The 144,179-nt window shown below is 34.9% G+C and overlaps 7 protein-coding genes across 9 annotated transcripts in view; 5 read left to right on the top strand and 2 right to left on the bottom strand.

Moving 5' to 3' along the window:
- gabbr1b (gamma-aminobutyric acid (GABA) B receptor, 1b) overlaps window positions 1-20,239 on the top strand; it is a 226,353-nt gene extending 206,114 nt beyond the window's left edge. For both annotated transcript variants that reach the window (XM_056480451.1, XM_056480450.1), the window contains exons 21-25: window positions 4,796-4,923; window positions 10,772-10,900; window positions 14,779-14,922; window positions 18,074-18,339; window positions 19,053-20,239. In XM_056480451.1, coding sequence (XP_056336426.1) covers window positions 4,796-4,923; window positions 10,772-10,900; window positions 14,779-14,922; window positions 18,074-18,339; window positions 19,053-19,065 — 680 coding nt within the window. In that variant the 3' untranslated portion in view covers window positions 19,066-20,239. The remainder of the gene's footprint in view (window positions 1-4,795; window positions 4,924-10,771; window positions 10,901-14,778; window positions 14,923-18,073; window positions 18,340-19,052) is intronic.
- Window positions 20,240-37,013: 16,774 nt separating this feature from the next.
- tnfa (tumor necrosis factor a (TNF superfamily, member 2)) lies at window positions 37,014-40,136 on the bottom strand. Its single transcript, XM_056479980.1, has 4 exons — window positions 39,870-40,136; window positions 39,730-39,757; window positions 39,554-39,625; window positions 37,014-37,607 (listed from the first exon to the last, which is right to left on the bottom strand). The coding sequence occupies exons 1-4, from the start codon at window positions 40,044-40,046 to the stop codon at window positions 37,186-37,188; spliced, it is 699 nt and encodes a 232-aa protein (XP_056335955.1). The 5' UTR covers window positions 40,047-40,136; the 3' UTR covers window positions 37,014-37,185.
- Window positions 40,137-55,714: 15,578 nt separating this feature from the next.
- sacm1la (SAC1 like phosphatidylinositide phosphatase a) lies at window positions 55,715-103,078 on the top strand. The gene is given in 21 exon segments (XM_056479587.1): window positions 55,715-55,780; window positions 72,037-72,134; window positions 75,784-75,858; window positions 81,236-81,363; window positions 84,561-84,710; window positions 85,215-85,254; window positions 85,257-85,273; window positions 85,353-85,386; window positions 87,098-87,199; window positions 87,281-87,366; window positions 87,464-87,550; window positions 87,924-87,992; window positions 88,091-88,170; window positions 91,379-91,477; window positions 91,673-91,811; window positions 94,639-94,708; window positions 96,761-96,833; window positions 96,910-97,003; window positions 97,084-97,176; window positions 97,359-97,416; window positions 100,949-103,078. Coding segments are annotated over 21 exon segments (1,758 nt in total). The 5' UTR covers window positions 55,715-55,751; the 3' UTR covers window positions 101,086-103,078.
- Window positions 103,079-104,968: 1,890 nt separating this feature from the next.
- zbtb12.2 (zinc finger and BTB domain containing 12, tandem duplicate 2) lies at window positions 104,969-112,844 on the top strand. Of its 2 annotated transcripts, none has more exons than XM_056479219.1 (5): window positions 104,969-105,294; window positions 105,916-106,142; window positions 106,814-107,005; window positions 108,866-109,057; window positions 109,512-112,844. In XM_056479219.1, exons 2-5 carry the CDS (start codon window positions 105,933-105,935, stop codon window positions 110,529-110,531), a joined length of 1,614 nt encoding a protein of 537 aa, XP_056335194.1. In that variant the 5' UTR covers window positions 104,969-105,294; window positions 105,916-105,932; the 3' UTR covers window positions 110,532-112,844. The 2 variants fall into 2 exon arrangements, with proteins under 2 accessions (XP_056335194.1, XP_056335193.1); XM_056479218.1 differs by having other exon boundaries at window positions 106,811-107,005.
- Window positions 112,845-119,595: 6,751 nt separating this feature from the next.
- zbtb12.1 (zinc finger and BTB domain containing 12, tandem duplicate 1) lies at window positions 119,596-133,321 on the top strand. The gene is made up of 4 exons (XM_056479220.1): window positions 119,596-119,701; window positions 123,116-123,342; window positions 125,624-125,884; window positions 128,188-133,321. The coding sequence occupies exons 2-4, from the start codon at window positions 123,133-123,135 to the stop codon at window positions 129,166-129,168; spliced, it is 1,452 nt and encodes a 483-aa protein (XP_056335195.1). The 5' UTR covers window positions 119,596-119,701; window positions 123,116-123,132; the 3' UTR covers window positions 129,169-133,321.
- A 1,822-nt stretch (window positions 133,322-135,143) lies between these two features.
- nelfe (negative elongation factor complex member E) lies at window positions 135,144-142,521 on the bottom strand. The gene is made up of 11 exons (XM_056479658.1): window positions 142,385-142,521; window positions 142,156-142,240; window positions 140,071-140,140; window positions 139,825-139,970; window positions 139,666-139,740; window positions 138,034-138,071; window positions 137,679-137,938; window positions 137,422-137,566; window positions 136,419-136,473; window positions 135,530-135,632; window positions 135,144-135,412 (listed from the first exon to the last, which is right to left on the bottom strand). Exons 2-11 carry the CDS (start codon window positions 142,228-142,230, stop codon window positions 135,339-135,341), a joined length of 1,041 nt encoding a protein of 346 aa, XP_056335633.1. The 5' UTR covers window positions 142,231-142,240; window positions 142,385-142,521; the 3' UTR covers window positions 135,144-135,338.
- A 122-nt stretch (window positions 142,522-142,643) lies between these two features.
- The window catches only part of skic2 (SKI2 subunit of superkiller complex), a 47,402-nt gene continuing 45,866 nt past the window's right edge, over window positions 142,644-144,179 (top strand). The window contains exons 1-2 of the mRNA XM_056479889.1: window positions 142,644-142,706; window positions 143,584-143,705. Coding sequence (XP_056335864.1) covers window positions 142,694-142,706; window positions 143,584-143,705 — 135 coding nt within the window. The 5' untranslated portion in view covers window positions 142,644-142,693. The remainder of the gene's footprint in view (window positions 142,707-143,583; window positions 143,706-144,179) is intronic.

Here is a 144,179-nt window from a genome sequence, read left to right as displayed (position 1 = left end):
ACCAACTCATTGGCATTTCATTGGCCCGTTTATATACTCTTTCAGATGTTCGGATTCTGACGAAATCCCCATAGTGGAAGTTTCCACATAGCATTGAAGTTCCCCTCCCAAAGGGGAACTTGCAAATACTGTAAGACACTTAACTATACATATAAGACAGGCTACACAAGTACTTTTACATGAGACTGAACAATGTGGTGCAGGATATTGTGCAAGAGAGGTATTTAAGGTTTAATATTGTGCAAAAGAGTTGAGGTTGAAGCAAGTAGCACAACATGATTGTTGTACATTTATAGTAAACATCGTTTTCTTTATTGAGTCCTTATGGGATGGAGTTTAAATAAAGTGTTAGATCCATGAAAATTTAAATTTACATAAATTAATTGTGCATAAAATATATATATATATATATATATATATATATATATATATATATATATATATATATATATATATATATATATATATATATATATATATATATATATATATATATATATATATATATATATATATATATATATATATATATATTGTGCAATAAATATATTCAAATACCCTTATATTCATAAAAGTCCCCCAGATATCAATTCAAGGTGGTGAATATTTAACTAAATTTATGTCACTGCTGTGAACTGAGTAGCGCATATATGATAATAATAATACTTATTATTAATACTTATGCACAAAAATACACTCAGCAATATAGCATTTAATTATTATCAACAATCTCTTTAGTCACACTTTAATTGAATGCAAAATTCTCGCTATTAAAAACCCATTTAACTTTTACATTTGCTGCAATAAACCCCGAATGCACTGTTAATTAATATATATTATGGTAGTAGTTAAATTTAGGTATTTTGGGGTGTCATGGATGTAGAATAAGACCATGCAAAGTATGTATTTTTTAAATTCTAATAAACAGCTATTATATATCTGAATAAAAGGCAGGCAGTAAGCCACTAAATAATAGTGAGAATTAGTACTTATACTAAACTGTCATCAAATTTTCAAAAATATTAAGATATAAGTTTTGGTGTATCGCAAACCGCAATGATACGGTATTCATTTGTATCAAAAGATGAAAAAAAAAATGTAAAACTAGATGTACTAGTTTACATAATTGATGTACAAATTACATAATAATTCTGTTTCAAATTGTCTACATTAAAGGTTCATATAACTCAATGTACAATTTATCTGCAATTATATATAAAGTTTGCTAGCAATTTATAAATAAAACAGATTTAAAGTTAATCCTAAACCAGTATTTTTATCAGCGTATGATGTGTCATGAATGTGTGGGATGAATGGCTGGATGCAGGCAAAAGTCATGAGATCAGGCTGTGTCTGTGGCTGACTGATTATCCTGTCAGCATGATAATGTTCACCTATCATGTTTGCATTGGCCTAAATGCATCAAACCGGTGGAAAGGGATGGACTAATTACATAGTAAACAGCTCACTCACACTGATAGCTCCATTTTTTTGTCACATCCAAGTTCAAATGAACTTGAAGTGAGCCGTTTTTTGCGAGCGCTCAGTTAAATTAAATCTACACCCCCACGTCTGCGACCTTCATTACAGCTGCAGTGTTTACTGAGGATTTAATGGCCAGACGAGAAGGTGATGATAAATAATGGACAAGCAACCGCCAGTTGTAATAAACCAAATAGAAATTAAAGAAGCTTGGTAAAATGTAGTAAAAATGTGTGCTGCACTCACTCTGTGAAGTTTCAGGGGTGATAGATTTAAATGTGAGTGGGTGTTAAAACACATGACTTTCTCAGGAAATAGCGATTATTGACACCATAGAAATGTTCAGTCATCTTGTGTGTTTGGTATCCACTAAGGTACCTTACAAAAGTTTTGTTGTCGAACCCAGCTGTGAGAGCAACAATTAATAACTTGACTTCTAGTTGATCATTTAGAAAAGAGGATGGATCCAAAATTCTCGCATAAATCTGTCAAGTATGGTGAAGGAAAAGTCATGGTTTGGGGTTACATTCAGTATGGGGGCGTGCGAGAGATCTGCAGAGTGGATGATAACATCAACAGCCTGAGGTATCAAGACATTTGTGCAGCCCATTGCATTACAAACCACAGGAGAGGGCAAATTCTTCAGCAGGATAGCGCTCCTTCTCATACTTCAGCTTCCACATCAAAGTTCCTGAAAGCAAAGAAGGTCATGGTGCTCCAGGATTGGCCAGCCCAGTCACCAGACATGAACATTATTGAGCATGTCTGGGGTAAGATGAAAAAGGAGGCATTGAAGATGAATCCAAAGAATCTTGATGAACTCTGGGAGTCCTGAAAGAACGCTTTCTTTGCCATTCCAGATGACTTAATTAGTAAGTTATTTGAGTCATTGCAGAGATGTATGGATGCAATCGTCCAAGCTCATGGGAGTCATACACAATATTCATTCTTCTTCCACAGCAGCATGACTTTATATTCTATTCTGTACATTATTTCTGTTATGTGACAAGACTTTTGTCTAAGCAAAATCAGGCCTTATTGTCCTAATGAAATATTTAAAAATCAAGGCATGATCATATTTTATTTTGGTAAAATAAGTGTAATCTAGAGGCCTTTGTCTTTCATATGAGCCACTTCTGATACCAAATGATCAACTAGAAGTCAGGTTACTATATGTTGTTCTTAAAGCTTGGATAGGCAACAAGACTTTTGTCCGGTAGTGTATTTCTGAACCCTTGTTGTTCTGCAGTTTGAACTAAACCACAGATGACAGAGGTGTCGTGTTTTGTTTATGCTTTACAGGCTGCTTCACAGAGAGTGCAGAGTTGCCAGGTCCACATATTATAAGCATCCCTGGGCTTGTTGTTTAGCTACTGGCTCATACATTATTCAAATTTATGGATTTATTAGAGTGGCCTGGTGTAAGTAGTGATAATTTGATATTATATTTAATGTAAAGAATTTGAGGTTTATAATCGGCTAGTTCTTGTTTGCTGATTTGTTTTTGTTTTTTGAGAACACAGATGAGTTGAGGCTTGTATGATGTTCACTGTGATTTCTTGCTAAACACAGTTGGTTAGTATTGCACACATTCATTCATTTATTTCCTTTTCAGCTTAGTCCCTTTATTAATCTGGGGTTTGCCACAGCGGAATGAACCGCCAACTTATCAGGCTTATGTTTTACGCAGCGGATGCCCTTCCAGAAACATCCATACACACTCATTCAGACACATACACTAGGGAAAATTTAGCTTACCCAATTCACTTATAGTGCATGTCTTTGGAATTGTGGGGAAAACTGGAGCACCCGGAGGAAACCCACGCGAACACGGGGAGAACATGCAAACTCCACACAGAAACACCAGCTGGCCCAGCCGAGACTCGAACCAACGACCTTCTTGCTGTGAGGCGATGGTGCTACCCACTGCGCCACCTTGATGCCCCAGTATAGCATACTTGCAGAGGCAAAAACCATTTCTGATGTGCATCAAATTAAGTCACTTAATTTACAACAATATCATGTTTTTATTTTCAAAATAAAGTTTGTAAATTTCATTTTGGTTTATTATTGACTTCTTGTTCTTTTTTCAAGCAAGATCTGACAAAACATGTCAAGGCTTGTACATTTTCACTGTGATTTCTTGTTATGTGTGACGGTTATTATTACTGCGCACAAACATAAGAGAGACACAGTTCTGATGTGTGTTTAAACAATTTTTGGCCTTATCATACACCCGAGACAGTCTGGATATGCTGGTCTGAAAGAAAGTGTGTTAGGGGACATTACTATTTCGAGGCAATGCACCAACAATCAATATCAGAGTGTTTTTTTTTTTTTGATTGATTGATTGATTGATTTATTTATTTAAATAGCACATAAGTGAAATGCCACAGCAAGAAGGTCGCTGGTTCGAGCCCCGACTGGGTCAATTTGGTGTTTCTGTGTGGAGTTTGCATGTTCTCCTCGTGTTCGCGTGGGTTTCCTCCTACAGTCCAAAGACATGGAGTATAGGTGAATTAGGTGAGCTAAAATGGGTGTTTTACAGTACTGGTTTGCATCCGCTGTGTAAAACATATGCTGGATAAGATGGCGGTTCATTCCACTGTGGCGACCCCTGATGAATAAAGGGACTAAGCCGAAGAAAAATTAATAAATAAGTGAAATGCGCCTATAGGAGAGTCCACAGCATGTTGCTTATTACACACACAGAGATGCACAGCAGCGCACACATTTCTTTAAATATAAAATGCTTCATTTCATAATGAATAGTCATTGCATGTGTCAAAATTAGCCCGCCTACTTGTTTGCAGTAATAATGGATGACATTGGCTAATTGTAAATCTGTTTCCTTGCTAATGGCACATTTTGATTTTCCGTTTACAAAGTAAATAACAAATCCGCCATGGCTTGACTGCAACACACTCTTAAAGGGAATGGGAGATGAGACTCTGATTGGTTTAATGGAAATTGCAGCTAAACACACTTCATTAAGAGAATAACAACAACCCTTTTATATCATGCGCAGCCTCGCTGACCATTTTTACCTTCCTTAACATAGCAATTGTGGATCCAGATATACCCTAAGTGCACCTGCACAGTGCGCTTTAGACCATGCACTTAATCATTAAAATAGAGTCCATAATAGTCACATTTGATCAATTCAATTTCATTTCCTCTTCAGAAACAAACACTGTAGGTAATCAAGCAAAAAGTATTTTGATATGCACTAACATTGGCTCCATCAGTAGTGACAGTTTAAGTGATTTAAGATGGAACCTGTGTTTTATTTTTTATCTGTTTTGCCATTTAGGTGTCGTGTATGGCTATAAAGGTCTGCTGCTGCTTCTGGGTATTTTCCTGGCGTATGAAACCAAGTCTGTGTCCACTGAAAAAATTAACGATCATCGAGCTGTTGGGATGGCCATCTACAACGTCTCGGTGAGTCTGTTCGTCTTTTTAAACTTTACCCTGCGGATTTTTTAAAGAGCACCTTGGGTGACATTTGAAATGTCAGTTGTCACCCAAATATTGTCCAATTAAAAGGTAGAGACTTTGGACTGACGTGACTGAAATAGCACCGTAGAGGGTTTTTTTTTCTTTCCGTTGCTCAAGTTTAGCTGGGAGTTGGCGTGTGAATTGGACGCAGCGTCCGTCTGGAGCTGTTGTGTGTCACAACACAATCATAAGCAGGAAGAACATGCCTAAAGCTCTTCAGTGAAGCTCTGCTAGATTTGATGGAAGTGAAGTGCCTGAGCCTGCCATCTCGAATGCTGTCCAGGGATGCAGAGATTTCCAGAGGACAGGGAACGGGGAGGGGGTTGGGGAAAAGCTTCCCTCATCACAGAGAATAAGCTTACATGTCACTTTGACAGTACTGGAACTCAAATCTCAAGTAAAGTGGTCCCTCAGTATTGTTGAAAGTTGTTTGTTTTTGCTCATCGTCATCTCATCTGTTCCACTTTAGCATTTCATCGGCTTACGAGTCAAGAAATCAACACATGGCGCGCTGATAACACACTCGATATGTAGGGTAAATACGCAGCATTCACCATAAAGGCTTTTGGTCTGTTTTCTATGGTGGAGCGTGATTGGAAGTGAACCACAAAGCTTTTGTCAATCAGCTATTTCATTGTAGGCTTTTAATTTAAAGCAGTGTGTTTCTCTTCATCTCGGCCTCCGAGGATTAACCATTATGCTCTGAACCCAATTTAAGCTCAAATTGAGGGAGAGACTTTAGATCAGCAAGGGGCCAAATTTTGCATTTTAATCTTTATTCTCTCACTCTCTTCTTTCCGAGTCGCAGACTGACTCCTGGCCCTCAGCAAATGCCCATTCTGCGAAAGAAATGATTTCAGATGCCATCTGCCATGTCATTACGAACTCCATCGCTTTTTAGAATTTCAGCTGTTCTGAGGATAATAATAAAGGCAATCAGAGACCACCTGTTCACAGGAAACTGATAAGATTTATTGAATTCACATTTCGCGGACTTCTTTGACACTCAACTCAAGAATAGAATAAACTGAGCTAATGCATTATTGTTAGCATGTTTTCTGATTTATAAGTCTTACTGTAAGTATTATTGTGCTTGTGTGTTGCTCAACATACTGACATTAGCAACTGTTGGCATGCACAATACATCGCTTTTAGTAGCTTCTATTAGGGATGCATCGGGAAAAAAAAACGAAGCCAATAAATCTGGTTGCACTTTGTCTGGTTGACGAAAACCAAATCCAAAAGTTCTTTGTAGTAATTATTTATTTTTTTATTAAATAATATAAAGTAATTTTGTAATACTTTTCAAATTTAACTCAATAGCTGCGTCCGAAATGGCACACTATACACTATACACTTATCCACTTACCCACTCAACAGCATAGTATATGTACTGTATGTAGTGTTGTTCCAAATAGAACACTAAGTTTTTTTACTAAGCGGAAATTCAAACCTGATGATGTTTGACAGTTGCCAAATTAGTAAAATAAATGACAGAACTACCAAATAATACCTGCCGTGTGTATAACCGCATTCATCATCAGGAGGCGCTATAATCACTCTTGTAGGAGAATTTTTCTTTCACAATCCAAAGTAATCCAACATGAGTGCCCATAAGCTCCACCCCTCCCGCTACGTGAGCAAAGCAGCGGCCGTTGAATGCGTGAAGTGTCCAACATTCCACACTTCATTTTACCCATTGAATAAGTGCATTATCCGGGTAATTAAAGTGCACTTATTATTTTAAGTTTTCAGTTTGAACGCAATACTTACACTATTTATACTACAAAATGGTGTAGAGTAGTGCATAAGTATGCGATTTAGGACACACCTAATAAATTCAGTTGTACTGGTTAAAAAAAATAAGCCTTTAAAATAACCACAATTTATTCATTCATTTTCCTTTCGGCTAAGTCCCTTTATTAATCCGGGGTCGCCACAGCAGAATGAACCGCCAACTTATCCAGCACTTTTTACGCAGCAGATGCCCTTCCAGCCGCAACCCATCTCTGGGAAACATCCATACACTCACTCACACACTACAGACAATTTAGCCTTCCCAATTCACCTGTACCGCATATATTTGGACTGTGGGGGAAGCCGGAGCACCCGGAGGAAACCCACGCGAACGCAGGGAGAACATGCAAACTCCACGCAGAAACGCCAACTGACCCAGCCGAGGCTCAAACCAGCGACCTACTTGCTGTGAGTCGACAGCACTATCTACTGCGCCACTGCGTCGCCAACCACAATTTATTGAAAGTTAAATTTTACTGACGGAGATTGAGTGAAGTGGCTTTGTGGGGTATTTTACATGCATTGCAGCACAGTGGTGCTAATGAAAGCAACAGGAACAAGTATACTACATTAAAATATCTTTTCGCCATGCTGTTTGAAAGGAGTTAGCTTTTCTGCAGAGCATGCATACCCTTTTTTTGGGGCTCATTGTGAAAACGTACCCCCCTATATATTTCTATAGAGCATGAATTATGTAACCAGAGCTACATATGGCTACATTTTGTCTTTAAAACAAATGCTACAGGGTGGTATGGCGTCGTTGATGCTAACAGCTGAACCTCTTGCCTCCAATTTGAGATCTGAAAAATCATACACAGCGGCCTCTGGTGGATTCACGAAAAAAACATTAACAAAACATACATTCTGGGACAAATTTTACAATCTCCAGAAATGTATACACAGGTACGTATTAATAATGAGTCTGGGTTGCAAATTACTGAACGTTTTTCTCTTTCGGGTGAAAAATGAAAGTTCTTTCCTAGTTTCTGTGTATCATAAACTTTTTGGATGTATTTAGTAGCCTCATATTCTAACGTGACTTATGCATTTAATGTCAAGCAAGCTAAACACATTAAGAGATTGAAAGAGTCTCTGTATTTGTGTGAAGCATTCACAGTGAATGCTATTATAAAAAGTTTTACTTTTATTATTATAATATATAATATTACTTTTATTGTCATTCCTTTTTGAGGGGAACTAAAAAACATGTGACCCTGGATCACAAAGCCAGTCTTGTGTTGTTGTATGAGTATATTTGTGGGAGTGGAAGTACCCAAAAATAGATCTCATCATGGATTGTACATTTTTTTCTGTTAAAAATCATTAGAATATATCAGTAGATATAAGTAGATATCATGTTCTATGAAGATATTTTGTAAATTTCCTAGTGTAAATGTATAAAAACTCAATGTTTTATTAGTAATGTACATTTCTAAGAGTTTAATTTGAACAACTTTAAAGGTGAGTTTCTCAAAATAGTTTTCTTTTGTTTAGTTTTTTGCACCACAATAATATCAAATGGTCGTATCTTAGCTAAACATTGTCTTATCCTAACCCCATACATCAATAAAAAGCTTGTTTGAGCTCAAAAATGAACCATTATGAGTGGTTTTGTAAAAAAATGTGTGAGTAACTTATTTTTCTAGAAAATAGATAAAGCGATATGAGTTCTGATTTTGCAGGAAAAGTGCACCTAAAAATAACCCGGATGAAATAAACAGTGACTGACTTTTTCTTTGCTCCTTCTACTCGATTTATATTTTCTAACTAGAAGCTAGAATATTTTATGGGATTTCATTTCCTGCTTCGTAGAATTTGAGGAGTCGTGATCATCATTTAATAAATTTATGGAAAAAATCTTCAGAGGTTAATTAAAATATCCCCCTTCACGTTTCACAGAAGGATTGCCAATCATACGGACTTGAAGATGTACAGAATTGACAGTCTGTCATTATTTACTCATCCTCATGTCATCATTTACTCATCCTCATGTTGAGCCATATGACTGCCTTTGTCCTTTGCGTAAGGAAAGCTGTTTTGAAGAATGTCTTGGCTGCTGGCTTCCATTTAATGGCAATGAACGAGGGTTCGCTTACTGCGTGCATTATTCAGAATGGCCATTTTAACACAGCGAGCGTGCAGATTTTCATCCATCAAAACGGCTCTGCTGTGGTGTGATTCAGACGAGCCTCGGGCTATCACTGTTAGTCCAGCTGTAAAACTGCTTTGATTTACAGAGACGTCGGTGCACTTTCTGCCCTGTCCAAATAACTAATGACCCTGCAAAATAAAGATCACCTCTGTTGATGCCATGCAACATTTGCTTTTTGCTATCCTGGATGGGATTTTTTTGTTGTAGTTTTTGTGAGATATGACTGACTGAAGATCGATATTTATCGACTTAGACTTCTTTCTCTCCCGGTTTCTGTTCTCCTCTCCTCTGCCTGCAGAAGTTATTCTTTATTTTATGAACATCAGATTAAAAAGGATTTTTTTTAATGTATCATCAAGCCTTCATCATTGATCAAAAGCCTTTGATGTAAATATTTTATTGCTAAGTGTTGTCTCGTACCCAGGATTTCAGCCATAAAGTATTAAAAACATTATAAAAACGTAATGTTATGGTAATCTTAGCATATGCTGAAAGAGAAATTATTGTATAAAAATTAAAGTAAATTTTACTTGAAAAATTGTATATTTAGCATTACTTCAAATTATAATATTACATCATATTATGCAGTATAAATATATTATCATAAATCATAGTATTATCATAATTATCATAAAACAATTAGTTTTGTCATGTGTATGCACGGTTTGACCATTATTATTTTACATATATATATATATATACATATATATATATATATATATATATATATATATATATATATATATATATAGAGAGAGAGAGAGAGAGAGAGAGAGACTAGCTAGCGAAGTGCTATGCAGGTAAACCTCACTCCTCTAACCTCAAAAGGTGCTCTAGTGACACAAGTTAGAGCTTAGCCTCCTTGTTAGAGCAACCGACTCCCATGCAAAAAATCGGCATTTTGATCCCAGCTCAGAATGGGTTGAGTGCAGTAGACGTGGGGGCTCGTCCAGGATGGGAGTGAGGTTTAGAGGGTGAGTGTAACGAAGTCCAGCAAGCAAAGTGCTAAGGAGGCTAAAGACCATGGCTTCTAGCATCTCTTGTTGTAGCACTTTTTGAGGAGTGACATTTACCTACATAACACTTTGCTAGCTGGCCTCCGTTTTATATATATATATATATATATATATATATATATATATATATATATATATATATATATATACACAGTGATCAGCATATATAAGTACCCCCCTCACAAATCTATTTTTTAAATTCATATTTTTAATGGGAAGCTATACAATATTATATTTGTGCATATAATTAGATTAGTCACTACTGAAGCCAAATCTGGAGCTTATCTAACAAAATAACTTACGATAACGGTCCAAAAACTACTACACCAAAAATTATGTGTTTTAGACAAAAATATTATATACAAATTTCAAAGAGAGGAAAAATCAAGAGAAGCAAAAAAATTGAAAATTTTGTTGAAATTTTGTAGGTTGCAATTTGTTTTTGCAATATTTTGCTTGAATTTAATTGTATTATCTTTCAATTTCTAAATATGTTTGGTGACTAAAATATTGTTTAAATAAATATATCTGTTTAATAAATCTGTTTTTTTAAATGCACCAAAATACATTGCCTATTTTCACTGAGAAATGGATTAAAATATTCATTTTCAAAATGGGGTGTACTCAATTATGTATATATGTTTAGTTTAGTTTAGTTTAGTTTAGTTTAGTTTAGTTTAGTTTAGTTTAGTTTAGTTTAGTTTAGTTTAGTTTAGTTTAGTTTAGTTTAGTTTAGTTTAGTTTAGTTTCATCAACAATAACAACTCTATAGTACTGTAAAATGCCCAAAAATGTGTTTTGTAAGTGCTGTTCTTCTCTCTTTCAGGTGTTGTGTATGATAACGGCTCCTGTCACCATGATTCTGTCCTCGAAACAGGACGCCTCATTCGCCTTCGCATCTCTGGCCATTATCTTCTCCGTCTACATCACTCTGGTCGTTCTCTTCGTCCCCAAGGTACAACAGAGGATCATCTTCTCAAAACAAGCAGGAGCCGTACTGTAAATATTGCATTAGAGCTATGAATATTAATGCCGGATAACTAGAGCAGCGGAGAGAGTGATCAAAGACGCGTGTTAATGTGTGACATGTGAAGTCTTAAAGCGCGCTGAATGGAGAAGTGCTGTAATCAGTGTCAGTGAAGTGGACAGGTGTTATTACACTTCTCCAGAGAACATGAAAGAGATGACAGTGAAGACACTAACATCATACAGCCGTTATTAAGAGCACTTATATGCATAAAGAAGCCATCATTCATCATGTTTTGGAAAAGTCTTGATTATTTGCATGTTGTACATACAGACATGTGTTATTTTAGTACTATTATTGAAATGTATTGAAATTTGAATTCTTTTGGCTTATATTTTCTTGTGTATTCATTTAGTACATAGTTCAGGACTGGCACATTTAGTTTTAACTTTTTTGTAATTTTTGTACTTTTGTTTTTGTTGTTTTATTTTTTTGGTGGTATTTATTTCCCCAATTCCTTTTTATTATATTTTAATATGTACATACACATTTCCGTGTGCCAGATATAACTTAAACCAACAAGCAATCAAATGAACAAACAAAACAAAAGGCTTCTCTGTATTTTACATGAGAATACAATCACCTCTTTTACTAATCTTCTAGTAAAACATTTTCAAATCCACCACCTTTTAAAAAAAACATAAAAGGTCCCCAAACTCTATCAAAATTTACGTATTTATTTATTAATATATAAGTTATTTTTTCCATTGACATGTTCGTTACCATCTCTTTCAGTCAACGGCCTATATTTGGTGCACGTATACTTTTCCAATTTAAAGAAATAAGCCGTTTTGCATGCAGAATACGTATATATTTATAAATATATGCTCTGTCTTTTTTAACTTGATCTTCTTGAGATATAAGTGAAATTAAAAAAATAAAGGAGACATCGGGATATTAACCTCAAGAATATTTAGTTTCACACCTTTCCAAAAGTTCTGTATTCCTTTACATCCCAATATACAGTGATACAGCGTTACTTTAAGGTCCCTGCATGGAATATTTTCATTATATTTATGCAATAAACTGGAGTTATGTAAATCCTCATAGGCCACTTACATTGTAACAGTTTCTGACGAGTGTTCATTGTTAGTGATTGAGCTTCCTCGCATGTCTTCATCCAGTCCTCTTATGTGGTATTTTTATAAAGACATCTATATAGACCATTTTTTTGTAAACAATAAAAATGGTTCCAATGTACTTCCTGTTTTTTTTTTTTTTTATAAACTTTATTTATTGAACACAAGTGGATAGCATTTGTTGTATACAAATGTCCAATTTTTGCTTTTTTCTTTTTGAACACTTTTGTAAACATTCAACCCCGACACCCCTCGCCCATCCCACCCATACATAAACATAACCACTTTTCTTGTAAAACGGATAACAGAAGACGGAGTAATAAAAAATTTTATAAAAAATTAACAATAAAACAAAAATAATGATAATAGTACAATTTATTTAGATAAATACATTAGCTTGTTACATCAATAATAATGTGCTACCTACTTCTTGGTTATTATAGCTTTAGTTGTGCTGGGGTTGAACCTATGCGTCTAGTTTACCAATGTACTTCCTGTTTAACAATTTTTATTTCTATAGCTTCTGAGAATCCGAAAAGAGCCACATATTGATAAATAATGTTATGATAACTGTTTTAACATTAAGTTGAGTGAATTGCCTCTTGTAACAGTTATGAAATAGTTTAATAACAAGCAGGAAATGTTCACAGGCCAATGACATGACCACATAGAAATGATCTATAAAATGAATAATATTTTTATGTACTTCCATGTACATAATCTTTATAGATAATCTATGTGGACTTAATCTAAATTAGTTTTTTAAATTACCCTGATTTTCATTTTAATTTGTAAACATTTTTATCAGACCCATACCTACCATACAGACCATATCATTTAACTCAAATACATACATAATAAATCTAGCAAATACAAATAAAAGTTTTTTCCCATAGCTGTTATATATATTTTTATTTTACTATTTTGCGTCAGCTTACTTATTTCAATGTGTTGATCATTTGTTCAAATCTTTTTAACTAATATTGATAGATTGTTGTATTTCAGCTTTTAAGTACACTATATAATAAGTGAAGTTTCACAAACTAATTTCGAGAGGAGCACATGATATGATTGACCGCAGCTGGTCCCTATTGGTAATCATCAGCTAGCCAATCGGATTATTCCAAATCTAACATAAAAATCCAGCCTAACTTTACTCCCTTACTTTAACCCCTTTGTATTATATTTTATTATATTTTATTATATTATATTATATTATATTATATTATATTATATTATATTATATTATATTATATTATATTATATTATATTATATTTTATTATATTATATTATATTATATTATATTATATTATATTATATTTTATTATATTATATTATATTATATTATATTATATTATATTATATTATATTATATTTTATTATATTATATTATATTTTATTATATTATATTATATTATATTATTGATAGATTGTTGTATTTCAGCTTTTAAGTACACTATATAATAAGTGAAGTTTCACAAACTAATTTTGAGAGGAGCACATGATATGATTGACCGCAGCTGGTCCCTATTGGTAATCATCAGCTAGCCAATCGGATTATTCCAAATCTAACATAAAAATCCAGCCTAACTTTACTCCCTTACTTTAACCCCTTTGTATTATATTTTATTATATTATATTATATATTATATTATATTATATTATATTATATTATATTATATTATATTATATTATATTATATTATATTATATTTTATTATATTATATTATATTATATTATATTATATTATATTATATTATATTATATTATATTTTATTATATTATATTATATTATATTATATTATATTTTATTATATTATATTTTATTATATTATATTATATTATATTTTATTATATTATATTATATTATATTATATTATATTACATTATATTTTATTATATTATATTATATTATATTATATTATATTATATTATATTATATTATATTATATTACATTATATTATATTTTATTATATTACATTATATTATATTTTATTATATTATATTTTATTATATTATATTACATTATATTTTATTATATTATATTATATTATATTATATTATATTATATTATATTATATTATATTATATTATATTATATTATATTATATTTTATTATATTATATTATATTATATTATATTATATTATATTATATTATATTATATTTTATTATATTATATTATATTATATTATATTATATTATATTATATTATATTATATTATATTATATTTTATTATATTATATTTTATTATATTATATTATATTATATTATATTATATTATATTATATTATATTTTATTATATTATATTATATTATATTACATTATATTTTATTATATTATATTATATTATATTATATTATATTATATTATATTATATTATATTATATTATATTACATTATATTTTATTATATTACATTATATTATATTTTATTATATTATATTTTATTATATTATATTACATTATATTTTATTATATTATATTATATTATATTATATTATATTATATTATATTATATTATATTATATTATATTATTATATTATATTATATTATATTATATTATATTATATTATATTATATTATATTTTATTATATTATATTATATTATATTATATTATATTATATTATATTATATTATATTATATTATATTATATTATATTATATTATATTATATTATATTATATTATGTGCAGTAATATTGTTATGTGTGTCTGTTGTAGATGCGGAGACTCATCACTCGAGGCGAATGGCAGTCAGACCAGCAGGAGACGATGAAGACGGGCTCATCTACAAACAACAACGATGAAGAGAAATCCCGCCAGTTGGAGAGAGAGAACAAAGAGCTGCAGAAGATCATCCAGGAGGTGCAGTGTCACCAACACACAGCACACTTCATTTATCCATAAATCCATCCTTCCTTCTTTACAAATTTTTTAAAGAACATGACCCCAGATCATTTTAGTGCTGTCTCAGTTGCAAAATTCTTCCAGTGCACTGAAAAGTCCTACTATCCATTAACGGATGTTCTGAAGTGTGAGTTATGAATTACGTGAACCAAATCATCAAACCCAATGACAAACACATTATTATTTATTTTAGTTTTTTTGATTATTTATATGAACCAAGTTAGATAGGTTAGGAACAATCTAGCAAACATTTATAATTGTTTAATGGTTGAAATGTTGCTGGTATATGAAACAAAGTATTTAGCTATAATGTACATTTTAAAATTTTGTAAAATTAGTATACGAAAAATTTTAGTTCTGCTATTCCAGTTTTGATGTACAATGACGATGTTCTCATGTCACAATGTCTAGTGAATCAAACTCATCACTGTCCTTTACTGTATCAGTGCCTGAATTTGTGTACATGACCTACTGATTCACGACCTTGGAAGCTAAAGAGACGCACCCTTCATTTCACATGTACATAACTGATGCTTTCATAAAGATCAGTGGTATAATGTATGCTACTAGGAATCATAAAATTGTATTCCAGGATACCTTAATCTGAAAGTAAATATACTAAACACAGTTTCCAATGACTGTTTCTGACTTTGAGAACAGAATTAAAGACAATAATACATTTTATCACAGAATAAATTAGATTTTGCAGGTGGAGAGCCCTAAGATTTGATAACAGTCATCAAATCTTTATTGTGAATGTGCAGAAAATCTCCATTCCCTCTAGTATATTGTAAATATATTTGATGCATCTACATTTATTTCACGGTAGTTTTAGTCATTAGATGACTTTAAACTTTCTTTCTTTTCTGTAAGTTGCCATGTTCTATTTCTAGCTTTTATCTAATATTTTTATATTAGTTAATACTGTAAATACTGATGTACAGCACAATTGTAAATGTTAATACAGGGCACTTTTAAATTTTACAGTATTTAAAAATTGCCTGTAATACTGTAAATTTTACAGCAATGTTTTACATTGTAAAGGCTGATTTATACTTTCGCCTGGCACCATGTCGCAGACCTCCGCTAACTGCACAACTCACGAAATGGATAAGGCTTTTGTACTTGATGCGTTCGCCGTTGTGATATTCTTTAAAACGACAGGGGGCGGTCAAAAGAAACCGACCGTAAAGTCAGACGGATAAACAGAGAAGTAGAAAAGTTTCCGGAACTACGTCATATCATTAACAATATGTTTAAACAAATTATTTGTATGAATTATTAATGATTATAAAGATTTTTATAACCATTCATGCTTTTTTAATTCAAACTTTTATGCATCACTTACTTTTGTGATTTCATTTCTCAGACAGTTCTACCTATTAAAGTTTATCAAAATATTAAACACAACTGAACTTAGGTTGCTCTACAAATTAATTTTTATTATGGAAAGAATAAAAGGAAAAAAGTACACTTATTAATAAATACGTAAAATTAAAAAAAAAAATTATTAGGCGCACTATACAATTCACACATTACTGTCTGGCTAGTTTCTGTCCTCTACTTATATGCTAAAAAGGCAATAATGCCCCCAACATTCCTGACCATTATCACCAATAAATCCTAGAAAAACAGGGCATCAATCAACATATTCTAAACTGATAGGTTCAAACTTTCCTTTCCAGTTATCAAAGAAGTAATATTACTTCATTTTAGTTTTGTATCTATAATTTTTTTTAAATTCAAAATTGTAATATTTACAACAGTTTCAAACCTATGAATGGTGGAAAAACATATCCTGTAATTGTTTATTAAAACCACATGAATCGCCAATTTTAGTCTCTTTTGCCTTTAACAAACTTATCCCTCAAGATTTTCTAAACTTTTAAACAAAAACTTCCCTCCTTTCCAACTGTTGTTGCAATTTCTAGCCAAGAATTATTGGCCATCTGATTATCCCCATGATCACGCATGACTGGATCATAAAGATGTCTGTAAAGTCGTTCCTGTTTCAGACAAAATCTCTTCAAAACAAATAAAATTTGTGCGCTCCGCCAGCCGAAATCATGTCACGCGCACCCAAAGCAAACCTCTGCAAACATCGTGATGACGTCACAGATGCCGCGTGCACTTAAGCGAACTCGTCAGGTATAAATCAGCCTTGAGGTAGGCCATCAGAGAGGCTAGCAGTCGCTAAAGCTAAAGATCACACACACAGGAAGTAGCAGACCAGAGAACAGAAGTGAAAAGATGAGGGAGAGATTACCTCATATTTCATTCAACAGTGGGTAAAAAAAATACAGTTCAAAGAGCATATTACAGTAACAACATAAGTATGCGTGTCCACCAAAGTGTTTATTCTGAGGCATGGAAATGTTTTTAGTTGTTTTCAATGAGAGCACTGCATTTTTAGAACACCAGCAGTGTGATGAGATGCTGTTTGCCCATTATATGTCCTGGCAGTTAGAGAATATTTAACTCAAAGGTAAATGCAGCGCTGCAGAAGAGCGCAGGCATTTTCAGCTGTTTCGGTGGACACACGCCCTGGATATTGTGTTTGCTCTGATGACATGACCTTAGTGTGTGAACAGGGAGCTCAGAGGTATACAAATCCACATGTTGACAGGCAGATAGGCAGCCTATCATAATGTTCAGACTTAACATTTTGATTGGACAAAGTTTTTTGGATCCTATGCCTTCCACTGACAATGTAAATAGACATACAGTAAATACATTTACACCACCTAGCCTATGACGGCTACTGAGATGCTAAGACGTTTTCAGCTAGTATAATCAAAAACCAAATCACCTTTTAATTTCAGTTGAGATTATGTAGCTAACAAAATACTAAAAGGAAAATCCCTTTTGCTCTGACTACTTCCTGTCAGCCCAATTCAATTGTGGGTCATGTTGCAGATTTCAGTTCAAATTTCTTACATTTTCTTAAATTCTAAGTTTGGCCCTGTCCTGTCTGACGCAATAGATGTCATGAGAGAAGCGACAGGCTGTCATATTGACTTTCATCTTCCTTTTCTCCCTGGTTTCTGCATAGATATATATTTTAATACTTTCAATTTTCTCCATCATCCTCTTGTTTTCTTTCCAACAGAAAGAGGAGCGAGTATCAGAGCTGAGAAACCAGCTGTCAGAGCGGCAGGCCCTGCGCTCCAGGAAGCGGCCCACCTCCAATCAGAACCACAGCTCTCCATCTATTCCCAGTCCACAGAACGATCCCAAATCTCTCCTCCCGCCTCCAGGATACCCGCTGCCTTCCTCCGACAACCACTCCTTCTCCAACTCCTCCCCCTTATACCAGCCTGATGGCAAGATCAACCGCAACAACTGCCATCCCGGACGCCTGCAGCTCCTCTACAAGTGAGTCCGGGATGATGGAGGGACTGGGATAAAATGAAACGGGGGACACGGGTAAACGGGGAGAAAGATAAGCTACCTTTGATGCGTGGTCCTCAATTTTACAGCCTTTGTTTCGTTGTTTGGTTCGTTTTGATTTCGACACTTGCCATGATTCATGGGAGGTTATGCACAGGAGGCTTGAGAGTCTTTTGTTTGCGTCATTGGGCGAGTCGTCAGATCTGAAAACCACACAAACCGGGAACAATAACAACTTTAAAATGAGTAACCCTCAGCTGATTTTGACTTGGGGGATTGTGTAAAAAATGACATGCTCAAAACATCCTCACGGAAACAAGATTTTTTTAGATAAAGAAAATCATATTGTAGCTACTTTGACAAAAAAAAAAATTGTAGCTACATTTTTTTGTGAGTATTTCTGAATCCATATTACCTACCATTACCCGCAGGTTGTTTAAATACAACAGAAATCTCAAACCGAATAAGAATGACTGAGCAATTTACTCACAATTGGGTAAACAACATATTGAATTCAAACATATATATTGACATACACACCATATAGATCTAAAGACCAAAGTATTTTTTACGTACACATTAAAATCCACACACAAGATTACCAAACAGTACAGTATGTGAATATTGTGCATCATATTTTAAATTACACTTGTACGTGCTCTTTGAATTATTTTTGAACTACGTATTTTCTCCACAAGGTGTCAACACTGATCTGGACCATCTCGCAGATGGAAACGGAAGAGGTGGAACATCAGTATACTACTGAAGACTAACCATGTTCACAAACACATGCTTGTCCATAGCTCTTTTATACAAGTACAGCGATCTCATTGTTCATAATTTTTGGAGAGAAAAAGCACACATGCTATCAAGTGGAGTATGCTGAATATTGACTGTACGCTAAAAAATGAAGTATACTTTGAGTTTAAGTCTAATACCATCACATCGTATTAGCATCTTTAGAAAATGTGATGATGACATGGTGCATTTTTTTACATTTACATCTGATTTTATATTACATTTAACCTTTATATTTGATCAATATATCTGCGTCCGAAATCACATACTACTACTATAAATAGGTACTTTGCAACTTAGTAGTATGAGTAGAATTTGGACATCCTACATCTGCCATTATCACATTTCTGAATCAAGTGCATCGCTTTACGCTCATTCTTAAATTTTCTTAAAGTATCAATTGAATGCACTTCAGAATCTTGCGATAAGTAGTTGGTCATCTTGCTTACTGTTTTTCAAATACTATGAATTCAGACATCCCAGCAGGCACAGGACATCAACATTACATTAGATTGATGATGTACCCCAACGTCGTGGGGACGTTGCATTTTGTTTGGAAATGAAAATCGGGTTGACGTCCTAACATCAGGCTGACGTCAGTGTCCAACATCCAACCTAAAATCAACCAAATATTAATGTCTAATCATGTTACAGCTTAATTTTGTGTGGATGTTACCATGATGACACCAGACAATAGATTTTGGTTGTCAAACCTGACAAATAAATGTCAGTATTTGACATCAATATGACGTTGGTTTAAGATGTTGGCTCGATGTTGGATTTTGGTCACTTTCCAACACAACCTAAAATCAACCAAATATCAATATCTAATGATGTTACAGCTTGATGTTGTGTGGACATTACCAATATGGCATCTATCAGACATTGGATTTTGGTTGCCATACCTAATGAATAAATATAAGTAATTGACGTCTATATGACGTTGGTTTAAGATGTTGGATCGACGTGGGATTTTTTTCACTTTCCCACACAAGCTAAAATCAACCAAATATCAACGTCTAATGATATTACAGCTTGATGTTGTGTGGACGTTACCAATATGACGTCTATCAGATGTTGGATTTTGGTTGCCATACTGATGAATAAGTATTTGATGTCAGTATTTTACGTCAATATGACGCTGGTTTAAGATGTTGGCTCGATGTTGTCATTTGACGTGGCATTTGTCCCAACACAAATCGAATAATTTAACTTTACACTTGTAACAAATTTATTTGGATTGAACATAAAAAAATTAAGTTTTCCTAATGAAATCTCAAGAATTGTGTTGTTTTAGCTCATTTTAAATAAGTAGTTTGAACAAGTAAAAAAATTATTTGTTTTTGGAGTGTAACCTAATATTAACGTCTTATGACATTGTGTGCCTGCTGGGATAGTACTGGGCCCTATACTTCTATATAGTAGAGAAGTATGTGATTCCAGACGCACCGTACTTGTTTGCTGAGGATTGAATCATTGATCTCGGTGTTTGCTGCATCATAATTGAAATGCATTTTTCTCCCTTTTATCAAAATACATCATATCCTGTTGTTGCTCTACGAATTCCCCAGTTTCATCATGACATCATGAATATTCTTCCCTAATGTGCAGCTGACAGTATTACATAACATTGTTATCAAGATCAACAGGTTCATAATTCCTGTTTAATAACCCATTACACCATTTTGAATCCATTTTACACTATTTATTTTCCCTCTTAGAGTTTTTGTCTTGTTTCTAGTCCAAATATCTCAAGAAATATTTTTTAGACAAGCAAAAAATAGTCTTGTTTTCAGAATTAATTGGTCAAAATTAATTGAGTTTTTCTTAAAACAAGTAAAATCATCTGCCAATGGTGTAAACAAAATAATCTTGTTTTCCATTTGAAATAAGATTTACTTTTTGCTTACTTTATTGGCAGATTATTTAGCCGTTTTAAGGAAAATCCTTAAATTCTTAACATGGCTCAGTGAAATACCTCAAATTGTGTAACATGTCGAAGAGCGGTGTGCTATTCTTATTCTAAAGTAATTAAACGTATGGTTTTCACTAGGCAGACACTAAATAAGGTGTAACTGCAGAACCAACATGGGGTGATGTGTGCTCAGACAAAAATCTCTCACAATTCTTTAATAAAAAAAAACATCAAGCTTCACAATAAGCTGATATGAAGTAATGAAATGATGCTGGTTCGCTTATAGCCAGCGTTTCTCCCAGAGCATGCTGGGATAATATATTAGCAGTCACAAGCTGTCGAAGGCGTTTGTACAGAGAAGCCGTAATTTCATCATAGATTTGGAGGTTTGGTTTTTTATTAGATCCCCTGAGTATCTGAGAGCTACAGATTGAATCTCCCAGCATTGTAATGCGGTTTGCTTCTTAATGGCACCTGCCATATTGGAGCCGTCACTGGATGCTGCTACTCTACAATGCAAATAGCATTAAACGCACATCGTGCAGCCATATTTATCATGTGTCTGTTATAGGGACGGTAAAGGGCAATTAGTTCATTAAGCAGAACTCATGTGAGTGTGCAGTACGGTACTTCACTTCAACATCAGCTGCTTCCTCATCACTCAATCCACATTCTGATTGAAACACAAACTGAAATGGTGAGCACAGAGGAACTGCTCCTTGTTCAGATGGTCAGCTCATCATGCGTGGTTTCAGTCTTGCGTCTTCAATGGCAGCTTTTCGCCTCTTCTTGCTTAATCTCGGTGTGCTCGGCTTGGATTCATCTGCAGGCCTGTACAGAAACGTTTTCAGCTGGACTTTTAATGGTTCGTCTCACCTTCCTCATTTACTTCTTTGCGTTATCAAAGACTTTCTCATTTGGAGGGACGGGATGTACAGAAGAAGAAAAAAATCCCTACAGGGACTGTGAGAGTTATTTGTCTGCTCATAAGTGCTTGTGACAGTAGAACTTTGCTCATTATTTTAAGGAACTGTTAATACCTCATAATTTACAGAAGGTTTCACTGGCTTCGAAAACAATCAGAGGCTATGTTTGGATGAGTATACTTGCACACCACCCTTATTCTGTGTATACCATGGATCCCACAATGCAATAACCTCTAGGTTCTGGAAGTTATTAGCTTAGTTTTTTTGTCTATAGGAAATGTTATTTTTAGCAATAACTCATAAAACTTTAAAGTCAGATCAGCTGTGAGCTCAAAAGTGCGTTTACATTTTAGATTAAAACGCTTGTGTGAAAACGTGAGGATCTTCGTTTACACTAATACAACCTAAAAGTCATGATTGTAACCATTCATGCTCACTAGCGATGCGCATATTTTTTTCAGCATTCATACTTGCAGTATAATGGTTGTGTAATGGTCACAACACCAGGGAACGATATGCAATAGTCCAGAAGACAAGTTGGAGACTGTAAATAGCTTCGCCTCCATTGTCAAAACTTTGCGTTTCAGTTTATTGCCACTGAAACAGAACACCAGCATTTCCAAACTAAAATGGAGTCTTCAGCATTTTCAAACCACTCCATTTTCATGAGTCCAAGGTGCCAGAGAATTGTAACCAAGTATAACTGTAACAAAGGAACGCATTGTAAACGCAAGCACACTAGTGTAAACAACACCTAAGTTTGCTAAGCTAATTGTTAATCAGTTGTATGTGCTTTTGCTGAACACATCAATAATTATAGCTCCGTCTGCTCTCGTGAAGCACACTCGAAATATACTAAATTAACTTTGTATTAATATGCATATTTTGCAATAAACATGAAATATATTCCTATCGATACAATCAATAACTGGAAACAAATAGTTTTATATTTCTCCATCATTCGCAATGCTTGATAGGATTGTAGTTCTTTTTCTTATTAAAGCTGTCAAGTACACAGTCAATTTTTGTCTGATTTTCATTTGCAAACATTGTAATGTTGTGATTCTCCTTGCTGGTTGGTACATGGTTAAGGTATTACATTAACAAACCTTTTTTTGCAATCCCTATGGGAAAAAAATAATTGGAAAAATACTTCAGAATCCAGCGCTGATGAAAAAATGAGCAGTAACTAATGCAGTCTATAGAGCACAGCAGTCAGAAACTAGAAGTAGATCCTATTAATTTTCTTCAACAGGGAATTGGTTTTAAACAATAATGTACCAACCGGTAAAGATAGACCAGCTGTAAGCTAGAAGAAAATATCTCATTTCAAAGCCCTCATCATATTTTGAATAATCATATTTGACATGAAGCACAAAGCCACATTACACAAAACTCCATAATGCAATCTGGAGAGAGATTTTACTAGTCATTCTGTTATCCCAGCAAACATTTTTTGTTTCTTTTAAAAGATGTCTAATAGACGTCTAAACAAAGTCAGCTTGGCTAAAACAAGGCTAAATTTGGTCTGTCAGTGAAAATCTAATAGACGTCTAAGGACAGGCCAAAACTAGACTAGTCATCAAATAAACAGAAATGAATGACTACACATATAAAGTCTGTCTAATCTGTCTATTTGACAACTAGACTAGTTCTTAGATGTCTATTAGATCTTCACTGACAGCCCAAGTTTAGCTTTGTTTTAGCCATGCTGTCTATGTTTAGATGTCTATTAGACATCAATTAAACGCAAACTTGTTTGCTTGGATATTATCTACAGATTGAAAGCAGTGGTTGGGTTTTACATATTCGTTTTCATGTTAAGCAATGCAAATCATGTGGAGTCAGTTTTCTGCTCAAGACTGTGAACTTAACGGCTTTACTGAGGAAAGGAATTACAATCCTATAAAGCACTTCAAATATTTCTATATGAATATTTTGCAATAAACCTGCAAAACAATGTTTCTATGTACATAATCGACATGTTTAAATACTTAGTTTTATATCTGTCGATCATTTTTAATGTGATTGTGTCCTTCACAGTGCAAGATGGGATTATATCGTCTTTATCTTAACACTTTTTGCTTCAAATAAAACATTTATAATGTTTTGATTCAGTCTTTAGCCGGTTGTTTTGGTTTATAACTTATAACTCCTTTTTTTAATCCATATGGGATAAATGAAAAACTTCCAGAAGCAAGGGCGCTGAAAATATTGGCAGGCACTTTTTCACTCCGTGGACAAAAAGTAATATTAAGCTCCCTAAAGTTAAACTGTTTAGACTCTTTAAAAAAAGTTGAACATTTTCATAATCCAAAATACAGTATATAATGGCAGTTTGCAGTATTCCATTCCAAACATAGTGCGTCATGATGATGTCATCGAGTCGCTGTGTCACAAGCACTTGTGATTGGCTAAATGGCGCTCTGCCGATTTGCATAAACGCTGACTCTACCAGATAACTCTCCAGGAATCCTGGGGAGGACGTCATGAAACCCCACCGCAGTGTTTATTATCGGTCTACTGTAACATTTCACTCATCATTTCTCCTCAAATGGTGGTCGAATAATAATCATGATCGTGACAATGATATGCACAGATGTGAATTGTGTAAATGCTAAATGTATTCTCTCGCACAACAAAACATGAAGTATATACAGTCAAAGGTATTCATATGTGGTATTGAAGATATATTTGTATTTGATAGATTCTGTACAACTCGGTTGGACTGGTGTCTATGGTGAAATAAAGATATTGTTTTTGCTACATTTTCTTAAAACTGCGCATCTCTTCGGTGTGTTTCTTTTTTTTTGTGTTTAATGAGTCACGATGCACTCAGAGAAGCTGTGTTACTTTATAATGGGAATTGCTTTATTGTGCTCCGGTACAGTGTTAGGCTTCGCCGGTTCATTATTTTCAAGCACTTCAGCCACCTTCCTCTCTCTGACTGTGCGAATATGAGAACACAGACATAATAGAGGCATATGATATGACATCTTAAGGTGGTGAAAAGGAGACTTATTTAGATTCATTTAGAGCATCTTTTAATGCTTTTTCTGTGCCGCATCCATCTTATTCTGAGTTAGTCTGTTGCGTTTTAGAAAGGACAAGTCATTCCGAGTAACAAGGCTCTGCTGCAAATAATGATATGAGCTGTACACTTTGCATCATGCTCTATTTTAGTTTCTGTAACATTTCATTTTTAACAGGATATTTCATCTTAAAAATAAAATAAAAAATCATAGTTTAGTCACCCTCTTTTTCCTTTGAAAAGTGAAGTAGGTTTTGCTTGAAATTGTGGTGCTTGGTGGTTTGCAAAATAAAGGTAAAAAAGTCAAAAAGACACATAAAAGGCTAATCTGAATTAATACAAGGTATCCGCAGGGTCTTAGAATGGCTTAAATCTCAAAAACAAAAATGTAGGCCTTAAAAAGTCTTAAATTTGCTGAAATATTCACTTGTAGATCTTGTCATTTTAAATGGGTCTTCATTTTTACCAACAAACATCTAAGTGAAGTTTAGTTATAAACTAATTTCGAGAGGATCATGTGCTTATGATTGCTAGCGGCTGGATCCGCATTATCCAATTCTCAATGCACCAATCAGACGACTCCTAAGCTACTACAAATACCCTAGGTTACGTACCACCGCTATCTTCGTTTTGAAGAATCCTTCCATCCACCCCTACTACTCCTTCCTAGATGGGTGACACGGTGGCCCAGTGCTTAGCACTGTTGCCTCACAGCAAGAATGTCTCTGGTTACCAAACCAGCAGACATTTTTGTGCGGAGTTTGCATTTTCTCCCCGTGCTCACGTGGGTTTCCCCCAGGTTCCCCGGTTTCCTCCCACCGTCCAAAAAGTATGCAACACAAGTTAATTGACTAATCTAAACCGGCACTATAGACATGCTCCTAGTAAATGGTTATCTCTCAAGAGCAATCACTGGCTGTTCATTGGTTATTACAGCGGGGGAGTTCTCGAGATCTACCTGAGCTCAAACTCCCCTCTCGCCTTGCAACAGGAGGGAGCCCCGGGCTCGAGGATCTTATGAGCTCAGGGCTCTCTCCCGGGACAGCATGCCAAACAAGCTTATAATTAATCATCGGCTAAGTGTGAACTCTCGAAAAAACATTTAACAAAACTCTATCTACAACTCTATTTAACAATATGGTTCCTCACAGTAACATTTGTAAGTTCTCCATGTATTAATAGACCATATGTGGGGAGGACACTGTCCTGGAAAGGTTTAGTTTTTAAAGCTTGTGAAAGAAAAGTATGTGTGGCTTGCTTGTTTTGACGCATTATTTAAGTATTATTCAAGTAATTCCATTTTTTTTTAAAGAAGCAAGCAAAAATCCTTACAGTTTAGCCATTTATGTCTAAAATTTTATTCATAATGCTCTTAAAAAGTTTTAAATTTGACTTAGTGAAATCTGCAGAAACCCTGTAATACCTGTGGCTCCTAATGATACATTGAAGTCTTATGAATAGGGGTGTCAAAATTAATTGTTTCTTCGGTGCAACGTGGACAATACGGTATTGGTTCAGTAATGATCATCACCGGTTATAATGTACTGACGTCATTCATCTCATATGCGATATGACGCCGTAGCTTACTATGGTGAGGGAGGCGAGCGTGAGTATTTACAACGCTCCAACTACTTAAAAACATAGAAAGTCTGCACAATTTCACTGCGTGTGTGTTTGCTGGACAGTCTTTCACTGACACTTCCAGCAGAAGCCCATATTTCACTGCAATTGAGAGAATGAAAGTAAACTCCATTTCTCTCTTTCTCTCTGTGGCCCATTTGACCTGCTGGCATCACTTTTCCTCTACTCTCGGCGGTTACAGCGATACTTCTAGATACGGACACGAGCGTGTCTGCAGAGTTTTCTCCACCGCGTCTATCATGGATCGGCTGTGATCGCCGCTGCTGTTTATCAGTGTTTAAACCAGGCTTTACTCATCTGTGAAGAGCGCCAGCGCGTAGAGCCAATCGCAGCCCTTTCTGTTGAGTGCGTGACCAATCAAAGGGGTGTAAGAAAGAACTTGCTAGACAGGACTGATTATTTGGCATAAATGCTCGTGTTGTTTAAAGGTACAGTTTATATATCTGGCTGTTTGTATTAAAGGAATAAATTGTACTACAAATAGTAAATATATTTATACATTTTAGTACAAGAATTGCTGTGCTGTGAAGAAAATATAAAACTGTTTATGGAAAGCATGGTCAATGCACCGAGATATCGAATTGAACTGAATCGATGGCATGATAATCGTAACCGAACCGAACCGTGAGACCAGTGTAGGTTCACACCTCTACTTATGAAGCAAAGCAAAAATAGTTTTTTTTTACCCTGACATTTTAAAAGAATATATTTTAGTGCAGTATTACAATAACCGTGAAACCCTGACATTTTTCTCCAAAGTTATCATACATCAGAATCTTATACTGGCCCATGCCTACACTGTAAAAAATGCTGGGTTCCACACAATTCCTTCATGTTGTCACAAATCGATTAAGTTAATTTACCTGTTTTTACAAATTTAGGGGATTGAACATGAAACAATTAACTTGTCCCCCCAAAAACCTCAAAAATTGTGTTGATTCAATTCATTTAACTTAAGTAGTTTGAACAAGCAGCAAAGATCATTTTTGAGTGTACATATTGGACAGCCTGTACATTTGAATTTTTGTGTGAACTATCTTATTTCTGTGCCAGTATCAGAATAGTATCTGTAACTAGATCTTTTTTTTTATTGTAACAATACGGAAAAGATAACAGACTCCGCACTTTTCTGGTCTGCTCTCTTGATTTAATGAATGAGCCCATGAATAATTCACTGGAACGCACTAAGAATCTCTTGTTTTTCTCCCACATCCTCTCTCACAGAGGTGATTTAAAATGATTTTTTTTACTTCTTATCCTTATTAGATACATTATTTGGGGAAGAAAATGGTGGAAAGCACTTTTAAATTTCTGTCAGTGTTGGCACCAATAGTGTAGTGGTCAGTACGTCAACCCGAGTTCGATTCCCGCCTTGAGGTTCTATGCTGATCCATCCCCTCTCTCTGCTCCCCACACTTTTCTGTCAATACTCTCTACTGTTCTGTCTGTTAAAGTTGAACCCACCAAAAAATATATATATTCTGTCAGGGATCTCAGTATATTTTGGTTAATGCAACATACAAAATGCATAGATTATGCAATATTGTATGGGCCCATCAGGATGTTAAAACGTGATAAATGATGTTTCTACATGCACAGTACACATAATATGCACTAGTAATTTAATATTTTAACATTGTTCTTAACGCTTGATGAGATTGTTGTTGTTGTTGTTTTTACTTTAAAAGCTTTTAAAGAGACCGTTTTAAGCACTTGTTTCATCTGTTGAACACAAAAGAAGATATTTTGAAAAATGCTGGTTGTCAACACCCTTCAACTTCCATAGTAATTTTTTTTTCCAATATCTGGACATCGATGGGTGCCAGCCAACATTTTTCAAAATATTTTCTTTTGCGTTTAACAGAAGAAAGAAACTCAAAAAGGATTTGAAGTGAAGTAATTATGATAGCATTTTAAATTTGGGGTGAACTTTCCTGTTAAGTAGTCTTTTGCCATTGTCTTTTTTATCCAGTTTTAAAGAAATTGACATGTATTTTGTTATGATTTACTCTTTAGCTAGCTGGTTTGGTTCATGGCTTTAAAAACTCTTGAAAGACTCCATATTTAGACTGAATGTGAAAAATACTCACAGGTAGTATTACAAAAAATGAAGAAAGGTGAACAGAGGAGAGCAGAGCTTCTGCAACTGTCAACTGTGTTCTGTTTCTCAGTGCTGGAAGTTTAGACACTGACCTTAAAATCTCAGCTACCGAAAGCTCTTTGTACAATATCCCAGGAAAAACGTTCACTGAACACACACTTTGACCTTTTATGGATAGATAAATCAAACATTTACTGTCTGCGGTTGAGAATTTTCAGTGATTTGTGAATAATACACTTCATTCATTCAATTTTTCTTCAGCTTAGTTTATGAAGGGTCACCACAGCGGAATGAACCACCAACTATTCCAGCATATGTTTTACACAGCTGATGCCCTTCCAGCCGCAACCCAGTACTGGGAAACACCCATACACTACAGCCATCGTACAATTCACCTCTACTGCATCTTTGGACTGTGGGGGTAACCGGAGCACCCAGAGGAAACCCACAAAAACACAGGGAGACACCTTCCTGCTGTGAGGTAACAGTGCTAACCACTGAGCCACCGTGCCACCCAATAGTACACTTTTTAAAATAAAATATCTGAGTATACGCTCTTTCCTCAGATAAGAAATTGTTGATCTTCTGTGTATTACATGCAACACTTTTAATAGCTCGTCATTGGACAAATACAGAAAGCCATCATTTTAAACAACGGTTGCAAGAATTGTCTCCTTGTTTGGCATTAGAAAAATTCATGTACATTAACGAAAAACCGAAAAGATTATCTAAAAAAATGGAATCCGGATTTCTGAAAGAAGCTGAAACAAATCTTTCAACCATATAACTTGTATCTTGCATCACCTGCTATTAATTTACCATTTATATTGTGTGTGTGTGTGTGTTTATTTATATACATATAATCATAAATGTAATTTTTATTTTATTTTGTGTGTGTGTGTGTTTTGTTTTGTTTCTATTAGTACAGGTTAAATATTTATAAATGAATAATAAAGCCAGAGCCCTGATTTAAACCCAATTGAGCATCTCTGGAGCGACCTAAAATGGCTGTCCACCAACGTTTGCCATACATCCTGACAGAACTGGAGAGGATCTGCAAGGAGAATCCCCAAATCCAGGTATAAAAAGCTTGTTGCATCTTACCCAAAAAGACTCTGCTGTATTCTATATTCAATCTAAAGAGTGCTTCTACTAAATACTGAGCAAAGGGTCTGAATAATTAGGACCATGTGATATTTCAGTTTTTCTTTTTAAATAAATCTGCAAAAATGTCAACAATTCTGTTTTTCTGTCAACAGGGAGAGCTGCGTGTATATTAATGAGGAAAAAAATGAACTTTGATTTTAGCAAATGGCTGCAATATAACAAAAAGTGAAACATTTAAGGGGGTCTGAATACTCTTGTAAGAAAAAAACAGTCCTACAACATTCCTTCAACATTCCTCTGTGTTTAAGCTAATAAAATATTATAATAACTAGATTAAATAACTAAATAACTTGATTAAATAACTAGATTAACATTAAAAGTTGCTACTTATAATTGGATGCTTTTCCTAAAACCGTTGTTGGCCAACTATTGCAAGTTCCATCTTTAAAACAATCGCCAACATATTTAAAAAAAGATTTTATTGCTGCTTGTTGAAACTACTTATTTAAAATTAACTGAATCAACATAATTCTCAAGGTTTTGAGGAGGACAACTTAATTATTTTATGTTCAATCCCCTTAAATTTTGTAAAAACATCTAAGTTAACTGAATCGATTTGTTTTGGGACAACTTAAAGGAATTGTGTGGAGGCCAGCATTTTTATAGTGCAGCACTGCAAACTTGTGTGGTAGGAACTACACCTCTGTAGAGCTGATAGCTGAGAAGCAGAGTACCTGGCTGTGTTCTATTCTGAGTAACACTTCACCATTCACTCTGAATGCTTCTGAAACCATTAAACTTAAAGTTGTCTTGCTCACATTTTATGTAATTTGCCCTAATTTCAAGTTATTATAATACAGTTCAGTTTTTCACAACTGCTCCCTACGTAGTGCTCTCTGAAAACATTTAGACATTCATAATGATGATTTACAAGGATAAAAGGTTATATTTTCCAAGCTTGAGGAAAAAAAAAACATATAATGGCTTTAATTCACATTTAAGATTTAAGCCTGTACTGAGTATAATGTCAAAAATGTGATTGAATGTTATTTTATAGTTCTTAAAATTTGGCTTAAACAAAATGAGATACGCAGCCACTAATTAGATTTTATTTTATTGACAATGATGTATTGTATGTATTGTACTGTAAGTGTATATTGCATTATTTTTTTTTACTGTTCAATTTGTTACAACTTCCTGCCCAGGGACTGCAGATGTAAATAAGCTTTATAGCTAACTCTGGCACAACATGTCATGTTGTACATTGTCCCTGTATAAATAAATAAATAAATAAATAAAAATATAGACAACAAATAAATGAAAGTATGTAATTTTACATGTCAATGTATGGCCATATATTTAATTTGTATATGTGATTTAGGCTAAATGTGTCTTTTCAATGGGGTTTTGTGTTTTGTTTCTCAATAGCATTGATAAATGCAGGGTAATGTCCACTTTCAAATAAATATGGAGGAAAAACAATAGCTCATGGCATGTAAACAACCTAATTGATTATTACAACTTGTATAACTCATACTAGATATAAATAAATAAATAAATAAATAAATAAATAAATAAATAAATAAATAAATAAATAAATAAATAAATAAGAAACAAAATTAATATATAACCAGCTGTGAGTTGCATTGTTGTTTGAAAAATACACCCGTTGTTTGAGAAAATGTCCTGAGAATAGAAGCTTTTGGTTAAAAGGCAGCATTTTTGCTTCCAGCTGACAGTGATTGATTTTTCAAGAATGTTTTTCATGAAAGCATATTATAAGCATTACTGATACCAGTAACAGTAACTTATTTAGAACTGTATAGAAAAACATGAACTCCAACTCATATTTGATCTCAAATTATAAGCATTTCAGAGAACTGCCACTTTCAGAATATACACATTATGGCAGATTGCCTCAAGCAAGAGATTTTCCCAAAAATTGAGTTTCAAAAACATCAATTGGCAGCCCTTTGGAAACCCAAAGGCTTCACTGCTGAAGTTTCATTAAAGGAACGCTACACTTTTTTTGAGAACAACAGGTTCAACCCTAAAGTGAAATACTTGAGTTTGACCATTTGGTTCCATTCATCTCTGCATATGGTGGGAACACTTTTAGCATAGCTTAGCATAGATCATTGAATCAGATTAGACCATTAGCATCTTACTCCAAAAATTTTTTAAAGGGTCACAAAACACATTTATTGAGATGTTGACTGTAATATATATGTCCCACGTTGCTAAAAACACTATTAGGACTATCAGGAGTGAAAATTGGGAGATCATCAGAGTCATCAGTGTTTTGTTTCCATTTCGCTGCTATGAGAACACAGCCTGTGTGTGGACCCAAATTGTTGGATTACAGTAATCTGCTAACATGCGACAAAATAACTTTGTAAGGGACAATTTTCACCCACTTTCCTGACTTTTTTCAAACTAGAGGTGTGAAAACACCCTGCTGAGACGGGGCGGGGGGTTCATGGCCCTTTAAAACTTTTATTCCATATACTAAGATCGACAGAAAATTTAAGTTCCCTTTTTCCTAATATGAATTAGATTACACAGCGCCTGAAAATAGTCTCCAGCTTGGTAACTAACAGCACTGTGTGATAAAGTTCCTAGCCATATTGGACCAGGAAATAGCCATTTTTCATTTCCCATTGGTCTTATTACATGATGTAGGTACAGAATAGTCAAGCTTTTCAATAGTCAAAACTCTTTTTTTAGAGCAAGATGCTAATGGTCTAATCTGATAAAACACTGTAAAAAAATGCTGGGTTCCATACAATCAATTTGTGTTGGGACTAGGCTTGTGCCGGTATTCGGTAATGCGATAAATCACGGTAATGAATATGCACGATATTGTTATCGCGGGCACTTCAAAATACCGTGAAAAATAATAGATCCGAATTTATATTCTTAGAACGCGCCTTAGCTTATTTTCCATCAACCGCTTGAAGAAAAACTGCGTATATGCTGCGCAGAACTGATGCGCACTCTGATGTAAACAATCCCCGCATGTAGAAGCCCTGTGTGCGCAGTGCGCAGTGCGCGCCGCCGCTGCCACCGCACTATAATCCTCACACGCAGGCCATCTGTCAGACCGGGCACTTTCCCGGTGGGCCGACATACTTTTTGGGCCGGGCTGATCATCGTCTTATGATCTGATCGGCCCATAAAAGGCTTAGCAGCCTATCGTTTTTTTCTGCCTTATTGATTGACGCTGCTGTGATCTGTGACTCTCTGAAAGTAGATGCTTTTTTCCCGGACAGACAGACCGGGCCGGCCCATGTGACACCCTGCAGCCCATTGGCTCTTTTCGGTATTGACATTGGGCTGGCCCAATCACAAACTCCTATTTTGGACTCCGTGTGAGCGTGCGTCGTCTGTGTGTATTTGTCAAAATAGTCGAGAGTCAGAGAGAAGAAACGCAAGGGAGGCGCAGAGAAATCGCGGGAAATACACCGGCGTTTAGCGATTCTGAAAAGTTCTCTGTTCATTCTAGTACACGGCTAAAAACGCAAATCACGTGACCACACACTCTCTGCCCAGAGCTGCCAGCCACTAGTTCAGCGGGTGAGCATAAACCCCAGGTGAGAGGATAGTGCATGTCAGACAGTTCATCTGCTGGATGATCTCATCTCACTATAGTTAAACGTGTTAAACGTGATATTGAATTCATCTTGTTGTCTCTATCTAACAATTCTTATGTCTTTTGAATCACTTGTTCTCAGTTAACTGTTTTGCCTGAGTGCAAAGATAAGCTAATATATTAATTTATGTAACCACATACACTGATTCTGCACATTGACTGATTGCTAACCTTTATCGTTTAAATTTAATGTACGTTATACTGTTATAATGGCCATTATTGGTTATTAAAACTGATATTCTGCAAAAGAGACAGGGTAAAGTTCATTCTTTTCAATGGAAATGAAAGGAGACAGTTATATTTAAGCCCTGTTTTGTTATAAATATGCAGTGTGAAGATGATGCTCATAAAAATATGCAGCTACACGAGGCTGTTTAGTGTCTGTTAATCATAATATCAAAATGAAACCAATTTGACTTATATTATGTTTTCATTGTTTAGATAGTGAAACAGCAAGCAGGATGAGGTGAAAGAGGTTAAAATGTAACACTGTTCCCTTTGAAGATTTACCCATGCATTATCAGGCATTTTTTGTTATGCTTATTATTGAATATAGGCTGAGTCAATAGTGTATTGAATAAGCTAAATTGGCTGTAGTGTATGAGTGTGTGTGAATGAGTGTGTATGGGTGGTTTCCAATATTGGGTTGTGGCTGGAAAGGCATCTGCTGCATAAAACATGCTGGAATAGTTGGCAGTTCATTCCACTGTGGCAACCCCTGATAAACAAGGGACTTATGCGAAGAAAAATAAATGAATGAATAGTGTATTTTTTTAGAACTCAACAAATATCTTTATGGACAGCATACAGAAATTAAATTGAGATTAAAGTTTGTATTTATTTATTTATTTCATATATATGGCTTTTGTGTTTTATAGAATATGAGTTGATAAGGAGGAACGCTGCCGACAATTTATCCCCCTTTAAAAAGGTTAAAGTCAGAAGTTTGAAAATATTTTGGGTTCCAAAAAAATGCAGAGGGATTACGAAGACGGTTTCCCTTTTGCACATTCACTTTGATATAATTGCTCAAGTTTACTTTTATATTGTGTATTGTTTTATTTATATTTATTTGTATTTAAATGTTTGAAGTACTTTTAGTTAATTAAAAAGTTATTAAAGTTTTGTTATTGAAGTTTTTTGTGTTTTTTTACCTGTTTCTCTAGTAAAATTACAATATCGTGATAATACCGTATACCGTGATAAAAGCTCAATCAATTAATCGCAGCATGAAAATGTGATACCGGCACATGCCTAGTTGGGACAACATAAAGGAATTAAGTTAACTTATTAGTTTTTATTAATTTAAGTGGATTGAATATAAAACAGTTAAATTATCACAAAAAAACCCTCAAGAATTGTGTTGTTTTGTTGGCACCAGTGGTGAAGTGGTCAGTGCGTCAACACATGTACTCTGGTGCTCACGGCGACCCGAGTTCGATTCTGCCTCGTGGTCCTATGCCGATCCTTCCCCTCTCTCTGCTCCCCATGCTTTCCTGTCAATACTCTCTACTGTCTTTTACAATAAAGGTAAAATATTTTATAATAACAGCAAACATGAATTTTTTGAGAGAATGATTTATGCTAAGCTACGCTAAAAGTGCTCCCTTCAGACCCAAAAATCAGCTAAATGGATTCAAAAATGGTCAAAGTGTTTAAGTCTATCGGAGTTTTAAAATGAGGCTATTTAAAAATACAAAAAAAAAAAAGTTTTCCACAGAACCAAATGAGCAAACAACAGTGCTTATTCAAACATTAGATGGACATAGATGGAGAATGAGTAATGAAAGCCTCTGTGAAGAGTTACCCACTGATCTTTCTGCTCCTCAACCAAGGTTGGTTAATTACGTTCACTACAGAGCCGAAGTAACCACAAAAATGGCAATTCTACCTGAGCGTTTCCTGAAACTTGACACAGTGCATGAAGGGGGCTTTCCCCATCACTGAAACCGCAGTCAATGGAAAGTCATGGCTGCATGGGGCACATTACTCTTTTGAAAAGCAAGATTATTAGATATTATATTCTGATTATTCCAGGTCTTTACTTGAAAAAAACATTTAAAGACTTGGTTCAGATGGTACAGTTCTTTTGTATATAGTAAAAGACCTTAGGATTACAATTTTGTGTCTACCAGAAGATAAGGGTGGCCTTGGTCTCCTGGATATTAGAAGATAAAATACTTGAATATCAGAATTATGGAGTCCTGTCAAACAAAAGTCGCTCTTCAAAATTTGTTCTATCACTGTAATAACAAACAATCGACTTTACCTAAAGAAAGTGTATAAACTTTTTTTATTGAGTAAATTAACTATGTGCATAATAATTACAATTTAATTAAGTCAACTTAACAGTTCCAAGTTATAATGGGTTCACTCGTTTTTTTAAGTAAAGTCAACTTGTTTCTATTAAGGTGAATTGTTTATTCACTTTTAAGTAAAGTAACTAATTACTTCTTACAAAATGAAAATGGCTAGAATAGCTTTTATTACTTGAAGTTCTGTAAAGGCTTGGCAGTGGGATTTACTGAAGGTGAGTCATGCATAAACATCAGTTTATACTCCAGTTTGTAATAATCTAGATTTTCCCCCAGGTGTGTGATTCATGTTTCCAACAGTGGGCTCAGTGGGCTCTTGAGGGACTTTCTAATTTAAAAAAAAATCTTTTTGATAATAATGTTCCTATGGCTTTCAGTCAGATTTACAGAAAAAATAGCCTAGGTGCTGTGAGTTTCTTTGGAAAAGGGAACTTAAAGTGAACACAAAAACGAAAATTCTGTCATCATTCCTCTGTTCAACACAAAAGAAGAGATATACTGGAAAAACAGTGGGTAAACAGTGAGGAAATCTTCATTTTTGTGTGAGCTAGCACTTTAATATGCAAGAAACAGATGAAGATTGGAATATGTTTTATAAAAATGCAGTATATGTAATTTACGTAAAAATTATATCTAGTTTAAGATTCTTCACGGAGGTCAGATTTCTCCTTCCCAGTGCTGTAGATTTTGGTAAGCTGTTTCAAAGTACCAAAATGAACTTGATTTCGACTGGATTGAAATTGAAATTACAATGTTTGAAATTACATCGTTTCAGTTCATTCTTTGATTTTGTTAGAAGTATATGATATCAGGGCCTTTACTCATTTTTTATTTTAATTTTTTTAACAAAATAGAGAGGCTCTGATGGGGGTTTATCCTGATGTGAATTTTAACTGTTGTTGTCATTATAATGTTTTGTTATTATATATATATATATATATATATATATATATATATATATATATACACACTTTAAGGTCAGTAGGATTTTTTAATTATTTTAAAATAAGCTTATCCTGCTCACCAAGGCTGCATTTATTTCATCAAAGAACAGTACAAATTGTGAAATTGTGAACTTTAAAATAACTGTTCAAAAGTAGTCCAGATTTTTTTAAAGTATATTTTAATTTATTTCATAAATAATTTATAAATAGTTATAAATACCAACACAAATAACAATAAAATAAAGCAAGTTTAAAGCCAGTTGCACATAATTGCAACCCACCAACAATGTCCCAACAACAGTCAGCAATGAACAGATGTGTTGGCGGCACATTGCCTGGGGTGTATGATAGAGGTCATTGTTTCTTTCTGTTTTAATATAAAACATTTTCCCCACTGAAGTTCACAGAGCAAACACCCCAAAGAAGGTCTTTCCGTTCTCATTTTCAACCATGGGTAAAAGTGCTGTGGTCGTGTCTGTGCCCAGTCTGTCTCCTTCTCGTAAATGGAAGGCAGCGCCGAGGTAAATTGTGTTGTACCACAGATTTTCAGATTCAGGCTCCTGCGTGCAGATGGAGCGGATTGCACTGAAAAGTGGCTTTTTGCCTCCGTAGGAATCAGAAAAGCGCATCACTGCATGGCTCATTTGTTCCTCAGTCAGTTCAGACGTGCAGCTGATGTGGAAAGACACCTGGCTGTAGACAAAATAAATGCCGTCATCAGGAATGATGATCTCGCTGTTTACTAATTTCAAGCCACCTGAAGAAAAAGCCTGGTCCTGGTCATCTTTCCAGTCTAAGATCTTTAATTCAGAGTTGTATCCACCTAGGAGAAACAAAAAACATGGTCTAAGTCAATGGTTCTCAACAGGTTTTGCTTCAGAATGCAGATTTTACTTGGTAATCGACCGTAATTCTACAATTAATTAAAAAAAATTTTCCGATAAAGTTTGATAGGCAAAAAAATATTTTAAAAACTATAATTTTTTTAAATCATTATGGTTATTAAGCAAAAACATTTTGGGAAACGTCCAGGCATTCTGCCAAAGACACAAATCAATTTTCAACATGCCAATGCATTAGTAAAATATAGCATTTTACGGCAAAACTCAAAATGGATAGATATGGGAAATGTCTGTATTGTCGAACTGTTGTGCTGTTTCAAATCAAAAGGGATCAGCCAAAGTATTCAAAAGTTATAAGAACCAATACCTATTTTTCCATTTCTACAGAACATTACAGAGCTCTGTGCCGAAAAAGTGCAGGTAAAATCAGGTCAGGGCACGCACCAAATTGGGTTCAAAAAAGCTAAAGGGTGACAGAAATATACTAAAACCTCTTGTCCACTTTTACAAGCTAGTTTTGTTGAATATGGTTTTTTTTTTCTAAGACTGATTTGACTAATCAATAAAAAACATTTAAAACGGCACACTCTAATAAAGTTGAAAACATAATTATAAGTCCTCTTGTGACTGCCAAATTTGTTAAACAGAGAGAAGATATTTTCAACACAATTTCTTTTGTCTTTGCCATGATGACAGTGCAGAATCTTCCACTAGTTGTTTTCAGGATATTAGTATTCAGTTTAAAGGCTTAATTAGGTTAAATTAAGAAAGTAGTTGGACAACAGTAGTTTGTTTTGTAGCCAATTTAAAAAAACATATGTGATGTTTTAAAATAATATAATAACATAATAACGAAACATGAATACAATTATAATAGGAAGTATAGTAGGAAATACTGTAAATAAATATCACTTGGGAAACATTTTAAAAACTGCAATTTTGTTTTCAACTTTAAATGTAGGTCAGTTATAAACAAAATGTTAGTAAAATGTGGGCAAACCCAAACTCAACAGTTGAGTTTGTCCATATTCTACCCAAATACGGGTTAAAACTGTCTAGTCTGAATGAAGCCAATGCTAATGAATTAGAGAACATTAATTTTTTTCTTATGCCTTTAACTGCTTGCTCTACCAAATGGTTGACCATATTTTGGCTGTTTTAAATAATGACTGTTAAAGTAATTTAAAGAATGGCTGTTTTAAATAAAGGTTTACACACAGCATTGTTGGTTTACAAAAAAAAATTGAACAAACATAATCCTGTTGCAGTACTACACTTTATTTTGGTTTTATAAAAATATTAAGAAAACATGTTAAAAAGGAACCTGAAATATTTTATGGCATACTGCAAAAAATAAAGATGATTTAGTATTCAAAATGTTTTATTTTGATTATGTTTTTAAATCAATTTTCTTCTTATACTTCATATTTTCAGATTTTTCTTAGTGTATGTTTTAATTCCAGTACTTTTATCATATACCGACATATCAACCACTTTGTAGAGCCTGATATTTTAGAAATTTTAGATTTTTTTTTTTTTAAACATGTTAACTAGTGACATGAGGAGGTAAGAATTGCAGTCCTTTTACACACGAAAGACTTGATTCAACCCAAATTTGGCTCAGATATCAACAAACCCAAACCCACTTTTTTAATGGTTGGGTTTGTCCATATTTTACCCAGACTGTAAAAAATGCTTTGTTCCACACAATGTTGTCCCAACACAAATCAATTAAGTTAACTTAATCGGTTTTACAAACTTAAGTGGATTAAACAATCAAGTTGTCACGAAAAAATGCCAAAAAAAAAAGTTTTTCAACTCATTTTAAATAAGTAGTGTGAACAAGCAGCACAAGTCATTTTTGATTTTGAGAGCAAATTTGAGTTAAAATCAACCAACATTTTTGGAGGTTCAAAATCCCGCTCACCTGTTAAATGGATGGCAGCCTTGGAAGTGAAATTGGCTTGTGAAAAGTGATCTCTCAACGTGAGTCTCAGCACTGATAAGACAAAGACATGAAAAAATGATTCACACGAGATGACCGAGTTTCACAAAAAACAAAATAATCTGATTTAACTCTAACAAAGAAAATCTGAAACTCACCACTTCCGTCTTGTTGATTACCCCGGGTCTAGAGAGAGAAACAGAGACATTAGTTATGCAACTGATAATATGTAGCTGCAATTGCATGTTTAAAACACCAATAACAGTTGTTTGTAATATGTACGGATCAGAAATTTCACCTTATTGAGCGTGAAGCAGACGGCAGCAGCGGCGCAAAGGCCCACAGCCAAAATGACCCCAAACACCCTCCATACGCCCGACTTTGAAGATCCAGCTTTTCTCCTGGACACCATCACCTGCGGTAAAGGCAACTCTCCGTTTTCAACATCCAAAACCACCCAATTCTCAAGCTTCATAATTGCTGTATCTCTTAAAGATTCTATATGTGTAGATGCAAAAGCTTTTGATAAGGTCTTGTAAAGTCAAGTCGGGTTTGCTGTGTTGTTCTATCAGTATAATGTTTGGAATAACTACTTCTTCATTCTTTTTAAAGATCTGAAGAGGAAGGGGAAACTCCAGTGATGTCATGTAGCACACATACACACACACACCCACACACACGCACACATACAGATAATAACAATCAGTATATTTGTTTGTGGTGGTGACATTTTAGTTGTGATATTTATAGATCAATGAAATATCTAATATACAAATTGTGCTTAAATTATATTTTTCCCATACAAAGGAATGTGTCATGGAAAATGTGCCACCAGAAGACCTCCACTAAAATATCATTGTAATAATGATACAGCAAAGCTTTTCAGGTATATATATATTATTTGTTTACATAATAAAATACACAAATTAACACCCAAACTACTAATTAAATGTTAATTTAAATTGTTATATGATGACAGTGCATAATATTTCAGTAGATATTAGTATTCAGTAATGTTTAAAGGCTTAATTAGTTTAAATTAAGCAAGTCGTTCGACAACAGTGGTTTGTTTTGTAGTCAATTGAAAAAAAGTCATATTGACCTGATGTATTAAAACAATATTGATTAACCTTATAAATGTTTCATTTAAAAACATAATAATGAAATATGACTACAATTATGATATAAGAAATACTGTAAAAAAAACATCACTTGGGAAATATTTTTGAAAGAATTGTTATTTGTTTCCAACTGTAAGTGAAGAGTTGTTTCAATCCAAATGTGGGTAAAATGTGGACAGAACCAACACCTGGGATCATTTTTTTTCCAAACATTTTTATTCATACTTTAACTCGACTCAACTCAAAATAAGGATTCAAATTTGGGTTAAAACAGCCTGAATGAAATTTTTTTAAAGTTTAAAAGTCTAAACCAAAGAATTCAAGATTGTTTGATTATCATTTGCACACAATACAATGCAGGGTAGTTTTTACCTAAATTTGGCTCAAATATTGACAAACCCAAACCCACTATTTTTATCTAACCCAGTGGTCCATATTTTACCTACACTGTAAAAAAAAATGGTGGGTTCCACACAATTAAACATAAATTATATCTGTTATGCCGAATGGAGTTTTATTTCACCCATATTGTGACATTTCATTTATTTTCTTTTGTTTTATTACAGTAAAATTGCAAAACATACAACATATACAGTAAACAGAGAACACAAAAACCACAATAGAACAGAAATGGAAATAACAGGAGTGCGTTTAAACAGCAATGACAATCAGAATTGGTAGTATTTAAATAGTATTTAGCGCTCGTGAAAATAATAATATCAATAATAACACTAGAGATCATGATGATGAAAGCAACATTCTGTGACATTTTATTTTCACAGAAGTTATTTAACTCTCATTATATTTTAAAAAAATCACTTTGTAAATTTAATTAAAAGTCAAAATGAAATTGATCCATATTATGTTGTTTTACATTTATATATCTATTATTATATTCTATTATGCTTATTTTCTAATGTAGAATCTGTAGATGAATTCAATAATTTACCAAAGGGCATCAAAAGAGCATCTAAAGGGCATTAAATATTGTTTGATGGCATTTAAAACTGGATAGAGGGACAGTATGCTGTTACTGGCCTTTTTATTATTTGATCTAACTGATTTATTTATTAATTTATGAAGGTATTATTTAATCAAATTCATGATACGTTCATTTATTTTCCTTCAGCTTAGTCCCTTGTTTATCCAGCCGATTCAAATGTTATCCTTCAATTGAATGGGCGTTATCAGTGGTTATCAGCTGATAAATACGGGCAATAGGGACCTTCTGTGCCTACTGGTAGGCTCAGAAGGCTGTTATCATCCATCCACATGGTTAATCAGCTATAGATCACATATGGCTGCGACCGGAAGTTGAGAATTATTTATGTTATTTATTAAATTTCCCATTAATTGTATTTTTCTAACGTCTACCTCTACCCCAACCCTAAACTCAACCGTCACAGTAATGTAAAAACAGATCTGGATCTGGAGACTTCTCTATTAGTATAGCTGATTAACCATGTGGATGGATTATAACAGCCTTCTGAGCCTACCAGTAGTCACATACACACTCATACATTACAGCCAATTTAGTTCATCCTAAAACAATGTCTTTGGACTGTGGGGAAAACAGAAGCACCCAGAGGGAACCCATGAAAAACGGGGAGAACATGCAAACTCCACACAGAAACACCGACTGGCCCAGCCGAGATTCGAACCTGTGACTTTTTTGCTGTGAGGCAATAGTGCTAACCACTGAGCCACTGTGCCACCCATCCATGAAAAAATTCTTTGTTTATCATTGTGTATCACTATTATGACAATCCCATCACTTATAAATATACTATCATAATTCAGGAATGATACAATTCAAGAATATGATTCAGAGGTTGTTTTTATAAAATTTTTGAATTTCTATATAATATTTGAGTATTTTACAATAATGACACCGTTTCATTGGAAAGAATCATAGCTATAATCATATTCGTTTCACATGTTCTAAAAAATCTTGTTGAAAAAAAATGTTGACAACTGAGACTTTCCTCCCTTTCATCTCCTACTAAAAATAGCTAAAAAAGTTCAGAATGGATTTTAGTCTCTCACTGTGTTTTCCCAAATCAAAACACATCCTCCGGTGCAATTGTGAGGTGAAGAGTGCAGTTTCCCCTTTTGTGTGAGTTCATCTGTGACATGATTGAAAGTGCAAAAGAATGTGCATTTGACGTTCCTTATAGGCCTCACAGCGTGAACCTCAGATAATAGAGGAATTATTCTGTCTGTTTCAGACAATGGCTTTTCATGCAGGTCTTACAACATCAGATGTGAACAGCTCAGTCTACAGGTAGACGCTTATAAAACACTCAATAAAAACAGAAACTGTGACTGGGTCATGTCACATCACACACACACACACACACACACACACACACACACACACACACACACACACACACACACACACACACACAGACACACGCACACCCACACACACACAAATAGGTAAAAAGTCACAAAATAGTTTTATTTGTTTGCATTGGTTTCAATTATATTAGATATCATGATCTAACTATGCAAACGACTTAAAAATAAAATCTATTAATAAAATAAATAGACGATTAATTGTAGCGTTAGTTTTTCTTTTGTAAATGCATTATTAAAATAAAAAAATATTGTTTGTTTCTGTTCACATTTCAATGGACCTATACACTGTAAAAAAATCTTACAGAAATTACAGAAATTTACCGTAAAATATTGGATGTTAAATTACAGAAATTTACCGTAAAATAACAGCTGTTAAAGTACAGAAATTTACCGTAAAATAACAGTTGTTAAAGTACAGAAATTTACCGTAAAATAACAGCTGTTAAAGTACAGAAATTTACCGTAAAATAACAGTTGTTAAAGTACAGAAATTTACCGTGAAATAACAGCTTTCAGAAATTTCAGAAATTCACCAGAAATTTTAATTGTAGGAATCATCTGTAATTTAACGTCTGATATTTTACGGTAAATTTCTATAATTTAACAGCTGTTACTTTACATTCTTTTCCAGCACCCCATTCGCCAGAAAAGAATGTGAAACAACGGGGGTTTTTTACAGTGTAGCTAGCAAGAAGTACCAGTGAAATTATGTTAAAAACTGTAAACTATGTATTTCTTGTATTAATGACTTTTAATTTATATAATAAACTCCACCTTACAAAAAGTATGATACATTTAAAAAGAAAATCTTTTTTTAGGAGTCCTGTGCATTTTAAATTATATGAAAGTTTATTTTTGCTTATAAAATATGGTTTACTGACCTCTTTAAAAAAAAATTTTATAACCCCCCTAACCCTAACCCTAACCACACTGTGATTATAGAGAGAAAGAGGCATATTCAAAACTGCTTTAACATATTTTGGCATGATTTTTTAAAAATGTACACTTTTTGTAGCCAAACAAAAAAATGTAAGTAAAAAATGACCACTTGAAAGATTTTGACATTTTTATTGGTATATGATTATGTAATGGCAAACTCTTACAGAAAAAAATGTTTGTATATATAAGTGCGTTTATATACAGTGCCTGTAGAAAATCCTCATACCCCTTTGAAATGATTACATTATTTGCCATACAGCCTCAAATCAAATCACATTCCAAGTAACTTTTCCAGTCTAACCTGTGCCTTTAACATCTTCATCTAAAAAGGTCTTGAAAGCAGGGTGTGATGTGAGTAAATCTGTAGATTGTTACAGGCTATGATGATTTTCTATGTATAGACACTGTATATAATTTACCATGAAATTTTATTCAAGTTTATTTGCATTGATTTTACAATAATTATTGTTTCAAAGCAGCTTTGCTAATTATTTCATTACAATCAAATTCAGAAAAGTTAAGGTTATTAATTGGCATAATTATTAACCTTAACTTATTAACTAATGTTATTATTTATGTAATGTAATGGGTATTTATATAGCGCATTTACCATGTATGGCCACACCACCACCTGTGTGCAGCATCCACTTAGAAGATGCGATGGCAGCTACAGGACAACGGTGCCAGTGAACTCCCCACACACCAGCTATTGAAGGAGTGGAGAGAGTGACAGAGCCAATTTGGTTGATGGGGATGATTGGGAGGGTATGATTGGTAAGGGCTGATGGAGAGAATTTGACCAGGACACCAAGGTTACACCCTATACTCTTTACGAGAAGTGCCATGGGATATATAATGACCACAGAGAGTCAGGACCTCAGTTTAACGTCATCTGAAAGACGGCGCTCACTGACAGTATATTGTCCTCTTCACTATACTGGAGCATTAAAACCCACACAGAACACAGGTTGAGCGCCCTCTGCTGGCCTCACACATGCACCACCTCCAACAGCAACCTTGTTTTTCCATGTGGTCTCCCATTCAGGTACTGACCAGGCTCAGCCCTGCTTAGCTTCAGTGAGTAACCGGTATATAGTATATAAACATAGTTTACCTGCAGTTACCTGAAGTCTTTGATGGCTGGCCTCATAAAATAAAGGGCTATGGGGTCAATGCACAATGACTTTTAATTTCAGTCAGCCAGCCCCAAGGCTTCCGGTTAATTGTGAAATTAAAAAAACAGTGATCTTCACTGCCTGGCTGAGATACGATATAAAGTGGGTCTCAGACCAAACAAGAAGAACTGCAATAAATATTTTTTCCACACCATGTCTTAAAAATATGGAAATTAATTTTACCCCAGTATTTTCAATGAAATTTCTGTGCTTGCCTGCGGCTAATGACGATGCCTGCATTTAAACGGTCTATTATCTCTTTTAACGCTTTAACAACCAAATGGATGCTTAAGTCTATTTAACTGATTATATTTGAATGACATTACAACATCAATGCTGTAAAAGGAACCTTATGAAATTGAAAATAGTCACATAAAGCTCTTACCGGAAGTTCATCATTGGCTGAAGAACACATTGTGATGCTGCTGCAGTAAATAATTAATATTCTGAATTAGCCTTCTTTTTAGCCATATTTTCCAGTTGAAAATCTAGAGAACTGATGACAACATGGTCTTGTAATTTTTGTTTCCGAGCTGTGTGTCCACGGAAATTAATAACAGAAACCATCTTCTATGACCTGCACATTTAGAGTGCTGAATTCCTTTGTCATATTTACCACTCAAACACTGCTGGTGCACGTGGTTTAGTCACAATGGTGAATTGTGGTGTGCCACTATACCAACAACAACAAAAAAAAACCCTTTCAAAAATAATTTCCAGTTCATACACTGATGAGCCAAATGATACAAGTTTTCAGCACACCACAAGAGGATGTGGAGACGTGGAGCATGCGGGTTTCTACTGAATCTGGAGAGCTAAAAAGTAGGACATTTAAAAATAGTGTTCTGAATCTGTGTTCACGTTTCAGAGTAAGTCCTGACGAGAAAAAAAAAAAAAACACACAGAAGTCTTCCTTTAGCCAGCGTCACATAAAAAACCCTCTTAATTTGATTTATGGCTTTATTCTAGAAATATAGATGTGGTGTTAATCTTTTAATGAGATCTTTCTGTCCAGATATCAGTGTTTTAGAAGTGCATCTCAGGCAACGACATGTTTTTCATAAACAAACTTGTGATTCAGTCACGATGAATATTAAAAGATTCCCCTGAAATTACTTGTCTATTTATTCATCCTCCTCCTCAATTATTACTTAAAAAACTCCTTCAAAATATCATCAGCTTTCCCAAAAGGAAAGTGTTGTAAACTCTGAAGCAAAGACTAGAACACTCTCTGGTTTTTCTTGAAGCAGGATTCTTTGTTGAGGACTCGCTGTTCACTGCACTCATTAGAAAGTCTGACTAGTGCGGTGTTGCACTATTATTTATATACATTTTCAGGGGCAGTAGAAGTGAAGACATTCTAAACAAAGCATCCAAATGCAGTACAAGAGTCAGATTAGCGATAGAAATTCTGCAGCTTTATGTCAGAATAAGTTTAATTTAGTTTAAACTTTATTGTCTGTTCTGCTTGTCACAGAAAGGAAATTTGTCTTTAACACTGGATTTAAGATAAAAACTGCATACACACAGCCATACAACAATCCCATAGTACAAAACACTCACACAAACACTCACACATTAAATAGTCATTTATTTATTAATGATTCTGGCTTACCTGATGATTTCAATTCAATTCAATTAAGTCAACATTTAAAGGGGACCTATTATGCAAAAATAACTTTCATAAAAGGTTTTAACACAGTTGTGTGACAACGTTGTGTGAATACAGGCAATTTGCCAATTGTATTTTCTATAATCACACTTCATAAAAGTCTGCAGAAATGCTTTGACTGACATTCTCCCTTTGTACATCTTCAGAGATGGAAAGTCCTGCCCATTAATGACAATCTCTCCCTCATTAGCATAGACAGCCCTGAGTGAGAAGCAGCCGTCTGCCATTAGAGTTTTAACCATATCTGCTGAAGATAATTTCAGCAACTATTATAAATGTGGAGTTTTAGGATGCACAAATGAATACTGTAGTCTCAATGAACCTTCTTCTTATAACATTTTCCATTTTTCATAAAGATAGTATTAAATAAAGATTGTAAAGTTCACAAAGAGAGTATAAAATTAGCATTGTTTAGATATTCTAATGAGTCATGAGACCGTAGCATTCAAAAGAAACTCCAGACGCACCTACACTGCTGCCCTGATGAAGGCAGTTCTTTGCCGAAACGTGTAGGGGCAGTTTTTAAGGATTAGCCATGTGAATTAAGGGTTTTTTAAATTTTTATCACATTTTTTGAGTGCCTTGGACTGATTTTTGCTGTTTATTCTGATGAATGTCTTACCCAAAGAGCACCAACACATTATTTAAGCTACCCCTGAGCACTTTTTGTTTGATTTTGGGTTTTTATAACATTAGTCCTGTTTTGAATCTGCTGCTATGCTGAGTCATATGTGTTTGTAGTTCCGTTTTCTTTTAAGAGCACACAATCTCATTTGAATTTATAGCAACAGTCACCAAAACAGCACAATTTGGAACAAAAAAGCCTACAAGGGACCATTTCAAAGAGTTATAAAACATTATTTTGTAAGGTATTTTCGGCTAAAACTTCACATACACATTCTAGGGACATCATAGACTTATTTTGCATCTAAAGGGGCATAACTGATCTCCTTGAAGTTAAATATGTTTACTTAGAGTTTACTTAAATCTATGCACATTCTCTCAATAGTTAGTTTCTTATAAATCACACCATGTGTGTGGGAAATACAGGTTTATAAATGAGACCCTTGATCTCATCAGAATAACAGTACTCATTCAAACGCATAAGTGCCAATTCAATCAGCCATTACTTTGAGATCGTGCCTGTTGGTCAGAAAGTGCATTTAAATATGCTAATGTCACAGATACTTGGGCTGCCACCAGTCTTTCTTAGTATGTCATCATCTTTACCTCAAAATTTAAAACTTGGATAATCTTTTCATTCATTCATTCATTTTCCTTTGGCTTAGTCCCTTTTTCAGAGGTCGCCACAGCCTAATAAACCGCCATGTAATCTTTTCAGTTATATACTATTATATTAAAACCTAGCTTGTAAGTGAAACTGGATTTTATTGAATTCAATTAAATTCAAGTTTATTTGTGTAGCGCTTTTTACAATAATTATTGTTTCAAAGCAGCTTTACAAAAGGTGCACAATATTGCATTACAATCAAATTAAGTTAAAGTTGCAATCAAATATGAGTTATTATTTACAGACTTAGCTAACCTGTGATTTTATAGCTATTTTATTTTACATGCAAAATTGAAATACAGTGTGATCGTATCATGGAATGCTGTTGTAAAGTCCCTGGAATTGTGAAATTAGATCCACTATGTCAGCCTTATTTGGTGCAACCCCACCTCCAGCTTCTTCCATTCACTGCATCATGGGATCATTTGACATCTCCTCTCACGACTCATCATTAAAACTCTTACACATATGATACTCATCTGACTAATATCAAAATCTTGGAGTTTGTAGAAAAATCACACACTATAGAGGATTATTAATCAACAAATTAAGCCAAGTGACTTTTGTTGTAATGAAACAATAGTCAACAATAGTAATGAAACAATAGGTTTTGATATTTTAACAGGTATACATACTGTTCATAATAAAAACAAAATGATGTTCAAATTAAATTATTTGATATGATATGTTAATATTGTTCCAATTTTTAATCCAGTGTCTTCTCAACGTGGGGGTCGGGACCCCCCACGGGTTGCGAGACAATGACAGGGGGTCGCTTAGTGATCTCCAAAAATCTAATTCATTTTATTAAACTAATCGAATTTCCATATTTTATCAATAACCTACAGAAGAAAGAAATCTAGATAATAGTTGACAAAAGCCATCAGCCTTTTGATTTTATTTTTTTATTTATTTATTTTTTGCGATTCCTGGGGTGATTACCTTATAATAGACACACAGCAATAGCATCAGATGCAGCACTTTGACTTCATGGCACCAGGTTGAACTCTGACACCTTTAAAGCGCTCATGTTTAAACAATGAATAAACTTGGGCCTTTTGTGTGTGCAAGGTTTATACATTTATAACCACCTCAGATGAAATTGGGGTCACGAGTCACTGGCATTGTTATTTTGGGGGTCGCGGGCTGAAAGGTTGGGGAACTCCTGTTTTAATCTGTACATTTTTTTCAATTATTTTTTAGGAGATTTCAAAAATAATTAATTATTGGCAAAATTCAACTGATCAACAATCATTCACTCAAAATAGTAATATTGTTGAATATATTGGCGTGAAAAACAGCTGAAACATGCGTGTCTTGCCAGTATGCTTCAAATTTTTCAAATCTTGTTACAATTTAGAATACATTTTTAGCATTGTTAAAATGTGACATGTTCATGTGTGTAATGTATTCCTTCAGATTTGACTGTTTAAGGAAACATTTTTATTATTATTATTATTCATTCATTCATTTTCTTTTCGGCTTAGTCCCTTTATTCATCAGGGGTTGCCACAGCGGAATGAACCTCCAACTTATCCACCATATGTTTTATGAAGCGGATGCCCTTCCAGCCACAACCCATGGGAAACACCCATACACACTCAATCACACACATACACCACGGTCAATTTAACTTACCCACCTACGGCACATGTCTTTGGACTTGTGGGGGACACCGGAGCACCCGGAGGAAACCCACGCCAACACGGGGAGAACATGCAAATTCCACACAGAAACTGACACAGCCAAAGCTCGAACCAGCAACCTTCTTGCTGTGAGGCGATCGTGCTACCCACTGCTTTACCATGTCGCCCTATTATTATTATTATTATTATTATTATTATTATTATTATTATTATTATTATTATTATTATTATTATTATTAGTGTTGAAAACAGTGCTGCCCAATGTGTTTGTGGATTCTTTAATGAATAGAACATTAAGTGAAAAAAGGTGCATAATATGTCTCCTTTAAGTTAAATATGTTTACTTAAAGCTGCATACAATCCCCCTAGTAATAATGATAGCATTTATTTAAAATTGTCATCTTTGCTAACATTATAAATGTATTTATTGTTACTTTTGGAATTTAAAGTCATCCTTGTTGAATAAAAGCATTCATTTGCATACATACAAACTTACATACATATATACATACACACACACACACACACACACACATATACATACATACATATATACATACACACACACACACACACACACATATATACATACACACATACATACACACACACACACACACACACACACACACACACACACACACATACATACATACGCACGCACGCACGCACGCACACATACATACATACATACATACATACATACATACATACTCACACACATAAACTAACAGACAGTTGTAAATAAAGATTACTGAAAAATCGTTTTCCCATTAATTACTGAACAAAAGTTTTTGTTTATGATTATTATACAAGTGCTATATCATATATAAGAGGTAAAAGTGAGTGTATTGAATAATTTTCACACTTATGTAGTTCGGGGGAACATTCTGTGTGTAGGGGTGACAGGTGAAACTGGTTTCCTCTTTCTCACCCTCCCCTTGTTGTTCTGTAGGCTTTACTCTTCTTCTGACTCATCTTGGGTTGGAGTTGTGGGTGGGGGACTGTGAAATTCTAAATAATTCTTCAAAACTTAGAGGTCAGAGAATTTTTAACTAAAAATAATTTTCATTTTGATAAGGTGTGGAAAACACACAACACAACATACCTGCTGAAATTCTGCTAAACAGAAATGTGTTGCTGACACTGTCATAATCCTGTGCTGACCACGGTTTCCAAGCTCTGCAAGATATTTCACATTATTGCTATGGGTTAACACTTGCATTGTTTATACATTGTGCTACGCTGTGTGCACATAGAAAAAATACTTTGGTAAATAATAATGATAGAATAATAGCAGAAAGCCAATATTACTAAATTAAAGTCTATGAATATAAAACCATTGACATGACAAGATAAGGGCAATGCAGTGGCGCAGTAGGTAGTGCTGTCACCTCACAGCAAGAAGGTCGCTGGTTCGAGCCTCGGCTGAGTTTGCATGTTCTCCCTGCATTTGTGTGGGTTTCCTCCGGGTGCTCCGGTATCCCCCACAGTACAAAGACATGCAGTACAGGTGAATTGGAAAGGCTAAATTGTGTGTGAGTGAGTGTATATGGATGTTTCCCAGAGATGGGTTGCGGCTGGAAGGGCATCTGCTGTGTAAACCATGTGCTGGATAAGTTGGTGGCGACCCCGGATTAATAAAGGGACTAAGCCAAAAATAAAATGAATGAATGAATGACAAGATAATTTGTTAACAAATTTGAGTTTTAATTCCTTAATAATTAGTACATATCTTGTCATATTTTTCTTTGCTGTAATTGACTTGTAATTGTCATAGTTATTATCTTTTACCTCATAATGTTTCCTCTGTGTGTTTAAATAATGAGGTATGTGCACACAGACATATAATTTCAGCCAGACAGCCTCAGCACTTCCGGTGAATTGTCTTTCCATTATAAAACAGCCACGGTTAAGATCTGATTTCTTTAAAAATCAGTGATTTTCACTGCCTGATATATATACGATATAAAGTGGGTCTCAGACCAGACAAGAAGCACTCCGTTAAATTCTATTTTCCCCTCCCATGTCTTTAAAATATGACAGTTTATTTTACCCCAGTATTTTCAATGGAATTTCTGCGCTCACCTGCTGATCCTGATGGCACTAGAGGTTACAAGGTCTTTCATCTCATTTGACAATTGAACAAGTAAATGGATGCTTAAGTCTATTTACCTGAATGTATTGTAACGACATTACAACATCAATGCTGTAAAAGGAACATAGGAAATTGAAAATGGTCACGTAAGGCTCTCACCGGAAGTTTATCATTGGCTGAAAAACAGCTGTGCATATACCCCATTATGATGCTTTATCTTTTTTCCATGGCATGTAAAATTTTCATTTTTGTTTCTCAATTTAGCACTTTATGTCATCTCATAAAAATATTTACCAAGACATGTTCATTTCTTCTACTTGGTATTTTAAAATATATTCAGATGATGAAAAAAATACTGAATTTTTTCTTTTTTCACTGAACAATCCCTTTAAAAGCATTGCTATTAGAGTAAATAAACATCTTTCGTAGACCTAACAATATATAAAATGAGACAAATAAATTTATCTATTTATTTTTTTTATTATTATGCAAGAAAGAACATTTACAAAGATACAATATGAACAAAGAGGAAAAAGAGGTTACATAAATAAAATTCCCGCAAATAAATAAAGTTGAAATGATTTACTTCAAGAAAGAGTTTTACATGCAATATAATTATTAGAGTCTTTTAGGCAGTTCACATATAAATCAAAATCCTTTCTGAGAATAAAAAGTAAGGGTGTTTCTTAGAAAATATACATTTATGGAGGTAAAATTTTGCCAGAAAAAGCAATACATTAGTAATAAATTTACAATGAGAAGGATCTAAGTTCAGAGAGTAACCATAGAAAACATTTTGGGGGAAATACAAAAGTTTAGAAATAAAATTTCTTTAATGAAATTGGAAAAGTCAACCCAAGACACTTTACAGTAGGTACACTCCCAAAATAAATGCTTAGTGTTTCGTCATATTGAGTACAAAATGAGCATTTAAGGGAAACATTGTCCTTAAATTTAGCTATTTTGGTATTTATTGGGTAGCTATTATGAGTGACTTTGATTAAGACTTCAACAGCTTCATTAGATAAAATATATTTTGTTGCAAAAAATCCAAAACTTTTCTCAACCAAATATATTATTCCAAAAACCTATGCAAGCAGGTAAAGAGATCTGAGAACTAATACAAACTAAGCAAATATCTTTGTTTGACATAGAACTGAGAAGAGTTTGGCCAACAAAAAGGCTTGTGTTGTTAAAAACAAAGACTCTAAAGAACCTTTAGGGCCAGATTTGACTAAAGGTATAACACAGTTCGGGATTGCATCAAAAACAATGCCATACTCTTTGAGGGGAAGTGGAAAAGAAAACTGATGCATAAATTCTTCATATGAGAAAGGGACACTGGTCATCTAAGAGCTGACTAACTAAAAGTATATTTTTATAAAAATAAAAAAAAGTTATTTTATATCTGATATTTTTATTGTTCCAAATAAAATAGGTAAGAGAAGAAAAACATATATGTAAGGGGCCAATTTATTTAAGCTTGTTTACGAAACAAATTAGGTATTTTTTTATTAACAACAAATACAGAATTATACAGTAAAATTCGAAAATATATGTCAGAGTGTACATAAAAACATTTGTAATTAAAAATTTTTTATTACAAGTCTTCTTTGCTTTTTTATTAACAATGTTTTCCAAAACAAATGTTTTCCAAAATTAACAAAATTTGGCTTTGATCCAGTCCCTTTTTAATGTATGAAATAATAATATAAAGTTGTACTAGAAAGGTCATTTTTTTTGCATGTATTGACATGATAAATGCAAATATCAAAATTTTGTAATTTGAATACAATATTTGTTTTCCTTCTAAGAAAATTTTCCTCATCCACCCAGAAAATCCTTGTGTATATACAAAACATATGGGCACTAGGTTCCCTTTCCATGTAACAAATATCACAGGAATAATCAATGTCTAAATTAAATCTCTCTAAAACCTCTTTAGCTGGATATATACAATGTAAAATTTTAAATGTAGCTTCTTTTACTTTGTTATTTATACAATATATTTGTATAAGCAAATGTAGCACCAACCTTTTTTCCAATTTATATTTATGAAAACATTGGTCCATTTTAAATTATTAACTGTATCACCTGTTATAATATTTCTAATATAGTTATTAGTATAACTTTGTTTAATAATTTCAATATCTCCTAAAAAAAGTTTTCTTTAACATATATTTTTCTAAAGATTTATTGTCATACTCTCGTATAAAATGAAGAAGCTGTTGGCATCAAATACAATAGCATACTCCTTTGGAGTAACTGAAAAAACAAATTTATCTAAAATTAATCTTACACTGTAAGATAATAAATTACTATTTAAATTTAGAAATTGTCTGACTAATACAATATCAGTTTCATACAAATTTTGGAAGAAGAGAGATTTTTTATATACTGAATACATCTATTATTTCAAATAATAAACTTGTTTGGGAACAGTTTTTTTTTATTGCATAACAAAAACAATAGCATACAAAAAATGAGGCATACAATGCTTACATTTTTCCACATCAAAGAAAAAAATCAATAGAGAATACAAAAAACAAAAAAAATAACATTAAAATTACAGGGGATATATAAATTACAAAAAATCACATGAGAAAAGGATTCCACAATTGCACACATCCTTATAGCTTTTTTTATTCATTGTGTCTTTTAGGGTTTCGATATAATGCTTAGGATCAAATTTAAGCAAATAAATATTAGGCTTATCATTGGACATTTTAGTTTGTGTGCATGGTACTTCTTATATATTATCATAAAATTAACAAACACATTTTGCTCCAAAGTTTTATTATTATTTTTGTATATCAAAACAATATCTTAACAAGAAAACAGAATTTTAATTTAGTAATTTTAAATTTAAGATATTCAACATCAAACCAAAACATTTGGGTATATGTACATTCAAAAAAACAGGTGTTTTATCGATTCCTCCTCTAATTCACAAAAAGTGCACAGATTCCATGTCTCTAAAAAAATTTTTAACAACTTGTTTCACTGGATAAATTAAATCTATTAGTTTATACGTCACTTCTTTAACTTTATTGGTGAGACAGTATTTACTAGGTACGTTCCAAACTTTTTCCACTCAGTCTGCTCAAATAAGGAATTCCAAAAAGATTTGCATTTAGGGAACAATGTAGTTCTGCATAACTTTTTATGTAACAGTTATTAAATTGATACTTGATACTCACCATTGATACTTAACTGATTAGTATGTAAAAGATTGGATTCAGAGGATAAATCACCAGATAAGAGCTGATACTCAAAGCAGTACGGTTTAGCAGTTACGGGGATCTTGTAATAGTTGAGAAATTCACAATAATTAAAAAGTTGCACATTTTTTGAATAACAGTAATATAATATAATGTAGTCTCAGCAATATAATATCATTATTGTACCAGCTTCTATAAAATAAGGATTTATTTTTTAAGGTTATACATTTGTTGTTCCATATTACTGATTTTGTGGAGAAAAATTATGCTTACAAATAAGCATCCATAGTAAGCATACCTGATTATGAAAAGAGGAACGTTTAATCGGAACCTTGTTTATATCAAAATTACATCTTGGAAAAAAGTTTAACCCCCCACCTGGTCAAAAACTAATTCAGGGATGATGCTTCAAATTTGGCCATTAGAATTCAGGTAATTCTTCATCTATTTGTTTTTAAATACACAATTAGCAGTGCTAAAGTCAAGAACATTGAGACCTCCATCTTCAACTGGATCTGTTCCTCCGGTTCCTCCAAATAAGTTTACGGCCCACGTGAGTAACCTGCACAATGACGCGTCAACCGGAAGCAACACCTTCTTTTTGCCACGCCCATAGATACGTCACGTCGGATTGACCAAACCCGGAAGTGAAGATGGCGAACGCCTTCGAGAGGTTCAACCTGTAAGTTGAAACTTTTATTCAAACGCAACGACATAAATTAACGCACACATAGCTCCGTTTCGCTTTAACGAAGGGCAGCCCGATGAATGGCGGCGTCTGTCTGCGCTGTCACCCACTGTAGTTGTCTGTACAGGGCATTTGTGTGTTACTGCATTGGTTTAAGCCGTCCAGAGACTCTTCAGCTTGGCTGTGTATCAAAACCCAGTGATCTGCCCGTCTAGACGAATGCAAAACCCTCGAACAAGAGACTTTATACTTTAGCTTGACAGTATAAGCAAGGTTTTAGACAGATCACTGATTTACAATAAGAGTCTGCTCTGTGTTTACTCAGTGTATGTAGGCATGAGTGTTGACTGATTGTGTTAGGATGCTGAGGTCAGCTGAAGAACTGTGAGCTGTTTTCATTCTGCAGTTTTATACTATTAAGCCTCGGTGCAAACCTGCTTAAACTTTAATATATTAACAATTATTGTATCTGTTTTCATGGTACTACCACTTGTTTTTAAAGACATCTATTTAATTTAGTACTTATTAGTTGGCCACTTGTTTAGTCTCTATTGCTTAATCTTTCAGTGATTTGCAACTTTTAAGTGTTTTAATTATTTGCAAATAATGCACATGAATATCAAATACAGAACATTAACGCATCATTAAAAGTAATCAATAATAGGCATGGGCCGGTATAATATTCTGACGGTATCATAACCTTGGATAAAAATATCATGGTATTGTAATTACTGCTCAAAAATATGTTGTTTTTAAATGGCTGGGTAAAAAACAAAAACGTTTCCCCCATTGAACATGGTATGTTTTATTTTAAGAAACATTTAAAATATTTTGGAGCAGTTGCTTTTGATGTGAAGGGTCCTTTTCAGCTGGAGATACTGTTGCCCTAAAAAACTAAATTAAATAGTTGCAAAAAAAACCTTAAATATACCCTAGGAACGGTATAACAGAAAGACTTTTCCAAACCGCAGTAAACCTTGAAAATGGTTATCATCCCATGCCTAATCAATAATGTCATGTAAATGTCTATGCATATTAACTAATAAATGTAAATTAGTAAATAAACCAATAAAAAATGCATAGTCAATAAATAAGTTAATTAATTAGGGTTGTTTTCAATAGCCATTATTATTTTGTCTCTTTACATGTTTGCTAACATTGTGGGTCCCAAAAATGCAATAATTTTCTTCATTTGTTAAAAGGAAATGTCAGTCCTTCTATGTAGACTGAAAAATTCATTGATAGGAAGTCTTCTAGATTTCCCAGAATCACAATTTTTTTCACCTGATATGATAAAGCTCTATATCACTGTGATTCAGCTTTATTAATGTGTTTTTAGAGATACCATATAAACATGGGCCAAAGTCATACAGGGTGTGCAATATTTTTACCAAATTATCATCTACCTCTCTCCAAAAATATTGGACCTCTGGGCATTGCCATAATACATGAAATAAGTCACCCTCTTCTTCCTGGCATCTCCAAGATTCTAAACAATTGCTTAGCAGTTCACGTTGAAGATGATTGCATGGACAGACCAGAGGAACTAGTGTGGATTAAAAGTGATTAGCTACAGCAGCCACCAAAACTTCCAGATTGAAATGAATCATATGAAATTGAAATTTTAAATTTTTATGATTGAAATTCAGTAACTCAATATAATGTCATAATGAACATGTACAGTATCGATATCCTGGGCACTTCTAAATACAGTGATTAATTATTTGTTGTGTAAACTTTTAGAGTGTCTTTTCCTAGAGTGTGTTCATATAGGCCTTTTTTTTTTTTTCAAATATTAACATTTTTATATGTTAATAATCTGGCCTACGTTGAAATTCTGTGTCTGTTTATATGTAGTTTGTTCCTTAACTCTGTACAGCAAGGTTTAATTTAACAACATCAATTGATTTAACCAAAAGCAATGTAATGTAGTGTTGGGCTGATAAACAATATTATATCGAATTGCTGTAAAATTTATGTCAATAACAGTGATAAGTTCTGGATTTTTTTTTTACTCTATATTGATCTAAGAGGCAATCGCACAGCAGAAATGTGCAACTATGAGAATCTAAAAGTGTGTTGAAATTAGACATGTACCAAAATTTTCAGCCATCAAAAATTTATCGTCCGAAAATATGTTATGCCATTTAATGGACCCTCTCATTTTTGTGGCTTCAGTCATTTTTAGGACACTCTTTTAAACCTGGAAGCATTAACAACTTATATCAAAATATATATTATATTATATATTATTGTCAGTATGGATAGGAATTATCTCTAATAAGCTCTAACGTAATGACATCTACAAAGGCATTTATTAATCTATTGGATGTTAATTAAATATACGATGTCTAATACCTTTTTTTTTTTTAATCTGTAATTGTTTTATCAAACGGAGTTGATAACTAATGAAATTCACTCTTATTTTTTTATATTCAATTAAACATAACTATAATGAGGCTATTTCAAACTGTTGATTTCAAATCATTAACTTATGCTTACTAAGTGCCAGACACAATCTGTGGACTTTTTTTCTATTTCTGCAGAGTTTTGTACAATCTGAATAATTTTGGGAGTATATTAACTAAAATCTTAAATATGAAACAGAAAATAACAATTGTAAACTTTTATTTAAGGTTTACATTGCAAATCCAATTAGGTCCACTTTATTTACACAAAGAAAGTCTCTCATATAACATACAGTTTTATGCAAAGGTTTGGGCACCCCTGATAATTATCTTAATCGCAAGTCACAGTCTGCAGGCCTTTCAAAGCAGCAATTTGTTTGGATGTATTTTATATCCTTTGGAAAAAGCAACATTTCAGTTCTGACATAACATTAATTTAATCAACAGATGCAATGCAATTTAAATAATAACAAAAACAGACAGGTGCAAAATTTGGGCACCCCAACCGAATAATGATACCTTTTGCTGAAATAACCACCTGTAGACGCTTTTTATAGCCAAGGATAAGTCTCTGAGTTCTTGATGAAGGCATTTTGGATCATTCTAACTTGTAAAATGTCTTCAGTTCAGTCAGTTTTTTTGATGATGTTCAAGTCTGGGCACTGGAATTGCTATTCTAGAACATTGTGTCCTGTCTGAGCATGAATTGCTTGGTAGATCTGGAACTGTGCTTTGGGTCATTGTCCTGCTGAAACATCCAACTCTGTCGTAATTTCCGTCTTTTGACTGATTCATTGTTCTTAAGAATCTGAGCATTGAACGTTGTTCTTAAGAATCAGCTGATACTGCGTGGAATCCATGCGACCTTCAACTCTGACAAGGTTTCCATTACCTGTGCTTTCCACTAGGGGGTTGAACCTACACTGGTCTCACGGTTCGGTTATGATTATCATGACATTGATTCGTTTCAGTTCGATATCTCTGTGCATCTCAATGATGGCGATGCTTTCCATAAACAATTTGATATTTTACTTTAAATTCTTGTATTAAAAGGTGTCATTTATAAATATATTTATATTTATATATTATTTGTAATACAATTTTACCCTTTCATACAGTCAGTCAGATATATGTATTGTACATGCACAGTAAGCTTTAAAAAAATTATCCCGCTTGCTTTTTGAGCATTGTTGTGTAAAGTCTTAAATGCCTATAATTGGTCACGCGTGCAACAGAAAAGGCTGCGATTGGCTCTAACGGTTAGTGCGGCTCTGGTGCTATTCAGCGAACAGTGACATGGACACTGATGTTAAACCACCATGGCAATCAGTTGATCCGTTATAGATGGCAACGCAGTGGAGAAAACTCGATCTGCAGACACACTCATGTCTGGATCCACAAGTAATGTTATAATTATAACAGCCAAGAGAGGAGATAAAACGTTACCTCACGAACATGCCAGCAGGTCAAAGGGGCCACAGAGAGCAAGTGAGAGAGTTTACAGCTTTCATTTTTTTCCTAGCTGGGTTCTGATGTACTTTACTGTCAGTGAAAGACAAACAAACTCACAAGCAGAGAATTGTGCACAGTTATTTCCTTTTTAAGTAGTTGGAGTGTTTTAATTACTCCCGGTCTCCTCCCTCACCATAGCAAGCTACTGCCATATAATGCATATGTGACCAAATGACTCAATCTTAGTTTCATCTGTCCACGCTCCACAGTATATTTTTCCAAAATGATTCAGGCTTGTCCAGATGAGTCTTTGCATACCTGGCAGAACGCTGAAAAGACCTTCCATTGAGCTGTTCTTTGTCAAGAGTGAACTGTGGAACGATGTACAATGACATTATCAGCATCAAGTCATTGCTGGAGCTTAGAGGTCTGTGGTTTGTCTGTGACCATTCTAACCGTTCTTCAACTTTGCCTTTCAAATATTTTTCTTGGCCTACCACATCTTTCCTTCACAAGAGCTGCTCCTGTGGCCTTCCATTTTCCTATACTATATTTCTGTCTGTGGAGATAGAGCCTTTAAACCTTTGAGATAGCTTTTTGTATCCTTCTCCGAATTCATGTTGGTTAGTTTTTAGGTCATTAGGCAGTTCTTTTGAGCTTCACGTGTTGCTACTTCCTAATTCCCAATAAGGAGAAGCACAACTAGTAATCAACTAGTAATCTTAAATATCCTTTTTCATGATTGGTTGCACCCGTGTTAGGATTGTTAAGGTTCACTGAGTCAAGCTGCAGTCACACTAGAGTTTGAGCATGCAAAATTCTGTTATACGGCACTGCAAAAGGGGGCGGGATTAAACAATATAATTAGACATTTAAATAAGCAAGCGATTGGTCCATATTTTACATTTCTGTCCAGCGAGGTCATGTTTTGATCCTCGATTGGTCTCACGCAGTCAAGTGATGCGATTTCGCTGGTCAGAGTTCACCAATCTTTAACTTTGCAACACAGTGAACTGCGAAACTTGACGCACGAACTTGCGTTTCTGGACTGACGCATTCATGTGCGTATGATTCATCCTGCCAAGATTCATCCCGCCATGGCTACATTACAGCTTCTCATTCAAAACATTCTATTTTTTTAATAGCGGGTGATAATCGCACCAAAATGTATTAAAAGGTAAGTTAATTATAACAGCGCAAACTTTTCTGTAACCATAGTAGTGCTGTGCGTCTTTTGTTTAACCCTTTAAGGTTTCGTGCTGACTGGCTGACTAGTCAGCTGACAGGTGCGTGAGGCCAGCAAACACAACGTATAGCCGTTTTACTTTACTTCAGGAAGCAGTAATATCTGAGACATTCATAAATATTCCTAGCAAATCTAATAAATGCTGGAGACATACTCGCTACATAAACGCACTAAATCGCACTTCAGCAGCGTTTATTTGAGAGCGCACAAGAAGATCTGCACGCTCTTAAAGCGGCTTATATTTGAGGGGGCGTGCAAGAAGTTTTGTGCATGAGCAGAAAAAATCGGCGCCCAAGCTAAGAGATCCACATGCTCATAGGCTATTACATAGATGCGATCTTGACTTCTAATACTGCGCTCACGACATTTGTCATTGAAATAACGCCACAGGTAGTTAGTAGATCTGTGTAAAAAAGGCCTGCTGCCACAGCTGGAAAAAATCCTAGAGGAAACACTGAACTCTATGGGGAGAAAAGTGCAGTGTGACCCCAGCTTCTCTTAAAGAAATTTTTCGTTGTAATCAATAAGCATTAACTGACTACAAGTTTTGAAAACCACAAACTTTTTCACAACTTATTTTCCAGTTTCAGTTTAATTTCACACATCTCATGACTGCTATATTACGTATTTCTGTGTGAAAAACATGACATTATCTATCTTTCTCTAGAAACCTAGAAAGACATACCACCGCAACCTTCTATTACAAAGGAAGACCACATTACTTTGCAGCCACAGAGGGGGCCCAAACTTTTGCATAAAACTAGCCAGACAGATTTTGTGTGGGCCTACAGACTTGAAAACTTTTACTAACTCTGAACATATATATATATATATATATATATATATATATATATATATATATATATATATGTAAATGTATATGTATATGTATGTATGTATGTATATTCAATAAAGCAGTGATCCTCAACCACTTGGCGATCAATTGGCACTGGGCCGCACATGATATCATTAATTGTTTCCATTTTATTATCTGAGTCTGAACGATCTTTTATTTTGAAAAGTCTTTGATTTTGAAAAATGACCGTATTCTCTGTTACATCTTGGTCACTTGAGCGTCCACATTTAACAAGCAGCAAAATGAGTAAGAAACAGACGTCTTTGGAAAGTTTCTTTGCTAAGGGGAAAAGCTCAGTGAAGGACCTGCGAACTGCCTAGGAATGGATCCGCAACCCATTTGTCAATGAATAAGGTGAATTCACCATGGTTGTGCAAGATGATCAACTGCTGGAGATCGCAAACGACGGCGGCCTTTTAGGGGCCGTTCGCATATTGCATCTTTTCTAGAGTTTGCGCAAGTTCGTTGTTTCCAACTTGCCGGTGTCGTGCCAATATACACACCCCTGCCGTAAAACGCACCCCCTTTAAAATGTGTTTATATTACCTTAAATTGATTTTAAAAAATTAATAATAGAGTTATAAAAACTAATGAAGTGAATGAATGGAACCCTTACAAAAGATGTATATTTAATTAAATAAATAGATTTGATTTAAATTAAACATTGATTAGATTAATTAAAGTGAATTGATGTGTGGTTTAGTTGAAAACTACAACAATTTTATGTTTTTCGTTTGTTTAAAACCCACCAAAATGCCTAATTTTAGAAACAGGCTCATTAAATCAGTCTATACTTCAGTCAATATTTTTATTTTTCATTTATTTGCAAACCTAGTTTTAAAATGCATTTCACTTCTTGTTCTTGCTTGATTCATCAAAACAATAATCATATTAGCCTATGTTTTAATCAATTATGGCCTTTAGGTTTTTTTATTTTATTTTATGTGGACTGAGAATGGTAATGAAAGTCTATGAAGGGGGTGCATTTTAAGGCAAGGGTACATTTCTCATCACAACACCGGCGCTCGCGCCTTCTAGACCAGTTGCACCCAGTAGAATGAATCCCACGAGTCACGTGACAATAACTGACCAATCAGCTTCAGTTTGTATGGAATATAGACATTTCGGTAAGATTATTTCAGACAAACACAGAACACCCAAAAACTGCAGTGCTTTGTAATTTTTTTCATAAATAAAACTTGTATCAGAGTGACAGCAATGTTTTGTCAGCTGTTTCTCTGAGAAAATTGGTTAATGGTTGCCAAGCAACCCTATCTCCCCCCCCCCCCTCCCCCGGTCCGCAGTAAAATTGTCAAGCTTTGACCGATCATGATACAAGCTGCAGCAGTTAATCGCAACAAGAATATTTGATAGCGGCAGAAGCCTTTTTCAAATTAAAGGTAATCCAATACCTAATAAATATATATAGTTTTTATTTATTACAAACTAGTATTTATTTATTTATTAGATAATGGTTAGTTCCCAAATAATGATAAACTAATTATTTAGACACTAGTATTTATCTATTAAATACTATTACTTATTGTTTAGCCACTAATAGTTATTCAGTAGATACTGGTACATTTTCCAAAAGTCACCAGTAAGATTTTTAAATTAATAGTCATTACTGTTCAGTCATAACTAAAGCACTCATTACTAAGCAGTTGTGACTAGTAAGATAAGAATTGTTTCCTGTAATTACCATATACTCATGTCTAATAAATACATAGCATCTAATAAATAACTACAATTACCTATTAAATACATATATTTAACAGGTAATTGTAGTTATTTATTAGATGCATTAATCTTATTAGATTTATTAGATTAAATACATATATAAATACATGTAAAACCCAACAGTCAACTTTATCAAATGAAATGAGTGTAGTTAACTCAAAATTTACTTAAAGTTAATTCTACTTATTTGAAAAGAGTTTTGAACTCAGTGTTGAAGATGAGTTAATTAAATACCTCATTACTTCAACTTAAATGGAGTAAGTTCACAGTACTCATATAGATTAGTTTTTTAACTCAAATGGTTTGTAGCAATCGGTTTCCACAAACGGTTTGAGTTTCCTTAACTTATTGGGTTTTACAGTACTCAGATTGCTTTATTTACTCAAATGGATTAAGTTCACAGTACTCATTAGGGTTAGTTTTTGAACTTAAATGGTTTGTTGAAATCGATTTCCTCAAACGGTTTGAGTTACCTTAACTTTTTGGGTTTTACAGTGTATTAGTACTGAATCATTAAGTACTAGTGTCTAATAAAGAAGCTTTATCTGTTTAATAGATTCTGTTAATTAATAATAGGTAGCATTATCTTAATCTTGTACCAAATTATTAACTAGTATAGCAAGTGAATACTAACTAGCAACTACTGAAATAAGACCTAGTACATAAAGAATATAATATTGTTTAAATATTTACTATTACCGTAACATTAATAACTAGTGTCTAATAAGTACTTTTATTTGATGGAAAATATATGAACATTATGAAAATAAATATTAGTACATGTTACATTGAATATAAATGGCTTGACATATTAAAACATTACTTTGTCATAAATCTTTTATAAAAATATAGTCTTGCTGCTATATTTTTTGAAGGGTATATCATATACTACTCTTTCTGTATATCCTGTATCAGTATATCCAGATATATTCATAAGGCAAGGGTGTGGAAATCTGGTAATTTGACATATTTTGTGTTCAAGTTTGTTAAAATGGTGCTGTTTGTTATTGTTGAAACTGCAGCACTGAAAGGGAGGTGAACCTGAGTGGAATGTCACCAGCCAACACCTTACATCAACACAGACACTGATATGAGTTATACTGCTGTGTTCTGACTCACTGACAGAATTATGGGAAGATAACCAAATTGTGCGTGCAGTCTGACATTATTGTAAACTTTCTTGACGGTTAAATACATTTTCATTAGATACTGTGACTGATATAAAAATAATGACATTTTTTTCTGTGTACACAGGTTTTTATTAAAACCTAAATTAAAGTTTTAACTAAAATTATTATTATTTTAACTTCAAAGACTTTTCTTAATAGTCATTTGGCGAATGTTATTAACTTAATATTAAACACTCAAAAGAATTAAATGTTTTATATAAAGAGATCGTCAAAAATGATTTGCTGCTTAAACACAGGCAAATATATATATATATATATATATATATATATATATATATATATATATATATATATATATATATATATATAGATTAATATATATATATATATATATATATATATATATATATATATATATATATATATATATATATATATAGATATAGATAAATATATATAGATATAGTTATAGATATAGTTTGGCTGTTAATGCACGGCTGTGGATTCATCAAACAGCAAATTAAAAATTTTGATTAAACACAATCCCTTTAAAAGGCCCATATATTACATTGATTCAATAAGTTAAATTGCTCTCTAACATCTACATAGTATGTATGTGGCTTAGGTAAGTTAAAAAAATCTCCAGAAATGGTTTTATATGCCCATTATTACCCCATAAATTACCCCTTGAATCAGAACGTTTCTATTGACCATATTTGGATCGGTCGTGACTATGAACGAGTTCTGCTCTGATACAGCTCTCAGTACTTGCTCTCTGTCTTACACAGACAGCATGATATACTCTGAAATAAACAAAATATATATAATTATATTTCATTTCTTCATACTTTCATAATCACTATATATACAGTTGAAGTCAGAATTATTAGCCCTATTAGATTTTGTTTCTTTTTTTAAATATTTCCCAAATGATGTGTAACAGAGCAAGGACATTTTCACAGTATGTCCGATAATATTTTTTTTCTACCTAGTTAAGCCTTTAAATGCCACTTTAAGCTGTAAAGAAGTGACTTGAAAAATATCTAGTAAAATATTATTTACTGTCATCATGGCAAAGATAAAATAAATCAGTTATTAGTAATGAGTTATTAAAACTATTATGTTTAGAAATGTGTTGAAATAATCTTCTCTCTGTTAAACAGAAATTGGGAAAAAAATAAACAGGGGGCTAATAATTCAGGGGGGCTAATAATACTTACTTCAACTGTATATATTTAAAGAAAAACGGAGTAGATGCCCTCTTAAATTTTTTTAATTAAGTGGTGGAGAGGTTTATTTTATTTTTGGAGTGAGTGAGTTTCTAATATAAACCGACAGAGTAACTGCAAATAAAATATAGGCTAAATTATGATTAAACTTGACAAAATGTACATTAAACACAATACTCAAAAGACCACATGTGTTTGTTACCTCAATTTACAAACATATCCCGCAAATTTTACAATGAATGAACAAAAGACACAATTAAACATAACTTATGCCTGTTTAGGGTGGCTCTGAATACATGTATAATCTGTATATCCCGCATTTTGCATTCTAAGGGGCTCTAAAGCGATGGCAATGGGAGTCGTTGATTAGTAACGCATACACTGTAAAACCCGAAAAGTTAAGGTAACTCAAACCATTTGAGGAAACCGATTGTAACAAACTATTTAAGTTAAAAACTGAATCCCAATGAGTACTGTGAACTTAATCCATTCGAGTAAATGAAGCAATTTGGGCACAGTAAAACCCAATAAATGAAGAGAACTCAAACTAACTGAGTACTGTAAAACCCAAGAAGTTAAGGCAACTCAAACCTTGTGAGAAAACTGATTGCTACAAACCATTTGAGTTAAAAAAAACTAATTATATGAGTACTGTGAACTTACTCCATTTAAGTTGAAGTAATGACATATTTAATTAACTCATCTTCAACATTGAGTTCAAAACACTTTTCAAATGAGTAGAATTAACTTTCAGTCAATTTTGAGTTAACTACACTCATTTCATTTGATAAAGTTGACTGTTGAGTTTTACAGTGTAGAAAACAAACTGGTGCGGCTGGCTTTAACTTTGTTGCATTTTTTAAATAAGTCCAACATAAATGGTAGCTTTATTATAAACTTTGTTAAAGTTAAAAATAAAGAATTTATTAAAAATTAAATTATCATTGTTATAATCTCAAAATGCAGACTGGGGCATGCATATTATTATATGATCATGTGTGCAACATATCAAGCTTGTGTTTTAGCTGTTGATCTCCTGAATATGCGGCTGCTCGTCAGGTTCAAATGATGTAACATGACCTAAAGTACATGCAAAACTTGAGGGTGTGCTAATAAATAGCCCTGTAAACAACACAACAGTCTATATTGTGTTCTGATATTCCTGTTGTCCACCGGAGTTTTACACTCAACGAATGTACATGAGAACGAGGAATCAATGGTGTGTGAGGCTGACGGTATGGCCATGTACTGAACTTCTATTATTCGACTATGTATACCCAGATTTTCATTATAGGGCACATTTAATCTATATATTTATTCACAAAGCAGACCCAGGCATGTTGTTTACAGTAATTTAAATGACGTTTATGTTCACTAAATACCAAAAGTATTTGCATTAGCGTAGTCATTTGCCCTCAGTGTGTGCGTGCATGTTTGCGCACGCTAGGGCTGCACGATATTGGAAAACTCTGACATTTCAATATTTAATTTTCTACGATATATATTGCGATAAGAATATTTTCACAAGAGGACTCTATTTTGAAAGAATTCATAATTTGACATTGTTTGGGATTATTGTTGTGGGAGTGCATCTGCATAAAATAAGGATGTCCCGATCAGGTTTTTTGCCCTCAAGCTCGAGTCATTTGATTTTGAGTATCTACCGATACTGAAACCCGATCCAATACTTCTATAATACATAAAAAAAATAAAATAAAGAAGAGCGAAGATAGCAGATCCAGGATGTTGCTTGTTTTTATTTAATTCACCTTATTTTAACATTCAACAACAGAGCACTTCTGTGAGGTTGCTTGAACAATCAAGTAATAAATAACATAATTTAGTAAATATAAAATGATCTAATATAAAAACAAATAGAACCTCAACTTAAAATACCCTGCAGGCAATCCCACATTTACGTATCTCACAGTTTACTATGGCAATGTTGTTGTCATCAACTTTATAATATCTCCAGACCGCAGACATACTCGCGCTTTCTGCTTTAAGCTGCTTCTGTGTCCTACAGCATTTAACCAATAGCGTCTCAGGAACAAAGTGATGTCATGCCGCACGCCTTGCTGTTTCTGTGTGAAGTCAAGAAAGAGGTCTAACTGTGCCATAAATCTAGATGTGTTAAAAAATTATAAGAATATATTTACTGTATATACATATGAAGAGTTCAGATGCAAAACCCTCTAAATCCATCAGACCTCTTTTCTTATAAATGAGCATTTTCTATCAGGCTCCTGTAAATAGGGTCAGAAGTTTCATTTAATATTTAATCATAAAGCTATTATCTAGTAAATAAAATAACTTTTTTTTCATAAATGTCACTTTAGACAATTCTTTGGTTTTTAACTAATTTGATTTTTTTTTGCTACAAAACCATTTAAATAGCTCTGCTTTTAAAAAAAAAAAAAAACCTCTAGATCCACCTACCGGGACAAGACAGTGTATTTAGTTAAAAAAATGACTAAAGATGAAGTTAAATTATTTTTCCAAACATAAAATGCATTACACAAACCACCTAAGATTAAAAATATATCTGTCAAGTAAGTGGCGGTTCATTCTGCTGTGATAAACCAGGAAAAAAGCAGAAGGAAAATGAATGAATGAATGAAATCTGTCAAGCCAATGCATTAATTAATAACATTAAAACTGACATTAATTAAATCCTAACAATCTGATGTCATTTCTGATATTTGGGATTTAGATTTAATGCAAGTAGAGCAATGTACATTGGAAACGAAGCTTGGTAGATTCAAATATTGTAGTTTTAACATTGTGAAACATCAATATCTGTGCATTGTCCTTTAATATGAAAAGCTTATCAGAGTTATAGGTAATATGAAGTAGGCTAATATAAATGTATAGTTTTATGCATTATATTTATCTTTTAAAAAATAGCTTACAGTAGCAGATAAATCACAAGGTGAGCCTACTGGGCAAAAAGGGGATGCCTCTCAGACAATTTTAGAAGCTGTCATTCATTCATTCTTACCATACTCAAGGTCTTGGTCTCTTTTTCGTCTCTTGTTTATCCTCATAGCATCCATGTGGGATAAAAGAACGGCATCCTAACTTCGTCTTTCGTGAAATGGTGTTGCCATTAAAAATGTACAGTAAATTGTACTCATTCAAAGTAGCATCGCTGCGCAAAAGCACGTTATGAATGCATGCTACACTTCCGACTGTACAGTGTGTTTTCTTTTTTTTATAAATCACAGAGTTTTGAGGTAAGGCACGTTTTCATTTGCCATCCACTGACAGTCAGACAGGCTCATCCAGTTCATCAAACTCTGCCTTTAAAAATCGGAAGTCTCCTCATAAAAGCCGGCGTATCAGCTCGCTGCTACATTGAAAACATATGATTCAATTTGCGCCTTCTTATTGGTTCTCGGTGTATAGCGGCTTTTGCTGTCAAAGGCAAGTGGCGTTTAAAGAGTTTTGCATACAAACTGTTATTTCTGAATAGGCTGACGCTGCGATTTGGATGATTTGAAGCAAATGTATCTGTTGATGGTGTACTACGTGCCTAAAGCATTCACTAAATTTTAATATCTCGTTTTAGGCGGAAGTGGCGTTTAGCGGGTCTCTTTTTATATTCGAGTCCTGATCGGGAGGTAACATCCGATTTCGATCAAGTCTGAAACCACGTGATCAGGCCCAATTTCCGATCATGTGATCAGATCTGGACTACCCTAGCATAAACTGTACAAAATTATAAAAAAAAAAAAAGCAAAATAAAAACAAACTAAAGCACAGTTGACAACAATAGAACAAAGATTCAAGTGAAATAAACAGTGCTTTATGGTTTTTATGGAGTCTAAAGGCTAATTTATACTTCTGCATCAAGCGCACGCGTTTGGTCCGGCGCAGCATTTGTGCGGTTCCACCTCTCAAAACAATTTAACTACACATCGCAACGACACATATCACAAACTCTTTCATTGGTCAGCTTGGTACAGGTGACGAGCGTGGGCAACGATGAGAACCCGATGGAGCGACTGTTTACATGTGTAGAGTCCCGTGAAGGAACTCCAGATGGAAACTTTTGTTTTGTGTTTACCTTATGATTATTGTTGTTGCACATCCACTGGTTCCCACCTCTGAATGAGCGAGTTTTAGCTACTTGTAGCAAAAAAAACTTGACCAAGAGGAACATAAAAACCTACTGCCAGCTAGTGTTTCAGAAGTGTTTTAGCAGAGCAACACAAACAGCACGCAGAAGTATATGCACAGTAACACGCAAGGCAGGCACCATGGGTCATGCTAATCACTCGACGCAGAAGTATAAGTATAATGTCAGCCTTTACAGAATTGATGTACAGAAATTCAAATGTAAAATGACATAGTATATAGTCATCATTGTATAAATAATTAAACACAATTAATCTTTGTTATGGTGGCAAAAAATAGATATATTCTTGTGTCCAAATGGTTTAAATTCACTTGAAGTTGCTTAACATACTGCGACTATTGCAGATTGACACATTGCGATATCGATGCTGAAACAACATATCGAGCAGCCCTAGTGTGTGCAGGTTTTCAGTAAACCTTTGAGTCTTAATCCGCCTTTCCATTGCACATGACAAATGACAAGCAACAGACTGGAAGTCATTCATTTCCAAAGGAGAGTAGTCTGGGAGTTGGGTGGGGTTCTGATCATCTCCGTATTCGGAAAATTCGGATCCGATTTGAGCTGCGGATACGTTGAAATATTTGAACTCCTGCGACTAGACCGCATGCGACCAGCCGACTTGATGTGGTGTATTCCAGGGTTCTCCAAGCAGGTCCATGCACACAAGATGAGAAATAGTAGTTTTTTTCTTTATTTTTTTCAATCAGAAAATAGTCTATATTAAAGAAGCATTTCTATTCATAAATGAGTAATAAAAAATATTATTTATTTATTGTTGTTTTAACATTCCCTCCAAAATATTTAGAGGTCTACAAGTTTCTAGTATTCATTCATTCATTCAAGCATTGTGAACGCATGGAGAATAAAGGCTCTTGCTTTTGCACTCCTTTATTTCCGACACCGCGAGAATCAGCTTCTCTCCCATGGTGCACGACAAAACTGAAAATTTGGTGCGACTTCCACAAGGGGGCATCATCCGAATGCCGTGTGCAGTGGAAAGGCGGCTTTATAAATAGCTTTTCGACAGCATAACACAAACATGTCAGTGGATTTACAGCCAAGAAAAAAACTGGTTAAAACAAAAAATGGAATAGTTATCATGAATCTATTGCTCCATAAACACTGGGTTTGCTGAGACATTTTCATTAAACCCAGTTTACTGCACACATAGGCTAATGACTGTATGTTGTCATGTAGAAACTAGACACTTTCCAGAAATTATGTGTCAAATGTTGATTCTCTATTGTGTTTATTGCATGACCTGATTAATTGGCTCTGTGAATGCAAAAGGGTGTTACATTTGTCTATCGTCCAACCCAGATTTTCACAACTGCAAGTCAATTTTGAAATTCATATTCCACATTCCTGTTACAAAGTCATTGTCAGTAGGGCTGAGGTTAACCGTGCGAGTGCAGCAGGTTGCAGACACATCAAATGGTGCACAAAAAGTGGTTGCTCAGCATTTTGGTAAGGAAGGAAATATCTTGCTATAAAAGTGGGACACACGTGTTACTGAAACAGATTCTCATGCATTTATGCATTAAGAAGAGATATAAGAGGTAAATGTATGCCTTAGGATCTATACGTGATCTGTAGTTTACTATGAACTGTATTTTAAATAAAATGTGCAACCGAACATGAAAATCTTTTCACTTCTGATTTATGAGTTTGCTGAAAATCGTCTCTCTCCAGATGCTCTGAGATGAGGATGAATTTAGAGCTATTACGTTTTTGACACCGTTTCATCTTCTTGATATTATCACTATTCAGTATCTTACTGAAATGCATATACAATTCCTTCTCAAATCTAAATCCCTTTTACTTAATACTGTTTATCACATTCCTCATAATCTCTATGGTATTTGCTCCTAGAATGCAACTAACTGCCACAAGCACAAAGTTTATTTGATTTTTCCCTGCACAATTAGGAAAGTCTCAGAAAAGACACGCCACTCTCAATCATTTTAATCAGAAGAGGTTGGTTTATTTGTTAAAGATAAACATAAATACTGATTTTTCTTGTCTCTTTGGCTTTCCTGACTTGATAGGCATTCCACACCTGAGAAGTTCTACATTGAGGCCTGTGATGATGGAGCTGATGACGTGTTGGTCATTGATAGGGTGTCCACCGAGATGACCCTTGCAGGTACACCTTGATAATACTGATTTAAGTTGAAATATTTCCAATTTCAATTAATTTTGTATTCGACACGGACTGTCTATTGTGATGTCAGTTTATGATTATGTTTTATGGTACATCCACATTTGTTTGGCACTGAATGATTGGTCCAAACTAGAACGAAAAAAAACTGGTAATACATTTATTCCTGATTCACTTGGCATTTACAGTGTCGTTTTTTGACAGAGCCTAAATATACCAAACTAAATATCTTGTCTTTTTTGTTTTGTTGCTCCTTGCATCAGAGATTGTTCATTTGTTTCAATTAGTTTGAGAGCCATTTTTTATACAGCAGCATCGAATGACAGCATTCAAACTTATTCAGATGAATAACACTAATACAGTATGCTTAAACTGCACCAGAGTTTGGTTTTATAGAGACAAATGTTGACAATTGTGATACTCTTTAGCATGTCAGATATATTGGTGTCCCTCTTTCAAAATGTGTTATTTTTTTCTTGATTTTTCACTTGAAATCACTATGGAAAAATAATATTTACATTTTTCCAAAAGCAAGCTAACAAATAAAAAACATTTCTGTAAATTCCGGCACCATATATGATCATCTAGACAATCTTTTCAACATGAGATGAAAAAATTTATTTAACTTTATTGTACAGAAGCTGTCCAAATTAGATTTATTTGGCAAGGACACCTATGATAAAAATCATCTATTGTAAGCTGTTTGTGTGTAGGTATAGTGTTTCCACAGTCATATTGGGGTGATATAAAGACAATAAGTCTCTTTTTTTATTTCCTGGTGTTAAAATAGGATCTAAATCCCTCCCATTTTGAGGCCCACCGCAACGTGACATAGGGGTGCAGTTTCCTGACCCACCGAATTGATTGACATCCGTGTATTAACATGTATGTGTACTAATGCCAAAGTCCCTTTTACTTGGCGTCCATCTTTGAAATGCCTCTCGGGCAGCATGCTTGGACATTCTGTTTGAATGGGGAAACATGAAATTCTCCAAAACTGCTTGCTAAGCTTACAACTGAATTTCATATTAGGAATCATCAATAAAATTAAACAACAACTGTCCCTTTAGTTTCATTTCTAAATGTCCAAATCATACAAAATCTGCAGGAACTCATGCCCGGGCCGAGCTCCTCCCTTGCAGTATCATCAGTTTATAGCGATGGATGATTGACTCCTGTACTAGAAGGTGGGTTTTGTTTGCCACATATCGATTGATGATTGGCTTCTGAACTAGTAGGCGGGAGGCAAGTGACACGTCTTGTGTATTCTATGGTCTTTAGTAATGCGTATAAATATATCAACAAGACAGGATGTGCGCAAAGCAACTGGGAATTAAAAGATCTGTTCAGCTCTCTGTGATCATCAATCATCATCAAATGTGATCAAGAATAAGTTTACAAGTTTAAAATGTTTTTTAAAACAGTGCACGTTTGTAATGAATTACAGCAATTCTACCGTCTTTATCACCACAGCCGCATGTCAGTACAATTCTAAAAGAAGACGCTGTAATACTGTTTTGGGGACGTTAAATCAGGTTTATTTTGTACATTAACATAACGGATATCCATACAGCAGTGGATATTAACGTGTATCCTGTCACATTTGCTATCCTATCACGTGAGATCTGCTTCTTTCATGTCTGTCACTGTGCTGTTTATCTGATGCAGCCGATGCGGAGATTGAGGCAAACTCTGACAGGCATGTGGGAACGGTGGGCGGGAGAACTAGCATTACAGGCACAGGCAACGAAAACAGCTACAATGTGTTCAGAGCAGAAAATTCCAATATTCTACAAGGTATAATAAATAATTTGATGGGTGTTTTGAGCTGGAGCTTTACAGACACATGGAAACACAAAAGACTTGTGTTAAATCTTGAAAATGGGTAAAATAGGTGCCCTTTTAATCAAACTAAAATTTCAGTAAAATCATGTGTAATATTGTAAAATACTTATATTTCAAAGGAAAAATTTATTTCTTTTGAACTTTTTAAAGAATCCTGAAAAAAATGCAAACAGTTGCAACAATTTTTAAGCAGCACAAGTGTTAATAATAATAAAAAAAGTGATAATAATATAAATCAGTCATGAGCACCAGTTTTGTTAAAATTAGTAATTTATGCCTTTTTAAATATATTACAACAGAGAACAGTTATTTAAAATTAAATTTAATTTGGTGAGCCAGAGAGACTACTTTATGAATTTAAACTATTAGCAGAAGCCGAAAGTGTTATTAAAGTTTGTTTTACCTGCCCTCAAGTGGTTCCAATCTTTTTTGAGTTTAATTTAAAGAAGATATTTTGAAGAATGTTGGGGATGTCATTAGCTATGTTTCCATCCAAAAATGTGAATTAACTTTATGCGCAAAGCTGGATTATCACATAAAAGATGTGCGAATAAAGCAGTGTTTCCATCCAACGAGTCAAAGAGAACAAAATTGTCACTCCCTGATTAACTGGCGCCAAACATCAACAGTATGAATGTACTTTGCTGCGGTATGAGAAGCTGTGTGAATCTTTTCTTTATTTAAAAAATGACTTGCGCCTCAGAATGCAATTCTGACATGCAGTGAATGTGCGGTGGCGTTTGAAGGTGTGAGACATGGAGCACAGACGCTCTTGATTAACACTAATACTAAACAGTATTTGACAATGACCAAAACAACATTTCAGATGTTTTACAATGTGCTCAGCCTGCTGGTTTGTCCATTCGCACACATTTTTATCAACACATGAACTCTTCTAACAAAATCACATGACGTTTTTAAATGCACATACTGGAATTTGTTTGGTAAAAGTGTTTTCATTGTAGTTTATGCACATCTGTTCTTATCGAATAAAAAGGTTATCCTACTTAGATATGCATGTAATTTTTTATGCGCATTTTTAAAATCTGTGCATTTCCATGAACCGATTTCTTTTATGCGCATATCCAAACTGCGCATAAAAATAGGTGGATGGAACTGTAGCTATTGACTTTCATAGCAAGAAAAAAAACACTATGTAAGTCAATATCTAGAAATTTCTTACATTTTTTTTTTATATCTACTGTTGTGTTGAGCAGAAGAAAGAAACTTTAATATGTTTTACAAAAGTGAAAGGTGAATAAATGATAACTGAATTTTCATTTTTGGAGGACTATCTCAAGGTTTCTAATAGAGAATAAAAAAATCCCCATTTAAAATGCTCATTTATTATCTGGAGGTTAGTGATGAATGTTTCCTGAAGGTTAAGCACCTCATTTCTCTGACTATATGAAAAAGTACTAGCGAAAGATTTATAGAATGTGCAGCTTTGATCTGACATTTATGAACAGCTACAACTTCCTGAGGAATCAGACCTTTCAAAGTGTCCTGGCATCGATGAAGAGCTATGGCAGCTATTTGGATTTCATCATAGTTCATTGTTTTAATGCTGACCTCCTTGGAAAGTGACATTTCGTCAGTACCGTCACTGTGACATTTTACTTTTGAGGTAGATGCTGTGGTCTTTTGTTAAAGGTGTATTCCAGGAATAGCAAAGCACAAAGCTGTTACTTCCTTTCATTGACGCAGAGAAGTCTTTTAAATCTGTTCAGTCTGCAAAATGGAGATTTGAATGATGCATTAATAATGTTTTTTTTTTTTCTGCTTGAAGGTATTAAGGACATTCCGCCATCAGGCATAACCAGGCCCATATGTGGAGTCATGGGAACTGTTCGCCTGGTAGCTGGTAGGCCCCATGTTATTTATATTCCACATAGCATTAATCGTAGGGCTCCGCAATACATTGTTGCAGCATATAAATGTGCAAATCTGCAATATCGAGTTGGGCTTATAATAACCAGCCACAACAAAACATGGGATTTTATGGAGTCATCATTTCAAGCAGTTTCAATTTAACTAAATATTACAGCTATTTACTCTCTTTTCTTCATCTATGTTAGGCTGCTTTGACATATTCTACATTGCAAAATCACTATAGGAATAAAGATGAATTGAATCGCAAAAGTTTAAACCTAATAGAGTGAAAGATTTTAATTTGGTGTGTTTTTAACACCTGTGACTGTGTAAAATTTCAGTTATTCTAGTATTAAGAAGTTATATAGAAGTTTGAGGCTTTACCGAAGATTAATTGTATTAAATAGTTTTTAAAAGGAAGATTATACAGTGTTAGTTTACATACTACTATTGAATTTCTGAACCTCAATACTCTATCTTGTATTTTGTTCAACTGAATTCTATGTGTGAAATTGGTTTATCATGTTTTTGATTTGATTTATTTATTTTCGAACAAAGTATCAAACATAAAATATCATTAACAAAAAAATACATTTCAACATGGTCGAAAATGGAGTGGGATGAAGCACAAGCTTATTATTTTCCCACCCCATTACCACATACATCATTCGTCTATTACTTAAACTTATTTCTTCCTTTACTTATCTCTTCCTTCCACATGAACACATTCTATCCTTTTGGCATATCCGACAAACTATATGTTTGCTTTCATTTTATACCCGTATACCTTGTAACATAAACCCAGAGAAAAAAAACAACAAAAAAACCTAGTACTGCAGGTAGCCATTAATTAAAATTTCAATAAACCTTTCTCTTTTTATACCTTTTCAATCACCTTCATCGTTATACTCCTTTAAAAACATATATTTATACAACTTTTTAAATTGATTATTATCCTGACATTGTTTAAGAGTCAGATCTAGACTGTTCCATAGTTTTACACCACAGACAGACATACACAAACTTTTTAAAGTTGTTCTTGTTTTCAACCTCCTAAAATTTAGTTCTTCTCTCAGATTATATCCCCCTTGTCGTTCTTCGAAAAACGTTTGTATGCATTTTGGAAGTAGTTTATTCCTAGCTTTAAACATGAATTGTGCTGTTTTAAATTTAACCAAATCATTGAACTTAAGTATCTTTAATGTAAAAAATAAAGGATTTGTATGCTCCAAATACCCCACATTTTCTATGAGTCTAATTGCTTTTTTCTGAATTGTACATACGGATCGTAAATTAGATTTATATGTATTCCCCCATATTTCAACACAATAACTCATATATGGCAACATAAGTGTGTTGTATAATATATACGTTGATTTATTGTCCAGGATAAATCTAGCTTTATACACTATTGCTACAGTTTTGACTAATTTTGATATCACATTATTTATTTGCAGTGTCCAACTAATTTTATGATCCAGTACAACACCAAGAAACTTAATTGCATATACTCTTTCTATAACTTCATTATCAATATGTAAATCTAAATTATAACTGCTTTTTAATTTCCCAAATAACATAACATTTGTTTTACTTATATTTAATGACAATTTGTTTACATCAAACCATAATTTCAATTTATTCATTTCTGTTTTGATCAACTCCATAAGTTTTGGTAAATTATGCCCAGAACAAAAAATACTTGTATCATCTGCAAATAAAATAAACTTAAACAACTCTGATATCGTACACATATCATTAATATAAATTATTAACAATATTGGACCTAAAACTGACCCTTGTGGTATGCCACACGTTACATTTAGATAAGACGATTTGTGGTTGCCAATTTCCACGAACTGTTGCCTATTTTTTAAATAACTGCTTATCCAGTCCAAGGCTACTCTTCTAATACCATACCTTTCTATTTTATTTACCAATATATTATGATCTATTGTATCAAATGCCTTCTTTAAATCTATAAAAATTCCAAATACCTTTTCCTTTTTATCTATCTTATTAGTAATTTCCTCAATAATTTCTGTCAATGCCAGAGATGTTGATCTATTTTTCCTGAAACCATATTGTTCATCAGCTAAAAGGTTATGCGTTTCTATAAAATTATTAAGCCTTTCAACAAAGAGTTGTTCTAGAATTTTTGAAAACTGAGATAGTATTGAAACTGGCTTATAATTTGTAAAATATTGTTTATTTCCAGATTTATAAAGTGGAATTACCTTTGCAATTTTCATTTTATTTGGAAATTTACCAGATTGGAAAGATCTACTACAAATATAGGTTAATGGTTCTACAATGTCTTCAATCACTCTCTTAATTATATTCATATCAATATTATTCCAATCCATAGACGATTTATTTTTACATTTTTTTACAATATCTATTATTTCCTTTTTATCTACTATTTTAATAAAAATAAAATTGGGATTTCTCTCAATCAAGTCAATATCCACCCCTTCTGGTGTTACATGCAGATACTCCTCTACAAAATGATAAAAAATGATTAATTCTTTCCAAATAGAGTTATAAATTGTCATGCGAAATGATATTAATGTACTATATATAGGGATATAACGATTCACCTGACTCATGTTTCAATACGATTCACAATACTAATCTCATGATTCATGATTTAGTAACTATTTTTTAACAAAATTATTTGAAATAAGTTTAAGGTGAACAAGAGCCCTTTCATTTTTTTCTTAAATGCTGCACATTTATTTGCAAAATAATACATTTTTTGTCATAACTAAAGTGCTATTTTAAAAATAAATTTAAGAAGAGAAAAAAAGAATAATAGAAACGAAAGAAGACTCATTATTATAAACAAACTAAAACTGTCTATGTGCTGTGATTTTACAGTTTTAAAAAGAAATATCAGCATATCTATCTTTCCTGGCATAAACTGAGGCCTTTGTACATTTACAATGTCCCCTGCTGAAAAAAACTCCTTCACTGGGGACTGAGATGGCTGGTGTGGAGAGGAAAGCCTTCCCTAAACAAGAGAGCCGAGTGCACAGAGGTGGTTAAAAGGTGGTTCCACAGGACTGGCCACTGGCATAAGAAAACTGATTATAAAATTTCGGATTTGAACAAGATTATGAGGGCCAATAATTAATATTACTTGTAAAATTAATGAGTATAAGCATCAGTGTGATATACTTAAGAAGAGATAATCTTGAACATTTTTAAATATTCAATAACAATATGCAAATTATTAAAATATGCATTAAATAATCTGAAAAAGAGAGGGTAAAAATAATCGAATACCTGCTTCTGTAACAGAACAACTTTCTCTTTCAGTCTGAAAAAACATTTTCACACTTTTGTGATGAATGCGATCTCCGTAGCAAGCGGAGCAGAAAATCATCCGGTCCTCGTGGTTTGGCTTATTAATAGTTTTTTTTTTTTTTGCCTATAGACATCTGTGACAGCAGTTTTTCACTGTGATGATGTTTTATGTGCATCATATTTACTGTTCTGTTAGAGTAAGTAAGCATCTTTTTGCAGTATTTGCACTGTTTGTGTTTTGTCTGGCGAACTTCATCAGTCATTTTACTCTGCCACTCCACCTCTTGCTCGCTGCTGGTGTGCAGGTTTAAGCGAGCTTGCGCTTCTCTACACCTCTTTTCAATAAATGTATCGCGATTCATTCAACATTTCTACCGATTTGAATCGTCACATATTTAAATCGATTTTCAACCAGCTCATGGTGAATCATTACATCCGTAACTATATATCAGAGACACCAAAAAAGATGATCATTTTTGCTACCTGGTTTTATGGGATTCATTGGAGATGATCGTGCAGATAAAGCAGCTAAAGAAGCCCTACAGTTGGAGATAACAGAATGTAAAATTCCTGTGTCTGATGTTAAACCTGTTTTAAATCTGGATATTAATAAGAAATGGCAAATGGAATGGGATGAATGTAGAAACAACAAACTGTATGAAGTGAATCCATTTGTAAATGAAAGAAATGATTAGCATTTTGAAAACAGATATGACCAGGTTGTACGTACGAGATGTAGAATTACACACTCATATTTATTGAAAGGGGAAGAAAATTTTCGTACACAATTTGTGACTTGTGTAAGAATATTTCGATATTTTATTAGAATGTCTATTTTTAAATGTTCACACTTTACAATAAGGGTCATTAGTTCATGTTAATTAATGCATTTACTAACATGAACAAACAGTGAACAATACATTTACTACAGTATTTGTTCATGTTAGTTAATGAAAATACAGTTGCTCATTGTTAGTTCATGTTAACTCACTGTGCATTAACTAATGTTAACAAGCATTTACTTTGATGTTTATAATGCATTAGTAAATGTTCAATTATGATTAATAAATGCTGTACAAGTGTTGTTTATGATTATTTCATGTTAAGAAATGCATTAACTAATGAACCTTATTGTAAAGTGTTACCTTTTAAATGATATTGGAGAATGTTTTTAATCAGGAAATATTTTAAGGGAAATGCTCGAAAATGCTTCTTCTTTTAAGAACATGTGTCATTAATCAAACTAAAAGATTGTATTTGACTCTTTTCAGTGTCGTTGTTATTTTTGTGGGGGGGGGGGGGGGGGGGGGGGGGGGGGGGGGGGGGTCTGTACAATGAATGTTTATTAAGAAACGGATGTGATTGGTTGTTATATATTGTATATTTAGTATAGGTTTTGTCATGAATATACCCAATGCTGCTGATATGGCATTTAAACACATGGTGCTCAGCATAACACCCAATTTTGAAAATGAATATTTTGATCTATTTGTCAGTGAATATAGGCAATGTATTTTGGTGCATTTAAACAAAACTGATTTATTAAACAGATATATTTATTAAAATAATATTTTAGTCACCAAACATATTTAGAAATTAAAAGATAATACAATTAAATTCAAGCAAAATATGGCAAAAAAAAATTGAATCTACAAAATTTCAACTAAATTTTCAAAAAATGTTCTGCTTCTCATGATTTTTCCTCTTTTTTAAATTTGCATTTAATATTTTCTATAACATATAAATTTGGGTGTGCTAGTTTTTGGACCCTTATCCTAAGTTATTTTGTTAGATAAGCTCCTGGTTTGGCTTCAGTACTGACTAATCTAATGTATATGCACAAACATGATATTGTGTATCTTCCTATTAAAAATATTAATTTAAAAGATAGATTTGTGAAGGGTGTACTTATATATGCTGAGCACTGTAAATAAATAATTATATCAGAGACAAACAAAATATCGCAATGTCAGTTTTTTCCCAATATCGTGCAGCCCTAATTAAATGTGCCTTATAAACACTTGCTCAGCATTCTGCATGATTTGTTTTGGCTTCTTCAGGGATGTACCTCATAGTCATCACCCGGAAGCGGAAAGTGGGCGACCTGTTTGGCCACACCGTGTGGAAAGCGGTGGAGTTTGATGTGATTTCTTATAAGAAGACCATTTTGCACCTCACAGATATTCAGGTCAGCAAAGTCCCTAACCTCAACTTTCAGACTTATGCTGATGTTTGTCACACCTTGAACCAGAAGTGGGCTATAAATGTCATTTGTTGTTTGATGAGTTGCCCGTTGCGTCTGTAAATCACAACAGGACGTTTCCTTGCTCTGAACTTTTCTATATTTCCATTTGCGCTTTGCTCAGAAGTGCTGTGTGGAAGACACAGCAGATTCACCCGCAGCTTCTGAAAGCGGGGAGTACTCATACAGTAAATTTTTTATTTGAGCCCACGGTCAGAGCACAGTGATATCTCATTACAGTGTTGTATACTTTCTGAATTATTTAGCAAGGCTGAAATCCTGGCCTTCGGTACAGCCTGTGAATAGACCAGTACTGGACACAGACAACATTTCGTGATCAAGTTTAAGCAAGTGTTTTGATGGCTGGGACCAACTAGACCGATAAAGTACACTGCAAACCTCTCGATGTAAGGGCATGAAGTCTGCAGTGAATTCTTGTCTGCATTATTTTGTCCCAAATATCTCAGGCTGCCATTAATAATAAAATCCAAGTGCGTTTGCAGTCTCAGCAGTGTTTGTGTGCTGGCCCCGCTGCTAAAGAGCTGAGATTAATGCGCCACATGTTTGCTAATCTGTTGTTTCTCCTGGTTTTGGCAGGTGATGAGTCCATGCATGAGTTATTTGCATAACGATTTATGTTGACTATTGCATTTAAACATAAACTCTTGTCAGTACATCATTGAGCGGATGGGAATAGCTACATTGAGAGACAAGCTTGCTTAATAAAGGCAAATGGTTCTGCTGACCAGGTTCTTCTGGGAGGGGAGATCGGATCAGGTTGTTCCTGTTCTACTTCGTTCCCAGAGCTGAGCTTAGTGGTTAGTTGACCCTGTTACTACAGAACAGATATACCGAGACTGCCCGAGAGCTTTGTTCGTATTGGCATCTGCACGGGTAGCACAGCTTGTTTTCAGTAAATGTGATATGGTAAAGTAAGATTGCTGTGAGTGTTGTGTGATGCATTGAAGCTGATTAACATGTGAGAAATGCATGTTATGAATACATGAATTAACTACCAAAGTGTTTAAACTGCATTTTTTAACATCTCCACTCAAAGTCATGCTTTGACAGATAGCTATGCTCAAGTTCTCAAGTTCAGTTCTGCACTTTTTGTGTGTCTAGCTTCTTTGACATACAAATGCATCCAAAACAGCATACTTTCCTGCTATATAATATGTGAAGAACAGTATGTAAGCTGTGCAGTGTTGGGTGAGCTACTTTAAAATAGTTATATAAAATAATTAAAGGGATAGTTCCTCTCCCTTATGTCGTTTTAAATCTTGATGTATTTCTTTCCTATGGTGAACACAAAAGAAGATATTCAGAAGAATGCTGGTTGATGGCAGACATCAGCTTATATAATAGGAATAAAATTACTATGGAAGTCAATAGACTCTTTTCACATTTTTGGGTTTCTCATAATATTATAATATTATATTTAACTTGCCATTTATGTGCAGTGAACTGGTGATCTGGGACCTTAGCAAGGACAGACTACTGTGCATATTTTAGATACATGAAAATCATTATTTTTAAAATGTCAGTTGTTTATTTTATTTTTTAAGAAGTTTTTTTTATTGTATACAGCTATATTTTGCTTGTTTTTATAATTTCTAATTATTTTTAATTTATAGCTAAGAAATTATTTATTTATTAGTTTTTTTTTTTGGTGTGGCCAGAGAAAAAAAAACTAGAAACTAATTGCAATACGACACTATGAAATCACAACCTATTTGCTCATGCTAATTGAGCAAGGTCATACACAACACACAAAAAGTGAAATGAATGAGGACTCATGTGGACATAAGGCAAAATCTAAATTAAGTAATTTTAGCATGCCAAAGTCAAATGTATGCATATAAATATATATTTTCCTTATAACAAAATTGTGGCTAGTGAAAATGGCAAGCGGCTAGTAATGTTGAAAAACCACTAGCCACAGTGGCTGGTGAAAATCAAGCCCTGGTTACTTTCTAACTCATTGCACTCAGCACTGTAGCAGTGTAGTACATCCAAATTAATAGTATTCAAAAAACAATAGGTAAAATGTACTCAAATGACCTACTTATTCCAGCGAGATTCTGAAATGCGCATTCATTGGCCACTTTACTCTTTTCACACTCATTGACACAGTTTAGCTCATGAAGTTCTCTCCTGATGAGTTTATCAGAAGTGTTAAATAAGCAAGACACAAAAGGTGAAGAATTGAGCAACGATTTTGTCATCTGAACACAAAACTTTCCAAAAAATACCAAAGAAAACATTTTTGTTTTTCGACATCATTGTCATGGAAACATACCCTAAGTATTCAGATATACACAGTTACATAGTGATACATTTTTTTTGTTTGTTTGTTTACAAATCTTTTTCATGAAATTGGGCAAAAATTTGTTTTTGTTTTTGTATTTTTCAGTTTTTTGTGATTTAATGTAATTGTAAACTCAATTCTATCACAATTAAATTGTATTTAAAAAAAACATTTAAAATACAAATTAACTTATTATTATTAATGTGTATATTATTAATCATTAATAATAAAAAATTACTATATATTTTTAATTTCATTATCATTTTAGCATGTCACGGTGGCGCAGTGGGTAGTACAATTGCCTAACAGCAAGAATTGACATTTCTGTGTGGAGTTTGCATGTTCTCCCCGTGTTCGCATGGGTTTCCCCCACAAGTCCAAAGACGTGGTATAGGTGAATTGGGTAAGCTAAAAATTGTCCGTAGTGTATGTGTGTGAATGGGAGTGTATGGAAGGAATGGAAGCTGGAAGGGCATCGCTTGCGTAAAACATATGCTGGATAAGTTGACGGTTCATTCCTCTGTGGCGACCCCAGATTAATAAAGGGACTAAGCTGAAAAGAAACTGAATGAATGAATGAATGATCATTTTGATGATTGACTTTGGAATAGTTGCCTTTTGGTTATATTCCCAAATTTTATTCATTTATTTATATTTATTATTCCTCTTCCTCTCTATGAAGTTCTTTATTTCTTTTATAATTCTTTGACATTAATATATTCAGAAATATGCTTCATGCAAATTAATAATAAACATCAAATCAAATCTTGTTTTGTTCATGTTATCTATCGCCAAGAATCTCCATCAATGGCTTTTTTTTATTTCCTTCTAACAGATGCAAGACAACAAGACGTTTCTGACTATGATTAACAATGTACTAAACACAGACGGCTTCTACTTCTGCACGGACTACGACCTGACCCACACCCAGCAGCGCCTGTCCAACACCAGCCCGGACTTCCAGGAGATGAGCCTGCTGGAGAGGGTGAGACAGAGTCTTTTGAAGCTTCAGTCACAGAGAGAGAGAGAGAAGTAGAGCACAGCAGGGTGCAGGTTTTCATCAGCCGCTACATACAGAAGGCCGGTCAGCTCATTGTCTCAGACTGCATCCCTCATTTACAATAAAGGGCTGTCACTGGAGATGTGCTTTCTCTTTTTAAGCTACAAAGTGCTCTTGTTTTACAAGCACACTTGCTGACATGCTGGCACGCACTGTGTTTTCCCTCACAGTTTATTTTCATCTTTTCAAAGCCAGAGTTTGTGCTCAGCTTTTGTGTCTGGCTTCTGACACGGATTATTTTTTATTTTTTTGCAGTTTGTCTTGAACCTAACTCTCTCTCTCATATAGATATAAATGCCTACTATATATTTATTTCATAAAGTTCAAATTCAGTGCATTCAAACTTCCTGAGTCTTCAAAACAACAGCAGCTTTTCAGATGATCTCTGGAGTTGCTTAGTTTGGTTTTCTCTCTCTTCTCTCCACACAGGCGGACCAGAGGTTCATGTGGAATGGAAACCTTTTAAGAGAATCATCGCACAGCCTGAGGTATAAAAATATACCTTATTCATAAAACATTCATATAAGGGAAAAGCATACATACTAATTCACCGCTTCCTCTTTTCAGCTCCATAAATTTGCATTTCCTGTCATCCACGGATGTATCCTTTAAATGGAGTCATGTGGTGCATTTAACGAAGTTTACAGTTTAGTTGCTTTTTTTATTGTGCCTTGATTGTTAGTAAGCAGCCACCCATAGCTCCCTAACAAGATAAAGCTTCTTCAAACTCCAAACAGAGCAGTCTAGAAACCTTCAAACTCTATCCATTCAATCAAGACATCCTAGTGACTGCCTAGCATCCAGCCAGAATATCTTAGCAACTCCATATGAACAACTTAACAACAACCCATTAATCCTAGTTAGGTAAAACCACTTCAAACCTTACCTGGACCCACAGAGCAGTCTAGCAACAGCCTTGCAATCACCCAAAATACCTTAGCAACTGCATATCATCACCCTAGCAAAACAAAACCCTTACAAAGGTAATCTAATCACACTGTACATCCTGTTAACTGTCTAGCAACAGCATAGTAGCCAATTTAAGTACCATAGCAACTACGTTGTCAACCTAGCTATACAAACCTACTTTAAACTCTATCTGAGCACACAAAACATCTAGTTACCTGTTAAAATTCCTAGGCAACTACCTAGCAACCAGCCAGAATACCTTAGCAACTTTGTACAAACACCTTAGCAACAACCCATAACACCCTAGCAAGATAAAACGTCTTTAAACTCCATAGCCAAACAGAGCAGTCTAGAAACTGCCTAGCAACCAGACAGAATACCTTAGCAACTCCATATCAACACCTTAGCAACAACTCATAAAATCCTACCAAGATTAAACTACTTCAAACCTTACCTGGATGCAAAAAACAGTCTAGAAACAGCTTAGCAACAGCCTGGCAATTGCCCAAAATACCTTAGCAACTGCATATCAAAGCAAAACAAAATCCTGACAAAAGTAATTTAATCAAAATATACATCCTAGTAACTGCCTAGCAACAGCCTAATAACTTACTTAAATACCATAGTGACTACATGATATCAAAACTTCTTTAAACTCTTAAAATCTGACCACATAAAACATCCTAGCAACCAGTTGAAATTCCTTAGGAACTGCCTAGCAACCAGACAGAATACCTTAGCAACTCCATATCAACACCTTAGCAACAACCCTTAAAATCCTACCAAGATAAAACTACTTCAAACCTTACCTGGAAGCAGAGAACAACCTAGAGACAGCTTTGTGACAGCCTTGCAATCACCCAAAATACCTTAGCAACTGCATATCATCACCCTAGCAAAACAAAACTCTTACAAAAGTAATTTAATTACACTGTACATTCTAGCAATTGCCTAGCAACAGCCTAGCAGCCAATTTAAGTACCATAGCAACTACATGTTATCATCCCAGGAATACAAAACTACATTAAACTCTATCTGACCACACAAAACATCCTAGCAACCAGTTTAAAATCCTTAGCAACTACCTAGTAACCACTTAGAATACATTAACAAATGCATATCGACAATTAAGCAAGCTACAACTATGTAAAACGCCTTTAGACGCCCTAGGAACAACCAAGCAACACTATTGCAACTACAAAACCAACCTATGAGTTAAAACACCTTCAAACTTTTCACCAGGCCAACATCAACGTTTTATCTAATTGAAATTTTTATATATGACATAATTAAATTTTAATTCATCCAATTATATTGCTTTGGATTAAACTGTCCCTGAATGACTCTGAATTGCGAGTGTTTGGTAAATCTGTGTGATATTGGGCCTTAACGCATTGCTTCAGTTATTGTGATGAAGCCATGTTGCATCAATGGCAAGGTGTTTGAGTGGATCATCATCTCTAGACGGAGCTGTTTCAGAGCAGGGGTGCGATATTATGTTAGAGGTGAGATATAGTCAAGCATATATATATATGTTTATTCAGATTATATTTGCTACAGATATATATTTTTTCTCTACACCTCAGGCATTGACTCTGAAGGACATGCTGCTAACTTTGTCGAGACAGAACAGATAGTTCAGTTCAATAATGCCAGGGCATCCTTTGTCCAGGTTGGTGTACACACTGCTCTCTCATACAAGGTTATTTGTAGATGACATCCCAGAATTCATCTCACAGACTTTAATTTTTGCTCTTTCGCTGTCAAAGACTCGAGGCTCCATACCCTTCTTCTGGTCTCAGAGACCCAACCTGAAGTACAAGCCCAAGCCACTAATAAGCAAAGACACCAATCATGTAAGAATATGAATATGAACTTTTACAAATTTTACATGACATAAATCTTTTTGGAATAATATGTATTTTAAAATTATATTAGAGAATGTTTATTGAGTTTGGTAATGTTTATATAGAGAAGGAAATACTGTAAGGAAATGTTTTAAAATGTGTCTTAAGGAAGAATTTTTCAATATTTATCGTTGATCAAATTGAAATATCTAATAAGTCTTTTTATCAGTGTTGTTGCTGATTAGTTTTTTTTTTTTGTAAAATGCATGATTATTAAACAGATATGGTTGTAAATTATACATTGGATACTTGGTACGTGGTATGGTCAATGCTACTGATATGGCATTAAACATAAATAATGTCTTTCTGTGTCTGCTTGCAGATGGACGGGCTCAGGAGACATTTTGAGTCACAAGTTCTTATTTATGGCAAGCAAGTGATTCTAAATTTGGTAAATAAATGATCTTTTCCTCTTGTGGTTGAATAATGCAAAAAAAGATGGTTTGTAGCCATTATATACAGAGTTTAACATGATTGTATTATCCTTAGGTGAATCAGAAAGGATCAGAGTTGCCTCTTGAACAGGCCTTTGCCAAAATGGTCAGCAGCATGGAGAATGGACTCATCAAGTACTTAACAGTTTACCTAACCGTTCATTACTGATTACAGATGCTTGTTTGTTTGTTTATTGATTATCAGTGTTGGATAAGTTACTTTAAAAAAGTAATAGATTACAAATTACAGACTACTATTGGAAAATTGTTATCTGATTACATTACTAATTACTTTGTGACAAGTAATCAGATTACTAATTACTTTACTTTGAAGTTACTTTTAAAACATATAAAATATACCTATAAAAATACAAAATAAACTGCAGCTCTTTCAGAAATTTAATATTCACTGAGAAACATTACAATGGGTTGAACACAGCAGCTTGACGTATTCAAAAGACTTAAAGAGTTCGCTCAAAACTTGTTTGTCCACAAAGAAGACCTGAACAAAACTGGATACCTGTAACCATTGACATTCATAGTATACAAAACCACTGCAGTGTCTGGGTGTTCTGTGTTTGTCTGAGGTAATTAGACTACAGAAATGTGTTTATTCCTTACAAAGTATGAAGCTGACTGGTCAGTTCTTGTTGCGTGACTCGCGGTTTTCAACTGGTGCGCCTGGAAAATGTGAGCGAGCGCAATATGCGCTTCCAATATGTGTGCGCCAGCCGCGCACCTCCATTAGAAATAACGAACTTGCACATAGAAAAGACGCGATATGTAAACGGCCCAATAAGCAGCTATGCTTCTGCTCACATTCAGAGGATACCTTCACTCCCGATCCTGCACAAATATCCAGTGAGTTGGACTGCCGTGTTTTTGAGCGCCGAAGTCCTCCTTGGTGATGAGTGATGTCGTTGAATGCTTTCTGCTCTAGTGCTGAACAAGTTGCTGGTCGAGTTAAAAGCAGTTAAAAGTTCTTTAGAGACTGGACATAGACTGCATTTCACAGCAATATTTTTATTTTTACGCTCAATGAAATCAAAGTAATGTCTGTATTTCTACTTGATTTCAGTTCTCGAGCAATTTAAAATCACATGCTTATTAAATGACATTGCAGCGGAAAACGGTCTTTACAAGAAGCATTTTCTTTTCTTATAAAACTATATTTGTAATGTAAGTAACGCAATTACGCTGACTTTAGTAAATGTATTTAAATTACACAAATTTAAAATGTAATTTGTTACATTACTGTGTTCCTCAAAAATGTAATTAGAATACAGAAAACGCGTTTCGCAATACAGAAAAATTATTTATTTATTTATTTATTTATTTCCTTTATTTAGCCAGGAGATCACATTGAGACAGTACTGTCTCTTCTTCCAGTGAGACCTGGTCAAGATGGCAGGCTGCACATTGGAAAATTTATGTAAAATTTCACATAAAATCATAAAAACAATACCACAAAATTACAAAAATCACCATTCATAAAAGATCAGATCATAAAAAACAATTACAAGTGTCCTTTAAGACGTTGTACAGATGTTTAAAAGTACTCCGAGTCGGAAGTGTGTCAAGATTGAGCTGATTTTGCAGGTCATTCCAAGCCCTAGGTGCATAAAAGGAAAAAGCACGTTTGCCAAGTTCTGACAATACCCTTGGGACTGTTAAACGAATACAGGAACCAAATCTAGTGTGTTGGTTATTTATGTAAAATGTTAACAAATTAGAAAGATAGGATGGTAATCTACCTACTGTAGGAGAGCCTTTAAAATAAATAAATACAAATGTAATTTTCTCCTTTGATATAAATATAACCAGTCTAAGGAATCGTACAAAATACAATGATACATCTGTGAGTCTGCGCCTGTGACAAAGCGTATTGCTGCATGATAAACAGAATCTAGTAGCGGCAGCGGCAGCATGCATATATAGATGATCACCATAATCAATTACAGACAAAAATTTACTATCTACTAATGTCTTACAAGCCGTATATAAGGAAAAAAAATTTTTGACCGGTATAAAATTCCTAATTTTGGCCTAAGCTTTTTCAATAACTTGTCAATGGGTATATCAAAGGCTAATCTCTCATCAATTCAAATACCTAGATATTTGTAGGAGCTCACTCTTTCTATTTGTACACCGTTTAAAGGTGTAATTGTCTGGTCTGTTACCTTAGTGCGGCCACGGCTAAAAATCATATATTTAGTCTTAAAAATGAGCAGATGTGAGAGAAAAGAGTTGCGACTTAAACTTTTTATCCATGATTTGGTTAACGAACTTGTGCTAAACATAATTTGGTGAAAAAACGTTTTAAAAAGCAAATGTTCTCTTATAATTTTACAATATCATTTTTTGCTGTCTCCTTTCATGTTCATACACTCAAAAATAATTAAATCTCATTATAAACTCTAAAATAATGAATAATCATGCTACCTAAATAAGATATTTCGGTATCATTTAAGTTCCCTAGTGATGGGTTGCAGCTGAAAGGGCATCCACTGCGTAAAACATGCTGGATAAGTTAGCGGTTCATTTTTCTGTGGTGACCCCAGGTTAATAAAGGGACTAAGCCGAAAAGAAAATGAATGAATGAATATCATTTAAGCTATGTGGAAAACACTAAATAAATGCCTAAAATCTAACAGCTAATTTTGTCTAAAATTTGCAGATATACATTAAAGTTTGTCTTTCACAAAATGAAATTAGGGTTTGACTGCAGATCTTGTATTCTTAAAGAGCAGCTCTCATGCAGTGCCTGGAAATTGGTGCTTTACTGAAACAAAGGTTTGTTTATAGTGTTATAGTGCATGAATACAATGTGCTGTAAATCCTTTTATTTTACATAAACCAATATACTTTACAGGCACTAAAATGAGTGCCTTTTTATGTGATAAATTCCAGAACCCTTGTCTAAAATGAAGGATTATATTCATAAAGACAGTGTGATTACTTTCATTTTTCTAAGATATGTGTTAAACTAATTTCAATCTAGAAAATAGCGTAAATACTAATAAAATATGTATTAAAATGTATTCAAATATGTTTACTACATTCATAAATTGTAACGTATTTTAGCATTACTGGACATACTTTATATTTCAACATTTAACCAGTATTTTTAAGTTTAAAATGTTAGGCTTTGGTTTTTGAATATACAGTATGTAAATTGTGTGAGCTTATTTTCCAATATTAGTTTGAAAGATCAGAAAAGGCCTATGTCTGCACCTTCCCTTGCTCCCTGACTAGAATAATATTGTTTGAAATAAATTCATGCATGTGTTGATCATAAACTTTCTATTTGCAGCCATGTATTGACACTTGTGTCTCTTTTGAGGTACATCGCCTTTGATTTCCACAAAGAGTGCAGTAAGATGAGATGGCATCGCCTCCAGATTCTTGTTGATGCTGTTTCTGACATGCAAGAGGAGTTTGGGTTTGTATTCATTTCTGTAGTGTATCTTCTCTTTTCTTTTTTTGGATGTAGTTGCTATTGGAGATGGCACACAAACGTAGCATCTGCAAAGAGCAGATGGAAAGTGCAAAATCTGCAAGTCATTTAAGCGGGACTGTGGTCTCTGATGTTGTCGCTCATTCGCTTTGATCTGGTGCTTGAATGCTGATTGTGTAGGTACTTCATGGTGAGCTCAGACGGGAAGGTGTTATCGGAGCAGTCTGGAACCTTCCGCAGTAACTGTATGGACTGCCTGGACCGCACTAACGTCATCCAGAGCCTGCTGGCCAGACGCTCCCTGCAGAGCCAGCTACAGGTGAGACCCCCACCCCCCCATCCTGTCACAAATAACGCCACTGACATTAATTAGCTAGGTGTGATGCAGCTGAGGACACTTACGCTCCCATTATAGCAAGCTGGCTGTTCGTTCTTTGGTTTCTGCAGAGTTTTCATGACACTCTGGCAAATGATAAAGCTGTCTTGTTCAGTCATGGTTGATTTAGGTACATTTAAAAATAAGTCAGTATTTACTCAGACTTTTTTCTCCAAATTATATTTTATCCATTTAATTTTTTCTTCATTCAGTTTTATCTGTGTGTTTAATAAATTAAAATGCTAAAACTTTTATTATTTTAATTTAACAATTTATTAGAGTTTTAACAAAATGACAATTTTAGCGGCCTTTTGATTTTATTTTTAATGTTATGTTCATTACGTTATGTTTTTGGTTTGTATGATTTTAATGATGTTTTATCTTGTTTTAATTATTAAAAAATGTTTAGTCTGTTCATTTAATTTTTCTTTAATGTTTTAGTCAACCATTAGCAAGCCATTTTCTAACCAACAGACAAGGGTGCATTTCCCAAACAACGACGTAACTCACACCTGAACTACCATAGTATGATGCATCATTTTTTCAAAAGAACGATGTGTTACTGAGTATTTTCCAAAGCCACATTTTGCTCTGTTGCAGATCCATCGGTGGAACCAAGTTAGTTATAACATAAAACATCAACAATGACATTCCAAGTGAGGTAGAGTAACTACTACTTAGAGAAAATCCCCGTAATTGTTTTTGTGCAAATTATATTGTTTTCTGTGCATTTAAAAACAAAAACAATGTTAGTTTTGGTAAAAACATGTATTTTTTTTCCAAATTAATTAAAACATATGCAAACAACACGTATAGGGCCTGTATTTCCTTTATAAATATTACTGAGAATATCCAATAATCTATTCAAAAACATAAAATCGCTTACAAAAAGCTAACACAAATTGTAGTCTCGTAAGTCTGACATCGTAATTTTAATATATATATATATATATATATATATATATATATATATATATATATACATATATATATATATATATATATATACATATATATATATATACACACACACACATACATATTATTAAGTATGCTAACAGAAATATTCTATAGGCATCATATACAGTACAGATACATTTCTCAATACTATAAATTAAAACCTCTAACTCTCATTCATTCATTTTCAGCGGATGTCCTTCCAGCTGCAACCCATCACTGGGAAACACCCATACACTGTCATTCACACACATACACTACGGACAATTTAGCTTACCCAATTCACTTATAGCTTTCTTTTTTGAAAAAATGTAAGTTTAAATGTTGGACCATTAGAAAGGAATAGGGCTTAGGGGGGATAACTGGGAATAGAACACAGCTATAGAGGAGTAGTTGCCACCACGCAAGTTTGTGATGCAGTTTGTGAATATTTGTTGGAATGATGGATTGGGAAACGCCAAACCAATGAACTATGTTTGTAACAGTGAAAATTGCGACCTTAGATGGCTAACGATGGTTTTTGGTTTACTGTTTAAAATATGAACTTGGAAAAACAGAAAAATGGTGATTTAAAAAAAGCAGCTGTACTTCAGACAACTTGTCTGATAAATTGAAATTCATAATGAAATTCTATTTACTCTATTTACAATTTAGTATTCTTAATTTTATATGTACGTAGTAGTGCATGTTATGAACAGTATATCTGTGCATTTGATTATTTTGGACAAATGTATTTGCGCTCAGAATCTTTAATGAAATATCATAACCTTTCCTTCCCTGCTCGAAATGACTTTTCTTCATTTCTGGTCACATGGAATGCCTTTACGACGGGGCTGTTAGGCTGTGTCTTGCTTTTGCTCTGCTTTTATCTAGTTGTCAGTTTTCATTTTGTTAGTTACACCCATCTTCCAACAGCCTAATTGATTCTCAAAGGAAGAAATCATGCACCGTCCTTCATTTTTTTCAAGTGGATATTGTGGAATTCTTAACTTCCGTTTCATGGTGACTTTAAATTAATAAACACACAATTCAAGTATTTGTAAAATGTAGTTAATTTAAAAAAGAAATAGAGGTTTCTGTTAGAAATAAATTTTAAATTAAATTTTCATATATTTTTTTTCAACATTGTATATTTTAAATGTTTTTTTTGTTTGTTTTAAATTTTTTATAAAGTCTTATTTGAATTCATATCAATATTTTACTTATGTCTTACATTTTCGAAAACAATAAAAACCCTAAAAAGGGTTTCTGTACAAAAGATTTTTGACAGTTTTAGGTAACAATTTTCACTATTAACTAGTGGCTTGTTACCTGCCTATTATATAAATATTGCCAGTTTATTAGTTCTTATAATCTACGTACATATTCTAAAAGATCTTATTTTACATTCCTAATCCTACCCAATACCTAAACACTTATTTTTAAAAGTACTAAGCAACAACAAATCAGGAATTTGTTGATGTACAAGTGATAGTTAATGATTTTTAATGAAGAGTATTGCACGAAAGTGAAATTTAAAAGTTGTTTACTGTCAGAATGAAAAAAATCGATACTTTTTTTTTTTTGTTAGTAAGTTTTAACTTGAAATACCCACTGAAATACCATGAACATCACGTGTGCTTCAATGTGTAGTGTGATAAGTGTCTAGAAGATCGAACAGTTCCTCTTATACAGTAAACCTTGTTTTCATAACTGGATTCTGTGAATCAGGCCACACTTTTTTTCATTGCAGAAGTCACAGGGCCCATAAAGTGGTTTCCTATTGATTTGTCATCATGTGTACTTCCTCATCTTGGGCTGTATGTCATTTCAGAGGATGGGTGTCCTCCACGTCGGCCAGAAGATTGAGGAACAGGCTGATTTTGAGAAGATTTACAAAAACGGTTTGTTTATTTCCTTGTTTAACTACAAGCTCCTTCAGTGAACACAATTTTCCCATTATTGACAATAAAGCATTTACACAGTATTTCTACTGTTCATGAGATTTCTGAAATATCACAGATTTTTTTATTTTTATTTGTTTGTCACTTGAATTTTAGTTTACGATCATCACATTTTTTCTGTACCATAGTTCTAATATAATTAAAAACGATTCAATTCAGTTAATCTTTATTTCAATAGCACTTCTATAGCACAAAATGAAGAGCATTCCAGTTCTAAATTTCAGGCAGGCCCTTCAGTCAGGCAGGCAGTAGAATAGTGGTGGAATGCTGGTGAAGTTCTAGTTAAATTAAAAATGATTCAGTTCAAATCAAGCTGTTCATTATTATGGTAAGAAAAAAAAAATTTCAGCCCCATTTTATTCCTTACACACTCTTAAACTGGAAATGCCTTAAGTCTACAAATACAGTCACCAGATTGTACCTGTTAAAGAGCCCCTATTATGGGTTTTTGAAGAAATGAACTTCCATGCAGTGTGTAGCACAGCTCTAAGTACAGAAAAGACATCCGGCTGAGGTTTGAATCTGAAAGTGCACCGTGTTTAAAACTATTGATTCTTAAAGGAAAGAGTCAATTCAGAGTCAAATGAATGATTCATTTTGTGTTCGGATCTTTTGACTGCTCGTATCAACATCGCCAAATAGGAAATGCCAGATCCGGTAAAAACGAAAACACACCTTTCCCTTCAAGCAGTAGCGGAGCACAGGGAATCATGGGATTGATCATGACACGAGGATTACTGATTTTTCTGAGGATTAATACAATAACCTACGCTGAAACATGGGATTTGCTGGCCGTTTGTTATTAAAGGAAGGATCAGCAAAGACTATTAATGTACAGGACTTTGTCAGTAACTTCTCCTTCTGTTTCTCCTTCCTACACAACATGAAGTGTGATTAAAATGCTTGCCTTGTTTTCTGTAGTTTACAAAATATGTGTTTACTTGTGTGTTGTAACTTGTAATTGCTCCACGTGGCTAATCACTTATCTATTAAGATCAGTGCTTGTACTGTATCTCTCATTTTAAATCTTTATGGGCTATTTCACATATCGCTTCCAAAACCACATTGAAAACGCAACATGTGCGTTTTAAATGCGTTTTTGTCCTCGATTCCCTGCTGGTTGACACTGCTATGGCCCCATCAGCTGTTCCTACACACATTTTCAAAATAGTTCAACTTTTGCCGCTGTGTGGATTAATATTGATTGTGTGTCATTGTTATTACTTGAGGTTAGGATTAAGAATTGAGCAATATGCTGGTGTTTACCTGCATTGCTTTAATGCACTTCTGCATTGGGCTCACACATATACTCTGTGCTCTGGCTACTTCATAACCGTGGTTGGTGTTTCTTTCCGTCTCTCGCTGAACCTAATCAACCAATTACAACAGACTGGGCCATCGACCCAATCAGTGCAGATTAGCATTAAGCAAGGGAGGGGTTTGGGAACAAACGAATCTCTGAACAAATGATATTGTCGTGGGATAATTAGGTAAAAATTAATGCATATTATAAGACAATGAAAGTGTTTTGCATGCACATCAGCCTGTTGTTGGAGACCCCAAAACCAAAATATGAGCTTTCATAATGCATAATAGGGTCTCTTTAACTACAGATAACATACTATGAATTATAATAGCTTTGTATTGAAAATAACAACCTCAATGACTGGATGTTACAAATAGTCGACCGAAAAGCTAAATAAAAAGTTTGTAAAACTACAATTAAGTTATTAATATTGGAGAGAGCAGTCATAAACATTAAGTACTTCAGATTTTGAAAAGTCAGTGGCTCTTTTGTTAGTGGCTATTAATGTCCTGCCAAGCTATATTCAAGCTGATTATGCAAAGCTCTAAAGTGGTCTGTTTCTCTGTTTATTAGATGTTATGAAAATTAAGCTTTTTAGTCAGTAAAAGTCACACTAAAGTCAGGAAATATGATGTTTGGCTTAAAATGGGAACCCTATTTATTGTTTCATATTTTTTTTCTCTCAGCTTGGGCAGACAATGCTAATGCCTGTGCTAAGCAGTACGCAGGAACAGGAGCCCTGAAAACCGACTTCACCAGGTACGCCATGCTTCTTTCAGAGTTTTTAGCATTTTTTAATTACATTTACCAGTGTAACCTCCGACTTTAACCTCAGGACCGGAAAGAGGACTCACTGGGGCTTGGTAATGGACGGCTGGAATTCAATGATCCGTTACTACAAGAACAATTTCTCTGACGGCTTCAGACAAGTGCGTATGAATTGTCTTTATGTCTTGAAATCAGACCCAGTTTGCTGCGATGAATATTAAGTAGTTGACTTTGCCCACAGGACTCCATCGATCTCTTCCTTGGGAACTATAGCGTGGATGAAACTGATAGTTTGACGCCTCTGCACGCTCAGAAGGACTGGAAGTTTCTTTTGGTCAGTGCTGTCGCAGTATTACTTGATGTTAGAGAGAATACCGAATAAAAGAGGTCATTAAAAGCGAAGTTTAGTCAAAGCTGCTTGATATAGTCCTAACATTTATAATTCAACGCCACAAGCTGCCGCTGGTCATTCCCTGCATATTTTTTATTCATATGGGTCTGTTATTTGTCCTGCAGCTTCCTGTTATTATGGTGGTGGCTTTCTCCATGTGCATCATCTGTCTCCTAATGGCTGGTAAGATTAAAGCATAATGTGGAATAAAGCAACAGGGTCAATGGCGTGACACCCATTTGTTGTTTGGATGCATAAATGTATTCAGAAAGTCCATTCGAAATTAAATTTGTGTGTGCTGTGTGACTAGAATACTCATCTTCACTGATGAGCATGGATTTAGTTTGTTTTTTTAGATCTAACAAAGCCGCTTCTTAATATTTAAACACTGGTATAATCAAAGTCATGTGGTGCAGTCAATATGTGATAACACGAAACGGGAAATTATAATTACACCCCCTGAGAAGATCGCTGCAGATTCTAATGGCTGTGTTAAGGTCAAAAAGTTTCTTAAAATATTAGACAGTATGACATTTCATTAAGGCAAGCTTAGTTGAGGATGAAGAATGCCATGTGGTCAGACTCCACAACGACTTGATAGTTATTAATTAATGCAGGAAGTCTTGCTTGTGTGATATTACTAAACTATATCATATGTTAGGAATATTAGAGAAAACTTCAATTTTTTGGGCTAAATAATTTTAATTATAGAGTCATTGTTACCGCATTACACCATGTCCTAACTACACGTGCTGTGACACGTCAAAATGGATATTTTTGTCCTAACATCTACAATGATGATATTCAAAGAGAATCGGATTCTATTTCTGCAATGTCAAAACAAAAACAAACTACTATGACAATGATCACCTCAGATGCAGATTATGTGCTTTATTTAGTGTTAAATGTAACCAGTATGAGTTTAAATACCATTTTACATGACATTTATTACCATGCTAATAGTGACAGCAGATAGTTTACCTCAAATCTTCAAAATAAAATAACCAGCAAACATTATCAATGACATTAGATCCAGTGTTGGGGAAAGATACTTTTAAAAAAGTAATGCATTACAATATTGAGTTACTCCCCCCAAAATAGTAACTAGTTGCGTTACTTGGTTACTTTTTATAGTAAGTAATGTGATGCGTTACTTTTGTGTTACTTTTGTGTTACTTTTTATTACTTGGCTGAGGCTTGATCTCTTTCAGAACTTGTTTTTTTTTTTTATTCTTTTTTTTAGTAGAGGAGCTCTGAAATTAGCAGCGCACTGTATAACCTATACCTTCATTTACTTGAACAAAAATTATATTTTAGGACAATGGTATCTGAAAACTTTACCCCAGAGCTTTACCCCATGCTGTATATACAGATTATTGAAAGTTTAAAGCAATGTGTTTGCAACTTTTTACTATTTGTCTTAAGTAAAATCACTGTCAATTGAGACTATTACCGTTTTTCCTTTTTTTCCAATGTGTTCAAAGTAATAAACACATTCTGATTGCATCATATATTGTGACTAATTTTAGTTCAATTTTCAATATTCAATAATTCAATAATTTTTTTAAAGCTAATTAATTAAACTAAAAAATAACTCGTATTATTTCTTTTTTTACTATTTCTTAAAAGTAATGCGTTACTTTACTCAGAAAAGTAATATTATTATGTAACTCGCTTTACTTTTAATGCGTTACCCCCAACACTGATTAGATCTGTGTCTAAGTGCAAACCAACAACATCAGTCATTCACCATGTAGTACTCTAATAATGTTAGGTAGTTTTAATATTTATTCATTAGATTATAAACCTGCCCATTTCATTGGTTGTGTTGTGCCCTATTCTGTTTCTGCTGTGTCGATCTTGGTGTGGACAGACAAATTGCTTTTAGCTTGTTGCATTGTGTGTTGTTAGGACGTGGTGTTATATAGTCAATGCTTCTTCTTTTTTGAGTGACATAAATTTTCAGTTTGTGTAACATTAAACATCAAGTTTGAGACTGTGCAGGTAGCTTAGTGCTAGTCAAGGCACTTCAGGCATCTCAAGTTCAAATACATGCTCGAGGACCTTTTCCAATCCATTCCCCCTCTCTCTCTTTCCAACTTTGTCAAATAAAGGCAAAAAAAACACAATTACAATTTTTGTGTACATAATAAACATTCTGAATATTGATATTATATTCACAAGTAATTATGTTTACTTATTTTTTTACCAACCTAAATGCAAAGAGTACATTTTAGCCACTTTTCCACTATTGCACTGAACGTAATATCCAGGTACAATTCCAGTTGCATTTCCATATAATCCTGTTATGGCACAGCTTGATTACAAACCGTACTCAGCACAGAATTTTAAGCATGGTTAGACAATCATGCTAAACCGTGCTGGTAAAGTGTGCATGTTTAATGTTGCCACTCTTTTGCCTGGCTGTACGTTTCTCTATAGCAGGCTGATTTATACTGCTGCGTCGAGTGATCGGCATGACCTACGGCGCTTGCCTTGCGCAAAGTCATGCATTTATACTTCTGCATGCTGTTTGTGTTGCTCTGCAATAACACCTCTGAAACACTAGATGGCAGTAGGTTTTATGTTTATCTGTGTCGTGTTTCTTCACGGATGTTATTGTACAAGTAACTAAAACTCGCTCATTCAGATTCAGAAGCTGGCGGACGTGCAACAACAATAATCATTAGGTAAACACAAACAACAGTTTCCATCTAGAGCTACTTCAGGAGACTCGACACTTGTAAACTCCTGCTCCAACGGGTCCGTGCGGCTCTCGGTCCTGCCTACACTCGTCACAGCTACCAAGCCGACCAATCACAGAGCTTGCGATATGCGTTGTTGCAACGTGTAGTTAAATTTTTTTCGAGACATGGGCTATGGGACCGCGCGAAGGCTGCGCTGGAGCATATGCGTGTGCTTTACGCAGAAGTATAAATCAGCCTTAATTGGAAGTGCACCATTTATTTATTAGAAATATCAGAAAAAAACAAAGTCGCAAGAGGTCATGGTCTTTAGTCTCCTTGTTAGAGCAACCAAATCCCATGTGGACAGTCGCCGGGTTAATCCCAGCTCAGAGCGGGTTGGGTGGTGTAGGACCGGCGGGGTTAAATTGGTGCCGAGACTCAGATGGGAGTGAGATTTAGGGGGCAAGTAGAGCGGAGGCCAGCTAATGAAGTGCTGTGCAGGTAAACCTCACTCCTCTGACCTGTAAAGATGCTCTAGCGACAGATGCTAGAGGCCATGGTCTTTAGCCTCCTTGGTAGAGCAACCGACTCCCATGCACAAGGTCACCGGTTTAATCCCAGCTCGGAGGGGGTTGGGTGGTGTAGGACTGGCAGGGTTACATCTGCAAAACAGAAATATCTGATCATCGTCCATATGGTTGTTTATGTTAAACTTGCATTACTAAGGCAATGACTGGCGCATTTGTATTGCATTCCAGAGAGCTTTGTTATCCGCACCACACTGGACCAAGAAACCATATCCATGCTCACTGGCATGGATAAGCACAAATGGAATGGTTAAGCATAGAGAATCATTCGGATTGATAGTGGAAAAGTGACTTTTGACAGCATAGCTCGTATTTGAAGCTACATCTCTAAAAAAATAAATAAATAGGACACCCTTATAGGTCATTGACCCTAAAACAGGTGTGTGTTACAATTGTAAGACTTGATTATTCTTTAAATAATTGTTCTGTACTTTTTATCAGGTGACACTTGGACGGAGACCCTGGCGTACGTGTTGTTCTGGGGCATGGCCAGTGCTCTCACCGCTGCTGTCATCGTGGTGAATGGACGCGAGTTTGTTGATGCACCCAAACTGGTCCAAAAAGAGAAGATGGATTGAATTTGGAGATTTCTTACCACTGTTTCCTCTTTATTTTCCCCCAAGAGTTTATAATGACCTGCTCTTCATATTTCTTAAGAAGAGCAATCATCCCTGTTTCCTTCTCCTATAGACGGAGCCTTCACAACAGCTTGTATTACCTTATAATTTACTATCTGCACTACAAATTTTCTTTTGAATCACGGCACATGGTGTCCAAATTTTCCCCACCAATTAATTGCATCAGTTCAGAATTACAGAAGGATTGCACAAGATTTGCATTATGGCCATTGTATCACCTTTCAAAGGCAAATGCGCTGCTACGTTTTGGCGATCTATCTCAATTGACCTGTAGTGAAATTAGAGTTATTGTTTTGGCTCTAGAGTTTCAGCTTTATGATATTGGACACCAGACGTGTGGCCATTCGCCCAGACTATGGGTTGACAGATCAATGAAGGTCTATTGTAATTAGATTGCTAGGCAAGGGAATGTTACACAATGCACCAGTGACTCATCCCTTCGTTATTACCATTTCTGTCCTTTCAAATCTGTCCCGAAATCAGCCTTATGCCTCAGTTATATTTGCGAGTTGTTCTTTGCAGTGGCAGTTTGGATTTTAATGTGGTTTCCTTTTGTCCTGTCGGCATATTTATGGTTTTGTGTCTCTCATAAATAATAAAATTAGACAGCTGCGGGCCGCGCTGGGGGAGAAAGAGAGGAATTAAGCACTGTTCCTTTATGAGTTTACAGAAAATATGAACAGCACTTTCCTGTGTAGTTTCTTTATGTCTCTTTGCGGACCAATGAACGCTAACAGATATGACACGCATAAAGTCACTCTTTACTGGCTCGTTGACGCCACTTGTCTTTAACATTACCAATTCATCATATGGAAAATACTTGTCAGAATAGACTCACACTTAATTTTTTTTTAGACAAGAGTGTTTTTTTTTTTTAAGTTGTCATGTTTACATGCATGATGATGTATAACCCACCATTCCTGTCAGTTAGTCTAAGTGAAACTCATTTTAGCATGTAGTTTTTGACAAAACCGAATGAAGTTCTTTAAACTCATAAATACCTTTAAAACTAGATCTGTTTGGTTTCACCTAGACAAAGAATGTAGATTTTGATGCCTTTAAATGTGTTTTGCTGTCACCTGGAAATTATAATATACAGTAACAGAGTCATAGGGAACATTTAAACAGGATATTTCCAATGATATTTTCACTGAGTTCAGTTGGGGCATATTTATTTAATTTTCTTTAGGTGCAAAGATGAAGACAATACGCAGTACTAGGTGGAAGCAACACTACATCATGTATGTTTGATATTTCCTTGTATAAATATGATGTTCAAATTGTACATTGAAAGAGATTAAGAATATAGATATATATATATATAGAGAGAGAGGGAGAGAGATAAAATATAAATGTTTCATTGTAACAATGTACTGTACAGTGTAGTTTGCAGCAAGATAGCACTTTCTGATTGATCAATCAAAGTGACATTTTTGATCAGATTCTTCCATCACTGACTGATGAATATGGTTTTTCATTACTCTAGATAATGAACTGCATTCTTTTTCAGGGTTTACTCTGTTTGAAGTGAGTTAAATGGCATATTATCAATATTAATTGTGTTTTTGGACTTGATCCTGGCAGTGTTTTAAATCCTGTTTGATCTTCTCTCTCATCTCTGATCAAGAGAATTTATGCCTCAACCGTACAGTGGGATTTCTGATGACTGTGGACATTTAAAACTATTCAGTATGGAAAGAGTTTGCAACACATTACATCAGTTGTATTTAGTCTTTCACTCCTTATCAGTCTCTAGCATCTGCTGTTTTTGATGGGAAACCACATAGTTTAAGACTATCGCTCCTAACCTTGGTATTGTATGGTTTTGAGTCATTGAGGTGTCATTTGATACCTTTTAAAATAATTTTCAACCACTGTAACTGATGGTTTCTTGATGAAATCATGTTTAATAAATGATACCTACAAAGTTCAACTTGTTATTTCTTATTAATGCAAACAAACATATCTCTGATGCAAATATCTAGTTGTACCATGTCCAAAAATCTTCTCTGTCTTGCACATTTGTGTCTTGCACCTCTGTCTTGCACAACTTGCCTTGCCTTGTATCTGTTGGATTGAAATGGGGTGACCGTGGAGCCATTTGAGTTTAGTGAAATCATGTTTATTGTAATTACTTAATAATACAAGCAATTGTGCTAATGGGTCCAAAGAATGTCAAGAAAAACCACACCACAACCAGCCTTAAAGTTAGGATACATTTATACTTTCTCGTTATTTATGCCAAATTCTGACCCTGCCATACGAATGTCACAGCAGAAGTCAAGCAGAAATTGTAGCTTCAGTTACTTGTTAGCTGACAGAAGTGTCAATGGTGTGTTCTTCTGCTGCTGTAGCTCATCTGCTTCAAGGTTTTCGTGTGTGTTTAGGAATGATCATCTGCAGTCCTTGGTTTTACCTTTGTAATACAAGGAATACTGTTAATGGGTCCAAAGAATGTCAAGAAAAATCACATAAACCACACCACAACCAGCCTGAAAGTTAGGATACATTTATACTTTTTCATTATTTATGCCAAATTCTGACCCTGCCATACGAATGTCACAGCAGAAGTCAAGCAGAAATTGTAGCTTCAGTTACTTGTTAGCTGACAGAAGTGTCATTGGTGTGTTCTTCTGCTGCTGTAGCTCATTTGCTTCAAGGTTTTCATGTGTCTTCAGAGATGATCTTCTGCAGCCGTTGCACATTTACATCTGCAAGATGTATTGAAGATGGTTTGGTCTGGAATCTACAGGTTTTAATTTCTTACAAACATCTTTAAGTGATCTACCAAAGAACATTCTAAAATTTAAACACCTTAAAGATCTTTTAAATGTCTGTTCGTCATTTGTAAGTCGCTTTGGACAGAATCACATGCCAAAATAAACTATGCATGACTAATGTAAATTTAATTTCTATATAATGTCCAAAAAATTATCTAATACACATTTTGTAGAAGGACAAATGCTGTCTTATAAACATCTAGATGTAAACACAAACCAAATAGACATTTCTGTGATGTATGTGTGCTTTCACACAAATGACAACCAGGAGCAGCTTTCAAACATCAGTATTTTTTGATCTGTCAGTAAATTAACTGAAAGGACTGTGGAATATATCAAAAAATTTCAGCTGAAGCTATCTCAGGAGACTTGAATTGAACGCATCTTCCAAAGGTAGTATTATCCAGAGGATCGATGCAGTTGCCTTCAACCACCTACTTTTTTCATTTATATATGAATTATAGTTAGTATTAATTGCTAGACTCATGTCAATTATAATTAACATTAGTTTAGGAGTTAATACTAACTATAATCTAATTTTATCATATAGTGAGATACCTTGATCTACAAAAACAAAGTGTTAAAATGTGATGCCTTTTAACAGAATTATGACAAATAGAATTAGTTGATATTACAAATAGGATTATTTGGTTGGTGACATTTCTGTATTGTACTTTAATAATTTGCACTTCTCTAATATATTCTTTTGCAAATCAAATACTTTCTATTTACACCAAATGAATCTCAGACTTTGTAGTTTTCCTATCATTTTCTATCATGAATTCACAGCGCCTCCGTGTGGTTACAAATGTCCGCCAAGTAATATCATTTAAAAGCTTACTTACGCTCCTAAAATGTCTAATTCAAAGGCTAAACTGTTTTCTTTTTAATTTATACGTACAAAAGCATTCAACTAAATGTAATGTTATACCAAAAACAAAGAATGTTTTATAGACTGCTCTGCCTCACACGCATGCGCGTTATGAAGTAAACAAACGATCTTGAAACAGCCGCCATTAAGCGTTACGTCGACAAGACAGTTGATGTTGTCCACACGGGGCTTTTATTTTGAAAATCCTCTTTTGGTTTGGAAATCTCCTGTGAAGTTTTCCGACTTCATTTTATTCTGCGTTTTTACTGTACTTGTTTCAAAAACACTGGAAACACATTCGAAATATGTAGTAGGTATGACCGAAAGCAGACACACAAAGAAAACAGACTTCTGTAACGTTAAACGAGATCAGTTCGAGAGTTTCAGTTTCACGTTTTCGCTCCAGCAGTGATGTGGACGGAGCTGGATTGATCTCCAGACATCATAAACGTGTCTGTGTCCTGTATCATTTTGAAATCTTCTCTCTAAATCTATCAAGTAAGTTATTATTGCTCATCAGAGTCGTGTTTTAGAGTAGCGAGAACAGCGTGTTGTTGGTCTGACTGAAACAAAAGATGCTAGTGTTGAGCTACTTCACCTACAATGTTATAAACGTGCAACAACAATTACCATTTGTGCTTCTGCTTTGTTATTAGTGTCATTGGATAATTCTAATATTGCAAAACTGTTTCTGTTGTGTAGTTTTTTACATATTACTTGCATATTTACCGACTATTTAGTAACATCCACCAGTAGCACAAATAAAGAGATACTTTAGGGGTAAATGAATGAAAGTAAAATGTAGCTTTCACATTGATCTATTGTTTTATTACAGTAAGATTAGCTAATATATAATTTACTATACGTTAAAAATTATATATTTTTTATAAATTACACTAAAGTGTACACATTTTCAGTTTTGTTGAGAGAGTTTTACATTAAGGGTTTTTGGAAATAATTGGATATATCATGCAGTTAACAGCAAAATACAGTCAACAGCCAAACAAAACTAACAATTTCATTTATTTATTTATTAACAAGTAATAATAATTTTTAAATGTTTTTTGTTTGTATTCATATTTAATAATGTATTACCAATACATGCTCTTTTTCCTTTAGCTTCCTGTGCTAAGATCATGGATGTGGAAGTGGTAAGTTTCCGTTTGCCTGGACATGGAGACACCACCCTAAATAACATGAACTCCCTGCGGTCACAGCAGCACTTCTGTGATGTCACCATTATGGCGGGGGGCAGACGCATGTTTAGGGGTCATAAGGTTGTGTTGGCGGCTTGCTCTGCATTTCTCAGGGACCAGTTTCTCCTGAACCCCTCCTCAGAGCTACAGGTGAGGGACTTCTTATGCAACTAGATTTACCAAGTTAGAGTTTCATGGGAAAAAATGATTCAACAATAACTAGCATCCTGAAAATGGGACACCACTTAAAAACAAATTAAACCTAAGGTGTCTGTATTGAATTCACTGTGCAACAGACATAACGCAGATAGGGACATACCGTAGTTGTGCATTGCAGGCAAATCTGTAATTCATTCTTTCCATTCATGGGCGCTCCTCATTTCTGAAAAGTAAATATCCACATAGACTTTTATTATTAACCCATTTCAATACTTCATCTAGCTGTGAGAGCTGACTTGTTGCTTCGATTTTTTTTTTGGCTCTGATATGCTATCAGAACATTATGTCTCTGAATTATAGCAACCCTGACTCAGATTACTAGTATAAGGTCAGAAAACCTATTTGAATTAACTAATTATTATTACTAATTATTGCTGAAATGAAATTTCACTCTATTTTCATATTTGTTTTTTAAATGTTTATTCATCAATGCATACAGTCTTGGTCAAAACTATTGGTACCCTTGGTAAACATGAAATATTTCCTGTATTCCTTATTTTTTTATTCTCTATTGTAAGTAAAGCTGCCTCTGTTCAAGTAACCATTGAAATTGTTGGTTTGATTCTGAACAAAAAGTGGCTCTTTCTTTCTCTTTCCAGCAGGTTTCAATGTTGCACAGCTCAACAGTGGTATTTGAACTCCTCCAGTCCTGTTATACAGGGATACTGCAGTTCAGCGCCAAAGAGATTGTGAACTACTTGACCGCTGCCAGCTACCTGCAGATGGAGCATGTGGTGGAGAAATGTAGAGGAGCCCTGAGCCAGTACATGCAGCCCCGGAGTCGCAGTCCCATTGTAAGTATCTCAACCTCAAACAGTGGTCACTATTATAAACCTTGTTTCTTCTTAATTAAAATGACATGGCAGTTTTACCTAAAATTAAAAAACTGTGACTTGGCGAAGATCTTTGATGTACATTTACATCTGTGCATCTGTGCAGATTCTTAAAGTGTGCAATGTCTTAGTAGTTTGGGTAGAGGATGATAGCTCATTTCAGTTGAAAGGGTCTGTTTTGAAAAGCGACTTTATCTCTTGTTGTCAAGGTAAAAAAAGACAATGCTCTTTCATTGGAAACGCACTTGTAAGAGTGCATTAAGGTTACTTTAACACTATTGCGTTTTAGATTCATTTCACTAGATTGAAAACTCTCTGTGTACAGCCTGGAGTTTTTATAGTGTTTCAGAAAAATTATGTCTGTCCACTCTTTACACACTAACACGTGACCATTTGCGCTCACTAGGTATTCATATATTTTTCCAGCATCAGGGATTTGATAAATCAGAGAATGATTTGAAATAGTCCAGAGAGCGATTGTGGATATTCATTCATCCATTTTCAAAAGACTGCTTTTTAGTCCATCTATACTGAAAAAAAAACACACCAGCATAACCAAACGAAAATGGGGTCTTTAATGTTTTCAAAGCCCTTAGGTTTTTTGCAAGTAGAAGATTCCAGAGTAGTGCGGATGCCAGGCATTACCATAGCAAAACCTATGCATTTTAACACAGAAATGCATTAGTATAAACAGCACCTGATGTTGAAATTTGCAGTTCCAGTGCCTTAACAGCCTTTGTAAAACCTATGAATTTAATTCTGGGAAGCAGAGGTCTGAAATCAGGAGGGATGTGACTTAGGTCTCATTTATGTCTGGTCTTCAATCTTCAAGCTATATTTCTGTTCACTATCCTCCGTAATAATTATTTTATTATTTCAGTAACCTAAAGGGCATTTTACTATTTACATTGTCAACCAAGGTTCATCCTAAACCCTAGATAAATTAAATCCTGACTTATCTGTATTTACACTTCACACTGCTTGTTATTGAGGGTCCTCATTCTTAAATACGGTGCTATAAGCATGGGTAAATTGTGCATGGGTAAAATGTGGTGCTAACACCATTTATAAATTACATGGGTCTGAAAAGTTTTAAAGGTATTTGGGTTAAAAGCGGCATTTAGAATGATGATAAGCTGTGGATAAGCGCAATGTAAAAAGCATGCAGTGGGTACCAAAAGTTTTCAGACCCCCTTTATTTATTTATTTTTACTCTGTTATATTTCAGCCATTTCCTAAAAGTTCACATTCTTCCTCATTAATGTACACACAGCACTCGATGTTGTCAGAAAGCACAGAATTCTTGACATTTTTGCAGATTTATTAAAAAGAAAAACTGTATTTAGTAGAAGCATCCTTTTGATCGAATACAGCCAAGAGTCTTTTTGGAAAAGATGCAACAAGTATTTCACATGTTGTGTATTTCACACCTGGATTTGGGGATTCTCTGCCATTCCTCCTTGCAGAGTTTTTCCATTTCTGTCAGGTTGGATGGTAAACGTTTAGGTCTCTCAAGAGATGCTCAATTGGGTTTAGTTCGGGGCTCTGGCTAGGCCATTCAAGAACAGTTCCAGAGTTGTCGTGAATCCACTCCTTCATTATTTTAGATGTGTGCTGTATATTACTACTTATTATATTTGTTGTAGCTTAAAAGTCCATGGTAATTATGTAAATCCATTTGAAAACCTCATATATTCTACAAAAGATATTTTGTTCTCATTGCATACTTGGTTGAAGTTTTCCTATAAAAATTATTATTACTCTCTCAATTTTTCCTTTTTCTTTGTCTTTCCCTGTCTGTTTTTCCCATTATATCTTCAGACTGTAAAGTCAGAAGACCCTCAGTCTATGCCGGTGATTGTCAGTGGAAGTTCCCATTCATTGGGATCTATTTCATCCCCTTCTGATACTGCTTCACTGCATCCTCACAGTTCAGGAAAGGAGCTCCAGGGTTGCGATGCTGAACTTTCCAACTTCCATCACAAAGATGACAGTGATTTGGTCTTACATCATGTAAATATCTTTAAATGCTATAAATATGCTAATAAATATGATATACTATATAAAGCATATGTAGGTTTGTTATGAGTCTTGATCTCAGAGAAGCACATAGTGGAGCCTTGCTAATTAATATTCAATTCAATTCAATTCACCTTTATTTGTATAGCGCTTATACAATGTAGATTGTGTCAAAGCAGCTTCACATAAAAGGTAACAGTAAATAGGAACAGTGTAGTTCAGTTTGTAGTGTTTAAGTTCAGTTCAGTTTAGCTCAGTTCAGTGTGGTTTAAAAATCACTACTGAGAGTCCAAATACTGAAGAGCAAATCCAACGATGCGCTGAATATAAAACATTCTCTATTACATGCCTGTCAGATCGAACAAATTCAAATAAAGTAGGGTAGATCAGGTCTTATTTTGGTTGTTTGCTTCTAACAGGTTCACCTAATTTGTTTTCACCAAACCAGGTTAGAGAATCAAATGCATCTGGCCACTTAGAGGGGGAGGACCTGCAGGACAGCGACATCTTTCAGGTGCACATCGACGATGACCATCAAGACCAAGAGAAGATTCCTGGTGGTGAGGAGGAAGACAGACAAGCTGTTGTCGTGTTAGATGACCACTGTCAGCTAGACATGGGGGTAGAGGATTCCATTCTGGAAGGGCGAGCCAAAGGTGGTGGCTTCCGAGGGGCAGGCCGTATATGGAGACGGCGGCACGGAGAGCACAGGGGAGGTAGAGGAAGAGGCTTCAAACACAGGAAGCGTTACACATTCAAGGACCGCAAGCTCTTGGGTAACTATCAGGAGGCTTGGCGCTTTCCAACCCCGGATGAGATCATGGGTAGCTTCGGTGCTGACTTTGGGGCTGATTACTTGTCCAATCAGCACCTTGCAGATGGTTCTGTCCGTGTTGAGTATAGACCTGGAGAAGAACAAGGGGGAGAGATTGGCCCTGATGGAGGTCCGGCACACTTTGGTGTGGAAGCTTCTGCTGGGGCTGAGGGAATGGGAGTAGGAGCACCTTCGAATGAGCGGGGAGCAGCAGATGAGTCTGTGGCAGTGGTGGGATCCACGTCCTGTGTAACAGGACCAGTAGTGTGTGAGCAGTGTGGACTAGCGTTTTCCACTACACAGGACTTAGCGATGCATTCCCTGTCGACGCATCGGCTGTACGTGTGTCCATGTTGTGGGAAGCATTTCAGTCACTCCAGTAACCTCAACCGCCACATGATCGTCCACCGCGGGGTGTCCAAGCTCCACTGCTGCCCCCTGTGCCACAAGACCTTCACCCAGAAGTCAACACTGTGCGACCACATGAACCTGCACAGCGGGGAGCGCCCGCACGTTTGTGCATACTGCCATGTTAGCTTTGCCCACAAGCCTGCTCTACGGCGCCACCTGAAGGAGCAACACGGAAGGACCACAGCCCAAAACTACCTGGAAATGCAGCGAAACAATGAGAGTGGAGTTGGGGGAGGAGTTTAGATCGTCAGAGTGGGTTGCTACAATAAAATCGGAATTTACCTTTATTTACTTTCTTAATACACATGTGTAGACTTAAGGCCAGTTTAAACTTCTGTGTTGAGTCTATGTGGTACGTCTGGCGTAACCTTTGCACAGTCGTGTACCCTAACACAGACCCTGGCACACACCTCTCAAAAAATGTATCTACATGTTATGACAATGCAGTGTACAATATTTGTGATTGGCTCACTTGGTTGTGGGTAGGGCTGAGAGCCATGGAAGCGAAGCAAGGCTGATAGCAGAGGTTGTTGAACAAGTGTTAACTGCGTTCACACCAAAAGCAGCGAGAGCATAAAAGTCACCGGAAATGATTCATTTTCAATGGGATTCAGCGGCGAGGTGCATCTTAGCCGGTGTGGGCGTCGAGAAGAGTTGAAATCAAGTCAACTTTATGGTAATGAGCTATGATGTGGTTCGGTGGCAAGCAATTGGAAGTCCACCACTTGAGATAATTCCAGAGAACACTGTCCTGTGAACTTTGGTTCCAACCACAGTTGTTCCCAGGGGTTTGATTATTGTGGTTGCCTAATTGCAATTATTTATGATGTTTTCTGATTACAGGGACATGCATAAAAAAGGCGAGTACTGGCGAGTTGATGTGCATCATTGTTATGTTTTTTTTTTCTTAAAAAAGCGGGAATCTCACACTAACTATAATGACAGTACAAAACAGTATTGCTGCTTCATAATATTTCAGACATATGGACACATATTGGATAAGTGGAGCAAAGCCACACCACACGTAACAACTTGATCTTCCATAGTTAAATAAATTTGATAAAAAGCGTGCAACATTTTCACACTAGAAAGCATGTTTTATGCCGGAATGTAAGTGATTTGCTGATATGCTGCAACGCCCCTTTAAATATGAGATCAATGTAGCGAATTTTGACGCTCGCACCAACAGAGCTGTGAAGGCAGACAGCATTGTCGTCAGGGCGGCGAGAGCAAACTTTGACTCTCGGTGTGAACGCACAGTTAGTCTCGCAGATGGAAACTTTTTTTTTTTTGTGTATATTTTGTAATTAAAGTTGTAGAGGTTCCACCGTTTCCCATCTCTTTCTTCTTTGAATGAGTTTGTTTAAGCTATAGCTATAGTAGAACATCTATCAGCTACATATGTGCCACAAGGTTTGTGCCTTGGGGTACGTTGGTAACTCGACGCAGAAGTATAAATCAGGCTTTATTATGCATCAGTGCACATTAGGTAAAAATGTCTTTGTAATCAACATGTAATGATTTGTTTGTTTCAAAGTGATTCAGAATTATCAATGTGCAGGCTGAACACTGCCAAAGCTTTTGAACTCTAAAGCCTGGAAATACTGAATGATCTTATACTAATTTGATATGGGGTATATGCACAGCTATTGTCTTTCAGCCAATGATGAACTTCCGGTGAAAGCTTAATGTGACCATTTTCAATTTCATAAGGTTCCTTTTACAGTGTCGATGTTGTAATGTAATTACAATACATTTTAATTTAAATAGACTTAAGCAGTCCTTTAGTTTTTCAAGCATTAAAAGAGATGAAAGATCATGTAACCGCAAGCTCAGAAACTCTATTGACAATACTGGGGTAAAATAAACTGACATACTTTAAAGCCATGGCGGGAGGAAATGGAATTTAATGGAGTACTTTTTGTCCGGTTCGAGACCTACTTCATATCGTATGTCTATCAGGCAGTGAAGATCAGTGAAGAAATCAGAACTTAAACGTTCCAATTTATAATGGAAAGACAATTTACTGGAAGCGCTGAGGCTGGCTGGCTGAAATTAAAAGTTTGTGTGCATATACCCCATTAAATTACAATGAAAATGATGTTCTCATCTTGTCATTTCAACTGTAAGACCTTCTTTTCTGAAGAAATCAAATCTGTTCTTGCCCAAAAAATGTAATCAGTAAGGTCAAATGATGTTTGAACCTCAACTTTCTTCAAAATATCTCCATCTTTAAAAATGGTAAGATTTGATAGAATTTCTATTTTTGCGTGAACTATCCTTTTATTCCACATAAGAGTACAAATTTTGCTTCTTTACAGTTTAAAAGTCACCTGGTATAAGTGAGCAGAATAGAATAAATGCTCAGTGAAGGTATAACATTTGTATGGCTTCTGGAAGTGCTAAACATTTAATATAAAAAGTATCAAATCTGTTTATGAGTTATTGTGTGATGTGGAGGAACGAAAGAAAACATGTTTGGCATTTTGCTGTAGCGTAACTTTAATCTCTATGTCACTAATTCAATGAAAGCCTTATTAAAATGTTGGTCTCGACTGTAATTTTCTTGCTGTGAATTAATTTTACATTGCTGGTCCCAAAAAGGTAATTAGGTAGAAAAAAAGACTAGCATACATGCTTGCATTTTTAGCACTTCATAGCATAATTTGTCTTGTTTAAAGCCTTTTTTTTTTTTTTACAATTTACTAGCTCAGTTTAACATTTTGTTTGCACACCCTATGTTAGTTATTGTGCTTCGCTATGTTAGTGACTACACTGGACAAGCTCTATACCCTCACCAAGGTGCTCGAGGGTTCATGGGAGTATGCCCAACCAGCCTTAGAGAAGGCATTCAACCGTGTCCCTCGTGGCATTCTGTGGATGGTGCTCCGTTAAGGGCTGTCTCGTATCTGTATGAACAGAGTAAGAGTTTGGTTCACATTGCCGGCAAAAAGTCAGACTTGTTTCCAGTGCATATCGGACCCTTTGCCAATTCTTTTTATAGTTTTTATGGACAGAATTTCAAAGTGCAGCCTTGACCTGTAGGGGATCCGGTTCGGGGACCACAAGATTTCATCTCTGTTATTTGCAGATGATGTTGTTCTGTTGGCCTCATTGAACATAGACCTTCAGCATACACTGCAACAGTTTGCTGCCACGTTTGACGTGGCTGGGATGAGAATCAGCACCTCCAAGTCCAAGGCCATGGTGCTCCACCAGAAAAAGGTGATTTGCCATCTCCAGGTTGGAGGAAAGTCCTTACCCCAAGTGGAGGAATTCAAGTATCTTGGGGCTTTGTTCACGAGTGAGAGAAGGATGGAACATGAGATTGACAGGCAGATCGGTGCAGCGGCAGCAGTTATGCCGTCGATGTACCGGTCCGTTGTGGTAAAGAAGGAGCTGAGCCTAAAGGCAAAGCTCTCGATTTACCGGTCAATCTACGTTCCTACTCTAACCTATGGTCATGAGCTCTGGGTCTCGAATACAAGCAGTAGAAATGAGTTTCCTTCACAGGGCCCACCCTTAAAGAGCTCTGTCACCCAGGAGGAGCTCGGAGTAGAGCCGCTGCTCCTCCACATCGAGAGAAGTCAGTTGAGGTGGCTGGGGCATCTGTTTCGAATGCCTCCTGGACGCCTACCTAGGGAGGTGTTCTAGGAATGTCCCACTGGAAGGAGGACTCAAGAAAGACCCAGGACGCGCTGGAGGAACTATGCCTCTCGGCTGGCCTGGGAACGCCTCAGGATCCCCCAGAGGAGCTGGAGGAGGTGTCTGGGGTTCTCTCCTAAGACTGCAGCCCCTGTGACCCGGCCCCGGAAAAGCAGATGAAAGTGAATGAATGAATGTTAGTGAGTAAATATGGTGCTTTGAACAAATGAATAATTACTACAATTTTTATATTTATATAATAACTTCCTTGAGGTTGGCACACTATAAATATTTATATTTGTATTAAATAACCTTAGGTTTAATCTAATTCATTTATTTGTATTATACAGATGGTAGAAGGATTTGAAAGAGTAGCAAGTAAAAAAAGGTTACAGATAAGGAAGTTCCAGGCGCAGCCCCAGTTCACTGAATTTAGTTTCAAGGGCACTCAAATACAGGAGGAACTAGGGATTTTATAATGTATCCTAGCAGAAGGCAATAAATTTCCAACATCTTGTTAAATCTATGCCACAATGAATTAAGGCAGTTCTATTAAACCTACTAGCAAGGTGAGTGTAATTGACTAATAAATTATAAAACCACTAAACAACCCTTGTAATAGTGCTTGAATGCGTTGCAGACCAGTGAATACAAGGATCATATTCATCATGCTTGAAGGAAATTTAATGATAACTATAAAAATGGTGTTGTAATGCCAAGGGCATATTTTTATTTAAGATGTGTTTTTGCTACACATATTTAGTCAATGAAGTAAAAAATAATGGACTGAGCTGTTTTTTCTCTCCTAAAATCTTACAAGGATATCAAAGATAAGCATCTTGGTTGAGTTTACTGGAGTTCAACGATGGGATCTTGGAGATTTTGAGCAGAATTCTACTTTTTACTTTGGTTGCATTAATATGTCAGTGCCCTTACTAAACATGCTTTTATTAAAGGTAAAAATGTAGTAAACATTATTGTACATTAATTACAAATTTCTAGCCACACAACTTTTACTACAAATACCATGATTTTACCAGTGGTGGAAAGAGTACTGAAAAGGTCACACTTAATTAAAAGTACCATTACTTGCCTAAAAATGTAGAGCTAGTAGAGTAAAAGTGTCTGTTGTGAATGTTACTCAAAGTATGAGTAAAAATTAGCCCTTTCAAAAGTACTCAAGAGTAGTGAGTATTACACTGTAAAAAGCTGATGCATTTACATGTAATTTGTGGATGTGTGTAAACGTAACATTCAGTAGTGCATTTAGTTATTGCCCAGCAGGCACACAAAGTCATAAAATGTTAATATTAGATTAGATTTAGATTGTGATTAGGTGACTAAAATTCAATGTCTAGCCAGAGTCTAAGGACAATGTTATTTTGATGTCCAATAACGTTGTCAAATGACGTTGATATTTGGTTGACTTTAGGTTGTGTTAAAAACTGACCAAAATCCAATGTCGAGCCAACATCTTAAACCAACGTCATATTGACGTCAAATACGGACATTTATTCAGCAGGTATGTCCAAACATATGATAGACATTATAGTGGTAACGTCCACACAATGTCAAGCTGTACCATCATTAGACGTTGTTATTTGGTTTACTGTTGAACATTGACTTTAGCCTGATGTTGGGTTCTGATGTTAACCCAATTTTAATTTCCAAATAAAATGCAACGTCCCCACAACGGTGTGGTACAACATCAATCTGACGTCATGTTGACGTCTTGTCACTGCTGGGTGTTTAAGGCCATTTTTGTCATCATATATCTGTAACCTTCTCATCAGTGACATGCATTTGAACAGTCTCTGGGTCAATGATTGTAAAGATATTGGACATCTTCTTGGACACTTTTAACACTTCCAAACAGTTTGCTGCAATTATAAAGTGCTATTGTCTTGAGGTAGTTCAGTATGATGCGATTTACCTTCTATGTGCCATTGGATTAAACAGGAATCACAGGACTGATTTTTCCCCACAGACAAGAAAAAATAAAGTAGTGGAGTAAAAGTACCGAAACAGCACTTAAAATGTACTCAAGGGAAAGTAAAAGTACACATTTATTAAACTACTTAGTAAATTACAATACCTGATAAAAACTACTAAATTACAGTAATTTGAGTATTTGTAATTTGTTACTTTACACCACTGGATTTTACTATTTTTAATGTAGCAAAACCATGCTTGATTTTTGGGTAACTTTGTTTAACAGTAACAAAAGTTTTTGCATTTTTTGCAGTAAAAGAACAGTTAATTTTGCTCATTAAATAACATATGTACACTCCCCGGCCCCTTTATTAGGTACACCTGTCCAACTCCTTGTTAACGCGAATTTTTACTCAATGCATAATTGTAACAATGCATTTAGGCATGTAGATTAGGTCAAGACGATCAGCAATTCAAACCGAGCATCAGAATGGGGAAGAAAGGTGATTTAAGTGACTTTGAATGTGGCATGGTTGTCGGTGCAAGATGGGCTGGTCCGAGCATTTCAGAAACCACTGATCTACTGGGATCTTCACGCACAACCATCTCTAGGCTTTACAGAGAATGGTCCGAAAAAGTGAAAACATCTAGTGAGCGGCAGTTATGTGGGTGCAAATTCCTTGTTGATGCCTGAGGTCAGAGGAGAATGGCCTGACTGGTTTGAGCTGATAGAAAGGCAACAGTAACTCAAATAACCACTCGTTACAACCGAGGTATGCAGAAAAGCATCCTTTAAACACACAACACATCAAACATTTAGGTGTATGGGCTACAGCAGCAGAAGACCACACAGGCTCACCAAAATTGGCCAATAGAAGATTAGAAAAACGTCGCCTGCTCTGTTGAGTCTCAATTTCTGCTGCAACATTCAGATGGTAAGGTCAGAATCAGGAAGGATTAAGACTGTTCTGAAGAAAAAAAGGGGGTCCAACCCGGTACTAGTAAGGTGTACCTAATAAAGTGGCCGGCAAGTGTATAACCGCACTTTCACTATAAAAATCCATGGTTTTACTATGGTTAATGTAGCAAAACCATGGTTGATTTAAGGCTAACATTGTTTAACAGTAACAGCTTTTTTGCAACTGAACCATGGTTAATTTTCATAAGGGTGATCTTTACATCTTGAAGCCCAGAGCCGTGAAACATGAAGCTGCAGACAAGAAACATTAAATATCTTAAGATTTGCTTCATTGAATCTGGTATCAGTATCCAAATTTCATCTTAGTCTTATCCAGTTGTCATCATCTTGACTGAGTAGGAATTTCCCCCAAAATGCCCTGGATTCTGTTGCTGAACACTAGTAAAATCAACCAAGATGGCTGATGTCCATTTAAGGTTAGAATTGGAACCACACACACTTCTGTGTAATGGCAGTCCAGTATTCACTTCTCCTTCTTATATACATACATGTGTAACTGTTATCTCTGCCCTTACAATATAGGGCTTTTCATACTAAATGAAAATAAAAACATGGTGTAAGCAATGCATTATATTCTCCAAATATAGCACTGCCAGAGTTTGTAACAGCTTGACACCAACATTTCCAGCAAAGTTACAGCAATCAGCATTAAATGCTACATAAATACACTGTAAAAAAAAAAGTTGTTTAAGTTGACTCAACTTAAAATTGTAAGGCAACTTGCTGCAGAGCATCAACATAAATCAAGTCGAGTGTAGTACTTGCACTGTAAAAAAATGCCTTAGTTAACTCAATGCAAGTGGATTGAACATAAACAATTAAGTTGTTCCCCAAAAACTAAAGAATTGGGTTGTTTCAGCTCATTTTAAATAAGTAGTTTAAACAAGCAGCAAAAATCTTTTTTGAGTGTGGGTTAAAAGTTGAGTCAGCTAAAAAAAAAAAAGCTGTGCTGCAAGTTGCCTTACAATTTTAAGTTGATTTAACTTACTCATTGGTCACTAGTACCTATTAAATAAATACTAGTGCTTATTTATTAGGTACTAGTATATATTCATTAGATAGTATATATTTAATAGGTATCAATATTTAGTCATTAGGTACTAGTAATTATTAAATAGATACTAATTCTTATTTATTAGATACTAGAACCTATTTTAATAGTGACTAGTAACTAATCTGTTTTTACTAGTAACAAATTTAAAACAATGTCCATTGATTTCTATGGGATCTGTCACTGAGATATCAACTATTCACTTTTGACTAGTATGTATTCCAGCTGGGACTAGTACATCTTTTTACTGTATGTACTAGTAGTTATTCATTAGGTACTACTTATTAATTACATACCAGTACCTAATTAATAGATACTAGTACTTATGTATTAGATACTAATACTTATGTATTAGATACTAGTACTTATTCATTAGATGGTATCTATTTAATAGGTACTAATTCTTATTCTAGATACTAGTATTTATTTAATAGACATTAGTACTTATTAAATAGAGACTGGTGCCAATTCCTTAAATACTTGTAATTATTAAATAGATAGTAGTAGTTAATCATTAGTACTAGTAATTATTTGTTAGACATCTTTTATAACTATTACTAGTAACAATTCTTATTTTACAGATCTGCTTTTTTTTTTACTCATTTTAAGTCATGACTACTGTCCAAATGGAATATTTCAATTAAACATTTTACTAGTAACATTTAAAACTAGTACTAGAAATTAATAAATGTGTACTAGTATCCAATGAATGAGTACTAGTATCTAATAAAAAGAACTAGTGTCTAATGAGTAAGCACTAGAATATTTTTAAAAAGCACTAGTATCTAAAGAATAGGCACTAGTATCTAATGAATAAACAGTAGTATCTAATGAATAAGTACCAGTATTTTATGGAAAAAATACAAGTATCTAAAAAAATAAGCACTAGAAATATGAAAATAGATACTAGTACGGGTTATAGATTAAATGTCAAAACAGCTTGCCATGGTAGGCTATAATTGGTCCTTTAAATAAAAGGTGACATCACTTCCACATGGAAAGTGAGAACCTGTTTTGTCTTTTTTTTCCAGTCTGATGTGCCTCAGCATGTCTTCATGGACCTGGTGGACATGTTTGTTCCTCCATGTCACTGATTTGTACAACAACATATTGCTACATATGTTGCTAGAAAAAAAAAGACATAAAGAGTGGGTTCTTTGCAAACCAAACTTGTCACATTTTATTTTATACACTTAAATTGCACTTTAACATCAGCAAACTATTAATCAAGTCTAAATAAAAAAAGACTGAAAATATGTAATGCATGAAATGTATGTATTTTTGAAGTATTTATTCATGATAGCTAATGTTATTGATTTCAGAGTTGTAATAACTGATCTAACCTGTTGTGTGTGGCACTGAATAATAAAAAAACAACATAATTTATGGATTGTATCTCGTACATGTGTGAATGGTTTCATCCTCTTCCCCAAATCCAAGCCACTGTAGAGCCGGAAAACGACATCCATTTGAAGGAATCCCTCTCTTGGTGTAATGAATGGAGTTTGTCCTGTCCACCTCTGATTTGATTGTGGTTAGAGTGTAGTAGTTAGAGCCTCTAACTCCGCCCACTGACTCAGTTGTTACGAGCCAACAGACTCCACCTACCTTCTATATTTAAACCAATAAGATAGCCGCAGCATTGCTTGTGCCAATCGTAGCACGCTGTTGTGCCAACCAATCACGGTTTGCCTTACAATAATGCTCAAGGGGTACTCGACCCACTGTTAACAAACCGCTGGTTTATTGTAATCATAACAGGGCTTTTATTCTGAAATCATCTTTTTTGTGTAAAAAAAATCTTGGGTAAGTTTTCTGACTTATTTTTATTCTGCTAATCAAAGCTGTAACGTATTTAAAATGCACGTGATCACTGTTGGGCAGATATGGCCGAAATCAGACACAACAAAAAGAAGACAGCTGTTAATGAGGTCTGTTTGGTGTTGACAGTGATGTGATCTTCGAGCGTCATGTGATTGTGATTTGTTCCTGGGTAATTCATTGCTTCTCACTAAATCACTCACAATTGCTCTCACTAAATCAAAGAGTCGTGCGGACAGTGTTACTATATAGCTCGTCTAAAACAAAGATGCTAATGTTGAGCTAACGTTTCTTTAGCTCAAGACTAATGTAAACATTCAGTGACGGTTTCTTTGTCGTGTATAACGTTGCGTGTTTGTATATTATTCATTGTACAAATTTAATACGGTTTGTTACCGAGCTAAAATATTGAACGCGGATAATTGTTAATAAATATTGATTTGCTAATGAATGGTTGGTTTTCATGTTATAGGATATTATTTGTTAATTGTTTTAGGTTTAGGAGCCTCTTGTTTGTCCTACAATAAGTTAAACTAACGTTAACGTTACCCACTGTCCTCTATATGTTTTGCTATAATTATTATTTACTTTATATATAGTTTAGATGTTTTTTTCCACTGAGGACGATTAAGTTTCCACACAAAACTCTTATAAACAATGCAAATGTTCACTGACACCCAAGACCGCAGCACTTACATTTCACACAAAAATGCAAGTTTGCTATTAATTTACTCACTCTCAGGTCATCCAAAATATAGGCAACTTTTTGAGAAGAATATTTTTAAGCTGAAAAACTTCAATCCTTGATGATTTATATGATATGAATTTACTACCCAGCTGGAGAGAATAAAAAAATATACAGGCAATCAAAATTAACACTTATGAGGTCTGTGCAAAAACTGAATATTATTTACTAAAATTACCATCAGCTTCAGTGGTGTAAACAAATTACAAATGCTCAAATTACTGTAATTGAGTTGTTTTTCTCAGGAATTGTAATCTACTAAGTATTTTTAAAAATGTGTACTTTTACTTTCTCTTGAGTACGTTACGTTTTTAGTCAACCTTAAACCTGCAGTCACTACTTTAATTTTTCCTGTCTGTGGGGATTTGAAAAATCATTCCTGTATTTCCTGTCCAATCAAATCGCACATAGAAAGTAAATCGCACCATACTGAACAACCTCAAGACCTGGGCGATTTTAGAAATGCAGCAAACTGTTTGGAAGCATTAAACGTGTCCAAGAAGATGTCAAAAATCTTCACACACAATGACCGAGAGACAGTTTAGACTGCATGTGATGATGAGAAGATGTTTACTGTATGATGACCGAAATGGTCTTAACTATAACTAAATGCACTATAGAATGTTACGTTTTCACACACACACACACACACACACACACACACACACACACAAACAAACACTCGCACACGCCGTTACATGTAAATGCAAAAGGTTTTTACAGCTTAATACTCACTACTTACTACTCTTGAGTACTTTTAAAAGGGCTAATTTTACTCATACTTTGAGTAATATTTACAACATATACTTTTACTCTACTTGCACTACAGCACCCACTGTCTGCATTGTAGACAACATTAACTCTTGTATAAGCTTATGCCTGAGAATTTATTATTATGGCTTGTTTCCACTGAGTGGTACGGTACAGTTCGGTATGCTTTCATGGCTGTTTACACTGTCAAAAGGTACCTAAAATCAAATCGTACCTTACCACTTTTTGGGTACCTTTTACAAAGGGTACCTAGCATGACAAAAGGGCACCCACCAAAAGGCGAAGCAAGACGTGCAACTGGATGCTTTTGGTTTACAGAGATATGTCACTCACTCCTGCATCAAGCCAGGTGAATGAAAACAAAGAAACCGACAGTTTAAAAAAAAAAAAAAAAAAAAAGCACAGCCGAGACATTAAATCGTAATAATATATGCCTATAATAACGAGCCATGGTCGACCTGAGCTCAAACAAACCTTGTCGTTGTCTTGATGAGCAGCCACAAACCCAAGAAGAACAAAATCTGCCATGCCCTGTTTTTGTTTTACGAGGCCATCTAAAAGTGTGAGCGGTTTCACTTTCTCCAGAGAGCTTGCGATCACGTCTATTTTTAAAATAACGTACGTCTTGAGCTGATCATAATAACATGTGCCTGATTATTGAAGTGCTTCTGACATCCGATCCTTTCAGAAATGGACAAAAGCGAGAGTGAATAGCGAAAAAACAAAGGAGAAGCCAGAAAAAAGTAAAGTAAACATGAACATAAAAAAAAAACCTAAAACATGAACAAACTGCTATGTTTAACTGTTATCATCACCTCTTGGACTATTATAAGCTCCTCGGAATGACAAAATTACTTTCTAACAAGAGGTTACATGTGCTGGTGAAGACTGAACATACAGATGAGAGGTTTGCACTGACTGTGAGCTATATCAAAAACTATATATATATATGCCTTAAAGGGGCTATATGTTGCGTGTTTTTGAAGCCAAATAAGGACTATGTATGCTGTGTGTAGTTTTTTTGTAATTGGTAACATATCGAAGACTGTAAGGGTGTGTATGTGTTCATATATATTGCATTCGTAGCGTTAATTGTAATTTATAATTGCAGACGTTACAATAGGCTATTTTTTATCATTGATGTGCAGTTATCAAATCATGTACATATAAAGGTTAGTAATGAACATTTATACACAAGTAGTTATGTGAATAAAGCCCCTGTTTTGTGAGAAGTGCTTCTCTCATGAGCTTTACTTTGACATTTCCTCGAGTGAGAATGATGTTGAATGAAAAATTCTGTCGTACACCACTACGCCATGGTACCACCAATGGTACTCTTTTGGCTGTGTAAACGCAAGCCTCATAAAGGTGACCCGTAGCGTACTGTACCACTCAATGGAAACGGGCCATTATTTGCTTCAAGAAGCTCAAGCTCCATCCTGTCACAAACACGCTATGATCTGTGTGCTGAGACTGTTTATTAAATATTAATTATGTTCCTGCACAGATCATTTCACTTATTGCACTCAGTGGATTATCAGGAGCCATGGGTATTAATGTTCTTGCCTATATATGTTTTTTTTTTTTTTAATCTTAAAGTGCTTATAGGTGTTGATTTGCGTTTTATGAATCACCGCATTTTCCTCTGATATCTTCACCTACATTTCAGATTGTCTGAAAGTGAGTAAATTAGCAGCAAGTTTTGTGTGAACAATCACTTTAAGATCTTTAAATAAGATGATTGGCAAATGGTAATCAGAACAGTTTGCCTTAATCTCTCATAAAGATTATTACTGGTTAAACATTAAATAAGTTTAGTTAATTATTGTTGCCATTTATGTACACTTTTTCAGGTATAGTCAATTGATGTATTTTTCCTTTAGCTTCCTGTGCTAAGATCATGGATGTGGAAGTGGTAAGTTTCCGTTTGCCTGGACATGGAGACACCACCCTAAATAACATGAACTCCCTGCGGTCGCAGCAGCACTTCTGTGATGTCACCATTGTGGCAGGCGGCAGACGCATGTTCAGAGGTCATAAGGTTGTGTTGGCGGCTTGCTCTGTGTTTCTCAGGGACCAGTTTCTCATGAACCCCACATCAGAGCTACAGGTAAAGCCATTTGCTACACTTTATGTATAAGATGAAATTGAACATCTGAACTTTAACACCTGAACTGAAGAAAGAAGTTTTTGCTGCAAATGATTCTGTCATTATGTGTCATTGAATATGTAAAATGTTTGTAGAAATGGATACCCTGTCTCATCTTCATGCATAGCTGCTGCATGTATAGACTTTTTGCCCTAACCTATTGGCATTTTCACATGGATAACAAAAAAACCAAGTGACAGGCATTTCATTCTGTTACATATATATATATATATATGCGTGTGTGTGTGTGTGTGTGTGATAATATACTATGAAAAAAATGTTTAAATAAATTTTAAACAAAAAATAAGTAGCCATTTATTCACATTATGATGAATGATCATACCTGAAGCCATTTGTTTTCTGATTTAAATAAAGACCTTGCACTTAAAAGGTTGCACATATTAGAATTTTCCAGTCAAGACTACATTTGTGAAAATGACATATTTCTTTCAAAGGATTATGATTTTGAGCTCACTACACTTGAAATCTTAAGTTTATGAATTTTCATGGTACATAAGTTAAATTAACTCATATTTATAAGTGATAGGACCAAATTTGCTAAATTTTAAGGTATGTTTAGTCAACTTAATTGTTTAAGTGAAGACAGCATTAGGGTTTAAAGTGCAAGTTTGTGTCTTAAATCAGGTTTATTTTGTACATTAACATAACGGATATTCATACAGCAGTGCATATTAACGTGTATCCTGTCACATTTGGCATGCAAAAACAGTGCAAAGTTCAACACACGCTGTCTCTGTGTGTGTGTGTGTGTGCATGAACTTTGTAATGACATTGTTTGTGACTCATCATTGCAGAAAGGCTTGAATTAACTCCACAACAAATACATCAAATAATCACTTTTAAAGTTCTTACTGTAGTATTTCTCACAAAAGTTATGCGAGATCTGCTTCCTTCATATCTGTCACTGTGCTGTTTGTCTGACGCAGTTGAGGCGGAGTTTGAGACACACTCTGACAGGCATGTGGGAACGGTGGGCGAGGAGAACTAGCATTAAAGGCACAGCTACATTGTGTTTAGAGCAGAAAACTCCAATATTCTGAAAGTTATAATAAATAATCTGATGGGTGTTTTCAGCTGAATAGTTATTGATTGTTATTTTTGCTGTGAATGTGTCTTCAGTGCTTCAACAAACTGAAGATTATTTTAATTGTGGCCTTTTTTACACTTAAACATGTATGAAACATTCTGAGCTTTATGAATTCCAAATATAATAGGACAGTGTTTCTCAACCATGTTCCTGGCGGACCACCTTTTCCATTTCTCCTCAACAAACACGCCTGATTCAGATCATCAGCTCATTGGCAGAGATTAAACGACTTGTAATGGGTGTGGCAGCCAAAGGAAACATCCAAAACATGCAGTGTTGGTGGTCCTCCAGAAACATGGTTGAGAAACGCTGTAATAGAAAACACGTCAGATTGGATTGCTTTCATAGTAAAGATGCTTATGTGGACTTTAGTGGTCAAATAATAACAAAAACCACCTACAGGCCTAATTCTGAAACATTACAGGGTGTGTTGTTCATGTGTATGATGCAGACGAGATATAAACATATAGCATTCTAAAATTTTACTTTGCATTTTAAGGAAAAACAGTAAGAGCGCAATGTTCTCATACTAGTTCTGATTCTAAGAAAAACCTACAGAATTTCATGCAGCTTTCAAAGCAGTTAATAAAGCTGCTGCACTAATTTTTTTTTTTTTGTGTGTGTGTTGTTTGTGTGAATTGTACAAGCTATTTCACAATGCATGATTAACAGATCAGTAAATGCATATGCATAAATCTGCTCTGACCAGTTAACATGCTGTTAGCATAATGTCCCTAGCATTAACCAGTTGAGTTTTACCATTTTTGAATCCATTTAGCCGATTTCCAGGTCTGACAGGAGCACTTTTAGCTTAGCTTAGCATAGATCATTGATTTGAATCAGACCATTAGCATCTCACTCTAAAAAAATTCAAGAGTTTTGATTATTTTTCTATTCAAAGCTTCTGTAAATTCTGCATCTGTAAATAGCCTGCCTAATAGTCTGCATAACTGCGTAATATCATTGCTCTTGCTAATACCAAGTGTAAACTTTTTTGTATTGCTAGTGGAATTTTTTTCAAAAAATGTATTGCTCTTAAAACAATGAGGTCAGACTGTGCTTTTGCACCTTTACCAGAATAATCTTTTTATGTTTATTTTGATTCTAACAACAAATACTGTCTTTACCCACCAGGTGTCAATGTTGCACAGCTCAGCGGTGGTATGTGAACTCCTCCAGTCCTGTTATACAGGGATACTGCAGTTCAGTGCCAAAGAGATTGTGAACTATATGACTGCTGCCAGCTACCTGCAGATGGAGCATGTGGTGGAGAAATGCAGAGGGGCTTTGAGCCAGTACATGCAGCCCCAGAGCTGCTCCCCAGTCTTGATGTCAAACAAGTCTGTACAGACTGTAAAATCAGATGATTCTGAATCTATGCCAGTGATTGTCAGTGTAAGTACACATTTATTGAAGTTCCACGCTGAACTCTCTAACATGCAGTGGTGGAAAGAATCACACTCAATTAAATGCACCATTACGTGCTAAAAAAATGTAGTGCAAATAAAAGTATCTGCTCTTAAAAAAACAGTTAAAGTATGAGTAAAAAGTTGCCCTTCTATTACGTATTACGCTGTTAAACTTATTTCATCTTATACCCTGCAAATTAAAGATGCATCGTAAGGGTTGATGCAATTACATGCGGAGCAAAATACGTGTAACCTTAACCTAAGCTGTGTAAGCCTAACCTTAACCTAGAAGCAAGAATGTAGCTGTTAATTTTGCATTCCGACTAACAAGCTACAAATGTCCAGCAGTTGGTGCTGCAAAAAAAAAAAAGATCATCTATTAGCATCATTTTGGCCTGATTTGATGCAGTTTTTAATTTTATTTGTAAAGACAATCTCTGTGCTGGTTTAAAGCCTGCTTAAAAGTCCTGTAATGCTACGTTCACACCAGACGCGACACACATGGATAAATCGTGATATTCACGCATAAATATGAGCATGAACATTTTGAGTTTACACTCTTCTTTCGCTCGTCATATTCGCTTCATTTGTGCATCAAATTCACTTCACAATAGACACGGATTCGCATCATGGGCATTGCTTCTGTCTGCCCGGTGACTCTAGCTTTGTTGCTAAATGGCTATGGATTTTCAATGGATTCAATGGATTTTATTGAGATAGTAGCTGTGTTTTAGGTAGACTGAAAAACAGCATTCGTTAGGCGCTGTATCTCTAGATCCTTTCATAGGTGCATGTAGCTCTGCGAGTTTATAAACTCCTCCAGAAACTTAACCTGGTTGATGGAAGCTTTCAGCGGTACTTCCAACTGAGCTAATCCCAGTTTGATGAGCTGTTCTCTCATGTTGGCAGGAGGATTTCCTCTCGGGACACCAACAGCAGGAGCTACGTCATAATCACGGCCCTACAAGAGCAAGCTCCAGATTGATAAATGCAGCACGAATGTCTGCTAAAATTCAGATTTTCCAACTCAAGCGAATCATGCAAAACTTGCATGTTTAACGCAATAAACGCATAAAACACTAAGCTCGCGCAGCGTCATTCGCGGCACCTTATTCCCGCAAATCGCACCTTTGGCTGTCTATTCACATCTTTGCAAACTGTTTCAAATCACTATAATCTTCTATGTGAAACTGATTTGACACAATCTACATTGTAAAAGCGCTACAGAAATAAAGGTGAATTGAATTTAACTTAACACGTAAATCACTCGTGCTTGCTACATGTCTGGTGTGAACACAGAATAAGGAAAAGGTCAAAAGGGCTCAAGGGGTCGTTGTGCTGGAAGAGGGAAAGTTACAGCAGCGGAAATAAGTTTGGAACACGTCACCATTTTCCCCCGGATGTTGGTAACAGTCAAAGAAATCCATATATGCAAAGAAAACCAATCTAGTTTACTAATTAAGTTATGCATAATGAAATGAAATGACAGAGGAAAAAAGTACTGAACACATGAAGAAAGAGAGGTGTGGAAAGGCAAGGAAAGCCCAGACAGCAGCTGAAATCTCTCAGTAGTTCTTCAGCAACCCTCTGCCTTCCGTCATTGTAAATGAATATTCACTGATTCAGTCCAACATCTAGATTACCAGGATGATAAAGATGAAACCAGAGTGGACATTTCAGCAAGATAATGATCCAAAACACAACCAAGGGAACTCTCGAATGCTTTCAAAAAAAGAAAATCAAGCTTTAGAATGGCCCAGCCAATCACCTGACTTGAATCCAATAAAAAAACAAAGTAACAAAGTAAAGATCAGAGTTGATAGACGAGACTTACAGAACCATTAAGATTTTTACACTCTGTTGAAAATCTCACACCTGAGCAGTGACTTCATTCTCCATATGAGAGGCGTCTTTAAGCTGTCATCATCAAAAAAGCCTTTTATGTAAAGTATTTAATACGTTTCAGAAGTTCAGTACTTTCTCCTTGTGTCATTCTATTGTTATTACACATAACTAATTTTTCAGATTTGATTTTTTCAGATTGTTTTTTTTTTTTTATGTTTGTATTGTTTGGGCTTTTACCAAAATCTGGTTCAATTCCATGTCAACAGCACCTTTAGAAATATTATTCCCAGGAAAAAAAACATGAGGTGTTCAATAATTATTTTCCTCACTGTATCTCTCTGGCTGTAAGTCTTTGTCTGACCTAAATCAAAGAGTGTCCGATCAGCTCATACATTTGTAGCTTACTTGGTTGTTTTTTCCTAATTTATTCATTTAACTTATCAGGTTCGAGGATCAGATTCATCCAGCCACTTCGAGACCGAGGACGGGTATGGGAGTGATGTCTATCAAGTCATAATTGATGAACCAGAGAAGACCCCTGATGCTGAAGAGGAAAACCGAGAAACTGCATCAGAAGACCTCTGTCAGCTGGACATGGGTATAGAGGAGCCTAATATGGAGGTACAAGCTAAATACAATGACCTCCAAGAGGAACAACAGTACAGTGAGCGCAAGGGAATTAAAGGAAGAGGGTTAAAACGCAGGAAGCGTTACGTATTTAAGAAGGACCGCACATCCTTGGGTAACTATCAGGATAGCTGGTGCTTTCAGACAGCAGAAGAGATCATGGGTAAGTCAGAAACAGATTTTCAGGCTGATTATCAGTCCAATCAGCATCTCACAGACTGTTCTGTTCACACCGAGTACAAGAATGAGGGAGGACCAGGAGAAGATATAGGCTCTGATGGAGGTCCTGCACACTTCAGTGTGGAAGCTTCAAGCGGAGAAGAAGAATTGGGAATCGGAACGCCTTCGAATGAGCGCGGAGCTGCCGATGAATCTGTGGTGGGTTCCACATCCAATGTAACTGGGCCAGTAGTGTGTGAGCAGTGCGGATTGGCATTTTCCTCTACACAGGACTTGGCGATGCATTCCTTATCAGCACACCAGCAGTATATCTGTCCGTGCTGTAGGAAGCAGTTCAGCAACTCCAGGAATCTCAACCGCCACATGCTCCTCCATCGAGATAATTCCAAGCTCCCTTGCTGTCCCCTGTGCCACAAGACCTTCACTCAGAAGTCAACAATGTACGACCACATGAACGTGCACAGCGGGGAGCGCCCGTACGTGTGCGCATACTGCCCCATCAGCTTTGCACACAGGTCTGCTCTGCGTCGCCACCTGTTGGAGCAACATGGAAAAACTATGCCCCAAAACCACCAGGAAATGCAGCGAAATAAGCATAGCATTGGAGAAGGACTTTAGATCACTTTTTTATAGTTAATGTTAAAATGAAAATACAAATTGACCGTGATTTCTAGAAACAAATATTGCTTTCTATAATGTGTAAAACGCTATGCATTTGAGTGCTTTAGCCTGAAGAGACTGACTGACATTATACGCGCTTTTAAGGATATTTTTCGGAAAATGGAAATTCTGTCTGTGCGCTTTTGCTTCCTGTTGTTTCAAACTTGTATGAATGTCTTGAATTTGAATCACAACTGCATGTCAAAAGCCACCTTTCAGAGATAACACACTACCATGTGAACTTGGAAACCCATATACTACCGTTGATCCAATTCACCTATACTGCATGTCTTTGGGAGAAACCCACGCAAACATGGGGAGTACATGGAAGCTAGACACAGAAATAACTTCTGGCTCAGCTGGGATTCGAATTAGTGACCTTCTTGCTGTGAGGCGACAATAATAATAATAATAATTCCTTACATTTCTATAGCGCTTTTTTAGATACTCAAAGTGCTTTACACAATGGGGGGAATATCCTCATCCGCCACCAGTGTGCGGCATCCACCTGGATGACGCGACGGCAGCCATATTGCGCCAGACCACACACCAGCTGATTGGTGAAGAGGAGACCGAGTGATGAAGCCAATTATGATATAGGGATGGTTGGGAGTCCATGATGGACAGAGGCCAGTGGGCAAATTAGGCCAGGATGCTGGGGTTAAACCCCTACTCTTTCTGACATCCTGGGATTTTTAATGACCACAGAGAGTCTGGACCTTGATTTAACGTCTCATCCGAAAGACTGCACTCACTTAAGCAGTATAGAGTCCCCATCAATATACTGGGGCGTTAGGACCCATACAAACCGCAGGTTAAGCGCCCCCTGCTGGCCTCACTAACACCACTTCCAGCAGCAACCTAGCCCTGCTTAGCTTCAGTGGGCGGTCATGTGAGAGTTGCAGAGAGCTAGCTGTCAGTCCCTTTTAGCAAGCAAAGAAGCATTCTTACATGGTACAAAGGTGAAACCCCTTAGGGCGTACTCACACTATGTACAGTTGCCTTGAACCGGGCCGAAGCACGCTTGTCTCCCCTCCCGCCTCCCCCGACGGCCTGCACTCATATTGCATTCGGGCCTGAGCACACTTGCGTCATCGATGATGCACTGTTCGGTAAGTGCTCTCGCTCAGCAAAGTGGAGATTTCTGTATATCGTTTTTAGTTGTTTGATATGCAGTGACACGCAGTCAAATATTTCGCCGATCAGATCAGCCACTTTTAACGCTCATAAACAATCATAAAGTCCTCATGCTGCAGGAATTAGGAGGTTTGCTGAAGGTGCAGTGAGGGGTTCGCGTCTTTAACAATCTATGACCGTTTGTGTTCATTGATCAGTAAGAATGATTAATAAACACATATGAAACAGTGCCTTAAATGTCACGTCTCGTCTTCATTTTGGGGCTCAGGCGCGCTTTGCACTCACACTACAAGTGTACTGCGCCAAAGCCCGAAGTGAACCCCGCTCTGGCACACCTCTTCGAGCCGGGCCAGTGCCGGCCAACTGAACTATGCCTGAGCCCGATTCAGAGCACTCACACTTCTCAAACGATCTGGGAAATGGCCCTGGGCACGGTTCGGATAGCATAGTGTGAATACGCCCTTATAAACCTTTATTTTTAAGTGTGAGAAACTCTTTAAATGTTCAATGCTAACCACTGAGCAACCATGCCACCCCTTTCAGAGATATATTGACATCATTCCTTTTGGCATTTATGGTTCCACAAAGAAACGTAAATGTCCCAGGAACATTCAAGGAGTTTCACACTCTTAAAACTAAAGTTTCATAAAGGGGTTTCACCTTTGCACCATGTAAGAACGCTTTTCTACTTGCTAAAAGGGATAGTTCACCTAAAAATGAAAATTCTCTCACAGTTTACTTAACTTTTTTCTGTTAACGATGTTCTTAAGAATGTTGGAAACCAGCAGCAATGGGGTATATACTTTTAATTTCAGTCAGCCAGCCCCAGGGCTTCTGGTTAATTGTCATCCCATCCAAAATTGCTGCGTTTAAGATCTGATTTCTTTAAAAAAAAAAAAAAAGCGATCTTCACTGCCTGGCTGAGAGGCCATATAAACAAGAAGCACTTCATTAAATTATATTTTTCCGCACCATGTCTTTAAAATATGGAAAGTAATTTTAGCTGCGGATAATGATGGTGCCTGCGTTTAAATGGTCTTACGTCTCTTTTTAGGCTTTAACAACCAAATGGATGCTTAAGTCCATTTAACTGATATTTGAATTACATTACAACATAGATACTGTAAAACATGGGTCTCAAACTCGATTCCTGGAGGGCCGCAGCTCTGCACAGTTCCAACCCTAATCAAACACAACTGATCCAACTAATGAAGGAGTTCAAGACTACTAGATACTATTAAGCAGGTGTGAGTTGGAGGTAGTTGGAGCTAAACTATGCAGAGCTGCAGCCCTCCAGGAATTGAGTATGATAAAAGGAACCTTATGAAATTAAAATAAAGCTCTAACCGGAAATTCATCATTGGCTGAAAAACACTAGCTGTGCATATAGCCCAACCTCAAAGAACAAAGAACACTGAAATGGCTGCTTCTTTTTAACAATCTTCAAAATATCTTGTTTTGTGTACAACGGAAGAAAGAAATTCAAGAAGGTTTGGAAAAAGTGGGGGGGTAAATGATGACAGTGAACCTTTCAGTGAACCATATTTTGTTATATAAGGAAACATCTACTATAATCGTCTCTAAACAGAATGAAAAACTCTTACTTTAAGCTACAGTACGTAATGTGCACAGCTGTTTTCAGCCCATACTTCCTTACTTTTGTTTCTCCACATTTTTTTATCTTATTCTAAACCATAGCCAGAAACGTTCTTTCTCTAATTTTGAGATTATAAACCGAGCCGATCAATCAATTCCACAGTTTTCTGTAGATTTTGTATAGATATTTTCCTTGACAACAAACCTTCAGATCAAATGGCAGTCCTCCATTCATTTTCTTTGTATTCATTGGCTTCTACTCGTTTTAAATTGTTTCCGTCCCTTATTCCCATGGAATGATGAGCTCCAACCTTTTAAGTTTCCTGGAGGATCGTAACAGTTTGTTTATTGTGATGAACTTGGATGGAAGTTTTAGCTCCTGGCTTGTATCCAGAGCACATCAGCTGATCACCACAGGTGTACTTCAGGGACCTCCTCCAGATGTGCTACATATTTTACAAGCATATGATTTTGCCTACTATTGCTTTGCTGATGACACGCAGCTCCTTTATGTTCAACCACAGTCCCATGGTAGTTGCGTGGATCTTGCAATGTCTAGCAGATATCTCATCTTGAATGAGAGAAAATCTTCTGTAACTCTACTAAATGGATTTTCTTGTCCTCCCAAGCCACTATGATGCTATAGCACTGTTTCACCATACAGATAGCATCATTAATAATAATCCCTCTGAGATCAGCAAGAAATGTTGGGGTTGATGAACTTCAAAGACCATATTGCAATGACAGCTTGCTCATATGAGTACACCACCACTGGAAGACTGCAGTTTAGCTGGATATACAGAGAGAGACACAAAATCCCTTTCCAGAATGTTTTTGTTCCCTGTTCCTTGCTGTTGGACTTCCTTTTGTAGGTACAAGTAGTGGCATCTAATATTTAAAAAGCTAAGAAGCTTATGCAAAACCAGAGGCGTTTGACAGGTCTAGCCAGAATACATAGATTTAGCATTCTTGGAAGACTGGGTCTGCTCTCATATTATGGATGCATGTTTTCACACACCCAGACAACCAGACATCCTCTTCGCTGTGACACAAACTAAAATCTTCTGAATATTTAATGGAGCGAATCTTAAAAACTGAGAGTAGTACCCTCTGTGGGTATGCACAGCTTTTTTTTAATACAAAAATACATGTATACATATCTCATTTCGCTATAGCACTTTTCACCATTGACTTTTTCCACCACTTGCCTAATCTGGTGTACATCAGGTTCCACTGCAGCCACTTGTGATTGGTGAGGTGTCATCAATTGTGGTATTTTTTAAGTTTGTACTTTGCAACATATTTCTGTCTTAAAGATGCTGTATGTGACCTTTATTTTTGTTTAAAATGAACTAAACTTATTGAATAAATAAGAACATTAAGAAAACAATTTTTCAAGCTGTGCTTTTGTCCTATCTGTGCACAAAAATAGTTCCGGTTCCAGTGTTCTTCGAGAAGAGGCATAACATTTATTTAATTCATTATTTTTGTATGTATTATCCACTAGAGCACCAACATACTGCATACTGTAGCATTAAGAGTTCCTTGGTAGACCTCTCAGTCCTTCTTAACTTGCAAATCTCTTTATCTATCCATTAATACTGACACTGAGATACTTTTCAAAGTCTAGGACAGCTTTTATTCTCTTCATCTTGTATTTTTAATGAACAGATTCTCCTCAATTAGCCCAACTTTTAAAGTCAGAATGAATGCATTTACAAGATATCTGACAGCAGATTAACCACTTTGTTGTCATTGAAAAACTGCGAAAATAATGTCACACTTTTACAGAGTGATTGTTTTTAATGTGTTGTACTTCATTCATTCAAGAATAATAATAATGATAATTAAATGTTATGATTAGGGCTGGGCAATTAATCGAAAAGTAATCTTAATCGATATTCAGAATCTATAATCGATCTAAGTTTTTTCAGGTCAATTGTTTTTTAATTACCGCATGTGGAGTCACATGACCCAGGCTTATTTAAACTTCTGCATCTAATGCATTGGTGTGGTCCAGTGCAGCCTTTGCGTGGTCACATATCGGCGCACCTCTCAAAAAATGTACATGTCGCACGTTTGCACTATATTGAAGATTATTGGAAGCTGCACCAGAGATGTCGTGAGACTGCAAATTTTCCATTACAACAAAATTATTATTTACATGAAAATATTTGTTTACAGAAGATTCAAGAAATGCAGTTTAAAGTATTATTTACACAAGGTATACAAGAGTTATTTTATTTAGAAGAGATCCTGCTTATTATTTTAATATGAAAAATTGATTTTGTTTCCAAAAGTGCAAGTTATTTATCTTCACTTTTATAGGGAAAAAAATTGACTGTTGGTTTTAGGCAATGTGTCTTTTAACTTCAGTTGTTCACCGTTCAATAAATAAATAGTCATAGAGAGTTGATAGTGTGCGTTTCCTTCAATTATTTCAAAATAAAGTAATGCACCCTTCATTCAAAAATCTCTCACTTGTAATATGTGAGCATATTTACTATACAAAACTTGTCAGTGAACTATGAGGGCAAAAAAATAATCAATAAAATAATCGTAATAGAGTTCAAATGTTCAATTAATCGAGATTTTGATTTTAAGCCAAATCGCCCAGCCCTATCCTAAATAAGCCCAACTTTTAAAGTCAGAATGTATGCATCTACAAGATAACTGACAGTATATTAACTACTTTTACATAAAAAACCAGTTAAACAATGTCGCACTTTTACAGATTGACTGTTTTTAATTAGTTCATTCATTCAAGAATAATAATAATCAAATGTTATGATATTCGTCCATACAAATTCTTATTTTATGGGACAAGAAATAGGAAACCACAAACTTTCAAAGTAATGCGTGTATATAAGGTTATTTATTTCTCTATGCAAATGGTTTATGTAACAGTGCATGCCTGTGCATTTGTATTCTCAGTATTCAGTTTCCCTTCAGGCAATGCTGGAGCACTGCAGTGTCTGAACCACAGCTCATTTCATCAATAGTATCTAATGTTGATTTTTGCAGGGAGAAGCTTGATTCACACAGCAGTAAACCAACAATTCAAAGCTCAGCCTGGCTTTTAATGTCTGCCTCTGAAGGTATGCTTTATTGACGTTTCATTGAAATACTTGGGTTTTTTGCACATTTACAATCAGAATCGATTGTGTTTGCACATATTATAAAGCGTCACCCCACACATGTTGACGGAAAATGTTATTGACTGATTTATTGAACACAATGACATAAACATGAGTGGGCTTAATGTCCAGAAATACTAAATACTATCTCAATAATTACAGGAAAGTAGGATTTACTTCTGTGAAAGAGTAATGTTTGCTGTACATAGACAAAATCTTACGTTGACGTTTTTCAAAATTGAGCAAATGTCAAATAACTCAAAGGAAATCTTCACTGTAGACGACCTGGCTCCGTTTGTCTCTGTAGGAGCCCTTGGCACTGTTCTGCACCGCTGTGAAGGATAAATAAGGAGGAGATAGTAAAAGGAGACAGAAATAGAAATGGGTTAGTCAAGTGTGCAACACTCTTTCTGCTTGGCAGTTTTTGCCTGTGAAATGTGCTTATTTACCAAGAGATGCCCAGACAGATTTCCCTGTGGCGGCATCCAGCATGGGCTGCTTCCTGGCAATGCTAACTTTGATGTTGACGTCACCCACAGTGGTGCCATTCAGCTGACAGACAGAAAGAGTTTTCATTCAGCAAATGAAGAAAGATATTACGACCTATGATTATTCACACACACTTAACCTAACCCTAACGATTAGCTTATCATTTCTAAGCGTATCATATCTATTTTTGCTAGCATACATTATTATTCTAGTTTAGGTTATTTATAAAGTGCATTAAAACAATAGTTGTTGACCATTGTGTTTTGCCAATCTTAAAAGCAAATTATACAGCAACAGATAAAACACCGGAATACATCCAAGACACCAGATAGGTACAATAGAATCAGTCAAATTTCCCTCTGAATAATTTCATTGGAAATTGTTCTAATTGACATGGGTAGCCCGTTCCGCATTTTAGGACCAACTACATAGACAGCTCAATCTCATCTTTGTGCAGAAAGGCTTGAATTAACTCCACAACAAATACATCAAATAACCATTGGGAAAGATCTTACTGTGGTAAGGGAGATCTGCTTCATACTTGTCTGTCACTGTGCTGTTTATCTACGTGAGACGCAGGCAGGCGAAGGCTAAGTCAATGAATCTGGCATGTGGAACGGTGGACAGGGAGAACTAGCCTTTTGCAAAAAGGCACAGGCTACAAAAATAACCAGCTACAATGTCCTAACAGCTTAAATTTCCCAGATTTAAAAATGTATAATAAATAATCTGATGAGTATTTTGAGCTGAAACTTTACAGACACGTTCTGGAGACACAAAAGACTTTTCTTAAATCTTGAAAAAGGGGTAAAATATGTGCCCTTTAAAGTATAAAACAGGACTACTGACCTCCGCCACAGCCTGGTCTGCTGATTCAATCTTCTCAAAGGTGACAAAAGCGCAACTGGCAAAAGAATGAGGGCAAAAATGATTAGTTCAATATTGCGGTTTCTCTCAGACATGCCCTGCTTTTCAAAAGACTGGGGTCAGTAGGATTCCAAAAAATATTATTTATATTAACAAGTTTGACAAAAGGATGGTTCACCCATAAATGGGAATTCTGTCATCATTTACTTTCCCTTTACTAGTCCCAAACCTGTTTGATTTTAATCCAATTAAGAAAGACATTTTTGAAAATGGTGGCAAATATCCAATATTCAAAATCAGAATCCTCTTAAAACAAGGAATGGAATAGTACCAAAACTAATGTTGGACAATGTTTTCCAAAGTTAAAATCGACATCTTTGCTAAAAAAAAAAAAACTCTGTAGCAATTTACTTGAAATAAATTGGGTATTGCATTCAGGACCACTTGCTGTGCCAATTGGTCAGCTTAAAGATATTGATTGTTTAAAAGATATTACACTGTCACAACTGGTCTTTATTTCTGACAAGCTGTTGAATAGTCATTTTTCAGCTCTCATGACCTGTAGGTAGCACAGTATTCTAAAACTAGTACTGACAAGTGAATTTAAGAAGAAAAAATAAACAAAATGCCGTTCAAAGTTCCAAATAATGTAATATTTTGGTGGTGGCATTATAGAGTTAATCTTAGAGACCCCAATGTTGTCAGATGTTCAATTCATTGTGCTGCATTGACTTCATTTTAGGAAGAATAATAATACTAGGACTATTCAGTACTTTAAGATTTTACCAACCCCAAACTTTTGAACAGTAGCATACTTAAACACTTGAAAAATGACCCCATTACAACTTCTAATAAAAAACTTTCCTAATGTTAGGACTACACTGGAACTCTTATAACCAATCAGTCTTATAACCTTTATTATGGACAGTTAAGTAATCAGTTCCTCTCTTTCCAAATGCCCAACATTTTAAGAAAAGAATCTTACTTGCGTGGAGAGTCCATTGAAAGATCAATGATGTTGCCGTGCTGAGCAAAGGCTGTGCGCAAGCTGTCCTCCACTAAACCGGTGCCATACACATACACAGTGTTTCCTTTGCGCACGCCTCTGCGCTCTGGATACGAATCTGACCCTGAACAGATTTTCAACAGAACGACTAAACTATTAAAAAAGCTATCATTGTAAAGACACAATATAAACACTGAACTGATTTTATTTTGAATAAACATTTGCAAGTGCCTTACGTCTGTAGGGTCCGTCCCTCTCTCGGTCTCGTTCTCTGTCTCGATCCCTGTCCCTCTCACGGTCTCTCTCTCCATCCCGGCTTCGGTCTCGTTCACGTTCTCGGTCATGTTCTCTCTCTCGACCTCTTTCACGGTCTCTCTCTCTGTCCCGGTCTCTTTCTCGATCTCTCTCCCAGTCCATCTCTCTTTCCCGGTCGCGCTCAGAATCTCGACTTGGCATTCCTCCCTCTTCATCACGAGATCTATCTCCAGGAACAAAACTATGGGATCATAAAAAAACAGCTTTTATATTGACTGCAATACTGCAATAGTTTTGATGAAGATGTTAAATTATTAGTATTATTCTAAGTCTCACCTCTCGTAAAGGGATTTCCTGTGGATTCGTTTAGCGGACTACAAAGAGAGAATCATGTCAAGTCTACAGACACTGCATCCATTCAATAATTTCAAACACTTCTTCATTGATATTTAGTTTAGCACATACAGTTGAAGTCAGAATTATTAGCCCCCTGTTAATTTTTTTCCCCAATTTCTATTTAACGGAGAGAAGAATTTTTTTCAACACATTTCTAAACATAATAATAATAATTAATAACTCATTTCTAATAACTGATTTATTTCATCTTTGCCATGATGACAGTAAATAATATTTTACTAGATATTTTTCCAGACACTTCTATACAGCTTAAAGTGACATTTAAAGGCTTAACTAGGGTTAACTAGGCAGGTTGGGGTAATTAGGCAAGTTATTGTATAACGTTGGTTTGTTCTGTAGACAGTCAAAAAAAATTAGCTTAAAGGGGGCTAATAATGACCTTAAAATGGCTTTAAAAAAATTAAAAACTGCTTTTATTCTAGCAGAAATAAAATAAATAAGACTTTCTCCAGAAGAAAAAATATTATCAGACATACAGTGAAAATTTTCTTGCTCTGTTAAACATTATTTGAGAAATATTTAAAAAAGAAAAAAAATGAAAAGGGAGGCTAATAATTCTGACTTCAACTGTATGTAGACATATTTGTATACATATACACGTCTATATATAATTATTTTTAAAAGTTGTTTCGAAAACAAGCTCAACAAGCCATAAAACATCGTAAAAACTGAAACCTTATGAAATAATATTACATAAATATAGGAAAAAATTTGAAGTATTTCTGAAGGATCACATGACACTGGAGTTTTGAAACAGAATGAAAAAAAAAGAATAATATTTTAAAATATATTAAGTGCAATATATTCAAGGAGAAAACATGTTAGTGTTTTAATTCAATATTAAAGGAACATTTTACAAGTCTTCTAGAGTTAAACAGTTAACTTGAACCACTTTTGAATACATTCAGCCGATTTCTTGTTGTGGCTGGGTCACAGATTGCTTAGCTTAGCATAATTCATTGAATTGTGAAATGAATTGTTTATAAGGACTATTATTAACTGTAATTCAATGAATTCAAAAGGTGGGTTTGTTTGTTGAATATGCCAAATCTGTGTTATCTGATCGACAGTGCATCTCTCGCGTATCCATGGTTTCAAGGCACCATCTCAAAGCAACCGATTCGCATGCGCTGCATAGTATCACTCCGCCAGATGCAGATTTACAGCAGAAGAGTTTGACTATTACATGAGAACGAGGGTATAGTTACTTTAACTACTTTAACCTAGTAACTTTGACCTTTAAATATACTTTATTTTCCATTGATTTCAGTAAATGATGTAGCTACAGAGGATTCGAGCTTTAAGTAGGAAAATTTTTTTTTTTTTTTCCCAAAATTCTAATGGCCAAATCTGAGCCAATGAATTAGGCTAAGCTAATGTTTATTCCGCTAGAACAAGAAATCGGCTGAATGTATTCAAAAATGTCAACTGTTTAATTCTAGGAGACTTGTAAAATGAGTATTTTTAAAAAAAAATGGAGTGTTCCTTTAAACTACTGATAATATACAAAATAATGTGTGCATATATATAAATATTTAGAAACAGCTTTACATCAGGAGGCTCCTCGTCTGTAGAGACACTCCGCTGAAATGGCAGGAATGCTGGGGCAGGGCCTTTCTCAGGATCCTTGGAAGCAAAACAATGCATCTTTGTATGAAAAATACCAAAAAATGTTTCACTTGGTTTTTAATGAGGTAGAAAGTCTCTTACTTTCAGTTTACCCTCAAGTGTTCTTGAGCGCTTGAAACCAGAGTTCTTGTTTTCTGATTTGATGGCACTGATTGCTCCAGATTTGATTAGCATTTTGGCCTGCTCTGTGGCTGTCGCTGTGTCCACCACCGGCTGATCTGACAAAGCTTAATTAAGATGGTGAAAAAGGGAGACCGTTAATAGAGTACTGATGTAATGCTAATTCAACAATACCAGGAAAGATCTGAGATCTTCGGATCAACTTACTGCGTTTCAGTCCAGTCTGACTCGTCTGATTGGTGGAGCTCTGTTTCTTCAGAGCCATTAGGGCCTTTTTCTACATGACAGGACAGAATGGAGAAAATAAAACATCTCATATGGATTGTTTACATTACGTTTCTGCCTGTATGGGTCAAGATTAAAATAGATTTTCAAGTCTCAAGTGTGCACTACAGCTTTTGAAATGTTTTGATCCATTAGAATGTGTCCTGTTTATTTATTGTTTCTGTTTTACATTTTTAATGTGATTTACAGGAGACACCCTCTAAAATGTCATAATGAAACAATAGTTTATACACCATAAGACTTTAAGGATCACAGTGCACCCCAAACAATATTTGTTATTGAGCAATTCCATGCAATTGTCAACCTTGCCATGAAAAAAAGTTTTACCCAAAATAGCGAAACCATTTCTGTTTTTTGTGTAAGCACGTATTTTACAGTACTTGAAAAATACTCAAAAATGTTTCTGTCAATGTTCTCAATTATATTTGATTTGCCAAAGTCACATCCATTAAGAGAGAAACGTCACATCTATAACAAAGCTTTTTCCTTAAATGAAAAAATGTTAAATAAAATAAAATTAATTATTTTTTCTATAGAGAGACACCTCTTATCCTTTTGATTAGCATTATTTCTTTTGTGTTGTGCGGTTTAATTCACAGAATTTCTACAAAGTATGTTGTAAACTGTAAACTAACTTTTTTGTCACATCCATAACACGTTTATTTTCCGCATATAAAATAAAAAAAATTTTACAGATTGATATTTTTCTGATCTCATAACTGTATTTAGTTGTTTTGGAAAATATAAAGAGATGTTTCAATATAATGTTAACATATACTATCTCTGTAATTAATGTTGTGAATTTTCACTGCAATTGTCACATCCATAATGCTGGATCTGCTTTATTTTAAATCTTTATAGTTTGCCAATGTCCAAAATCACAGTTTTACCCATTTTTAATTACGTTTTTAAACATTTTAATATATTCCTATGTATTATTCTAATATAATAATCAATATTTAATGACACTGACTAGCTAAACAATGACACTATTGTCCGTACAGCTGCTTTACAGCTGAAACATGTCCTAATTTATTAGGTCTGAAATATTAACACAACTTTATTTTACATCATTTTTAAGAAGCTGTGTTGACACTTTTTAACTATTGAAAACTTTATAAATATACTACCTTTAACAGCCCCACCAAGAAAACATTTTTAGTGTGCATTTCTTAACTCCAAATGTCGCTAGTTAACACAATCAACACATACCATGATTTCCAAAATATCAACCTCTACCAAATGGTTGATATGTTGGTTTATGGTAAAAGTACCGAAAATAATACATATACTATGAAAATATGAAGTGTAAGGCCAATTTATTTAAAGACAATCAAAATAAAACATTTTTGAAAACTAAATCATCTTTATTTTTGAAGTATGCCATAAAATATTTCAGATTCTCATTTAACATGTTTTCTTTGTTTTTTAGTTTTTTTAACAATAAAGCCAAAATCAAGTGTAGTAGTGCAACAGGATAATGTTTTGATTCATATTATGATTTTTTTTGTAAACCAACAATGCTGTGTGTGTAAACCATTATTTAAAACACTCAAATGGTCGACCATATTTTGACTGAGGTAAAACTGGTTTTATATTCGAACATTTATTCATTCTTGTCCAGGGACAACTTGCGACAGAGTCCCTATAATTTTAACCATACTACTTTTCTGAATATTCCATCTGAAATCGCATGCAAGTATGACTTCAAAACAACATTAGCTCTATTTAACTGTCTGTGATCAATGTTGTACTTTGATAGCCATTGGATACTAACAGGATTTTCCTATTTAGAATATGTTAACAATACTTTTCTGAAAATATATTATTAAGGAGAAAGTCTGAATGTGCGAATATAAAACCAACTTTACCCCAACGACCATTTGGTAGAGCAGGCAGTTAAATAATTTACCTAAGTAAATGTATTTAGATACATATTTTGATTTCGAGTGCAAATTGTAGATTAGAAAGTGCATATAAATTGAGAACAGTAACAATCGTTTTTACCTTTTTCTTCAGTTTAGCGTACTTCTTTTGCAGCGCTTCCTCATCTTCTGTTAATGAATTGGGAAATATTGCCATTTTGCTGGATCTTAAGGAGAAAAACAACAGCGGTATGTTTAGCAAGCATAGGTCTTTTATTATTTCCAGTCACAAGATAACACCGTGCTATTTACAAACATATATATAATTTAATTGTAAGTTGCATAACACAAAACAAAATACACGCATTTACCCTAAATTCACAGAATGAATTTATGCGAATGAGCGTCTGCAGTAAATCCTCACTTGGCGCGTAAATATGACGTAATCTGTTGTCATCCAAGAAAGAAGCTCAAACGAATATTTTATCCATACTGAGATTATTTTAAAATATTTATTATTTAAAGTGCAACAAGACGTTACTGTGTTTTACATCACGCACATAGATCGTTAAATTATACAGTACAAAATAAAATAAAATGCATATATTTCCGTCCCATTACTTCTGCGCAGCTTCCTGTAGCACTGAAACTTTATTGAAACTGAAGAACTGCTGAGTGACATGGACAAAATAGGTATGGCAAATATAATATTACTGGTTTATCTAAGATATGCAATTTCACGTGTTTGTCCTGGATTATAATATATGCGGCCGGCTCAGTATTTACTTGCTATGAGTCATAAGTCGCTCACGTGACAGCCAGCTCTGCAGCTAACTTACATTAATAACCAAACTACATCTGACAGGAACGAAATGGGTTTTATGAGCGTCTTTACCGGTCTTCTGCTAGTCTTAAAGAGTTTTAATTCGCTCTTTATATGTTTAAATGTCCAGAACTTGAAGTAGAAAGTCAAAATTTAATTCATAAAGTCTGTGTAATATATGTTTAACACTCTGGAAAACAGTTTAGTATATTATCTTCTGTATTTTGCTTTTCTAAAACAAAAACCGAAACTGCTAAACATTGTTAATCAAAGAATATTTAATTAAATTAAAAATTTTAACTCAACTGTGGTTTATACAGGAACAAATATATATATATATATATATATATATATATATATATATATATATATATATATATATATATATATATATATATATATTTGTTTTTGTTTTTTTTACTGAATAAACAAGACCTTTCTATGAAATTCTCATGTAAACGTGTCTTGAACATTTGCACAGAAATCAAGATGAAAATAATAAAAGAGTCTGAATTTTAAAAGATGTGGTCAGGAAGTTTTTCTTACCTTAATCTATTATTGTGTGAAATGAATTAAAAAGTAATGAACGTGCGTATGATGTTGCATTATCAAACTGATTCGCTAATACATCTCAGTGCATGCCCTTAATGTTTTTATTATTTATTTTCTTCAGATTATTCTTGTTCTTTAATTTGCCTGATTTTATTTTTGTATTTATTGAACTGCTGTTCCATTTTCTGTCTGTAGATTTGCCCCCGGTGGGTCCTGATGACTTGCCTCTGTCTCTGCTGGAGATGGGCTGTTCTGGGAGATTTGAGCTCATCACGCACACACTACCCAAAAACAAACCCCTGCCTCCACACAGCACTGTAAGTCATTTATTAATAATACTATAATAATAATAATAATTTGTTTTTTCTACTAAATTTTGGTGCAAATTAAGTAGGGGTTTTCCGTCCTAAAAAGCAGACATGTAATAATATGGAGAGTTCAGATGCAAAAACCTCTCTGAAGTCTGAAAATTTTCTCAGCCTCCTATGTTAATATTCTATTATTTCACTTTAAAGACAATGAAACAGACAAATTTATCACTATAATAGTAAAATTCCTGAGCCTACACACATAATTAGAAAAATGCTAATTTAAGAGGAAAATATCAAACAGTATTTAGATGTTTTTGCATCGAACTCTGCATTTTCTTGTCAAATATTTGGTACATTATAATGTGTCCTGTTTAATTAGATTTTTTTTTGGGCAAATCCATTTACTGTTGTGTATTTTTACCATTATTTACAAAGGATAAGCTTTAAAATTTCATTCAGTGTAACAGTAGTAAACTGTAT

The sequence above is a fragment of the Danio aesculapii genome, chromosome 19 (genome assembly GCF_903798145.1).
Source record: "Danio aesculapii chromosome 19, fDanAes4.1, whole genome shotgun sequence".
NCBI classification, from domain to species: Eukaryota; Metazoa; Chordata; class Actinopteri; order Cypriniformes; family Danionidae; genus Danio; species Danio aesculapii.
The sequence above is the reverse complement of the archived record's forward strand: the minus strand, read 5'-3'. Positions and strand labels throughout refer to the sequence as shown.

Coding starts and splice junctions, on each gene's coding strand:
- tnfa (XM_056479980.1), bottom strand. CDS start 40,046: ATGAAGCTTGAGAATTGGGTGGTTTTGGATGTTGAAAACGGAGAGTTG. Junction 39,626..39,729: donor TAATCAACAAGACGGAAGTG/GTGAGTTTCAGA, acceptor TTGTCTTATCAG/TGCTGAGACTCACGTTGAGA. Junction 37,608..39,553: donor GGCTGCCATCCATTTAACAG/GTGAGCGGGATT, acceptor TGTTTCTCCTAG/GTGGATACAACTCTGAATTA.
- zbtb12.2 (XM_056479218.1), top strand. CDS start 105,933: ATGGATGTGGAAGTGGTAAGTTTCCGTTTGCCTGGACATGGAGACACC. Junction 106,143..106,810: donor ACCCCTCCTCAGAGCTACAG/GTGAGGGACTTC, acceptor TTCTCTTTCCAG/CAGGTTTCAATGTTGCACAG. Junction 109,058..109,511: donor GTGATTTGGTCTTACATCAT/GTAAATATCTTT, acceptor TCACCAAACCAG/GTTAGAGAATCAAATGCATC.
- zbtb12.1 (XM_056479220.1), top strand. CDS start 123,133: ATGGATGTGGAAGTGGTAAGTTTCCGTTTGCCTGGACATGGAGACACC. Junction 123,343..125,623: donor ACCCCACATCAGAGCTACAG/GTAAAGCCATTT, acceptor TTTACCCACCAG/GTGTCAATGTTGCACAGCTC. Junction 125,885..128,187: donor CTATGCCAGTGATTGTCAGT/GTAAGTACACAT, acceptor TTAACTTATCAG/GTTCGAGGATCAGATTCATC.
- nelfe (XM_056479658.1), bottom strand. CDS start 142,230: ATGGCAATATTTCCCAATTCATTAACAGAAGATGAGGAAGCGCTGCAA. Junction 138,072..139,665: donor CAGACGAGGAGCCTCCTGAT/GTAAAGCTGTTT, acceptor CTCTCTTTGTAG/TCCGCTAAACGAATCCACAG. Junction 135,413..135,529: donor ATCTGTCTGGGCATCTCTTG/GTAAATAAGCAC, acceptor TATCCTTCACAG/CGGTGCAGAACAGTGCCAAG.